The sequence below is a fragment of the Erpetoichthys calabaricus genome, chromosome 3 (assembly GCF_900747795.2).
Source record: "Erpetoichthys calabaricus chromosome 3, fErpCal1.3, whole genome shotgun sequence".
Lineage (NCBI taxonomy): Eukaryota > Metazoa > Chordata > Cladistia > Polypteriformes > Polypteridae > Erpetoichthys > Erpetoichthys calabaricus.
Window position 1 is genome coordinate 148,475,671 of NC_041396.2, and position 134,546 is coordinate 148,610,216.

General features: G+C 38.2%; 2 protein-coding genes and 1 non-coding gene across 3 annotated transcripts; 2 read left to right on the forward strand and 1 right to left on the reverse strand.

Annotated features, from left to right (window-relative positions):
- Nucleotides 1-26,230: 26,230 nt before the first annotated feature.
- Nucleotides 26,231-31,968, reverse strand: gdf7 (growth differentiation factor 7). The gene is made up of 2 exons (XM_028797388.2): nt 31,134-31,968; nt 26,231-27,377 (listed from the first exon to the last, which is right to left on the reverse strand). Exons 1-2 carry the CDS (start codon nt 31,438-31,440, stop codon nt 26,440-26,442), a joined length of 1,245 nt encoding a protein of 414 aa, XP_028653221.2. The 5' UTR covers nt 31,441-31,968; the 3' UTR covers nt 26,231-26,439.
- Nucleotides 31,969-62,121: 30,153 nt separating this feature from the next.
- Nucleotides 62,122-62,203, forward strand: trnas-aga (transfer RNA serine (anticodon AGA)). Its single transcript has one exon. It is a non-coding gene; the product is annotated as a tRNA-Ser (tRNA).
- On the forward strand, nt 62,198-121,004 carry hs1bp3 (HCLS1 binding protein 3). The gene is made up of 7 exons (XM_028797389.2): nt 62,198-62,514; nt 68,598-68,763; nt 91,623-91,830; nt 91,983-92,172; nt 94,227-94,372; nt 103,108-103,246; nt 118,276-121,004. Exons 1-7 carry the CDS (start codon nt 62,489-62,491, stop codon nt 118,520-118,522), a joined length of 1,122 nt encoding a protein of 373 aa, XP_028653222.1. The 5' UTR covers nt 62,198-62,488; the 3' UTR covers nt 118,523-121,004.
- Nucleotides 121,005-134,546: the final 13,542 nt, after the last annotated feature.

Consider the following 134,546-nt stretch of genomic DNA (forward strand, 5'->3'; position numbering starts at 1 on the left):
CTTGTAACAAGTAGTACATAATTGCAAAGATAGCAGAAAATACATAAATGCATGAAAAATAATATGTAAATAATAAATACAAAACAACTAATAAATGCAAAACCCTGTAAGGATATTACTGTACATGTTACACTACTACTAAAATGCAGCACACTACCTAACATTAATGCCTGAATAACATTAATACATGTATTCAAAGCTGTTGGAAATTTGATTCTTTATAAATTAACCAACTAAAAAATGTATTAATGTTACCTTTTTATTATAATGTCAATATTCACATAAAACATTAGATTTCTTTCTATTGCTAATAAACTTTATCAGCAGATGAACTGAAGTGTGTATCAAGCAATATTGTAAAACACATACAGTTGTTATAAATTTTCTGTATCCCCATGAGTGTGTTTCACAATAAATAAATACACTAATGTGCTGTTTAGAGTAATTTATCAAAATAACTTAAAGCTAATTTTTCACTTTTAATACGATAGATACAGAGACTCCAGATTAACTTCAATTACACCAAGTGAACTGTGTGCCAAAAATGTTTGGGAATTACCATGAGATCCCATTCCTTAACATCAGTTTTGCGCCCTCAATTTATATAAATTGTCATACGCATAGCAGGGAGGAAATTGGCTGTTGATTATGCTCAAAGTAGTGTGTCTAGGATAAACTGAAAAGCCATCATTTTAAACCTTGGAGTTTCCTTGCTTCGTTATTCCCCAGTTACAGATTAGTCTGCATAATAAACATTCATTAAAAGCATCAACACTGGTGGTCACTTGTAGATAGATGAGCTGATAGTTAACAATTCTTTAACTGAAATTTATTATGCGTGTAAGCTTTGCCATATAACCATTCAGTAATGCATTTTTTCACTGGTTTCATCCCCTGATTATCACTTGATTACATTTAATTATGAATAATAAATGTGCCTTTTTTCAGACTGCTCACTAAGAAAGAAGTTGTTACTTGTGTGGGCTTTTCAAAAGAACATCTTACCAACTGACAACTCTGACTCAATATTTCCTTATTACACTAAGAAGAGGCAATTTAAAGAAAGGGGAGATCCTTAGCCTCTATTGTACTACTTGCGGATCAGGGAGCAGATTTTCCCAGATGCATTAAGAATCCATCCATCCATCCATGTTCCAACCCACTGAATCCGAACACAGGGTCACTGGGGTCTGCTGGAGCCAATCCCAGCCAACACAGGGCACAAGGCAGGGAACCAATCCCGTGCAGGGTGCCAACCCACCGCAGTGCATTAAGAATGTCCATGTAAAAACCAACATAAAATACAACATTTATTTAGTAATATTTAACACTTAATAGATTAAAAAAGAAATATAAATGGAGTTTGAACTGATGTAAACATTCTTGCCTGCTTCAACAATAAATAACAAAATGGATTCACTGCCCTAAAGAAAGAAAGTAGGCTAAAAAAAGAAAGTGCGCACTTGGTACATTGGTAAACTGCAAAAGAAATAATAACGAACAATTGGTTAACATGTTAGTTGAAAAAAATATTTTATGTTCCTTGTTCAGAACTAATTTTTCTGTTATTGCTCTACAACATTGCACAGTGGTGGGTCCCTGCCAGTAGTATGTGGCATAATACAAGATGCAGCCTTGGATGGGATGCGCGCCAATGTATGCTCATTCACACACTCACTATCACTTAAAGGGGTTCATTTGCTTTTGCCTTTTCCAGGTTTATGTGGTTTTACTGTAATATACACCAATCAGCCGCAACATTAAAAGCACCTGGCTAATATTGTGAGGGTCCCCCTTTTGCCGCCAAAACAACTCTGACCCATGGAGGCATGGACTCCACAAGACCTTTGATGGTGTCCTGATAAGTTGCAAGATGGGACCTCCATGGATTGGACTTGTTTTTCCAGCACATTTCGCAGAAGCTCGATCATATTGAGATCTGGGGAATCTGAAGGCCATGTCAACACTTTGAACTGCTTGTCACATTACTAAAACTATTCCTGTGAATTTTTTTGAAGTGTGGCATGGTGCATTATCTTGCTGAAAGAGGCCACTGCCATCAAGGGATACCATTGCCACGAAGGAGTGTAAGTGGTCTTTATGCAGGTGGTACGTGTCAAAGTGACATTCACATGAATGCCAGGACCCAAGGTTTCCCAGCAGAAAACTGCCCAGAGCCATCAGACTGCTTCCATAGGCTTGCCTTCTTATCATAGTACACGACGCACACCCACCCAGTCATCCAAATGTGAAATGTGAAAGATAATGTGATTCATCAGACCAGGACACCTTCTTCCACTGCTCCATGGTCCAGTTCAGACACTCATATACATGTTATAGGTGCTTTTGGCAGTAGACAGGTGTTGGCATAGGCACACTGACCAGTCTGCATCCATGCAGCCCCATATGCAGCAAACCGAGATGCACTGTGTGCGCTTGACACCTTTCTCTCCTCTCCAGCTTTAAGTTTTTTTTAGCAATTTGTGATACAAGTATCTCTTCTGTTGGACTGGACCAGACAGGCTAGCCTTTGCACCCCACATGCATCAATGAGCCTTGGGTGCCCATGACCCTGTTGCAGGTTCACCAGTTGTCCTTCTTTGGACCACCTCACAAGACCTGCTGTTTTGGAGACTCTGTGACCCATTTGTCTAGCCATCACAATTTGGCCCTCATCAAAGTCATTCAGATCCTCAAACTTGCCCATTTTTCCTGCTTCTAAAACATCACCTTCAAAAACTGACTGTTCCTTTGTTGCCTAATACTGTAAATCCCACCCCTTGACAGGTGCCATTGTAACAAGATAATCAATGTTATTCACTTCACCTGTCAGTAGTTTTGATTTTGTAGCTGATCAGTGTATACATTTCAACTTATTAATATGCAGGTGCATTTTCTCTGTCGTCGTATGGCTTTGAAATGCAAGTTTAGAACTCGACATGTTCAGTTTATGCTAGAGTCCAAGCACAAAGATTATTCAACTTGAATGACAGGAACTGCTTGTTCTAGGCTCTTCTAATCTCTAATTTTCAACATCTTTAAACAAACAATGAGCAAAGGAATTACAGTAATACAAAATTCACACAATTACAAGGTGAATTAATGTTCAAATTGTGTTTTAGCTACATAGAAATGTCTTTCAAGATTTGCCTTTAAAGTAAACTCAAATAAAAAAAAAAAAACAGTGGCATTGTATTCTGCATCAGTATATTGTACTCATGTTGTAAATGTGGATAAAATTCATGTGTCAGTGTTCTCATTTTTTTGGCTCAAAAATGTGCTAAATGAAAAAATGAGGCCAAACCTCCAAAATGGAGAATCAGACTTTCTTATTTTCTGTTATTCTAAGTTGATAAAATATGGCTGTCAGTATCAACATTAAAATCCCTAACATACTACTGTCATCAAAGGTCATATCCTCCATGACTAAACCCTCAGGGTCTAGAATGTATGCTGGGAATTTTGGACACAAAATATATCTCAGATGGGGCATCAGTGTATCACAACAGTTACTAATGTACTAATGTTGAGCCAACTTAGAATTACCAATTAACCTAATACTCTGTGAGGGGAGAAAAGCAATGGATAGATTGTGTGGTCGGGTGAACGACAGGCTGCCGGAAGAAACTTTGTGGTGTCAACCTGGTTGTCACATTTAATAATCATTGTTGTCTTTTTCTCTGAGCTGCAGATTACAAAAATTAAAGCTCAGCTTCTAGCCGTGACTTAGGGTCAGTTCTCATAGGTGTGGTATTGGAAGGGGTGGAGTCAGGCGCACTTCTTGGACAGTTTTTTGGTGCAGAGTGAAGGAGAAGACAAAGTTGGTGATAGCGCCTCCTCTAGTCCTGGCAGGTCATTGCATACTTTGACAGAACCCATAAGGAGATCCACTGGTGCACATTCGTGATGATAGATAGATAGATAGATAGATAGATAGATAGATAGATAGATAGATAGATAGATAGATAGATAGATAGATAGATAGATAGATAGATAGATAGATAGATTACTTTGTTTGCCCCAAGGAGAAATTGCATTTTTTACAGAAGCACAACAAATATATTGCTGTAATAATGATATTATGCTCTGATAGTATAAATTAAATCAGATTGTTCGCAAAAGATGTTCTAATAAAATTCCAGATAGAAATATAAATATGAGTAAATTACATTGCTTTGTTCGAGAAGGATGTTTAAATTTAATTCCAGATAGAATATAAAAATGGGAAAACAGAGTATGAAAATACACTGCAGCACAAAGAAAATCAGAGAAATACAAATATTCTTAAATGTAATTGTTTTAATACTAGAAGTGTTAGAAATATAATGTGTGAACAGGAATGAAGTAAATTAGGACAAGCATGTGATAAGATGATAGATTACAACATATAAGAACATCATAACACATTATAACATTCTCCAATAAAATGCTAGCAACAGAGTCTCAGGGAGAGGAGATAAGAGGGAGTGTAAATACAAAATTATTTAGAAGGCACAATGGCCAATGTCTCAGTGAGGGTACCTGGGGTCACGTATAAAACATCAATGGTAACATTGTGATATATTACAGACATAGAATAATGCGAGTTCTTATAATGCTAAAAAGCTGTTTTAGGTGATGAAGTGATAGAAATAGGAAATTTTTACTGACAGACTAAACTAAAACAAAACATAAAACCAGACTCCATAAATATATTTGATAAGGTACCATGTTTTACTGTATTTTAGTGACTCATTTATCTGTTGTGACACAAGGAATACAATGCAATTGTTACATACATTTTTCATACTTTCAGAGGATTAGGTGGCTTGATCAGGTTCATAAAGTGAGACAGAAATAAGACTTGAACTGTTAACTCTATTTTATGGTTTAGTGCCTTGGCCACTAGTCAGTACAACAGATGCTTAAAATAACTTAATCTTTTTTGGGCTTAAGATAATCTTTGATTGTAGCTACTTAGCATATTGTATTTCATAACCAACGAGTAGTTTTTCATAATGTAACCCAATAGAGGATTTCTATAAATATTTAGACATAGAAAATTTATCGTAGCTGGATGTTCTAGCCTAGTCAAGACAAAATAAAAAAAACAGATATTTTTAAATCACAGAAAATACACTATATAAATATTTAATTCATTTTCTGGAAAATTTAGACAGATAATTAGTTCACTAGATAGACAGGGAGACAAATAACATTTTAAGAATAAGAATAAGGGCCTTCAGAAAAAAGAATGGTGTACATTAGTGCATGTAAAAACAATTGATCTAGGGTATGGAAAAAAAAAACTTAAACAAAACACAAACTATTTCAAAATCAAATACCATACTGAGTAGCCTTATAAGTAGCTTGTTGAAGCCACACATATAATATATATGTCTGTAGACAGCTATGAATGAATTTTGCATAAAACTGGGTGGAACCAATTAGACAGCTTCCTGAATGTCACATTTCTAAACCAATCCAACACCTCATGAAGGCAGTACTCAATAAACAGGGACAGTAATTTCGAACAGCAAAGATCAGCAGTGCTCTCGGTAACAGTGGGCAAGCTTCGGTTTACGATAACAAGTCTACAGTCGAAAAGTCTCCTAAAAAAAACCCTATTAAACATATAAAATGTGTGTCGCCTGTGCACATTACACATTTTACAAATAAACATAACCTGTTGCAATGTTAAAACCTTTCAGTAGCATCAGGTCATACATCAACATTCAATGGCATCCAAAATGTCGCAGGTGCTGTGTGTGCTCTTTGTTGTTCTCCATTACAATAACAGTGTAGGAGGTCATGTAAGCCTGAAAGAACTGGGAGCTATGCTTATGAAGACAATATATGTACTGAGGTGAACGGTATGTCACACTTTGTTAAAAGGACTTGCATTAAGAGAGCTGATATCCAAGAGCACAAGGAGGTGCAGTTTTTGGTACTCAAAACACCTGAATCAACAGATCTAGCTAAAGACACCAGTAAAATCAGGGAGAACACTGCAAAACGTCCACTTTCTCACTGCATGTTTGAACAAATAACTAACATGAGTTAACATTATTGTCTAATTGGAAATGCAAACATGCTATGAGAAAATAGCTGCAGCGTTTTAACATGTTGTATATCCACAGACCACAATGTTTATCTAAACTCTGCTGTTGTTATGTCATATAGTGATACAATTGTTTAAATGATAAAAAGATAGAAGCCTAGTAGCTGAGGCTGTCTACATGGGTGTGTGTGTGTGTCTCCACTGTTGCAGTGCTCATTACAACATGCAAACTAATTATTAAGCTTCAGTTACTTTGTGCTACTGAGCTCCTGAAAGAATAATAGCAATTTTAGCTCTTTATTTTCTCTGTGTCAAGTCTTTTGTTCTGTATCTTTTACTCTCTCCCCAATACCCCAGCAGTGGTTTAAAATTCATGGACTGGAAGAATTGGGAGCAGATGTTTTATGAAGAAGCCCAGCCTGTATAGTCTTAGCAGTGCAGGATTTTGCTGCTGTTCGCTACACACATTTTAAAGGGTTGTTCCCAGACATGTATTCTCATTTGACTAGATTATAAATGGCAAGGAAAAGCCTTGAGTAACCACAATCAGTCATTGAAACTTGCCAAGTGCACACACACACGCTAAGCACACACTAGGGACAATTTAGGATCGCCAATCCACCTAACCTACATGTCTTTGGACTGTGGGAGGAAACTAGAGCACTCGGGGGAAACCCACGCAGACACGGTGAGAACATGCAAACTCCACGCAGGGAGGACCTGGGAATTGAACCCAGGTCTTCTTACTGCGAGGCAGCAGCACTACCACTGGGCCACTGTGCCGCCCTAAACTCTAATATACAGTATATAAATTAATACATTTAAAATGAATATTTATCTCTTTCATATGTGACCATGTTATGGTGGATAACAGACTAATTGGACTCATCAATGCATGTACAATGGGTATAAACTGCAGCAAGAAATTGTTAAAGGTACTCTTAGGGTTCTTGTGGATTATCCTAAGATATTGTACATTTAAAGGTCATCCATATGTTGGTCCCAAAAGTTTTGGATTTCTAGGTTACTCATATTTCAGCAAACTGATCATTTCAAAACATGTACCTGTGGAGAACTCACACACTCTGAAGCTAAAGTCTCTTTAGGTAGTGACATGGTGCATTACAATAATGTGAACGAACAAGGCTAAATTATGTAGTACAAGGCCTCCCAAGTGCCCTGGTGACTGGCTGTTTGATTGGTTAAGTTTTTAATTGGTACAGTGCCTGGGTATACTTAACTCATTATATGATTAAATTAACACTGTTGTCAATTTATGTTTTGTTTTGCCTTGGTAGAGTTCTATATTATTCTACTTTCCCCTTTTGTATTCTTTAATGTGTACCCTTTGTCAGAATGCCTCAAATCCCATAGACCTACCACTGTTTATAAGATATTGTACTTTATAACCTCTCCCCACCTTCCCTTCTACATCTATAATCTCAGGCAATTACATAGAGTAAAAGACAAGCAGGAGTTAAGTTACACTTTAAATGATGTATTATTGAAAATATTCATACTGTAAAATAATCACAATAATCAAAATACTGTACAAGTGAACACTGGCAACCATACAACCTGATAAATGATGATACGTTGTTTCAGGTGGCACACAGACTTGTTAGTTACTTAAAATGTCTTAAAAAGTAATCATTTTTGGTCAGCTTTCTTCAGAACAGGCCACATGCCTGTCTCAATATGGCTGCCGAGTTGTGCTTCTCAGTGTGGTCTTCTTTTCAGTCCATGGTGTGTGAGATGCTTCTTCATCATGATGGTGTGAGAGAGAGATGGAGGGGAAAAGCAACCAAATTTAGACATTCTTTGTCCACATCCTTATACCAGTAGGGCATAGTGCTACAGAATGGCCTTTAATTCAAACCAATCCCAAACAGCCATACTTCAGACCAATGGGGGCACACATACCTGCCCCCAAAACCATTTGTTGAGCTGATGCTTGCCAACTAGGTAGTCTGGCTTTCCTGTGGGAGTTAATTGAGAGAGTCCTGCAGAGAAGTACTTGCCAAAGTGGTTTTAGGCACTTCCCCTGATCCTGTCATAAAATTCACAATGCTGACTTAGTCCTAAATGGAGGGATGGGTAGTTAAACATCAAACCATTGCTGTTCTTATCAATGAAATAACACTAATATTACATTGCTTTGTCTAAGTTACACATAAAGACATACAAAATATTTATCAACTTGTACACAAAATTTCACACCACAACATCTTTGCATATGAGCCATTGTTTATCTCTTCTTCTAATGAGTGAAGTTGGTCCTCTAAATATTACATGCAACTAGTAAATTTAAAGGCATTGCTTTAGAGTAAAATAGGTTGTTTTAATTTCAGAAGAATTCCATAGTAAAAATGTAACATTTGGAAACTTCATACACTTTTAACAGACAGGAAAATATAGTGCTTTTTGATATATGCAAACCACATAAACCTCCAACGTATTTTCCAAAGTATTTAGGATATATCTTAAAAATAAAAAGTAAAAAATGGTACTTGCTAATATATTTAAATGAAACAAGTTAATGCTTGATTGAGACACTTTTATTGTCACAATAAAAACTAGAGTGTGTTTCAGCTAGGTATGAAATCACTTTTGCCCATTCCTACTGACAGAATTACTCCAAGTCATTCAAAAAATGTAAAATTACATTTAAGGTCCACCATTTTTAAACTGGAAGGGTTGATGTCAAAACTTTAGCTAGGACACTCAATGTTTCTGAGTTTAGCTGACTGAAATAAGCCCCCTTATCATTTTTTTTTCAGTTCTGGGTTCCATCCATTTTTCTTATATTCTACAAAAAACGGACATACTCATGCTGCTGACACATATCCTCACTTTATGATACTACTACTACCATACTTCACTGACAAGTTTCCCCGAGGATGGACAGTGATAGGTCTGTACCTCATATAAGTTTTGCTTAAAATCCTCATGTTTTAGCATTATCTAAACCAGGGGTCCTCAATCACAGTCCTGGAGGGCTGCAGTGGCTGCAGGTTTTTGTTCTAACCCGGTTACTTAATTAGAAAACAATTCTTGCCAATAATTTAATTTCATGGCTTGTTAGTGCTTTAACTCTGCCATGTCAGGTCATTCTCATATCCTAGATTTTCTTCCCCTTTCTAAGGATATCATCCAAATGATTTGAAGGCTAAAATAGATGAGTAATTCTCAGTCCTTCACTTTTTTCTCTTCACTTTCCTTCCAATTATTTAATTAAACCCAATAGTGCATAATAAATACACACAAGTGTAAATGGTAACAAGCTAAATGGAGAAATGCTGGTCTCTTTTGTCATTTGCATCTTATTGCTAATTAGGAGCCTATACAAACAAAGAATACAGCTGTTTAAGACTAAAATAAGCGAAAAGGGTTCAAAATCTTAACAAGCAAGACAATTAAAGTGAAGCAGAAGTGTTACTTGAGCAATAAGTGCTTCTTATTAAGCAATTGGGTTGGAGCAAAAACCTGCAGCCACTGCAGCCCTCCAGGACCGTAATTGAGGACCCCTGATCTAAACTGTAAACCAAAATTTAGCAGCTTCACGTCTGTGTTTTCTGTAAGACTCTATATGGGCTTATATTGATTCTGTGAGAGAATAATTTTAGGGTAACATAGCATTCATCTTAAAGAAACAGCATAAAGGGTTAATAAATGTCAGAAACCTGTTCAGGCATATTAGGAAACCAGATAAAGGTTAAGTGAACAACTAAGACAAAGATGTAGTAAACAAGATGTACTAAAACATGACTGAGATTAGCAGATGTCCTGTAGCAACAAGACTGGACAGTTGTAACATACACTGAAATTTCAAGTATAATTACTAAACCTAAAGATATTGGTAGAACAAGAGTACAATAAAATAGACTTTTATTTTATATAAATCGTTTGGATGTAAACCAACAGACCAACCAGTGTAAATGTATGCTTTGATTGACACCGTATGCATGTTCAATAGTTTATAAAATGAACCTCTACCCTCTGTTTCTTCGATCATTCTGACCATGCTGTAACAAACTGCTGTGATGAGTGCTCCTTCTTCAGCATGATGCTGCAAAAGTAATAAAAGATGGACACGGACAAGATTTTTTCCGTGCCTGATTACTGACTCAAAAAAGGTTTTACCAAACTTTCCTTCTTTAATCAATATGTTTGATTGCTACCACAGTTATTAAGAAAAAATTACTTTTTATTTTACCACCGACAAAACAGGTTCATTTTATGCACTCTTTGATTTATGCTATTTCACTAATAAGAATGTTTTCCATTTCCAGCCACTGAATTGTGTAGATCATTCAAGATGATTGTAAACCCCTCAGAGGCTTCCCCCACAAGTCAGCTTCTTGTATGGATATTGAGCTTCGATTAATGTAATTTTTTTACGTTGGTACGGTGGTGTGATGTTGATTCTCTTTCTTGATTAGTCATCCAACAGTGCTGAGACAGAAACATCTTTAAAACATTCAGATCATTTTTATCCTTTTCCAACAGATTCACCACATTAATACTGATTTCTTAAAGACTGAGGTTTCATCCAAATAAAATGATGGCAGACTTCAGCTGTGAGCAGGCAGATGCCAGACGTTGGGCAATATATCTTTGATATAGCAGTTTAGAGCAACCAGTGCACAGGGGCCAGAATACTGATTCAAGCAACACTTTGCAATTTTCTGTTTATTCAATTTTAATAACTTCAAACAACTTCATCTTTAACAATTTATTTCTTCTTGAACTCTGCATGCATGCGTTTAAATCCAAACAAATGTATTTTAATTATTATTCAAAAAAGCATGATAATGAGAAAAAATGCAAAGAGAAATGAAAGGAATTCTGAGGTACTTATATTAATAATGCTGTATGAACTGTACTGTTAAAAAATAGCTTTACAACTCTAATTACCCGTTCAGTCTTAAGTTGATCGCTTGCTCATCTAGATGCTGGCATCTGAATGTTAATGTTAATTGCTTTAGTCTGAAGAAGAAAAAATGGAAGAACGAGGTGTCCTGTGCCACGTAAAAGAGATCTAAGGAAAAAGTAAGAACTAAACAGGAGAGTTAAAAAGGAGCAAGAAAAACAATTAACAGCACAGAAATCGAATCCCCTACCTCTTTCGTAGGTGAGCGCATATTTGAGTTTCTTACATTTGTTATGCAAGTAGTTGTGTTGAAAATGGAAAAAAGAAAACTCAAACCAGGCCTTGACCTCATTCTTGTTTCTGGCGCTAGTAGGAAAGGGAGATTTCTCGTCACACCTGTTTGTCCATTAAATGTGAGATCCAGAGGTCTGCAAAATTCAATGAAATCACTGGGGACTTTTCTTACAGAATACATTGCAAAGACAGGTCCATTCTGAATTACAAGTTATTGATGACCTAAGAGTAATGTCAGCCGTGTGTGGTTTAAGTTGATTCATTCCATGCATGCTCTTTTTCGCTTAAATCCTTATTGCTGATATTCCTCAGAGGTGATTGTTCATTTAAATGTTTGTGTCCATGTAGAAGAACTGTAATGGTGGTTGTTTATGAAGAGGTAAATTAATTAGGCATATTTGGTTCTTACCCATGTGGATATGTAGACTTTTGAGTCCTCTCATCAATAACTCGAGCATAGGAGCAGACAGCCACGGAGGTGTCTGAGAATTGTATAAAAAGTGTTATGTGATAGGGAGGGATCCTGAAAAGAATTAGTCCCCCAAGGGGCTGTAATGGTCTTTATACAGCCATGAATATGAGTCATGTGCTCTCACTTGTACAAGAAAAAATGATATAAGACTGTCTTTGGCCCTTTTCCAAGGCTATGTTGGTCTAAGTGCTTTTAACACAAAAGTTGCAAAATTTGTCACCTAGTCTTTTCATAAAAAACTGAAAAATAAACTCAAAATTTTAAATTAGACAAAATGTCACTGACAGTCTGGAAATGTATATTTCAGAAGGATATGATGTTGGGATATTATAGAGCGTAATTTAAAGTCGCAGAATAGAAACTTGTGCCCACATTATTATTTAATAATACCATAGATTAGGTACTGCATCTGCTAGGCACATATTATTATCTAACAAGATATTAACAAAGGCTCCTTTTTGTCTTAGTAACACTTACAAAGCATCAACACATTAATACACTGGCTGTTTATCTTTTTGCAATGTTGCACACTAAAATAATTTCACTTTGGTGGCTTAAGCAGATAATAACATCTCTCACAATATTGCAAACGTCATTATAAGGCTGATCAATCCTTAACTAATACCTATTAACACCAAATGAAGTAATTTTACTGGCATATCTGGTTATTAATATGCCACACTGCACAGACATGAATGAACATTTTATTTATGTTTTGTGTCATTAAGGCCATAAAGAAACATTTGTTAGGGTCTTATTACATAATAGTATGTGACTAATGGATGCATTTTAGGAAGCATCTAATGTAAAGTGTTACCCATTAATGTGTATTTTCATTTCATTTTGTAATTTAATTCTATGTCCCAAACTTTCTTACAAACCATTGGCTTCTTCCTCTTCATCATCTTCTTCCAGATTACTCTGAAACTCACTTAAGAAAACATGAAAATATGAGTAGTACAACATTCAATCCATCACTTGTCTAAACCTTCTTTTTCTAGCACAGGGTACCATCTTGGCACCAAAAACATAGCCCATAGACTCATGGGGCAAATGTGTACACACTACATCAACTGAGATCTAAAAACCAAACTAAAAGAGCATCTGTGGAGTGCGAAGAGAAAATAGGATCAAATGGAGGACACAGAGGGAACATACATAATCTGCAAACAAGGTAATCCTGGCAGGAATCAAGCTAGACTTTAAATGTTAGCAAAAAGCATCACAATGTGACAATTCCTTATCTTTTGCAAGAATGTGGTTCATTCGCAAATCAAAAGTATCTTGGCTGTGTATTGTAGCTCGACTTTATTAATTACACCTTTAATCCAGCTATTTGAAAGCAAGAAAATGAAACGATTTTGATGTCATTCATTAACCATTAAGCATTCATTAACTTGATTAATACAGTATAAAATGCAATTGTGGGAACTTTGCACTGTAAAAGAGAAAATCTAAAAAATTGTAATTATTCATATCATTGAAGAATGCTAATCACACTGTAACATGGATGTACTCCATGTGTATTCTTCTTTACTCACAGCTTGCCAAACAAGAGCATTGTGGATTTACATTTCCATCATTATTCTTAACTAATGTTGATTGGCATAATTTGTCAAAGCCATTTTCACCGCAAACATGCTGTATTCGCTGGTGACCTTGTTTGCCAAATATTCTCCTGGAAATTTACTGTGTGGTTGACTTATACTAATTTTTTCCCTAGTGCCCCGTGATACTTTTTGAGACCAGAGTGACATCACAGAGCTACAGTGGTGTGAAAAACTATTTGCCCCCTTCCTGATTTCTTATTCTTTTGCATGTTTGTCACACAAAATGTTTCTGATCATCAAACACATTTAACCATTAGTCAAATATAACACAAGTAAACACAAAATGCAGTTTTTAAATGATGGTGTTTATTATTTAGGGAGAAAAAAAATCCAAACCTACATGGCCCTGTGTGAAAAAGTAATTGCCCCCTTGTTAAAAAATAACCTAACTGTGGTGTATCACACCTGAGTTCAATTTCCGTAGCCACCCCCAGGCCTGATTACTGCCACACCTGTTTCAATCAAGAAATCACTTAAATAGGAGCTGCCTGACACAGAGAAGTAGACCAAAAGCACCTCAAAAGCTAGACATCATGCCAAGATCCAAAGAAATTCAGGAACAAATGAGAACAGAAGTAATTGAGATCTATCAGTCTGGTAAAGGTTATAAAGCCATTTCTAAAGCTTTGGGACTCCAGCGAACCACAGTGAGAGCCATTATCCACAAATGGCAAAAACATGGAACAGTGGTGAACCTTCCCAGGAGTGGCCGGCCGACCAAAATTACCCCAAGAGCGCAGAGACGACTCATCCGAGAGGTCACAAAAGACCCCAGGACAACGTCTAAAGAACTGCAGGCCTCACTTGCCTCAATTAAGGTCAGTGTTCACGACTCCACCATAAGAAAGAGACTGGGCAAAAACGGCCTGCATGGCAGATTTCCAAGACGCAAACCACTGTTAAGCAAAAAGAACATTAGGGCTCGTCTCAATTTTGCTAAGAAACATCTCAATGATTGCCAAGACTTTTGGGAAAATACCTTGTGGACTGATGAGTCAAAAGTTGAACTTTTTGGAAGGCAAATGTCCCGTTACATCTGGCGTAAAAGGAACACAGCATTTCAGAAAAAGAACATCATACCAACAGTAAAATATGGTGGTGGTAGTGTGATGGTCTGGGGTTGTTTTGCTGCTTCAGGACCTGGAAGGCTTGCTGTGATAGATGGAACCATGAATTCTACTGTCTACCAAAAAATCCTGAAGGAGAATGTCCGGCCATCTGTTCGTCAACTCAAGCTGAAGCGATCTTGGGTGCTGCAACAGGACAATGACCCAAAACACACCAGCAAATCCACCTCTGAATGGCTGAAGAAAAACAAAATGAAGACTTTGGAGTGGCCTAGTCAAAGTCCTGACCTGAATCCAATTGAGATGCTATGGCATGACCTTAAAAAGGCGGTTCATGCTAGAAAACCCTCAAATAAAGCTGAATTACAACAATTTTGCAAAGATGAGTGGGCCAAAATTCCTCCAGAGCGCTGTAAAAGACTCATTGCAAGTTATCGCAAACGCTTGATTGCAGTTATTGCTGCTAAGGGTGGCCCAACCAGTTATTAGGTTCAGGGGGCAATTACTTTTTCACACAGGGCCATGTAGGTTTGAATTTTTTTTTCTCCCTAAATAATAAAAACCACCATTTACAAACTGCATTTTGTGTTTACTTGTGTTATATTTGACTAATGGTTAAATGTGTTTGATGATCAGAAACATTTTGTGTGACAAACATGCAAAAGAATAAGAAATCAGGAAGGGGGCAAATAGTTTTTCACACCACTGTATAGTGGCCAATATTGGATGGGACAACCCCCTGAGTATGTAACGTAGATCCCACTTGTAGGCTAAAAATTACCACAAAACTTGTAAATACATTTAAACACAATATATGCACACAGAATAAAACTAGAAATGTGTTGGTGTTTTCACTTCTTAAAGGTACTGTCTTTTTCAATGGGCTTGTACTGTATGTAATACAAGAGCCTACCTCTTTTATAGTATTACCCAGAGTGCTGTGGAGAGGATACAAGCAAAAAGTGAAAAATCCACGTGCTGTAGTATTGCACTTATTTGGTAGCAGTGGTAGGGAATGAACAAAATCATCTGGAAAAATAACTGCACTTTTCAGAGTACCTGATATCAAATATGTGGGAGGCAAGCCATAGTGAACTAATACTTCCTGTCTGCCACTGTCTGCAAGAAACTTTACTGATCCAATATTTAATTCTATTAATTTTATCTTGGGAAAGCATGATTGTGCAGTGGTTAGCACTGATGTCACATACCTCAGGTCATGGTTCTGGCCAGAATAATCTGTTCCGCAGTGTTGGCAGGCATTTCCCTAGTCAGAAGGGACACTTAAAAGACCACTGCAACATTATAATACAAAAAACACTAGTTCAGTTTCTCTTTCCTCATTGACTTCAGTGCATGTCAATGAGTTCAATGAAGTTCCTGAACATTTCTGTAATTTCATCAAGCTCGGGGCAGGGTTTGCTCATCACTATTCTTAACCCACACAGACTATCACAGGGCAACTGTGAGGTAAACCCTCTCCTGCTACCACTGAACATAAAAATCCACCATAAATAGGATGCCAGTTTATCACGAGGCACACTCATGGAAAACAGTCATGTCCATTAAGCTAACCTACTGTATTTCTTGGATGTTAGAATAAACCAAGGTGTCCACAGAAAACCTACATTAATAAGAGGAGAACATTATCAACTCTCAGACATAATAACCAGGCTGAAAATCCAAACCAGAACCCTAAAACTGTGAGACAGCCCTGCGAATTCTGCACCACCAAGTCAGCCACTGCTTATTCTTTTTAGAACATTAATTGCCCAAACCCTCATATTTCAAATGTGTTATGGGGAGCCAGAGCTCATTTTAGCTAGCAAAAAAGCAAAAGCAAACCTTGCTTGCCAGTTTATTATAAGGGGCAGATATTCATCTTTGGGAATTGGTGGAAAACAGGAGTTCCCAAAAAAAAAAAAAAAGCTATGTTCACTTTGGCGAAGCCAGGAATTTAACCTGTGAATTTGTAAGGCAAGGCTGCTAACCAGTGGACTGCCATGCTGCCCAGCATTTCATTGAATCATACAAGTGAAAATATTTTTAATAGGGACGGCTTTCATAATACTACACAATTTACACTTATTAAACTTAATAACAATATATGCAATGAGGCAATGTGTCAGGAAAGAATATCAATATCCATGGGAATTTTTTTTATAATCCTAGAAGATTCTACAAAGCAAACTTAAAAAGCAGCTTCAGTTCAAGAACAAAAAAAAGGAAGACTTGTGTCGATGCGGTTGCCAAAACCAACTGAGTCATGTTTGTTAGCACCTGTTAATATTGGCCAACATGTTCATGATTACTACGATGACATCAGTTACCGTCTGAATATTCCCCACAGGGAGAAGCCTCTGCTCAAATTGCAACCCCTTGCCGAAACAGAGCACAACCCTGCAACAAATGGCTGCAATTTCCATCATGACATGTTGCCACTTGTTCCAGGGAATTTGACAGTATTTGTATTGGAGATTTGCACCAATGAGTGGAAGTATCCCCTTGCTCAATTTATTATTTTAACTTTTTTGCAGAGAACCCCATGGGGTAATCAGCTAAGTAAACACATGGAAATATAGCAAAGGGTCGGACTTATTGACAAAAAATGACAAGGCCAGAAATATGAAAGAAAACTTTTCCTCTGCCGAGGGAAAGCGATGAGAGAATTAAAAGGGTCTTAACAGTGAAAGTGCCCTGCATTATTTTTTTCTTTCCAGCCTGTTTGCCATACAAATTAGAAAAATGTTCAAATTGGCAAATGAAATGTGAAAACCAACAGCCAGGAATCTTTGAATTTTCAACAAACCAATAAAAATAAAACAAAACATCTTGTAAAATTCATAACTGAACCACAATATCTTATTTTTAACAGATATAAAGTTGTGAAACTTGTTATTTATATATTTTGCTAAATGTGACTGGAACTGATTTCCAGCAGAAGGCCACCTCATGCTTGCTGGAGTTTTCTTCTTGGCTGGGCTGTTGTTCCCCTTAGAAATGCATTGATACTCACTTAGTAAAATGTTTAAGCCAATTGGCAGAGTTTTATCATGTACTATCTTATTTATTGTTTGCACCGCTTCGAAACCCATTCATCTGAGAAATGATATGGATCTACTGCTTATAGAAAATCAATTCTAAAACTCAACTTTTAGGCCTTACTTTCCAGGATGCTGTTTCCCAGAAGGTATAATTGATTACTTATTGTTATTAGAAAATGGTTTTAAGACTGAACAAATATGAAAAAGTTGTAAGTGTGGGTGAACAAAAGTAGAACATTTTGCATGAAGTAAATAACACTCAAGATAAAATGAAACTCTAAATCAAAATGACCTCTTATCATCATTAATTGTACTTTGAGGAATCAATGCTGAAACTAAGCACTTTTACGCTCTTCATGCTCCTACTTTTGTCGTACAGGATGTCAGAAGACCCATAGATGCGATAAAGCAGTGACAGTCTGACAATAACTGAGTGTAATGTGAATAAGAATGCATTCATATCCAGGGTTCTGGGGTCTCTAGAGCATTTCCTGGCAGTATCCCCTTCAAGGCTAGAAACAATCTAATGTGGTATCATATTTAGACAATGCCTGAATAACCAAAATACATTGCAAGGAATTAAACAGTCAGTTAACTGGAGCCTATTCTGTCAGGAACATGAAGGCAATAAGGCCCAACTCTGTATGGGACATCTGTCCAATGCAAAACACACTTAAAGGGTCTGCATATTTTCACGTTGGCTCGTTTTATGGCTGGTTAAATGTTTTTATATGCTAAGCCGGAGTTGCTTAACAAAAACCATATAAACATTAAGGGTACAGACAATCATATATACATGAAACTTTGCAAGATATAATATTTTGAAACCTGCTTAACCCGAAAAAAGACTGTCAAATACAATACTGACGACATCAGGCACAAGGTAGAAACCTTCACATGCATACACACACACACACGCACACTCATTCTCACATTCTCTCAGACAGGTACAAAGGGAATTGGCAGTTAGCTTAAAAAGGACATCTTTAGGGTGTATATATATATATATATATATACTGTATATACATATATATATATATATATATATATATATATATATATATATATATATATATATATATATATATATATATATACATATATATATGTATATCCCCCAATTGTGGCCAGAATATTAATAAAATCTGTAAGTGTACAAAAGAAAATCACAAAATTCTATAAATATGTAAAAGAAAAATGAATTATTATTTAACAGAGTAAAAATCATGAAATGAGAATAAAGTATATTTACTCTCTTACCGATTGGAGTATTCCCGTTACTCTGAGGTCCACTATGCTCGATGAGTATTTATAAGAGACTAAATAAATGATCCATTCATTTTAACTGACAAAAACCATGACTTTTTTGATATGTTAGTGTATAATTTAAAAAAGGAATAAGAATCTGAAAATCTAACAACATCATATTAAAGTTTGATAAATTCTGAAAAGAATGATACCAAAAATATATATGTAGGTTTTAAAATTAACCCGATTTAGCCAGATGAGCTAAAGAAGAATTTCTTTCCACTAGGCTGCTAGAGATGTTATGATCTGTTATGATCAGCTGGTAGTGCTGTTATGATCTGTGAGGTTACCATTAGTATTGCAGCACTACAGGCTCAATCTTTAAATAATGTACACTCTACTACTTTTATTCTTGTGCCAATGGCATAGTGTAGGTCTGCTTCTGACACAAGTGTACTTAGGTATGGCTCACTCTAAAGTATCCATCATAATAAGTCATTCATATGTTGTTACGACCCCGTTTCATGTTCAAAATTTAATTTGTGGACCAAACACACAGCCCGCCTAAATGGTTGAGAAGAACAATAACTTCTGCTCATTAGATTTCACAGATCATATTTACTTTAGAAGGCTTCTGATAGAATTTACATGTGTAGGTATGATGTATGCTAAATGTATATTCCAATTAGGCTAAAAAATAAGAGGGCAGGTACAATTAGAAAAACTACAATCCATCTACTTATTGATCTTCTGAACCCACTTAAGGAGCAGATTGAGTAGTTAATGCTAAAAATTCAACTTTTAATAAGATCATTGTCAAGAACGACTATTTTATTTTATTGAAAATACTTGTCTGTAAGCGAAAGCACAAAAACCATACATTACAATGCCCATGCTCAAGAGCTGCTGTAATGTAGTGTTGCATTTTTGCCTTTACTAAAGTGATTATGAAAAGCACTAAAATCAAGTCCAGATACTGGAGTGTTCACTGCCCACATATCAGTTTTCTTGCTATAATCTCATATGAAGTCACATGTTCACATAGGTGGTTGCATAGTTTAATTATTGCTAAATTAACTAATTATAAAAAACTTATTCTATTATAATGATCCATCCATCCATCCCTGCAACAAATACAGATACATATATAAACACGCAAACCAATTATGAGTCTTCACTTAATGAAGCTGCAAGTTTTTGGATAGTAAGATTAGACGAGAGTGCAATGAAGGAAACCCTGAACTCCAATGAGACAGCAGCTCTACCTTGTACTAAACAAGCTGCCCTCCATTTAATTTAGAGTGTTGTCTTCTATTTAGGGTTTATACTGCAAATAACCTGCTTTATAGTAGCCACAAAAATTATGCCTGACTCTATGAGACAGGCATATCAGTATCAGAACTTGAAAATCATATCTCTGACTTTCGTATTGCGTCATATCAAGCCTTTCAGAATGTTAATTACAGATTGGTAAAATATTTCCCACAGAATTTATTCTTTTTCCCAATACAGTCCAGTGACTGTAAGATGACAATAATGAACATAATGACATGCAGCAGCTATCATAAAAAAGTTCTGCACTGCCACCCACTGACTCTTCTGTGCATATGGAACTCTAGTGTTCACCTTCACAGTTCAAATATGTCAAGAGACATTTTTCCCAAGAAAATCTGCATTGGATTGAATTTGTTTGAACCTGTTGTACCAACTTTTATTACTACATGAAGCAAATTCCTATTAATCACCCCTCTTTAATGTTATTACCTTCACACATTGCAATCAAGCATCATTTAGTTTCAGAAAACAATTCCAAATTGACCTCGATGTTATATTACTTTTTGAATCTATGGAAAGACACATGCAGAGAAACACAAATGTTTCATTAAACAGAGTTTTAATCTCATTTTCCTTTACAAATTGCAGGGATTAAAAAATAAAACACCTCATAACAGATGCAAGTCACACTATACTGCATAACGACTTCAAAAATTACATTTCTTGGTTGCTTAGTTCAGCTCAGCACACCCCTTTTTATACACTAAAGGGCTCTGTGACACATTAGTCATAAGCGTTACAATGTGAAGTTAAAACGTTTTGAATGTTACATTCTGATCCTCGTTTGTAACCTACTAATAAATAAATAAATAAATACACACATACAGGAGAAATCCAGAGAGAGAGAAAAGCTGCGAGCCGTTTCATTTTTATTTTTCCAAGATCAGACATAAGACTATTTCAGGCCATAAATTATGAGATGAAGTTGGGGTCATGAACGTCACCAAAGTTTACGCTTGTGTGTTATGTTAGTATGGCTATGCAGGGTGGCATTAGGGTACCAGGCTGTAATCCAGATAACCGATTTGATTTTCACGATTAAACTGAAAGAAGGATCTCCACCGGACAGTTGTAACAATAAAATGAATTTTAAAAAGTGCAATGTTCTTGGGATTGAATAACAGTATCAGCTACAATTAATGAATATAACTACAACACAACCAACCAGAACTGAGATAAAGGTATAGATGTCTTTGCTATGTTTCATGGCAACTATATCACCATGTTTCTTAACTGGCGTGTCACATCCTACCGAAAGATAGCAACATCCTGATCTGGGTTTTGATTTGTTTATGCAGCCACACACAGCCATAATAACATAAAATACATGTCTGATTTTAATGTGTAAGTCATTGCACAAGTAAGTGCTCAGATTGTGCACTAAATTGTATTGTATGTTAAAGAAGAAATGTAGGCAACATATTTTTAAGGTATAAAAATAAGTGATCCCCAGATGCTTGCTCTAGCAAACCGAATTATTAATATTTTGTCAATCTTGGCATGGGAAACAAAGAGAAGCGGGAAAAAATTGGAGCAAAGTTCTGAAAGATAACCCTACCTGTCTAAATGGCCATATTGTATTGTGTTCCTTTAATTTATTAAAGTTGCCAAATCGAAGGTACCTCTATACTTTTGTGGTATAGCATCTTCCTAAAGTGGAAAGACTTGATTTTCCTGTCTTGAATTTATTCAGTTCCATTTGACAGAGATGTGCAAAAATGGAAGAGTCACTGATAACCTCGGTAGGTCATTTGCTAAACAAATGTCTTCTGTGGCCCAACTTTGCCTTTCATTTTTGAATTACATTATTCATGCTATGATTCTGCAGGCTTCAGTTTTCTAAAAAAGAATACATTTAAAACCAAGAATGCAAAAGTATACAAATTGCTAATTTGGTCGATCTGATCGGCATTCTATATTCAGGTTAGTCTGATGCTTTTATATGTGCTGGTAATCATTCATAAAGTATGCGATATCGTGTTATTCTTATTCTTGTTATAATTTTTATGATGCTTATCTTTGCTCAATAAGAAAAGGATGAACTCATACTTTATTATTTTTAAGAGTTGTGCATTGTAAATACATTGTATTTAACTCAAATAAAGTGACTTTCTTCATAGCAACATAATCATTTCTAAACAACAAATGAAACACCCTATAGCGAATCTAAAAAAATATATCTCTTGGAAATGTATTTTTCCTATTGTTACTTTTGAATGGCTAAAATATTTAATAACCTGAGGTTTGGCTTAACTTTATTCTGAGAATTAAAATAAAAAGGCAAAACACACACAACTGCCCCATGCCTTTTCATTTTTCCCCAAATATAGGAAATAAAATGGTGCACTAGTTCAAGGATACCCCAAGGACTGATATCATAAATCATATTGAATTTTTCGTCATTTGCAATTGTACCCTAAGAGTCCTGTTAAGAAAGAGTCTTTGTGTTGAATCCAGAGTGCTTTAAGTGCATGTATAGTTAAACATGTACTGACACATTTATTTATCATGAGTTTCCCTAGGTAGCCATTATTTTTTTAAGGAAGAATCACGTGAGTATTTCAATCTGCTAATATGCTGCTGAACGCAAAACCTCAATGGGGCTTTTTCAAAGGCTGACCTTTATAATGACTCTCTAAAAAAAAAAAGAATGAAAGTTCTCTTTCAACCAACATTCAAAAATCCCTGTATTTTACATCAAAGAAATAGGCAATCTGGTAACTCAAGTGTGTTTGTCTGGTAGGGGAATGAAGTCTCCTTGTGTGCTCCTTTTTATATCAGTGATGTTCTGTCTCAACGTAACGCAAATGCTCGCAGTGACTGTAAACGACCTCACAAAGTTCCTGCAATACACAAGTTGATTCCAGAGTAATATCTGTCTGTCTGAGATTATACATTAAAGGTCATATTGAATTAGATAGCTGAATGGAGATATTCTTTATCTGTATGTATATCTTATGTGGTGGGTTGTCTGGCTGGTGTTTTAAATTGAGTGTAATATGGAAGCTGCCATGGCTGTGATTGCTTTGAGTGCCAATCAGATTTCTTTAGACCGATAAGTGGCAGTTGTGAAATGCAACCCAAAATGACTTAAAGGCATCAATAATACATAAGAGAACTTAATATATTATTTTTTTATGATGATTTTGGAAAGTAGCCAATGTGTTGGAAGTTTGGACATTCAAGTAAGAATTTCACTGTACTCAGTACACAATGACAACTAATAAAGGAGTTGGCTCAGGAGTGCAGTTGCTCCATGGACCACTACAGGGCACTTTGACATATTGGTACTGTCATTGTTGATGCTGTACTTAATCTGGATGGTGACTTCAGAGATAGTCCTGGAGGGATGTCATGGTGGAGTTTAAAGGTTGCCTGAATGAGTCTGGAATAAATCTGGAGCAAAGGCTGAGTGCAATGGAGATAGTTATGGAGAGAAAACAGGAGGTGAATGACAATTGTCAGGTGTCTTTGTTTGTAGCTGGACAGTGTGGGTACGTTACTTTTTAAGTTAATTAAGGGGTGAAAAGCACTAGTTTTCCTTGTGTTTACTCCTCCTCTCTTCAATTTGATTAATAATCCCTAAGAGTTTTGACATTTTTGCTGTTTTAGTTATACCAGTCAGAGTTATAGGTACCCAAGCCTATCCCAGCAGTATTTAATGCAAGACTGAAACTAGCCTTTGACAACGTCCATTACTGATCCAGGAAGACACAGGGAGAACATGCATACTGTACATAGATAATGGATGCTCAGAACGCTGGATTTGTAAGACAGTATCATTAATTATTACACTATTGCTTTAGTGATATATTTATGAATTTGGAGCAGCTTGTTGGCATAGGGGTCAATGGTGCTACCTCACTGCCCTAAGAATCATATCTTTTAGTATTTTGGCTATTATTTTTTTTTTTTGATATACCTTGTCAATCCCCAAGAAATTGTCTTATCGCATGACCCCCTTTTTGGGGTCAGAGCACAGGGTCAGCCGTTGTGTTGCATCCATTTAAGTTTAACCTGTCTCACATAAAACTTTTTGACCTGTTCCTGTTGTCCCATGTCTGATTACTTGAGAAGTATCTGGTTACAGACCTCCAGCGACAGACACCTATGGGGGGTCTGCCGTTGGAGGTGTGCAGCCAGACACTATTGGGTCTGTTAAACCACTGCTTTAGGCCTGCTTAAACCCTACAGATGCAAACATTGAATGTGTTTTGCCTTCTCCTGAGTTATATGCTTTCACAAGACGTGTAATGCAGAAATGTAAAATGCAGAAGTGGTGTTTATGAATGTGAAGCATGAAAATACAATGAAAACCCACACTACATGCACTAATGAATTATAAGGTAATTAAAGTAAACTTACATCATTTCAAAATAAATTAATAAAGTATATGTAATTGCCAGGATACTAAAGAAGATCTTTCATCTGTTCGCTCTCTCTCAAATTTCCAGTGTGCCATCTGTTGGAATGTAGAAGCAATATATTTCATTGGTACTTATGTGGCAAAATGCATTGTTGTACATTCCCACCAATGGCGCACCACAGATGTGTTTTTTTTAATTGTTTTATTAAATGCTCAGTCAACATTTTAAGTGATTTTGGTTTTCACAAAGCTACAATAAAGGAAGAATGTAATATGAAACATGTAATGTGCAAGCATTGCCATATTAAAAATCAAGTGCTTTGACACAAGTCTGTTCAACTCCAGCTGATGGGAGGACTTGAAGGCTGATATACACTCAGTTTAGTGTCCTCCATGTACACAAACTGATATATTTAAAGTGGTAGCAGGGGAGCAAGAAACCTTACCTGACATCTTAGCACAATGCTTTGCTTATTCGTGTCTCTTGACTTGCCAAAGTTCATTTCCACGTTTGTAAAACTGCAGTTGTGGCAAAATGTCAGGAGCAAAAGAAAAGAAGACTAATTTTTTTTTTATGCCAGGATTAATCAACATGGAACTTTTAGCAGTATTTGAAAACTGTAAAGTGTACATAAAATTTTGCTATGTATTCAAATTTAATAACTTGTCATGAAAACAGCATGTTAATGGTCAATATGTGTGCCCTGGCAACATACGATTGTGTACCCCCAAGAAACTGAAATGCACATTTGCATATATTGAAATAATATTTTAATGTGAGAAATCCTAATCTCAATTTTTGGATGAAAATGCTATTACGGACATAAGAGCTTTTTCCACAATGAACTGTTTAGTGTTAGTTTTGCATGATGTACCAATATAAGAGTTATGTCTCATAAACGAGTATTGTCATTCTTACCGTGGAGACTTCTGAGACTCCTGAAATCTATTAACCAAAAGTGCGTAGTTAAAAACTGTCATATTTTTACCTTAAGGGGATATTATTTCATGTTTAACTTCAATCAGACAGAAAGCAATTAATAAATTGTAATATATTACAGAACTGAATTGCAATATCTAATATTTTAAAACTCACAAAAAACTGTAATATTATCATATCTGCCCAAAGTAAAGGGGTAATGTTGTGCTGTTATTCACATTCATAATAAATAACTAAAAATTGAAAATGTTAGGCCTCAAAAGTAAATAGTAAGAGGGGTCTAAGAGAAAAAAAATCAGCAATATTCTTGACAAGCAGTTGGATGTGCGTACTTATCAAACTGGGAATTTTAGATTGATGGCTCTAATGTTGCGACATACTGATGAAAGTGCAGCAATACAATGGGACTTGAGATGCCTGCCTATGTAAAACACGCATTAACAATGCAGCCTGAAGAATGCTAGAGTTCTGCTCTTGCTGGGCAGATGTTCACGTAGCTTTCTTTTTGAGTTTGGAAAATATTTTGGTTGTCTCTGATGAACAGTCAATGCATATATTCAGATTTTTGAACAAATCATTTGTGGATATGCTGTATAATTAAGGTGACTAGCTGGCCCTAAAACAAAAGGGTCACTTGTAGCCCGGTCAGTGATCTCATTCTTGTTATTAAACCAAAACAAGGTTAAGAGGACGGCTTTCTCTTACTAATTGCTTTCTGTTGTGCTGATATGGCCTGTGTCTGTATGACTGGTGAAGGATGAACAAATTAGTTCACAATATTAATTAGGTTCTCTTTTTCCCATTACCAAAAGTGTGAGTGTTTCTCTCTGGGAACACAATTTTCATGGACTAAGCATACATGACCTGAAGCCTGTTCAATAAGCAGTACTGCAGAAACTGTAGAAATGGCTAGATGTTAACTAATAAACCAAAAGAAACAGTTTGGCTTTGGTTTAACTTTAAAATAGAAAGTTCATCCAGGACTCTGGCACCGTGTAACCATACATATAAACTAAAGAAACCCACTTATAAAATAATCACATATATACAAACAAACACAGCATCAGACATTTTGAAGTGTTCCTTTAAAAAAAAAATATTAACAATAAATGTTCCTTGTGTTTCAATATGGCACTGGCATGGCCAGCTGCTACCTGCAGCCACAGGATTCTACCACCATATCCTCGTATTGCTTGTAAACCACATTATTTCCCGAGTCAATGTATAAAATGCTAATGGGGCTAAGTTTGGAGGGAACACAGCAACTGGGTGGAGTTGACTCGGGATCCATGGAATTCATTAGAGTCTGAATTATTGCATGGTTTGTGGGCTCTAGGTGAGATCTTAATGGGAAATCACAAATTCCCTCGCAGTGGTATGCCTCGTAATCCAATGGTGCTATAATCCAGTCGTCCCAGCCTAACTCCTTGAAGTTAACGTGGAGGGGCTTCCTACTGCATCGTGTTTTTGACCTTTTCCCATGGCCTCTCCCTCCACCACCACCTCCTGACCTGGCAGAAATTGCTGTCCTCCTCCTGCGCCGGTGCCTCGTTTGGGAAAATCCCTGACCAGAGTCTGGAGGATCCAAGAAAGCCAAGCCCCCCATAGATTTTAGTTTGTCTCTTATTTCCTTAAAAAGATTCTCTTTTTTCTTCGAGTGAGTAAAAACCACCAAAAGTGCCTTTTCTTGAGGATGCTGAGCATGACGAGCAAAACCTACATCCTGAGGCCGAGACACCCGCTTTGAAGCCTCGGCAACAACAACCAAATCAAAGCACAAGAGGTTGTTTGTCCTGTAACTCCCTTTCTGGCCTTTCATAACCTCCCAGATGTCAAAAACTTCCCACTTGGCTGACTCCATGTCCAACAGATCCACGGTCCTTGAATCCAAGAGGTACCGTCTGGCCTTTCCCTCTGTGCATGAATACAAAATCACTCGGTACAGATTTCCACCTTGAGAAAGGGATAAAGGCAGGTTGGGGGGAGGTTTCCTTAAAATGCGAAGCTCTGCTCCCACAAACTCGTCTGTCTTAGATAAAGCTGACAAATCAAACAAGTACCGCTGAGCTGGATCGGCTGAGAGGTTATCTGTGCAAATAAAAATGCGCTCAGTTACCATAAACAACACTGGATGGAACAACATGATTTATCTTGTGCACTGAACTACTCTTTTGTTTTTACTTGAAATCATGCTAAAGTGAATTACAGTCCCTAGGAGCTTTAATTCCATAACACATATTCAACACAAATGTAGTGTACAGTGCTGGAAATGTTCTACAGTGCAAGCCTGTGCTCGGCTGATGTCACATCAAAATCTGGTTTACTCCAAATGGCACTTAATTAAGTTAACTGATGTGAAGTCTACTATACATTTGTGGCTTTTCTTTTATACTTTTGCTGGAATGTATTTAGATTATTATGTCTAACAATTCCCAATCCAACTTCAGGACATTCAATTATAGAAAGACAATCCAAAGTACAAAATCTGCACAGCTAGCATATCCTTAATGCAAATTAAAATGAAACCATATTGTTAAAGGTAGTACTTATTTTTCACTGTGTTAGCATAAACTTAGCAGTTTATTACAAAACACAACAGAGGGAAGATCTTAGTAAAGAAACTGAAGCTCTAATTAATTCAATATGACTTCCACAATTCATGGTTCAGTTTAGTTTTTAATTTTTTACAGGCACATTTATAGAAGCCAAAAATAACTGTGAACCCTTCTTATTTAGAATGATTAAAATTGATTTACAGAGCCCTTTTATACTCAGAGAAACAAGCCTTTCACATGGATAATTAGTTCTAATTTTAAACTGTGGTATCCATCTTTTTAATCCTGCTGCTGCTGCTTCTTCAAAGTGTTTTCAAGTATCACAACTACTATACATTTAAATTTACAATTTTGTTCTATTAAAATATTTTAAATGTTTATGTATCTGCTTCTCTTTTTAACTTCCAGTGTATATTTAAATTCTTTGCCACTTTATATTTACAGTACAGTATATAAAGAGTATCCCTGTATGTGCAAAACTCTGGACCGTTAAAGGTCCCAAAAAAATGACTGTGTACGGAAGAATGTATCATTGTAAATTATATTCTATACACATTTAATTTACTCAATTATTTCTTCATACAGGATTACAAGTTTGAAGCTTTAGTTTCTCTATTGAAGTGTTTGTCTTATTACTGATATCCAGTAATACACATTCAATAATGCTTTGAGAATTTAATCAATACAGAATTGTTCTTTTTTACATTTTTATTATTACTGTATAACTGCATTTCGTTAAAGAGTGTTTAATATTTAAATTTGCAGTTAGCTGTTATTTAAAATGTGATACGTGCTGCCGAGATGAGTTACTAATCTTAACTGAGTGGGTTTGAGAAAATCTATCTTTCTGTCATTTTGTCTATGTATATTATAGCTTGATATACTTTAAACCTTTAATACGCAATAAATATGATAGAGCAATATAGCTGATTGACGGCAATAGACATTGGTGGAGAAGCAGACAAAAAAATGTCTTATTAATAGGGATACATATTATATTACAATATTTATAATAACAACTTGGAAAATCCGGAAAACATCATAAAACATCTTATAGGATTTCGTTTTAATGAAATGTGTGACAGTCTGATAAACAGCTACATATCAGAAGCCATTCCCAAGGACTTCATGCTAGATATACCTGCTCACTTCAATGGCCTCTGCACAGCATCATGTCGTACATTTTCAGTTATTACCAGACTCTTTTGTTAGAAAATGCAATAGTGAATGTAAGTTTGATTTTTTGAAATTATAGACTTTGGAGCATTCTAAAGCAACGTGGATCGGCAGCTCTGCACGCTCACAGGTGACTCATCGTATTCACAGCGCGGATGAGTCAGTCTGAAGATCGCAAAGTGAGCAGAACCAAGGAAATCCGGGAGCCCAGCTAAGAGAGCGGCGTTTTTGAACGCGCACGGGTTTGATTTATTTGCTGTATGTATGTATCGATTTGTTTATTTTTTAATTAAATTGTTTCGCATACGCAACCATAAAATTGTTCTAAAGTACAAGTTCGATTCCTACTTTTCTCTTTTTTAACTATCAACTGAAAATATAAAATGTGAATTCAGGGGATTTCTAATAGCCGACCATTTTTATGATCTTGTTTATTCCAATTCAGGGTCATGTGAGCCCAGGCCAATCCCGGAAAAAATAAAACATATCCAGCTCTTTAAACAAAATAAAATGTCTATCTATCGTTTATTCCAATTCAGGGTCATGTGAGCCCAGGCTAATCTCGGAAAAAACAAAACATATCCAGCTCGTTAAACAAAATAAAATGTCTATCTATCTATCTATCTATCTATCTATCTATCTATCTATCTATCTATCTATCTATCTATCTATCTATCTATCTATCTATCTATCTATCTATCTATCTATCTAATACAATGTTTAATTAAAAATTGAAACTAAATAAGTATGTATCGAATTGTCAGCTTTCATATTCTTTGCAATATATGCTGGTAAATAACTATTACTACTAGTACTACTAGTAAATAATCGACTTACTCATCATATTCAATAATCTTTGACGAAAATAGTTATTAATTTTATTTACTAACAACGCTCAAAACTATCGACAACTGTGAAATAATCAAATATCGCAAAGACAAAGGCAAAATCCGCCTTTCATTTTTAATTTTACAAGCTAAACATAAAAACTAAGCGAAGAAATTCTTGTGGTCGGAAGGGTTACTGCGAATTAATAGAACAGAAAATACTGCCGCGGCATAAATTATGAATACGTTAAATCTATTCTGTTCTAATGTAAAAATTAAGTTGACTGTTAAAATAAACAGTAGTACATATAGTACATACAAATAGTATAGAAAAATATACATAAATATGTGGGGATTAAAATGATTTGTTAATACAGTCATCTATGTTCCGACCTATACTTATTCAGTATAATTCCTTCAGTAGATTCTAAACTTAATATATTTAGTGTGATTGAATATTAGATAGATAGATAGATAGATAGATAGATAGATAGATAGATAGATAGATAGATAGATAGATAGATAGATAGATAGATAGATAGATAGATAGATTTATATATACGTCAGCTTTACTTAATTAGACGTAAACTATTTGTTTCAGTTCTAAACTAATTCTTACAGATAATTCACCCTTTCATCTCTAATGCGTCTATGATTCCAATCAATTCTTCCACGTACCTCCTTCTCTTACAATACAGCGGTGTTAAATTTGTCCCCTGTGCGCGATTCGTAATTTATTTTTTAAAAATAAACATTTGCACGTCATATTTAAAAAGCTAACATGACGAAAATAACATGCAACCAAGTATTGTTCGTTTCTTTTTAAAAAGTCTATAAAATATATGTCGGTATTAACGAGGTCCCTGTATGCGCTACATCCCTGCATATAGAATCCCCTATTTTAATGAAAACCTATAACCGTCTATTACGTAATCTCCGTTAAATGGGATTTTGCTTAATCTGTCATTTCCAATTTATAACACTGAGTTTTAATATATGGCAGCTGTTAGGAGCAGCCTTCGTGTATAGAACTGAGATGTGAATAATTTGATCAGAAATATCGCTAGATGAAAACTAATTTAATTCTGATTTTGTCCAGAGGGGTTCTGTCTCTCCTTTTTGCAACATAAACCGGTGGTACTATCTCACTAAAAATTTGAACACTTCAGTCACAGCTAATATGAGCCATGCGCTAATGTACAGCGCTGCTTCGTTTTTATTACTAGCTATAACATCTGTTGCGCACGGTTGTCCACTTGCTCAGAAGCTTCATACCGTTTACCCACCTTTGCTTTGGTCCACAAAGCTTGTGACTGTGTTGGCATGCCTCCTGGTACGAACGAAGCTGGAGTTGAAACCCTTTTTTTGGATCTCTGATAAGGTCTTGTATAGCGACATCATATACTCGTGGGGCACCACAGTGCCGTTCCTCGGCGCCGACTGCCTCTGTCTGCGTACCCCCACGCGCAGGTTTAGCCCGTTATCATCTGCACTCAGAGGGTGCCGCTTTGATCCAAACACCACAGCCTCGAGAACATGTCCAAAGTGAAAAGAAAACCATAGGAGAAGAGCAACGGCTCTGCCAAGATCCATTTTCAGTGGTCTCTGACCGAGAATGAGCAAGTTTGAGAGGTTCAGAGACTTTGGGAACACCCCCTCTGCTTTTAAAGATTGTGTAAATATCACCGATCCGACTTGAGCCGCCGAAGCATTACAAGTCCACGAGCAAGAGCGCCCCAAGCGGACTACAAGTTCTCAGTGAGAATTAGAACGAAAGCCGCCTAAACTTTTTTTTTCTTGTCTCGTGCACTTGCAGAGTGAGTCAAAGCTTTTCAGCAAAAACCTGGCATTCGAAAAATGCAGGAAATTTGCTCAGTACTAACCGAAAGGTTTAATCGAATCAGCCCCCTGGCGAGCTAATGATTCAATCGCGCAACCCTGCGTCTTCAAAAATAACTGCATGATTTAAGTGCGTTTCTGTATTCTGCGGACAATTTAACATATACATTAAAAAGAAATCAAAAAGTCCACATGCAAGGACAAATTACTGATTTTCAGATGATGATGACAATCCAAGCAGAATATTAATGAGTAAAGGCAGTTAAAACGAATAATGATCTATCTATCTATCTATCTATCTATCTATCTATCTATCTATCTATCTATCTATCTATCTATCTATCTATCTATCTATCTATCTATCTATCTATCTATCTATCTATCTATCTATCTATCTATCTATCTATCTATCTATTACACTCACTCATTTTTGACATGTATAATATGATAGCGGGGTGAAGTAAGCTTGACGATCGATAATCATTTGCCATTCTGTTCTTCGTGCTCCGTATCTCTTAAGTCCAGTTTAGTCTTCCAAAACCAACCGCACAAAAGTCAGTTAATAAGACTTCTAACATGAGGTATTGTGTAATTGTATCAAAGGTTTAGAACATGAATAATGAGGAATAACTGTTGGCCATCACAACGCTTCCAATAGAAATATTGCAGTGTTTATAAATCTTTTTTTTTGGTAACCTACGTTTTTTCCATTTCAAGAAGTAAAACTTATGCATAAACTGTGCAATATTCGGGTGGTCTTATTCAACTGAGTTCGTTACATTTTGTATAGCGCCCATCAGTTAGGCAGCTTCATGGGTGACACATTGTGCAGATGGCAAAGCGCAGATGGTTAATGTGACTTTCAGTATCAAGCAGCACCTCCTTGGTCATTAACCCGGGTGTGTTTTTATTTTTACAAGTTATACGTTTTCTTTTGAAAATCTAACTTTAATGCATTTATCGAGGAACAATAAACAAGCGCGTGTGTGACTGTACTACAGAATATACTAATTCTTGCTGAATTGACAGTCCTTTTACCGCTGATATGTATTTATGTCTTATACTAATTAATGCTAACAAGAGCTCAGGTGTAAGCTTTCTGATTAAGTAAAAGAAGCGACAGAAAAGAGGATCCTATCTGTGCTTGAACAAGGATTTCAGCTACACGGGAGAACTTCGCTATGACGAGCTCAGCATCACAGTAGGGACTCCCCGGATCGAGAGCAGCCCGCCGAGGCAGCGACGCTTCCTACTCGCAGTGAATCAGGAATAACACGCTGGAATTCAGACCCAAATCACGATGGAGGGGTTCTGTCTCTCTGTTAGCTTGAGATTGCCTCGGAATTCCTCGTAAATCCTAGAGATAAGAGTTGTCTGATCGTTTCGAGTCTCCACGAATCTCCTCCAGCCAACGACATGGAAAGTGAAGTTAAGGGAAAGACAAACGTTTTAATGTTAAGTTCTGTGAAATATGCCTTTGCAGAATCTAAAGTGTCATTGATTTTTTTATGACTATACCAGTATACCAAACGGTATGTTTATGTTTCACGTCTACAGGTGGATATTGAGAAGGGTGCTGCCTGTGCCGCTGACTCCGATTTTCTTGCGCAGCCCTTACTTCTTATCAAAAGAAGGTGAAACCCGAAAATCAACCGGAAAAAAGGCCTCTGAAAGTTGTTCATACAAAAGAGAAGATATTCGATCTTTCAATTAAAAGTTCCGCCGTTTATTTAGGCAGTGCTATTCATTGGGAGAAACATCACTAAGGTACGCAGATTACGCAGAAATAAAGAACGTTACATTACAAGACGCCTTGGCACTATCTCAGTGTGTGCCGTCCTTCCACTGTGTGGTGGGACGGGCAAAGCCACTCGAGACCCTATCCCGGATATGCGGGTTAATCAGTCAAAAACTGAACTGAACACATTTCACCGAGACAGTATATTCTTCGTCAAACTATCTTGATATGCTTTCTTGAAAGAAACGTTTTACTTTAAAACATGTGCAATTGCCGCCCCCTGCTGTCAAAGTTTAAGATTATTTTCTAAACACGCTGTAAACCTGATACTTTGAGATATCTCAGAATGAATTAAAAAGCTTAAAATGCAGTTAATGTTTTCTATTCTGTAAAATCCATTTCAAAGAAGTTTCTTTATATATTGCAATACGTTTTGAGATATGTCGAATATACCTCAGGATGTTCCAAATTAATTTTGAGATATTTGACCTCCTCTCTAATTTCATCTCATTTTCCCATCCGCTTTTCCTGGTTGAGGGTCGCGGTTCAACTTCACCTATACATTTTATTATATGAAATATGGGGTTGAAATATGTCAAAATCAATTGTCATAAAACTGCCTCTTTGAAAATAGAATTTGCTGTCTATTTTAAGATACCTCAAAAAGTTCAGAATATATTCAAGATATCCTAAAATAGTCATTTTGAGATATCTTGAAATGGTTTTCAGATGTCTCAAAAAGACTGAAAGTTATTTTGGGATGCTATGAATGATATCTGAAATATTTTGACATTCATTTTAAAATATCTGAAATGAAGGAGAAACATATTAGAAGATATTAGATTTCTAAGAGTGTTTAATAAATCTGAAACATCAGTCAATATAAATATATATAAAATATATTTTAAGAGATCTTTGATTATATTTCAAGGCACTTTGACATAACAATTGGACTATTTAGAGGCAAATACGTTGCCAGATATCTTACAATAAACATGCATTTTGATATTCCTTACATTGATTTCCTGTGCAATTCAAGATAACTCAGATCCTTTGGAAGATATATTAAAATGACAAGCAGTCCAATTGTTAACAGGTAGTCATTTTGAGATATATGGAAATGAATGTCAGACATCTTAAACTGCATGCAAGGTCAATTTGAGATATCTTGACATGCATGTGTTATTTTGGGATACCTGAAAATGTATTTGAGCCATCTTGAAATGCTTTTCAGATATGCATAAGTGTAAAGGAAGTTATTTTGGGATATCTTGAACTGAGTTCACCATATCTAAATAGATGAACTGCATTTTAAGATATCTGAAATCCATTTTGAGATATCTCTAAATACATCTCAGATACCTCAAAGTGACCAGGGTGCCATTTTCAGATATCTTGAAATATATCTTATTTATTTAATGTACATTTAAGATATCTTGAGACACATAGCATTAGCATCCTTTTTTTCCATCCCTGTTTTTTTAACTTCCAGATTTGGAGATATTTCTGAAAGCCAAGTCAGCTTCCTACAGTGTATACACATTTCAAATTTAAATAAACATTATGAAAATCTTACTAGGGCAGTTGAAAAATATCCATACTGTGCATTTCAAATAACTGATTTCAGAAAATGCTCACTTAATATTTTAGTCATTTGCAAAAAAATAATAATGTTTAATAATACACACCCACATATACATACATAACATTTTAGCTGTAATTTTAGTTTTTTGGGGAAGTTTATTCCTGTATTTTCATAAATTAGTGAAGAATGCATATTACCTTCAAAATAATGTGTAAAGTATGAAATGTATGGATGTAATCTAACTAAATAACATTTTTTTTGTCTGTTTGAAAAAAAGATTACACAGGCTGGTTAACACAAATAAATGGACGTCCACACAAATGTACAAAAAGTGAAAAATCCACCCCCTTGCACAAATCTGTGGCTGAGATGTGGTGTTAACCAGATCTCTCATAACTTTAGACCCTGGAGACGTTATCCTTCATGTCCTTAGGACATTAGCAAAGGCTTTTAATTTTAGTTTTTCAAATACTTGAAATAGAAAGAATGTGTAGGGTATATGCTGCTGTCTAAGTCGTAATGCATGTGAATGTTTTCTTTTTTCTGACTTGCCTCTAGATGAGAGAATTTCAAGCCTTTTGCTCAACTTGACAGAACTCACTTCATTATTACAAATGGTTAAATTCCCCTGACATATTCTTGTAAAAATAAAAACTATATTTACTACTATAATATAAACACATTTTCTGTGGGTACTTTTTAACCTGTATATACAATGTGTAACCTTTCTCAGGTCAGCTGACACCAGGAAATTTGCCATCAAAACAAATACTGTTCACATTGAATTATGCCAGCTTCTAACTGACAGAAGCTCAACATAAACAAGCAGGGCACCTTGGTCAGTCCCAAAAAGGCAAAATCCCCAGTCATGTAGGTTAGGCTTTTTTTCCTGAAAACAGAACAGCCTGAATCAGACATTTTATCTTTTATAGCAGAACTTGACCTTTAGTAATATATGCCATGACAAGATACAGTATGTTGCATGCACCTGTATATTGTGATGGATGGCGTGCATGAGCAGGTGTCCTGGCCAGGAAGGGGCAAGGTTCCTTCCCTGGACGGGAGGCCAACTTGTCAATGGCACAAGAAACAGGGCGAAGTTCATCCTGTCTCAACCCGGAGATAGGCAGAAAATGTCAGTCCGACAGTGGGTACACTGGCATCCTGGCAGGATTGGAACAAGGAACAATACCTGGATGGGAGGCCAGTGTACTGGAAGGTCAGGGGGAGACAACCTGGCAGGACTACATGCTTCCCCGACACGCTAGGTGGCAGCATCCCTGGGCAATGCCATCTGTACGGACACCCGCAAGGCACGCAGGGAACTGTAGTCTCGGATTCTGTTGGTGCCATCAGGGGCTTCTGCAGGGATTCATCATCCCTACTTTATGGGACATCTGATTGTCCCGGAAGTACTTCGATCAGGCTATGTCCTAGCAATGGAAGTACTCCCAGGTCCAGCATAAAAGAAGCCGCTCAGTCTCTTCCAGGCCAAATGGAGTTGGGTGAAAGAAGGACAAAGCTCGCCTGGAGGAGTGGAAAAAAAGAGGAAAAGAGAAGAAGAATTGTGATTGTGTTTATCCAAGAAGCCATTTTGTAAGGTATTTGTCAAAATAACCCTTTCTGTTATATCAGGACTTGTGTCTGTGAGGTTGTGTCTGCCAGTGGTCACAATATATAAAGCACATTCATAAAGGGGCATTCGGGTGTCATCTAAGTTGGGCCCCCTACATGGAAATCCAGACAAAACTTTGCCATTTCCTATTACATGTCAGTCACCTTCTCTTTAGTTTTTTTTGCTTGCAGGTCTTGTCTCCATGAGACCTGTCCTTGGTATCAATATTTGGAAATAATAATATTTAGTTTTTTAAAATAGACTAGTCACAATGGACAGATTGAGACACTGCACAGATGACAAAAAAAAGAAAAAGACTATGAAAAGTTAATTTTAAAAAAACAATAAAGAAGGTTAATCTAAAATAGAGAAGAGAGAAAGTCCAGTATGATGCGAATCATGGTGAAAAGAACCAAAAAGCTCCAGCAAAGATTTTAACCTTGATGTGGTGGAGGTCTTATAGAGTTGTTTTGTGCAGAGATACAAGGTTTATCATTAAATGAAGGAGACTGTTACTATAGAGAATTTTGTTAAAATGATTACTTTATTACATTTTGCTGTTGGATGCATTTTTGGAAAATATATTTTGTATGTTACATCGGGCTCACCATCTACAAGGTGAAGGATGAGGGTCATGTGGAATGGCAGTGCTAGTTGAGTGACTGGCAACAATAAGACAGAGCCAGATGTATTAGACCTTGGAAGTAGAAACTTGCCCTTTGGAAGTGGAATCTGTAACATTTCTCCTGGGAAAATAGCCAAAACCTACACAGCATTGCCTCTGTTACCAAATTTCTTAATTCTATTCCAGTGTTGCCCTATAGGAGAGATCTGGGCAGGGTCTGAGTTTGTAACAGTGAATGAGTAGGTCACCTCATTATGACTCTGAGAAGACACAGAGGAACACTTTGACTGTATTTACATGTATACCAAAAATCCATACAAAACATTTGGCCATTTTTAGACATTAAATGAAAAGGTACCATCTACTGACTTCAACGCTATCATGTGTAATGACAGAGATAATTAGAGAGATAAAACTAAGAGCAACTGTGTTTATTTCCTGATTTTAACTTAAGTGGTGAATTTTTACTGGATCCCTGTGCTAGTCATGGACTGTCCATAACAATTGTCATGTTCATGGATACCCTGGGTAGAAGGTCAATATCTGATCTGAATATTCTGGACACTTTGGCAAAGAGGTGTTGAATTGATCGCTACCTGGTAGTGACCTAGCTTAAATGGATGAAACACCCACTGAACAGACCTACAAGACCAAGTAGGTAGAGTGTTGGGAATGATTAACAGATGCCTCTTTTAGGAATCACTTTCATTCTCACCTTCAATGGACCATCTCCAAGACCTCAGAGGTAGAGACAACTGCAAAAGATTGTTAGGTTCCTGTCATGGCAGCAACCCTTGGACCTGTTGGTTGACACCTGTAGTAAGAGAAACCGTCAAAATGAAGTAACTAGGCCTTTCATGTAATGTGAGTAGGAGGGTCTTCAGATTTGACCAAGAGGTATTGGGCTGAACAAAAAGGGGAAGCAATGTGGATTCAATTCTGACCTTAAAATAGAAGACCAGCTTTCCATTCTTATATTAATATTTAAATTAGAATTTTCAATGTAATTGTGTATTGTGGATTTGAAAAAGCCTACTACTAACATTAAGACCTCTGTGTGGGCAGTGATACTGTAGTTGAGGCTATGAAAAATTACTTAATGGATGGCGTGAAAGTTCTTGCAAACCATTTGACAACTCAGAGCAAGAATCGGGGAAGCAAAGAGTGAGGTTGGGACTATCTCTGTGCAGGAGGTCACTCCCCTGATTAAAACCCTCCGTAATGGCAAGGCTGCAGGGGGGGATCAGGCCCAATAAGAAATGCTGAAAGTATTATTTATAAAAGTTGACAACAGGATGATTTCCAAGGCATCATACTCCTCACTCTCCCTGGGAAAGCCTAAATTGGGATGCTGGAATGGAGACTCTGTCCAATATGTTAACCTCAAATTGAGGAGAAACAATGCAGAGTCCTTCCTTTTTTTTGGAAAGTGGACCAGTCCTAGTTTTTTGTGCAGATATTTAAGGAGGAAAATTTCCCAGTTCAGTAATTGTTGCTTTGCAAAAAACGTATGACCATGTACCCTGGACAAGAAATGAGGAGAAACATACAGTATGTATGAGGAGAAACATTGCTTAGCATACCTACCTCACATCTCTGGTTTTGATTCCCAACCCAGCCATTGTCTCTTTATCTGGATCAGTTATTCTTCAGGTAACTGTGATTATTCCTGCATCATGAAGATATGCATGTTATCTTGATTTTCATCTAAAAATAAATCTCATGAAAGACTGTGCCCAAGTGTGTCCTGTGATAAACTACTCTGGTTGGTTCTGCCCTTGCATTGTATGTTGTTAAGTTCAGATCCTTGTGACCCTTGAATGGGAAAGTTTGCTGAAAGGAAATTAGGGTAAGGAATGTAATTATTATTTTTAGTTCGTGGAAGAGAGTGTGATGAAAATCCTTTGGTCTGGTTGCTCTAAATTGTACATATTGATTTATGTTGCAAAGCATGTGCACTTTCAGACACAAAATGGCACAACTACAAAATAACAGACTCACTTCATCATGTAGCAATTTGATGCTGCTCTTCTAGTGTCAACATTTGAATCATGGCTGAAGCGATACGCATAGCCTTCCCATACCCAGCATTATACTAACACAGTCCTAGCCTACACATCAATGAACCGTTGAAGAATCTCTGAGCTTAGTCTGACCTCCTTTCCTGTGTCTGCAGTCTACAAGTTTAGAATTAACAAGAAATGTTACATGTAGTAGAGCTGTTTATAGTTGTGTATGTTGTAACATAAGTTCTCACAGATAAAGTGGGTTAAAACTCTTAACTAGCTTGTTTGTGTCTTACAATCAACTTTGGTTCCAAACTCCAAATTACAATTATAGCGAATGAGCGGCTCCTCTGCATCACATCATCTTCAGGTCACTACTGTTAGAATTTGCTTTAGCACATCAACTTACTAAACGACTGGATGAAGTAGGCTAAATAAAGAGAGAGACACAAACAAAAAAAAAAAGGAAATATTGATAGTGGAGAGACTGATGGTAACCATCAGACATAAGACTTTGGGACAAATTTAAGTACTTAAACATCATATTACAAGAGATGAACCTAAAGACTTAATAGCAATAGAATAATACCCAAAATACAAGCAAGATTTCCTTTATTTGTTACATTTTGGGAAGAAGCAATTATATTGTCAAACCCCAACATCTATCATGTGCGTTTCTGTTGCACCCATTATAGTTTAATATGATATGATAATGTTTAAGAGGATTTATAGTATGTTTCATTTTTTATTCCACCAGTACAGCATGTGAAACAGTTCAGTGGTCTTTATATTCACATTAACCTATTAGGGACACTTATGTCCTTAATAGGAGGATATGAACTAGTAAAAGTTACATTAACATTCCCAAACTTGCTTAAACCAGATGAGGGCCAGAGCCTATCTCAAGAGAATTAGACACAAGGCAGGAACCGGCCCACCATATACAAGTCCACCCACACAAAATACTGGCAATAATTTAGAGTTGCTAATTAATCGAACATGAACAATTTTAGGGATATAGCAGAGAAACCAGAGTATCCAAAGGAAAGCCCACCCAGACCTGGGAAGAATGTGTAAATTTAACACAGACAGTGACCAGGTGAGTAATCTGAGCCCCTGATGCTGGATCTTTGAAGGAGTTGAGCAGACCCAAGGGTTAACGCCATCTATCCATCCATTCATCCAACTACTCAAATCCTTAATGAAATTCTTAGGGTTAAGGGGAATCAGAGCCTACATGAGCACATAACTCAGACAAATTTCATTAGATTATAGCAGTGCAACAATAATAAAATTAAACACCCATTTGTATTCTTCAGTTTTCTTATAAGTTATTTAAGGCTCTGGGGTAAACAAAATCTCTAGTTATATCTCATAGTTTGCAGTTACTCCTTATATTCATTTATAATAACAAGAATTTTTTGTGCTAGCAACGTAATAATTTCCTTACTCCTTGTAGATGGTGCATACCCATTGTCACACATGTGCGAGTAGGAGGCAGCTAAAGGGTCTGAGTAATTGTAATAAAGCATCCGACCAGGGGGCGGCGGAGTGCGCTGACTATCTTTCTCAGTTCCCTACAGACCTTTCCCGGGAAATCCTGCAAAGTTCCGGCACCTCAGAAGACATCACTTCCGGAGCTGGCCCCTTTGCTGACGTCACTTCCGAAGCCGGCCCCTTTGTTGACATCACTTCTGAAGCCGGCCCCTTTACTGGCGTCACTTCTGGTTCCGGCCCTTTTGATGACATCATTTCCTCTATGGGCCTTTAAAGCCTCCATCTTTGTCTATTGTAGTCGGTTCAGTTGTGGACTCTGTTCTATGCACATCGTGCTTAAAAAACGTAAACTATTGCAGCTGGGAAAACAATATATATGGGTGGCTGCCCCAAATCTTTATGATGTCTATGTTGCATTATTGTCACAGTGGCATAGCCGGCAGGATTCAGTCCCAGAAGAAACCGGGACACGGACAGGAAACTAACCAGGTAGGAAAGTACTGGGGACGAGTTTCTGGGGGTTTAGTGCGTTTGGGGGTCAGGAACAACACAACAACAACATTTATTTATATAGCACATTCATCCATCCATCCATTGTCTCTCGCTTATCCGAGGTCGGGTCGCGGCGGCAGCAGCTTGAGCAGAGATGCCCAGACTTCCCTCTCCCCGGCCACTTCTTCTAGCTCTTCCGGGAGAATCCCAAGGCGTTCCCAGGCCAGTCGAGAGACATAGTCCCTCCAGTGTGTCCTGGGTCTTCCCCGGGGCCTCCTCCCGGTTGGACGTGCCCAGAACACCTCACCAGGGAGGCGTCCAGGAGGCATCCTGATCAGATGCCCGAGCCACCTCATCTGACTCCTCTCGATGCGGAGGAGCAGCGGCTCTACTCTGAGCCCCTCCCGGATGACTGAGCTTCTCACCCTATCTTTAAGGGAAAGCCCAGACACCCTGCGGAGGAAACTCATTTCAGCCGCTTGTATTCGCGATCTCGTTCTTTCGGTCACTACCCATAGTTCATGACCATAGGTGAGGGTAGGAACATAGATTGACTGGTAAATTGAGAGCTTCGCCTTGCGGCTCAGCTCCTTTTTCACCACGACAGACCGATGCAGCGCCCGCATTACTGCGGATGCCGCACTGATCCGCCTGTCGATCTCACGCTCCATTCTTCCCTCACTCGTGAACAAGATCCCGAGATACTTGAACTCCTCCACTTGAAGCAGGATCTCGCTACCAACCCTGAGAGGGCACTCCACCCTTTTCCGGCTGAGGACCATGGTCTCGGATTTGGAGGTGCTGATTCTCATTCCAGCCGCTTCACACTCGGCTGCGAACCGATCCAGAGAGAGCTGAAGATCACGGCCTGATGAAGCAAACAGGACAACATCATCTGCAAAAAGCAGTGACCCAATCCTGAGCCCACCAAACCGGACCCCCTCAACGCCCTGGCTGCGCCTAGAAATTCTGTCCATAAAAGTTATGAACAGAATCGGTGACAAAGGGCAGCCCTGGCGGAGTCCAACTCTCACTGGAAACGGGTTCGACTTACTGCCGGCAATGCGGACCAAGCTCTGGCACCGATCGTACAGGGACCGAACAGTCCTTATCAGGGGGGCCGGTACCCCATACTCTCGGAGTACCCCCCACAGGATTCCCCGAGGGACACGGTCGAATGCCTTTTCCAAGTCCACAAAACACATGTAGACTGGTTGGGCAAACTCCCATGCACCCTCCAGGATCCTGCTAAGGGTATAGAGCTGGTCCACTGTTCCGCGACCAGGACGAAAACCACACTGTTCCTCCTGAATCCGAGGCTCGACTATCTGACGGACCCTCCTCTCCAGGACCCCTGAATAAACTTTTCCAGGGAGGCTGAGGAGTGTGATCCCTCTGTAGTTGGAACACACCCTCCGGTCCCCCTTCTTAAAGAGGGGGACCACCACCCCAGTCTGCCAATCCAGAGGCACTGTCCCTGATGTCCATGCGATGTTGCAGAGGCGTGTCAACCAAGACAGTCCTACAACATCCAGAGCCTTGAGGAACTCCGGGCGTATCTCATCCACCCCCGGGGCCCTGCCACCAAGGAGTTTTTTGACCACCTCGGTGACCTCAGTCCCAGAGATGGGGGAGCCCACCTCTGAGTCCCCAGGCTCTGCTTCCTCATTGGAAGGCATGTTAATGGGATTGAGGAGGTCTTCGAAGTACTCCCCCCACCGACCCACAACGTCCCGAGTCGAGGTCAGCAGCGCACCATCCCCACCATATACAGTGTTGACACTGCACTGCTTCCCCTTCCTGAGACGCCGGATGGTGGACCAGAATCTCCTCGAAGCCGTCCGAAAGTCGTTCTCCATGGCCTCCCCAAACTCCTCCCACGCCCGAGTTTTTGCCTCAGCAACCACCAAAGCCGCATTCCGCTTGGCCTGCTGGTACCTATCAGCTGCCTCCAGGGTCCCACAGGACAAAAGGGTCCTGTAGGACTCCTTCTTCAGCTTGACGGCATCCTTCACCACCGGTGTTCACCAACGGGTTTGGGGATTGCCGCCACGACAGGCACCGACCACCTTACGGCCACAGCTCCGGTCAGCCGCCTCAACAATAGAGGCACGGAACATGGCCCATTCGGACTCGATGTCCCCCACCTCCCTCGGGACATGGTCGAAGTTCTGCCGGAGGTGGGAGTTGAAGCTACTTCTGACAGGGGGCTCTGCCAGACGTTCCCAGCAGACCCTCACAACACGTTTGGGCCTACCACGCCTGACCGGCATCCTCCCCCACCATCGAAGCCAACTCACCACCAGGTGGTGATCAGTTGACAGCTCCGCCCCTCTCTTCACCCGAGTGTCCAAGACATGTGGCCGCAAGTCAGACGACACGACCACAAAGTCGATCATCGAACTCAGGCCTAGGGTGTCCTGGTGCCAAGTGCACATATGAACACCCCTATGCTTGAACATGGTGTTCGTTATGGACAATCCGTGACGAGCACAGAAGTCCAATAACAAAACACCGCTCGGGTTTAGATCGGGGGGGCCATTCCTCCCAATCACGCCCTTCCAGGTCTCACTGTCATTGCCCACGTGAGCATTGAAGTCTCCCAGCAGAATGAGGGAGTCCCCAGAAGGTATGCCCTCTAGCACCCCCTCCAGGGACTCCAAAAAGGGTGGGTACTCCGAACTGCTGTTCGGTGCATACGCACAAACAACAGTTAGGACCCGTCCCCCCACCCGAAGGCGAAGGGAGGCTACCCTCTCGTCCACCGGGGTAAACCCCAATGTACAGGCTCCAAGTTGGGGGGCAATAAGTATACCCACACCCGCTCGGCGCCTCTCACCGGGGGCAACTCCAGAGTGGTACAGAGTCCAGCCCCTCTCAAGGAGATTGGTTCCAGAGTCCAAGCTGTGCGTCGAGGTGAGTCCGACTATATCTAGCCGGAACCTCTCAACTTCGCACACTAGCTCAGGCTCCTTCCCCTTCAGAGAGGTGACATTCCACGTCCCAAGAGCCAGCTTCTGTAGCCGAGGATCGGACCGCCAAGGTCCCCGCCTTCGGCCACCACCCAACTCACACTGCACCCGACCTCCTTGGCCCCTCCCATAGGTGGTGAGCCCATGGGAAGGGGGACCCACGTTGCCTCTTCAGGCTGTGCCCGGCCGAGCCCCATGGGTGCAGGCCCGGCCACCAGGCGCTCGCCATCGAGCCCCACCTCCAGGCCTGGCTCCAGAGTGGGGCCCCGGTGACCCGCGTCCGGGCAAGGGAAAACGGCGTCCAAAGTTTTCATTCATCATAGAAGGTTTGAACTGCTCTTTGTCTCATCCCTCACCTAGGACCAGTTTGCCTTGGGTAGCCCTACCAGGGGCATAAAGCCCCGGACAACAGAGCTCCTAGGATCATTGGGACACGCAAACCCCTCCACCACGATAAGGTGGCGGTTAAAGGAGGGGTATATAGCACATTTTCATACAAAAAAGTAGCTCAAAGTGCTTTACATAATGAAGAAAAGAAAATAAAAGACAAAATAAGAAATTAAAATAAGACAACATTAGTTAACACAGAAAAAGAGTAAGGTCCGATGGCCAGAGGGGACAGAATAAACAAAAAAAAAACTCCAGACGGCTGGAGAAAAAAATAAAATCTGCAGGGGTTCCAGGCCACGACACCGATCAGTCCCCTCTGGGCATTCTACCTAACATAAATGAAATAGTCCTCTTTGTATTTAGGGTTCTCACGGAAGGACTTGATGATGATGGTCATGCAGACTTCTGGCTTTTAATCAATCACTGTTAGAACATCACGGTGCTTTGAGTAGATGGTGGTGGCGCAAGCAAGGAAGGACTCAGTACAGGATCCGCTCCCCAAATACAATCCCGGGCTTGTAACCTACCAAGTGGAGAGTGTGAAAAGGACACACAGACGTAGGCTGGTTTCTGGGGATGAAACAAAAAGTGCTTATTATGCTCTCTCGGAGGAGAGAGCTGAGCCGCCCATTTGGGCTGCGGTCCCAGTTAAATATGGGCTACAGTAATCCCTCCTCCATCGCGGGGGTTGCGTTCCAGAGCCACCCGCGAAATAAGAAAATCCGCGAAGTAGAAACCATATGTTTATATGGTTATTTTTATATGGTCATGCTTGGGTCACAGATTTGCACAGAAACACAGGAGGTTGTAGAGAGACAGGAACGTTATTCAAACACTGCAAACAAACATTTGTCTCTTTTTCAAAAGTTTAAACTGTGCTCCATGACAAGACAGAGATGACAATTCAGTCTCACAATTAAAAGAATGCAAACATATCTAACAAATCAATAGGGCTGTTTGGCTTGTAAGTATGCGAAGCACCGCGGCACAAAGCTGTTGAAGGCGGCAGCTCACACCCCCTCCGTCAGGAGCAGAGAGAGAGAGAGAGAGTTAGAGAGAGATAGAGAGAGACAGATAAAAAATCAATACGTGCCCTTTGAGCTTTTAAGTATGCGAAGCACCGTGCAGCATACTTAAAAGCTGCACACAGAAGGTAGCAACGTGAAGATAATCTTTCAGCATTTTTAGACGAGCGTCCGTATCGTCTAGGTGTGCGAACAGCCCCCCTGCTCACACCCCCTACGTCAGGATCACAGATAGTCAGCGCAAGAGAGAGAGAAAGAAAAGTAAGTTGGGTAGCTTCTCAGCCATCTGCCAATAGCGTCCCTTGTATGAAATCAACTGGGCAAACCAACTGAGGAAGCATGTACCAGAAATTAAAAGACCCATTGTCCTCAGAAACCCGCGAAGCAGCGAAAAATCCGCGATATATATTTAAATATGCTTACATATAAAATCCGCGATGGAGTGAAGCCGCGAAAGGCGAAGCGCGATATAGCGAGGGATTACTGTATACCAAGTCCAGCAGGCAAGAATAATAAAGAATTGGGAATTTGATCCAGAGAGATCAATTCAGGGGTAGGCTATGACCCTCTGGGAGAAGGTGGCCTTATGGCTAAGGCCATTTGAACTGACCACCTGCCAAATAGTGCAGCAGGTCGCCTACTTTATTTCTCTAAAGAACGTCCCCAAAAACTTTACCCAGCTGGGCTGGGGAGATTTCCATTCTATGGAAGAGCTTATAAAACTCATAACATCACCAATACCAGTCTTGCAATCTGGGAGAGCAGAACAGTCCTCTAGTGGATTTCCTAGAGATTATGTCCTACAAAATAAGTCTGTTCCACATAAATTGGAGCCTGTTTCTGAGTTCCCGGGCCGCCGGGCATGTGACCTACCTGGGAACGAGGCGAGATGTAGGTGGAGGGGGGGAGATGGTTTGTGCGCTCTTGCCAACCCCTGATGTTATTAAATATGGAACCAGTAGTCATTAATGGTTATAAACTCAATGCGTTGTTTGATTCCGGCAGCAACATTTCCATTGTTGATTGCCGATATATCTTATCACGACAAAGAATTAAAGAAAACGCCAGTATTAAATACATTCACAGAGACATCCGGATGTACAATACCGCCCTATGTTTCGTGAGTCAGGGAGGATCGCTAAAAAAATCCCCCATGGTGGTCCACCCAAATCCACCTTTTCCAGCGATTCTGGGGTGGGACTGGTCTGAAAATAAATGCGGTAAACTATTGACTACTCCCGATAAAAACTTATAGATGGGGATAACTCGTCTCAAGCTGTCTCCACGCCGTGTACACAGCCGGTGGAGAGAGATACGGAAGCCCACGAGGAGGACGGGGAGATTCCTGGACTGTTGCAGGTGAATACGTCATCTGCCCGCGCCTCGACAAGTCGGGAGGAATCCCTGCCCCTTGAGGTCAGACCAGATCCTCTCTCCGATATACACTTTCAATTTAGACAAACACCGGCTTCTTTTAAAAGGGAGCAGTGGAATGATGACGCCCTAAAATTTGCAAAAAATGCAGTAGTCCTTATCAACGGCCAACGCACACACTAGCCCATGCCACAAGGGCCTCACTTTGTAATAGAAGATCTATTATATCGGGTCACGGAACATGGGGCGGAGGTCCGGAAACTGTTGTTAATCCCATGAACCTACTGGCGGCAGGTTTGTGAATTAGCACACGCCCACCTCCTTGTAGGCCATTTAGGCTCCGAAAAAACTTTATAGCGGCTTAAGCTCAGATTTTATTGGCCGGGAATTAACGAGGAGGTTCGCCGTTTTTGTATTTCTTGTCCGGAATGTCAGTTACGGCAAATTCCTAGGAGGGACCGTGCTCCTCTCGTTCCCCTTCCCTTAGCTGATGTCCCCTTTGAAAGAATCGGGGTTGATATTGTAGGATCCTTAGAGCCCTCAGCCCGAGGACATAAATATATATTAGTCCTCGTGGATTATGAGACCCAATATCCGGAAGCTGTTCCCTTGCGCTCAGCTACATCTAAAACAATCGCACTGGAACTTGTAGGGGTATTTGCACGTGTCGGAATTCCTAAAGAAGTCCTAACGGACCAAGGGACGCCTTTTACCTCGGAGATGTTCAGGGAAACGGCCAAGTTACTGAAAATAAAGCACTTAAAGACTGCAGTGTATCATCCTCAAACCAACGGTCTAGTGAAGAGGTTTAATCAGACTCTCAAATAGATGCTCCGCAAGGTGGTCAGCGGGTATGGAATTGGGATCAACTCCTCCCCCTCCTCCTCTTTGCCTATCGGGAAATCCCACAAGCATCTACGGGGTTCTCACCTTTTGAATTATTATACGGACGACAACCCCGAGGTATATTGGATATTTTGAAAGAAGGCTGGGAAGGAGAGGCTCTTCCCTCTACAAATATTTTGGAGTATATCGTGCAATTACACAATAGATTTGGGAAAATCCAACCTATTCTAAAAAGTCATATGGAAGAGGCACAAGAAGCACAAGCCTGTTATTATGACCGTGGCATGACGCTCCGAGAATTCCATCTGGGGGATCGTGTCATGGTATTAGTTCCCACCTCCCATTCTAAATTACTCGCCCATTGGCAAGGCCCTTATGAAATTAAGGAGAGAAAAGGATTGGTCAACTATTTGGTGAAATAACCCAAGCATAGACCAAGTGAGCGGGTTTATCATGTGAACTTGCTGAAGCTGTGGAAGGAGAGGGAGTCAGATCCCTCCCCCGCTCAGCCCTGCTCATTCTTTGCTCATATGGACACCCTTAATTTCGGCGAGGAATTAACCTTATAGACAAAGACGGGAGCTGGAATCAGCTATCCTGTCTGTCTCCGAGGTGGTGAGTGAAAAACCCGGGAGGACCTCTCTGATTGTGCACGACATAGTGACTGAACCGGGGATTATAGTCGGAGAACGCCCCTATAGACTTCCTGAGGCAAAGAAAGCAGAAGTGGAGCTGGAAATCAAGCGGATGCTGGAACTAGGAGTGATAGAGGAAAGTTATAGTCCCTGGTCCAGTCCAATCATCTTGGTGAGTAAGCCTGACAGCAGTTGGGGGTTTTGCAATGACTTCCGTCAGCTTAACCAGGTCTCCTTATTTGATGCTTATCCCATGCCTCTCGTGGATGACCTCCTCGAGAGGCTTGGACAAGCAGAATTTTTGACTACACTTGACATGACAAAGGGGTACTGGCAGATTCCTTTAACGGACTCCATGAAGGTCAAGACAGCATTTAGCACTCCTAGCAGACACTGGCAGTATTGTGTCTTTCCTTTCTGATTACATGGGGCTCCTGTGACTTTCCAGCATCTGTTGGACAAAGTGCTCTGACCCCATAATGCTGCCTATCTGAATGACATTGTCATCTATTCCAGCACATGAAAGGAACATGTACAGCAGGTCACTGCTGTATTGCGAACACTAGGAGAAGCCGGCTTCGTATCAATCCCAAGAAATGTCTCTTTGGACTGAAAGAGGATAAATATTTGGGCTACCTGGTGGGTCGGGGTACCGTGAAACCACAGTGTTCAAAAATAGATGCCATTTTAAAATGGTCCCGTCCGCGAACCAAGCAGCAAGTCCAAGCATTTCTCAGATTAGCCAGGTACTACCGCCGGTTCGTACCTAGGTTTTCAGAGAGAGCGGCGCCCTTGACTGATCTAACAAAGAAGAGGGCTCCTAATCATGTGGTGTGGACTGACAAGGCGGACACTGCATTCTGTGACTTAAAACAGGCTCTTACTTCAGCACCAATATTAAAAGCTCCTAATTTTTCTCTCCCTTTTATTTTCCAGACGTACACTTCGGAAACAGGCCTGGGGGCCGTGCTGAGCCAAAGCGTCGATGGTGTTGAACACCCCGTCATGTACCTGAGTCGGAAACTGTTGGATCGGGAGACCAGGTATGCAGCGGTGGAACGGGAAACCCTTGTGATTAAATGGGCGATTACACAGTTGAGGTACTACCTCTTGGGCCGGGAGTTCAGGGTGGTTTCTTGACCTCCAACCTTAAGTTTTCGCTAATTCATCGTAAGGGCTCTCTCAATGCCAACGCTGATGCTCTCTCTCGTGCCCACAACCTCTCGGTGCAGGATGCCCGACTCAGGGGGGCGGCCTTGTCTCGCACGTGTGCATGGGAGGCAACTAAAGGGCTTGAATAATGGTAATAAAACATCCGACCAGGGGGCGGCGGAGTGCGCTGTCTTTCTCAGTTCCCTACAGACCTTTCCCGGGAAATCCTGCAAGGCGCCTCAGAAGACATCACTTCCGGAGCTGGCCCCTTTGCTGATGTCACTTCCAAAGCCGGCCCCTTTGCTGACATCACTTGTGAAGCTGGCCCCTTTACTGACGTCACTTCTGGTTCCGGCCCTTTTGATGACATAATTTCCTCTACGGGCCTTTAAAGCCTCCATCTTTGTCTATTGTAGTCAGTTCAGTTGTGGACTCTGTTCTATGCACATTGTGCTTAAAAAACTTAAACTTTTGCAGCTGGGAAAACAATATACGGGTGGCTTCCTCAAATCTTTATGATGTCTATGTTGTATTATTGTCACACCATCCACAAAGATAGTGTACTCTGTCTCATACTATGCTTTTAATTTAAGTTTAAGTTTTTAATTTAAGTTTAATTTGAGACTGATTGTGTTGTACACACATCCTTACAGATAGCCCAGTTTGAACAGCAACACTTTATTGCACCAAATTAAGTAGAACTTGTTTGAGACTTCCTTCAGAATCAGCAGTTAAAGTGGTAGGATGCCAGAAAATGAAAGACATGAGGGGAGAGAAGAAAGAGTATATTTTATGATCCTGTGCTATAGAAAATAGAAAGATGATTTTCAGTAAGTATATGGATTTTATTCCAAGTACCTGACTGCATTATCTGAGATAGCATTACATGGTGTCAGCAGATGGTTCAAAGCTGAAAGCTAATTTACCCAATAAATAACACAATTTTGCATCCTGTAACTATAAGAATGGGTAGAATGAAAGAAACATTTCAAAGGACTGTGGACTGCCACAGCCCTTGAAAGAGAAAGGTGTAATGAAAAAGACAAAAAGGATGACTGTTATAGGAAAATGTGTGGAGTATGTTTTCCCAGATTAAATGTTATTCATGAAAGGATTATTTTTTTAGAGAGCAGAAGAAATACAGTAGGTGACTATTTAGCAGACTTTCTAGAACATTATACCAAACAATTGGATACTATAAGAGTTACATTTTAAATTAAAATTAAAAGTAGTCTGGCCACACCACACATGTTATAAGAGAGAAGAAAAAAAAACAATGCACAGATTTATGCCTACATGTAGACATTGAAACTTTAAATATTCATTTTTTTCATTTTCATAGCCAGAAAACATATAACAAGATTTCAACCATTAATAGTGTTTTACTGTTAGTTCAAAATAATCATACTATAGATTCTTGAAAGCATCTGAAAAAAAACTAAATTTGGTAAACCCCAAAATTGTTTTATTTCAACACCTCTTCTGTACATTGTATATAATATTTAGTACTGAGTAGTCTGAGGCCACCTAAGCAATTAATTTTATAGCTAGTTATCTAGACATAAGTGTTTATTTACATTTAAAACACACTATAATATTAGAGTAAAAACAAATAAACATTTTTACAATAAAAAGTAAGAAGAATATTTGATGTTTTTCAACAACATGTTACTAGCTTGAAAGTGGTGCAACGGTGGCACTGCTGCCATATAACAAGGAGCCATATAACAAGGAGACCAGAGTTCAAGTCCCAAGCACTCCACACATAGAGTTTACATTTTTTCCCCGTGTTTCCTTAGGTTCCCTCTGGATTATATGATTTTCTCCACAGACAAGTGGATTAGGTTGATTGAAGATGCTAAATCGGCCCTGATATGTGTGTGTGTTTTCACTCCACGATGAGCTCAATCCCTGTTCAGGGCTTGTTATTTCCTGCCTTCTGACTGATGCTCATGACCCTACTCCAGATAAGCAGGTTTAGATGATGGATGCTAATACCATGTGCGATGGCTAAAGCAACACAGATCTGGTTACCAATCCTCTCCTTGAGGCAATGTCAGTCCATCCATATATCTGATAAATTCCAGCAACAGCACATATGATTCAAATGAATGAAGTAGAGATTAGTCAAGCAAGGTGTGCTAGTAGGGCAATATAACAAGTAAATAGATGTATTGTTGTCATTATGTTCTGTTATCATTTCTTACTTTCATATTTTGTATTGACAGATTTGTTTTGTTAAAATTCATTGTTGCAAGTGTGGTGTTTTGTTGTGTCCATTTTATAGCATGCTCTTCCGACAGCTGCCACCATTTTGTGTATTTCATTCTTGGACAAGCCCATACTTTGACAGCAGCTGTGCTTGCTCAACATCTGGTAACAAAGTAATCACTTATGAAAAGAGCTTTTTTAAAAATTGGCTTTGTTGGAAATGTTACACCTAAGAAAACATTTTTTGCTGAAAAGCAACAAGCAGAAAAAAAGGAAGAAGATAAAGAAAATGGGCTAGAGGTACACATACTAGCAGGGAGACAGGGACTGAAGCAATGATAAGCAGAGTACAACCTGATAAAGTAGGATAAAGCACAGACATTCAGATAATGTTCTTATTTAAAAAGTGCCAAAGTTACTGCTGCCTGAAACACATAAGACACAACCTAAAGAGAAGAACATATCTGAGACCAGACTGAATAATGCAGGGGTCTCCAGTTGAGTGCAGCTGTGGCTACAGGTTTTCAATCTAACCCTTTTCTTAATTAGTAACCAGTTTTTGCTACTAATTAGCTTCTTTTCCTTTCATTTCAGTTGACATGTTTTTTTTAAGATTCAGTTCTTTGAATTGTTTCATGTTCATTGTTTTCCATACATGGCACCCAAACAGAAATGAGTTGTGAAGTGAGCCAACACATGCCAAGCTAAGTCTGTGCCTGAAGCTCCAACTAATTTCATTCCAACCAGTTTCTTAATTAGAAGCCAATTCTTGCCGTTACTTAAACCCCTTATTTAATTACACGGCTTGTTGCTGCTCTCATTCTGGCACAGCAGACATTTCTGAAAGTGTTGATTTTTGCCTTTCTAAGAATGTTTTGTGGACCTGAGCAGATCAGCATTACTGAGACCTTCACCTTTCTTTATTTTCAGATATTGTATGATGGATGCTGTATCTCACTAATGTTTGGCTGCTAATTAATGAAAAAAAGAAGTAAGTAAGGGGTCTGAGTGTTAACTAGTAAGTTAATTCAAATTAAGGCAAAAGTGTTTAATTAGCAACAAATACTGGTCAATAATGAAGAAAAAGGTTAGAATGAAAACTTGTAGCCACAAGATTGCAGTTGGGCATCCCTGGTATAGTCACTGTAGGTGGTGCAAATTCAAGCTAAAATTTAAATGACATGTGAGCAAATGGCACAGAACAATACAACAATCAGAGAATGTGCTAATAGACACCCTGTTGCAAAAGATTATTTAAAGAAACTATACATGCAAATAAAATAGTAATGGCGCAAAAATGAAATAAAAAAACAATGCACAACCAATTACAATGATTATACTTATTATCCCTTTTAAACCAGCTGTGAAGATTCCTTATGCCATAATTATTATGATCACTAACCTTTAAATATTTTCCATAATTTTCTAAGGTCATTTTACATAGCAATTTCACTTGCACATTTCTTTAGAACATCTTTGTGTCATGCTGATCCAAGTGATGACTGGCTACTTGTTCAATGATCTTCTTCAACGTCTCTTACTCTGCATTTGTGCTCTTGTCAATTTGCCCCTCGGTATCCTAACACACATGCTGTACACCTTTTCAAACTCCATTTGCCTTTTATCATGCTTTTCAATTGAGAGCAGAACGCTTTGTTACAAATTTAGAAACAGTGTGTTCTCCATCTCTGGAACAAATGGCACCAGCTGAGTGTCTATCTTTGGATAAGCACTTAAGACATGCAACTTTTGCATTGTCCTTCTGCTACTGTTTGAACACCCATTTACAGCCTTCATGTTTAATGTTTCAAGTCGTTGCTTTTGTTCATTTTGTTCATTGTGCATTTACAGCTGAATATATAACAAGAAAATTTTACTCTTTAACACTGGCCATCATGTTGATGTTTTAGCCATTTTTGATCTTGGATGTTCACACTGATACCAGTCCAATATATTCTGCATAGTAATTGTGGTATTGCTTTGTACTCACCAGTAGTGTGTATTTAACTGGAAGAGTCTTTTGCTTGTGTGCTGCTATCAAGCTCAAGCCATTCCATTTCCATTAATCTAAATTCTGAGTACACCTCTTAATCATTCTCTTTGGTTTATTTCTTTTCTATTAACTTTGTACGCAAACAGATGTAAACTATCGATTACAACACTAACATGACTGCCAGCATAGGCTTAAGTACTGATACTGTTACCATTTAGAAGACCATGTGTTGGCCACCATCAGACATATCACTAGTGAATTGTTGCACCTAACCAGATTTCTCTCAGAAAAAGTCTTTCACTCCTTACTAGAACACTTTTTATAGTTTATCAGGGGTGCTTAGAAACTTAGATGCTATTAATTAATTAAAATCTCTTCATGTGATTCATATCGAAAGAAAACACTCCTCTTGTTTTGTGTGTGTCTGTGTGCATGTGTGAGAGAGAGAGCGGAAGACCCATACTTGGCAGGAGGAAGGGAACTGGCAGTGATCAAGGAAGATTCTCAATGTACTGGGTGGAGAACAAAAGGCAAGGACACCAGTGCAGGAAACAGAGAGGGCGATAGAGACAGTTGCAACATGGATGAAAACATACACTTTTTTCTAGGGGGAGAATGATCCACCTGATGCCAGACAGTGAAAAAGAGTTATCAGAAAGGCAGAATGCATTCTGGATAAAAAGGCACATGATCTTGGTCTAGGGAATAAGGACTATATTGTTTTGTTAAAAGTGAGGCCCAGTAGATCAGATAGTTAGCCAGTCATAATGCTTCAGTTGTTTGGGCGTTAACACAAGGTTCCTGAACTTCCAGCACTTAAAAGAGATGCAGCCCAGAGAAAAACCTTAGAGAACAGGGGCCTCATGCATAACACCGTGCATAGAATTCGCACTATAACATGACGTAAGCACAAAAGCCGAAATGTGCTTACGCACAGAAAAATCCAGATGCAGGAATCTGTGCGTTCGCCAACTTCCGCGTTCTTCCGCTACATAAATCCCACTCAGTGTTGAAATTAACACACGTGCACGCACCTACTGCCCCACCCCAACTCCTCCCAGAATTATGCCTCTTTGAATATGCTAATCAATATAAATAGCCCCTTACCTTCAGTGCTTCAGCAAGACAATGGCGAAAGCACGTGAAAAAACAAAAAAAAAACAAAAAAACTTCAGCGTATGTGAAATGGAGGTCCTGCTAGCTGAAATAGAGGCCAGGAAAAATGTTTTATTTGGCAACTTAGGAAGTGGCATTAGCAACAAAAGGAAAATGATGGAGTGGCATAGCATGGCGGACGCAGTCAAGAGTGCTGGAGCAGAAAATCGTACTGTGACCGAATTAAAAAAGAAGTGTCAGACATCAAAGTTGCCGTGAAAAGGAGAGTCACAGCTCATCGTCTGCATGTTAGCTCCACTGGAGGAGGTACTGAACTCCCAGAGCTCACACCATTTGAGCAGCGAGTTGCAGCAATTATTGGCGACACACTCATTGTCGCCATTTTGCCTGCGGGTGAGGTAGATTCTGACATCACCGCAGGTGCCGTTGAGTTTTTATTCCTTTTTTGATTACCATGATCCATACTCGTGTAAATAATTTGCATGAGTAATAAGATAAACAATCAGGTATTAATTACTGTGTATTTACTTCTAGACAATAGTACAAAAGCTGACCCAAATGAGGAGGACATGGTTCCGGGCGATGATGGTGCTGCTTCTGTGCCGACCACATCTTCGGGCGCTGGCTGCTCACACACCCCTGCCTTGGAAACTGGTGGGCGATCATCTGGCTGTGTGCTGACTGATGCAGTCCTAGAATCTCAAAATGCATTGGTGGATGCGGTGAGAGATGTGGCCAGTGAACTAAGAAATATCAAGGCCGTATTGTATGACATTAGCAAAAAATTAACTGATTTGGTGAAAAAATAAATGATGCATCTGCTTACCTGTTTTTACATTCTGTTAATTACATTCATTCGACACTGTAATGCTGTCCGGTGTGGCTGATCATTTGGTGGTCCAGGGTCAGGTTCATCATACCGCATCTCATCAGGTATGGGCAAGTTACAAATGAGTGCCATATTATGTAAAATACTACATGCTTGCACGATGCGACACACTTTCTGTGGACTATAGAGCAGCACTCCACCAGTCTTATCCAGGCAGTGCCAACGACCCTTAAGCTGCCCTATAGTACGTTCTACCACCACCCGAGCCCGAGAGTGGAGGTCAGTATAACGTCGCTCTTGTTCAGTCAGTGGATTGGCGAGAGGGGTGAGGAGCCACATCTTCAGCGGGTACCCACTGTCACCTGATTAATCGTGTTATATGGTTACATTGTACAGATAACGTACAACTGTAACCAAAAAGGTAATAAATGTCTTATCTTACCGAGAAGCCAGCCATCACGCACAGCACCATTTTCAAGTTTGTTCCCCACACTACTATGTCTCAAGATGAATGAATCATGAGTTGAGCCAGGCCATCTCGCAACAACATTAGTGAGGCGCATTTTCACATCATTGATGATTTGCACATTAATAGAGTGAAAATGCTTTCTATTCACATAAACAAACTCATTCTGTGACGGTGCCTTTATAGCAATGTGTGTGCAGTCAACTGCTCCGATTACATTGGGAATACCGGACATTGCTGCAAATTGCACTTTGATGTTTGCCTGTTCAACCGTAGTGTACGGAAATCTTATATATCTGCTTGACAAGCGGATAATACCATCCCATACAGCTGGCATGGTACGACTCAGTGATGACTGAGAAATACCGGATCGGTCAGCCAGTTCACGCTGAAAAGCTCCTGTGGCTAAAAACCCGGGAGTGAACAAAACTTGCAAAGGAGCAGGTAGAGCACAATTCCTCAAAGTCTGCCTTTGTAAAGCCGGTGCCAGTTCAGCACACAGCTCCAAGAGGATCGCTCTTGGAAATCTAAACCGACTTAGAAGCCAGTCATCATCATGTGCCAAGAAATCAGTATGATCTCGGAATACGCATTCTCTTCTAATCCTTCCATTTGCGAGGTCCTCTAGCAACACTAAAGCAGCCATGCCAGTGGAATAGTTTGGCCATTCTGTGCACCATTATATTGTTACAGGTTGATTACAATCAGGTGCCTTAAATTTATGAACAATATGTGGTTAGTTTCAGTGTATTTGATAAAGCCACTGTCATGGATGTGGATCTAAGAAAGGGTAACCACACAGGAACACTGCTTTGACGCTGGGTGCCAACAGTCTGCAAAACAGAGCGGAGAACTTGCTTACAACAGGGTATGAGGTACCGTGGAAAAGTGCGTGGCTTTATGCCAAGTGTAGGTTTTATACATCACGATTTGAACGTGGAAACGTTCTTACACAACATTTCTGTGCGTACGCACCGTTTATACATGAGGCCCCAGGCCCTTTAAGACCTTTTGAAGGCTCAAGGATGCACAGTCTCTGGAAGCAGTTCTAGGAAGGTTTGGGTGCCAAAATACTGAAATTCAAGCTGGCGATAACATTAACCAAAATCCATATTGTTCTAAGATAAAGGAAAACCCAGAAAATCAGATTCTTTGTGGCTTAAAACACCTAAGAGAACCTATATACTGTGTGACGTTCAAAAACATTTAGCATACCTAATATACATTTTCAAAATCACCTAAATCATAACACAGGTATCTCCATAGCAAAAGAAGAACTGGACCTGCCCATGGAAATAATTCCAGGCCTTGGCAAGAAGTGACTCCACCAGAGCATATTAAAGTTCCCTTATTCCAGATGCCCTTTTGAGCTTTGAGTCAGAAAATGACCAGGAGCAAAGCCTTAATGTCAAAAGAAAGAAGACAGGACTGTGGGGGTTGGAATGTTTGATGGCATTTGAAAAATGGGTAAGTGTACAGGATGACTTACTAAGAAGATTGGAACTCAACGTCTGTGTAGGCAGGCCCATAATTTTGTTCTGTTTATCCTATTTTGAAATTTGTGTTTTCTCATTCTTGTAGCAAGTCTCTTGTCCATGCAATCTCTTCTTAAAACTGCTAGTAATCTTCCCAATGCTGCCACATGTGAAATGCATTTCTCCATGCAATGAATCATTCACAGGGCTCTTTATAATTCAGTCAGTTTTTTGCATGCACTCACCTTTTTTGAATTGAGCTAAATCTCCCCCTTGCCTGTGGTGTGATCCAGAAAGTGTGGTTCACTTTGCCTGAACACAAACTTCCAAGTTTTCATTTTAGTACTGGCTTATTCCATACTCTCCAGGAGACATTTTGGCCATTCATCATGCTCTGTTATATTCTTTCTGAAAACTACGGCATTTTGCATATTGTCAAACCTTCTATTCCTCATAAATGTTCAATCACTTTAGCTTGTTAGATTTAGAAAGATATAGTATTCCACAGGGGAGACATCTGAAATAATATCTGACAAAGGGTGTAATAAAAGTTGTCAGTAGACTACTTTTGCTGTGTAATAGAATATGCCTAAAGCCGCTTGCTTGATGAAAATACTAAGGTTGAAATTGGACAGTTTACTCTGTGGTAAGCTGTGTAAATCATTCCAATTTTATGCTCTCAATCCTAGTTGTAAAACATTTGAATGATGCCATATTCTTTCATTTTGTATAAATCTACTTGTATGTTTGCTATTACACAGGCTGTGTAGCCGACGTACATTATTTATTTTCCTTTAAAAAGATTGTCTGTTTTTTCAGCTATACTATCACTTCTTTACTCAGCCAATAAAGTAAATATAGGTCCTCTTACAACATATACTGGGAATGAATAGTCAATGATTATTTAATTCAGTTGTTCTCAAGCTCATTCCTGGGAACCCCTTTAGCCTCGGGTGTTGCATCTATTCAGTTTCACAGTCTGAGTATCATTCTTACTTTTAATTGATTGTTTACTAAGCTCCCCTGTAAAATTCTAAAATATCATTTTGCCAAAGCTTTTAATGCTCAAGTTTCATTTGCCATTGAATGTTTAATTCACCCTTCTCTCTACAGTTTGATCCCTAACATGGATCCAAAATACTAACAGCAGTGAATGCTACTTGGAATGGGGTTGGGGGGCGCTTGGAGAGGGGTTGGAGTTAGGGGGCAATCACTTCTGAGCCATTTTCACTTATCTGTTCATTTGTAGGAAATGTTTTAATGAGCCAGCAAGTGAAAATGGCAGTGAAGTCACTGCTCTCCTTTAGCATTCAATATTGTTTTTTTTTTTTTTCCTGTGCCTGCATTGCTTATGGCTAATCCCCAGTGCTCAGATATCATTAAGTGACCTAACTACAGTATATAGAAAGGGTGTATTAAAAGGACAAATGAATATAAACATTTGTGAATTTTTTAAAAATATTTGTAGGCCTGGTAATTAAACGATGAGATCATTTAAAAATTGGAATGATGCACTAATTGTAAAAATGGGGTTCTCCCAGAACTGAACTTGAAAACCAGTGATTTATTTCCACCATTCCAAAATGAGGTGTTCTGTGACAGAAGCCTATCTTGGACCATCCAGGAAGTTGGATAGAACACCAGACTACTACAGGCCATACTCATTCATATACTGTTGCATGACTTGTAATCACCAAACAACCTATAATGCACTTCTTTGGGATGAAGGTTGGATAAAAAAGAGTACCCACAGGACAATCTGCACAGACATAAACAGGATGTGTAAACTTCACACAAACAATAGCTGGTGCATTGGCAACATTGAGAAAAGTGATTTGATTTCACTTTTGACCAAGGGCTCGGGTGAAATGGTTTCCAATGCTGAGTGTCGATCTTATTGATAATGTTATTTTGATCAATATGACCCTGTGTTCTTATTGTTTGCTTATTATGGTATGCTAATAGACAGCAGGTTGTCATTAAAACTTGCAAGATTTCAGACATTATCTACCAAGGTGCTTGCATTTAGTTCTTGGTAACACTCTAAAAAATAAATGCAATGACCCTGGCCATTAAGTGTGCAAGTGAATATGGTCTCTGTCTATTTCTACTTTATTCCTCAATAGTGAAGCTTCACTTGGGTGATTCACATCAGCTCTTTGATTTACCAGAAGATGTTATACAGCCAATGAAATCCAACTAAATATGGAGATCCTCACAGTTTTAAGGGCAAATTTAATTTGTACCCTTTTTGAAGTGATACACTGAATTGGTGACTGTGGAATGTTACAGATTGTGTTTATTTATCATTACACTGGTCTCTCTTCCATACTGTTGTCAATATACATGGAGCACATAATGTGCTGGTATAGGCAGTTTAACTAAGTTCTAATTTACTTTTGCTTATGTAGTGTGTTCTGTTAATTTTGAATTTTAACCACCTGTTAAGTGTGTTTGCCTGTGATTCAAGTCAGATAGGTTCGGGAGAGGGTTCATGTTTAAGGCTTTGCCTACCATTGCAATGCTTGCAATTGCATTTTCTATGCCAGGTGATTGAATTATTTTTTTCCTCCTCTATGTATTTTCACATTTGCAGTAAGTTTTGGCAACTGGGGATGGAGTTTTGTGTTTCTAATTTTACTTTTCAAAGGTCAGTGGTTGGAGAAGTCTTGGATACTTTGAATCCACTGTATGTTTGTAGCCAGCAATTCAGATCTAATGAGTACATTAAGTTTACATGCTGCCTTAAGATCGATGCTCCGCTGAGTATTTTCAGCTGAACAAGTTTGGTATCCTACCGACACAGGAATTGTTTGCAAGGGCAAATGCTTGTTTCAGTACAGTTCATAATGGAACATAACCATGCAGTGACACCAGCTCCTGGTACACAACTTAACATAACCAAGATGTGACTTTTTTTTTTCTTACGTTAAGGCAGCCCTGATTACAGTACATCCTTGTCCGCTTAGAACACCCAGCATCATAAATGAACAATCCTTTGGCTTAACTTTTACAGTTTGTTTGTAGGGTCAGCACCAAGAGCGTTAACTTACAGAGAGATAAAACCATGGCATCTTAATTGAAGTTAATATGTGATCTGATTTCTCTCTTTTTTTTTCTTTATATGTGTATTTTACTTCTGCCCGTTTTGGCTTCCAGACATATATCCATAGGTTTACTTGTTTGATCCCTAAGTGATGGTTCAGATATATTTAATGAACTGGCATTTTTATTAATTTATTTTTGTCAGTTCTCTCAAAGTTTTGGAAGTTGTATGGATGTCATCACAGGAGTCATTTGGGGTCTTATGTTATCCCTTCCCTTTCCCTATTACATTCATAATGTAATAATTACTACTGTGGTTACTTATTAACACAAAATCCATTATAGAATATGACAAAAACCTTCCACTCAAATTTGTGTTATGGACGATTTCACCTTCAAATTTTGAGGCTAGGGCGGCACGGTGGCGCAGTGGTAGCGCTGCTGCCTCGCAGTTAGGAAACCTGGGTTCGCTTCCCGGGTCCTCCCTGCGTGGAGTTTGCATGTTGTCTGCGTGGGTTTCCTCCCACAGTCCATGCAGGTTAGGTGGATTGGCTATTCTAAATTGGCCCTAGGGTGTGCTTGGTGTGTGGATGTGTTTGTGTGTGTCCTGCGGTGGGGTGGCACCCTGCCCGGGATTGGTTCATGCCTTGTGCCCTGTGTTGGCTGGGATTGGCTCCAGCGGACCCCCGTGACCCTGTGTTCGGATTCAGCGGGTTGGAAAATGGATGGATGGATTTTGAGGCCACAGCACGTAGTTTAAAGAAGCCTGTAATTGCGCTCCGAGTAATTAAAATAACCCACCAAAAATAATCATTTTTAAAAATCTGTTATTTCCCATGTTTTGTTTGTAGCCGACGAAAATGTTTAATCTAACACTATTTTCATCGTATCAGTAACCTTGCTATCACGGTTTACCATGCAATCAATTAAAAGTTTTTTTTTCGGCAAACGCTATAATCAACGCGGAGAAAGTAACAGATAAAAATGATCACCTTGTTTCAGAGTATTGCTTTAAACACAGTAAAATTATACGTTGGAGGTAAACTCCGTTTAAAACACCATCGTACGATGTCGCTTCTTAGTTTTTATTTCTTGTGTTTTTTTACCCATATGATCAGATACATTGTATTCCGGTTCCCCACTGTATCATGCCTGAAGAAGGGACTGAGCTGCATCGAAAGCTTGCATATTGTAATCTTTATAGTTACCCAATAAAAGGTATAATTTTGTTTGATTTTTCCGTTGCATCCATAATGACTATAACACGGTACAGCACCCTAATACTACAAATGCAAAATTGTAATACATTTCATTTTTTATCACAAAACAGAAAACAAATCTTTATCGAGTAGTCGTGGCCGAGTGGTTAAGGCGATGGACTAGAAATCCATTGGGGTATCCCCGCGCAGGTTCGAATCCTGCCGACTACGAATCCTTTTAATATACATAATATATTTTTGTAACACAAAATTAAATTTAAAAGGCTAAAACACACACAAATTACTCTTTCTATTGTTGAACGCGCTCGGCTTCCGCGGATTGACGACGAGTGCGAATTCGGCGACCTTTGCCTTTCCTCGCCCGGACTTAAATCTTGTGACACTGAGTCAGTAGCCAGGAAAAACGCAAAGCAAAGGGGCACGCGACTTCTGTGAATTCCGTCTAAATTACAAGAGTGCAAGTGTGGAACGATCAAGCCTTTTCACTACATCGTCATGCCCGACGGACTTATAACCAACAGGTAAGGCCAAAAGAAAACTTTAGTCTCAGCTGCAACTTATCTTGAGTAGTAGTTCCGGAGCAGCGGGGGCTGCAGCTTAAACATGGCTAGACGGTGAAGATGCAGAAAGTGCCAAGCGGAGTGGAGCCTGGACGGTTGTTTACGAGGGTGCTGGATGTTCGAATCGCACTCTTTTATCAACGCGCGTTTCACTTTTTTTGTGTGGGCGTGTTATTCTTTTCAAAATGGAGCACTGGAAAAACAGTTTGTACGACTCGTTAAATACGCAAATTTGGCAAGATAATTGGCGTACCTGATTTGCATGACCTGTTTTGATATTTGGGCACGTCAGCTTTCTGTGATCATAAGTAGGCTGCGTTCCTTTTACGTTACAGCGACAATAAAACTCCGGCTAAGAAGTTAACGGTTGAGTAATGCACATCCGCCGTAGGTGTCTTGTTTTTATCATACAGCGGCACATGACGGTGTTCTTTAATCCAGTGGTTTCCAAACTCGGAAACAAACACTTGGATTCCAAGTTTTTGTTCCAACCAACTTCTGTTTTTAATCGGTCTCCTAGTGTTATTAGGTGCGCCGTTATTTCCCATTTTCTGTGCTTTGGGGTTAAAGTGGAAATTTTAAAACGAAGTTTGGCACCAAACTTCGTTTTAAAATTTCTGCATTAACGGAAAGAATGTCGTTTTGTGCTTTTTATCCATGTTTTTCAACCTGATTTTCACTCTACTTTTCCAGGTGTTCTGAATATTTAATCTGTTATTTACTAATTAGCAGTGGCGACTGGTGGGGAAAAAATTGGGTGGCAGTGCAGTTTTTGGGGGGACAAACTGGAGCAGCACTTATCTATTATATATTGCCTTTTACATCTATCTTATATAGTGCTTTTCACATCTTTTTGTTATATAGCAAATTTTATAGCTATCTATCTACCTCTGTCTATCCATCTGCTCATTCCACATGCTCTCATGGTCTTCATTATAGTGCCAAAGCACATCTTGGCCTGTCTGGTACCAGACCCATTGGACAAATCCAGGCTAAAATGTGTTATACCCTTTCCACCATCCTGCCCAATCTGATTCCAGCTTTCCCATTTCTACTGTGCTCCACAACTTAAGTCCATGACATTCACAGTCCTCTAATTTTTTTCCCCTTAACTTGCCCTACAGATGTGGAAAGGACAAGGTGCTCCTGCCACCCATTTTTTATATTATGCCTGTCACTAGATTGCTCACTCCTCTGCCATCTTGCTCAGTTCCCCATTCTGCCAAAACCCACACCATGATGTCCGCACTCCAACATCTGTAATCTTCCAATAACATGCACTTCTCTCTGCCCTATAACACATCCATAGCATCCAAATCCAAAGTCCAATCCAAATCTTATGCCACTGCTAATAGAGTGCAGGTCCTTGGTCATTTCCACTGTATTCCATAAATCCACATCATACAATCACTAGTCCTCTGATTTTTCTTAAGTCATGTATCCCAGTTTATCATTTTCCACACCCACAGAGTCTTTCCCACCCTAATTTTATTCAACACTTGCTGCCCGTCTCCTCAGTCTTCTGCAAGATTGCCAAGCTTACCGCACCAGGGCACAAATTCACATTGTAAGGGCCATAGACTCCACATCTTAAAACATAACTTCCCCACCCCTACCCCAACTTGTCTTATACTACACCCACAGGACAAGTCCAGCCTAAGTCTTAATCTGCCCTTACGATCAGGAGCCCTATGTTTTCTTGAACTTTGCCCACCTTTCCTTCAGGGCTGAAAATTTCTCAGTTACTTTCTGATTATGTCATTTCAGTAAGCATGCCAAAAAACGAGTCTCATATAATTGTCTATATCAGTGTTTTCCAACATATTTTCTGCAGTGGCTCATTTTTTGTAACCAAAATCATCCCAAGGTACACCACTGTCTTAATAAACACAAACACCTTATAGTTAGGTCCATAAATATTTGGACAGAGACAACTTTTTTCTAATTTTGGTTCTGTACATTACCACAATGAATTTTAAATGAAACAACTCCGGTGCAGTTGAAGTGCAGACTTTCAGCTTTAATTCAGTGGGGTGAACAAAACGATTGCATAAAAATGTGAGGCAACTAAAGCATTTTTTTAACACAATCCCTTCATTTCAGGGGCTCAAAAGTAATTGGACAAATTAAATAACTGGAAATAAAATGTTCATTTCTAATACTTGGTTGAAAACCCTTTGCTGGCAATGACAGCCTGAAGTCTTGAACTCATAGACATCACCACATGCTGGGTTTCCTCCTTTTTAATGCTCTGCCAGGCCTTTACTGCAGCGGCTTTCAGTTGCTGTTTGTTTCTGGGCCTTTCTGTCCGATGTTTAGTCTTCAACAAGTGAAATGCATGCTCAGTTGACTGACTTGGCCATTCAAGAATTTTCCACTTCTTTCCTTTAATAAACTCCTGGTTTGCTTTGGCTGTATGTTTTGGGTCATTGTCCATCTGTATCATGAAACGCCGCTCAATCAATTTGACTGCATTTAGCTGGATTTGAGCAGACATTATGTCTCTGAACATCTCAGAATTCATTCGGTGGCTTCTGTCCTGTGTCACATCATCAATAAACACAAGTTTCCCAGTGCCACTGGCAGCCATGCACGCCCAAGACCTCATACTGCCTCCACCGTGTTTTACAGATGATGTGGTATGCTTTGGATAATGAGCTGTTCCATGCCTTCTCCATACTTTTTTCTTGCAATCATTCTGGTAGAGGTTGATCTTGGTTTCATCTGTCCAAAGAATGTTTTTCCAGAACTGTGCTGGCTTTTTTAGATGTTCTTTAGCAAAGTCCAATCTAGCCTTTCTATTCTTGAGACTTATGAGTTGCTTGCACCTTGCAGTGCACCCTCTGTATTTACTTTCATGCAGTCTTCTCTTTATGGTAGACTTGGATATCGATACGCCTACCCCCCTGAAGAATGTTGTTCACTTGGTTGGCTGTTGTGAAGGGGTTTCTCTTCACCATGGAAATGATTCTGCGATCATCCACCACTGTTGTCTTCCATGGACGTCCAGGTGTTTTTGCATTGCGGAGTTCACTAGTGCTTGCTTTCTTTCTCAGGATGTACCAAACTGTAGATTTTGCCACTCGTAATATTGTAGCAATTTCTCGGATGGGTTTTTTCTGTTTTCGCAGCTTAAGGATGGCATCTTTCACCTGCATGAAGAGCTCCTTTGACCGCATGTTGTCTGTTCACAGCAAAATCTTCCACATGCAAGCACCACACCTCAAATCAACTCCAGGCCTTTTATCTGCTTAATTGATAATGACATAACGACGGACTTGCCCACACCTGTCCACGAAATAGCCTTTGAGTCAATTGTCCAATTACTTTTGAGCCCTTGAAATGAAAGGATTGTGTTAAAAAATGCTTTAGTTGCCTCACATTTTTATGCAATCGTTTTGTTCACCCCACTGAATTAAAGCTGAAAGTCTGCATTTCAACTGCATCTGAGTTGTTTCATTTAAAATTCATTGTGGTAATGTACAGAACCAAAATTAGAAAAAAGTTGTCTCTGTCCAAATATTTATGGGCCTAACTGTATACTCATTGATGAGGTTAGATTTGGCAAAAAAGATTAGTATTCTTAGAAGGAGCTGTCCTGTTTTACACACCTTGTGCAAGTTAAGACTTTAAAATACAGATATTTTACAAATTGAGTTAATTATTTGTTTATCATTGTCTATGTGTGTGTGTGTGTGGGTGGGTTTGTGTGTGTGTGTGTGTGTGGGTGTGTGTATAATAGACACTCAGGCACAGGGTGCTGTTGATCATGTAATAGACTGTCTCAGACTAACTGAAGTGTTACAAATAATTTATTGCAAATTTAGAAATTCCAAGAATTTTTTGATCCCAGTATCCTCTAGCTGTGTAGGGTGAAACATGCTGAAGAATGTTATGTCCTACCTTAGTAACTAAAGGAAAAAATAAAAAAAATTAACTTTGCAGGAATAAAATGCATTTTTCTTTTAAAAGGGCTATACCCTTTTATTCTTAAGTACAAACAAATTCTGACTTCTTGCTTTTGTCCAGGTCATTTAGTCAGGGATAGTTTAAAAGTCTGTCTCACTCCGCTGTTCTGGAGTGTGGATTAGTATGTATGCAGTAGAGTGTATGTTCTGTATTATGGATGTTAAAATCTGAAACATTTGGTAAACATTTAGTATAAAGAATTAGAAACGCTTAGAAGTTTATGTTGAATTGTCAAGGAAATGTTAAATTACAGCAGTTAAAAGTTGGCACATTTTTTGTGTATTCTGCTGAACACTTCAAGGTCACATAGATGATATGATGCATCTGGAATGTCTGTTTGCATAACCAGGAGACTCCGCCTGTTGTTCCTATCCTTATGTTTACAAATATTTATTATTCAAACACTAATCCACAGCAATAATGAACATGTTGTTCCCAAGTCCAGGATTTTCTTATTTAATATGGGAATAAAGACACACTATTTGATAAAAAGTAAATACGCAAAAGAAACTAGGTGCAAGGGGAACCATTTGCTAAAACGTTTGACACTAAACCAAATCAGTGGAAACTATTAGCTTAATATGCTTTTCCTTTAAATTTCTACACACACACAAACACATTCAACAGAGAAGCCTTTTTCTTTTGTAAGGTGATGCCCTTTCTAGTCAGTACTATTCTAAAGAGTAATTCGAAGAGGAGGGTAGCACAGATTCCTATTTCATCTCTAAGCATAATTTGGCAGTGGCTAGAACTGACTCCTTCTGTAAAAGCACCTGCCACTCTCCTCTGCTGAATAATTCTACATACTGCTGAGCATACTCTAAAATAAAGGGACACTAAAAAGCATTTATAGCAGCAGCAGTCTCAATACCCAGAAAACACTGCCGGGGGCTTGATGTGGTCACATTAAATCACTAGAATATGAAAGTGTTACATTACTCTAGGAAAAGAAAAAAAAAATACTAAAGCAGCACAAAAAGCACTCACAGGATCCCAGAGTCCCTGTTATAGCTCTGGTATGAACTAAAAGAGAGAGAAAGAGAAAAAAAAAGCTAAATGCACAAATGCCTCAGTTGTAGGCACAATGTTTTTAAAAAATGGGAGTTTTCTTTTACAAAAATCTAAAGGGTTAACAGTCTGACAATGTGCCTTTAAACAGTCAAAGCAACTCAAGTGCAAGTAACATCATCAGTGCTTATATAGTAAGGGTTACAGCATCAAATGGTCACTGACGTCAGCAGCTGTTCCATATGATGATAAAAATTGCTTGTTGTTCTCGCCATAATGTGCCCAGAATCTGAGAGATTTCTGAAACTTCTCTCAAAAGAGATTTCTTTTCTTAGTGTGCCCACACTACATGCTGAAGTCTCTCCATCACACTAAAGCATGCCTACACTATACTTTGTTTGCTCGCTGCTTGACTAGATCCTCAGTGTTGCTTCTGTGTCTGTGTTATAAAAAGGAACCAGTATAGGAACAATTATTGTATTTATAAGTTCTCATTGGCAAGTTACAGTCTAGTAGAGGTCACTTTGTTTATAATATTTGATTCAGTTGTTCAAACTTGATCCAAAACTTCCTTATCAAATTGCATTTTGATGCTATATTGTAGTATTATACATCCATCCATCCATTTTCTTTTTTTATATATAATTTATTTCAAGAAAGCAACCTAGTTATTCCCTAAACAGTTTCCAGCTACTAGTTTAAACAATATTTTGTTTACATCTCTATTCTGTTTTGTCTAATATTTCAGATTTCAAGCTTATACAAGTCATATCAGCATGTTTATGGATTCTGATTTTGTTCTGATCATTTTGATAGACAGATGATACTTTATTTGTCCCCAAGATGAAATAAAAAATTGACAGAAGCTCGAAAGATACTGCATGTATAAATATAATGAACACAAGTAACATAAAACACATGACATGGTCTTCTTCAGTCAGCATGTGAAAGGGTTTTTCAGTTTCACCTTGTTGTATGAGTTGTTTTCTTTAATAATACGGTAGCTTTACTGCCATATTTTTCAACTGAGTTAACCCCTTTAATTTCAATCTGTTTCTTTCACCCAGGCAAATTCAAAATGCTAACACAGGGATTGATCTCTTTGTTCCAATGTACCAAGAGATCCGTGGTAACATGATGACTGGCCATGTTGAATATCAGATTGTGGTTGTTACTCGACTTTCTTCTTTCAAGTCCGCAAAACATAAGCCTGAAGATGTGATTCAGCTAGTGGTAAGTTTGTAAAAAGGTAAATGTAAATTCAGTTATCATTATCATGTGAAGGCATACTGTAAATGGCCAGAAGCATTTGGAATGTTTTCTACCACCTTTCCAGTAAGGCTTTACATTAGGGTAGCAGTATTCAGAGAGGCTTTCAGTTGATATTTTAACAGTTTGCTGAATTTTGAGTTTTATTAGATGAATGACATGTTGATATTTATGTGTACATTCCATGAAAAATAATCGCAAGATATTTTTATTAAATGCATTCTTCTGCCACTCACTTCCATGTGCACTTCTTAGAACTGACCTATTTGCATGGTGCAGCATGTGCTGTCAACACAGATTTTTTCTTTGTACATGTTTGCACACTTTTAAATTAAATAAAATAAATTTCTTTTGATGAACTCTTCTTCAGCTTGCTTGGGCATGCTACGATGTAACCTAAATATTCTTTTTGTAATGGTGCAATTGTACATTATCACTGTTGTGGAAAAACATTTTATAACAACATAGGATTGTAGCTCCTTAGTGCTTTTCTAAAGAATTTTTGATCTTCTAAAAGAGGTGGCACAGTGGTGTAAAGGTTGATTAACACTGCTGTCAGCCTAAATAACACTTGCAAAGCATCAATAAAATGGTTATGTATTTCTGTGCAATATTGTACAGTATACTAAAGTAGCTTCACTTTGGAATTGTCTATGGTGGCTTAATCCTTAATTAATACTTAACAGGACCAAATGAAGGTGTTATATTTACAAGTAAATTTACCAGAGTATTACAAACTGCACAGAAGCAAAAAATTATGATGCTTTTTAAGTGTTACTAAGACCAAAGTAAACCTTTTTAAGTCATTATATAATAGTATTTGACTAATAGATGCTTTATAGGTAATACCTAAGCTAATGTGTTCCCAGAAAAGTTAGAATATAATGTAATTACTTGTATTAGTAGATATGGTTATTTTTTAATGATATTTAACAATATCATGTAGTTAAAAATGGAACGCGCATAACTTGTGGTGGCTGAGATAGGTTTTATAGACATCCGTTTCTAAATCATGATATTTTTTGTACTGTTATTTGTTGGTTGTGGATGGTCTATGAATAATTGTAGTTTGTATATCTTAAACAGAACATTTTTGAAAGAAGTATCTGATAAAGTATTAAAACTGTATTTGAACTGTCAAGTTAAAATGTGTTGGCAACAATGGACAATGATTTTACTTTAATATAGTTTTATGTAAATACTGAGTCCATGCTTCTTTGTTGTATGCATAACGACTTATAGAAGCCACATTTAGGGAGCTCCTTTCCTCCTTCATTTATCTCAACATAAATTAAGTGACTTATTCCTTTTCTTTTGCATTTTTTACTTTACTGTTATAAAAATCATTTAACTTACCTGGTATAATTTCAAGCAGTAGGAAAAGTGAGTTGGTATGGCAAAGGTTTGCACAAGCAGCAAGAGGTAACAGTATGTTTTTTGCTATGTGCAAATCTTATGCCATTTTACTAGTTTGTGTTGATATTTTTTTTTCTTGCTGCCAGGGGCAGATATGAAATGTGTAAATGAAGAAGATATAAAAAATGTAAGATTTTGTTATCTCTCACGATAAATTTGATACAGTAAAATAATCATTAATTGAGGTCACAAAGAGAGTTTCTCTTTTTTAAGACGGGTAATTTAAAAACAATCACCAGTACTTTTTAAAAAGGAATTTTTCAAACTTCAAAAATTAGAACAGTGTACGTGAGATAACTCAATGACAATTTAATTTCACAATAATTTCTCTTGAAGACTACTATACTGACTGTGACTGTGTCCAGAGGTTACAGACCTATAAATACCTGGGAGTGCAGCTGGATGATAAATTGGACTGGACTGCCAATACTGATGCTCTGTGTAAGAGAGGACAGAGCTGACTATACTTCCTTAGAAGGCTGGCGTCTTTCAACATCTGCAATAAGATGCTGCAGATGTTCTATCAGATGGCTGTGGCGAGCGCCCTCTTCTATGCGGTGGTGTGATGGGGAGGCAGCATAAAGAAGAGGGACGCATCAGGCCTGGACAAACTGATGAGGAAGGCAGGCTCTATTGTAGGCACAGAGCTGGACAGTTTGACATCTGTGGCAGAGCAACAGCTCCTGTCAATCATGGAGAATCCACTGCATCCACTGAACAGTATCATCTCCAGACAGAGGAGCAGCTTCAGCGACATACTGCTGTCACTGTCCTGCTCCACTGACAGACTGAGGAGATCATTCCTCCCCCACACTATGCGACTCTTCAATTCCACATTCCACGTTAACATTAAGCAAAGTTACTGTCTGTTATACCTGCATTTTTATCACTCTTTAATTTAATATTGTTTTTATCAGTATGCAGCTGCTGGAGTATGTGAATTTCCCCTTGGGATTAATAAAGTATTGGGATTAATAAAGTATCTATCTATCTATCTATCTATCTATCTATCTATCTATCTATCTATCTATCTATCTATCTATCTATCTATCTATCTATCTATCTATCTATCTATCTATCTATCTATCTATCTATCTATCTATCTATACAGTAAGTGTACTAAATTTTAGCTAAGTTGATCTACCTGGAGACGAGTTATTTCATGTAGACAGACAGACATGTGACAATCACAGTAGACATTTTGTCCACTTTTTGCGAATACACCAAAAGAGCGTTTCATTCCTACCTTGAGGTTTATTTTTATAAACATTTTAGAACAAAGAAACTTAAGTGTTAGGAGGTGTTCATAGAAAATAGTCTGATCTGGTGAACAGAAATATCAGAAATATTTAATATGCTATTTAATAGTAGCATTTTCTAACTTACCAGGAAAAATCATATATTTAGTCAGTTTGAGAAACAGAACTTATTTTTACTATATACCAGATGTCAACTATGCATATATTTTTGATTTTTCTAAACCTCAGCAGTTTGTTCAAACAAGGTAATTATCTGTTAAGAGCTGCATTTTGTCTGCAACAGTTAACTAGCAATTCAAGCCTTGGCAGACCATTTTAAGTAAGATGTGCCTGACAATTTTACACTGCAAGGTTAGAAACTATTTTAATCTTATAAGACTGCATTTTAAAACAATAACAAAGGTAACAGAGTTAATGTGTTTCTTTTTCACCCATTTCTGTTGATGGACTAAATGTGGTTTTTACAGTAAATAAAAAATCTTCAAACATCTGGTGAACTTGTGTGTGTGTGTGTGTGTCTGTTTGGGAGGATGAGGTGTAGATTTTGTGGATTCTATACAGTCTCACTGTGTCTGTGTAGATTTCTGTCCTGGCTCTTCCAGTTTTTCTTTTGCATGCCAAAAATGTGTATGTTAGTTAACTGAAACTCAAATGAAATTAAAGAAGAGGCTACTTAATAGAGAAGTGACATTTGAATAAAATAATTCCTTTATGTAAATGTAGAGAAAAAAATAAGATTATGGTTGGTGGTAAAGGGAAAAGGAGTAATTGCATGGCGATATGTCATTTGACCCTAAAGGTTTTTGGGAGGAAATCTTTTCAGCTGTGGAAATTAGTTCATAAAATTATTCTTCTGTGTGAGGAGTAGTTTTTAATCAGTGAGTAGAACATTTTATTTTGTTGGGTACCCCAGTTTTCAAAAGGTCTCTCACAATGATGGTATTTAGATTAAAATTAAAAATTTATTATGCTGCCAGTTCAGATGACATCACTGTTTTTTCATTCAGAATATATCCCAGTTCAGGCTATAGTTCCAGTCTGCATTAATGCAGCAAATAAAGAAACTTATAATCATGTGTCTAAATGGCTACCTGTCTGTGGCACTCATCCCGATCATCATAATGTGCTTTGAGCAATTGGTCATGGCACATATCATGCAGCTTACCAGACTGGCAGATTCATGGGATGCAGTTTTCACTGTTATTCACATACTAATGAATATGCTGTTTATTGATCTTAGTTCTCTGTTTATGGCCCTTGGACTGATGATACCTTGTGTAATGGATTCCGAATTTCATGATTGCTAGACCTTAAACCTGAAGAATGCAAATCCTACTATCTCACTTTCAACATACAAATAACCTAAACAGCCTGCTTAAATCCTGTTGTGTTTCCAAGCACAACAGAAACTAACAAACTTGCTAAAGACACAACAATAGTAGGTTTGACTTCCTACAATGATGACAGCTTACAGGGAGGTGATTAAACTATATAATGAATGGTACAATAACAACAGTATGCCCCTCAACATGCTACTATTGATACTATCGGGGTTGCTGTGAAAACGATGAGTAGGATTGATTTTTTTTTTTTATCTCTTTTGGTTCGTCATAACCATATGTCTTGCTAAAAAGGCAGAACAGCCCATTCACTTTTAAGAAGCCTTAGAAATGTTGCCTGGGAGTGGAGCTTTTGGTGTTGGAAACTGAGAAGTGGTTCAACATGTTTCAAGTGGATTGCCCTGTAATAAGCTTATGCTATCAGATTTTTTGCACCACTGACTCCAGTCATTCAGCATGTCTTGGATATTTAATTTAGTGGAGTTTATTGGAGACCGTTAGAATGTTAGATTGAAGATAAAGTGATTTGGTTCAGGGATGCACACATCATTAATGACTATTTATGCAGGTACGTTGTTTTTGTATACATGCACACCAAAATGTACAGCAAGTTTCTTATATGATTTCATACAGATATAATGAGTAAACTCCAGAGTCTTCATGATTGCAGTTTTTCAGCTTATACCTTTTAGCCAAAATAATTAGCATAAAAACAGCTTATTCTTTTTCACAGGCCTTTTCAATCCAACTATAATCCTAATGAGTGCATAAGTTAAAAATGTGTTCCTTTGGAGTGTTAAGTAGGATCTCTGTCCATCTATCTAACCATCCATCCATTTCCTTAACCTTCTTATCCAGGGCAGGGTCATGACCACTTGCTTGTTCTAAAAAATGTGATAGGTAAGAAAAAAAGTATCAGTTGTGTGGATATGGTGCCCTCTAATGGTAATAATTTTAAATGTAAATATTATGTAAAGTAGTGATAGAATATCTAATCCCTATATAAAATACCGTACTATGAAAAACTGTATGAGAATGAGACCTGCAGTTATATGAACAATTTTAATTAAACTTCTAATTTATATATATAATATTCTAATTATATATTACTAATTACATATTATATTCTAATTATATATTATATTGAGCAAAACCAGCCAGTTTTATAAAAACTGCCTTCAGCCAAACTGGTGACATGTGGAGCATATCATCCTGTGTTCATTATTGCTTTTGGATGAATGGATAACCAACCACATGTGTCTTTTGGATTGAAAGCGGAAATGGGCTTCAGAATAGATGCCAACCAAAAATCATCTTATAATTTGAAATTACCCGAACTTTGACAAAATAAACTTATAAAAACTTTTAGGATCACCAGTAAAACAGTCCGTCATTTTCCAACCTGCTATATCCTAACACAGGGTCACGGGGATCTGCTGGAGCCAATCCCAGCCAGGACAGGTGCAAGGCAGGAACAAACCCAGGGCAGGGCACCAGCCCACCCCAGGACACATACATACACCAAGCATACACTAGGGACAATTTAGCATCGCCAGTGCACCTAACCTGCATGACTTTGGACTGCGGGAGGAAACCAGAGCATCCAGAGGAAACCCACGCAGACACGGGGAGAACATTCAAACTCCACACAGAGAGGACCCGGGAAGCGAACCCAGGTCTCCTTACTGCGAGTCAGCAGTTCTACCACTGCTCCACCGTGCCGCCCACCAGTAAAACATTGTAAATATTATTATACTGACACTCCGAACATCGTTTGATGTTAATTTTAAAACTATAACAATAAATGAAAATGTTTTATATATTTTTATCACTTACCAAAATTTCCAGGATTATTTTCTTCATGTTTCTTCCAGATGGTAGCATATCTATCTCTGAGTGCAGTCTCCAGCAGCTGTGTTAGCAACTCTGATCTATTTTTCTTTCCCTACATCTAGTTCACACAGCTAGCAGGAAAAGGTCAATATAGTGGAGCTCCTGAGCCAGAAACTGCAGAATAATGGACCATCATCCAGTGACTGCTTAGAGTACTATCAGAAACTAACATTATGTCTAAATTGTAACATTATATTAGATGGTTTTCTGGGTGGTAACCATCCAATATCTTCATTTAGCTGAAGCTGCAACTGATGGTGTTTACTTGCTTTGTCACATTTTTTTAACTTCAAAATAAAAGATAGGGAGCTAATATTTGCCGGTGATCCACATTGTTAGAGTGCTTTGAAATAAATGCTTAGGTTAAAAATAAAGAATATGTGGACACTTGTCCTAAGACAAGGGCTACTTACATAAATTTCATTTTACATTACTATTTCTATAATGCAAAGAAGCACACAGCACACTTTCTAAGTTCAATGCATGGAGCTTCATGGGAATCTCATGCTTTTAGCTTAACACTGAAAACACCTTAAACCTTAACACTTAGTTAAGTCGTTACTTATTTGGAAGACCTGTGAGGCATTTGCTTGATAAGTATCACTTTAGTCTTTGAAGGCAGAATGGGTAGCACAGTGTCCTGCTTGGTGAGAGAATTCTGAAAAATCTTTTTTGTAGTTTAATACTGTACTAGCAAAATACCCGCGCTTCGCAGCGGAGAAGTAGTGTGTTAAAGAGGTTATGTAAACATATATATACATATACATATATACATATATATACATATCTACATATACACATATCTACATATACATATATATACATTATATACATATATATATATATATACACATCCACATATATATACATTTATCAACATATATATACACATACATATACACACATACATACACACACACATATACATATATACATATACACATACATACATAGTGCGTTGTAACACGGGCTGTGATTGTTACATGGGAGGGAGACGACAAATCACAGCTTCCCGCTTTCTAATCGGGCCTGTGATTGGTGCTTTGACTGATGCCCAGATCCCACAGTATGTCACCTTAGGAGAGGCATTAGGCAAGTGTAATTGAATAGCGGTGCTGCAAGTTTAGCTTTACACCTGTTTTTAAGGCTTATTGACTGAAAGGGGCTTTCATGAAAAAAGTTAGGGCTTTGCTACAGGATACACCCTCCACAAGTTAAGGAAGTAAAAATAAAGGTATATATTTCTGTTTTATTTAAACCTTTTAAGTTTGTATGCGGGCGGCATGGTGGCGCAGTGAAAGGTGCCAGTTAGGAGACCCGGGTTCGCTTCCCTGCGTGGAGTTTGAATGTTCTTCCCGTGTCTGTCTGGGTTTCCTCCGGGTACTCCGGTTTCCTCCCACAGTCCAAAGACATGCAGGTTAGGTGCATTGACGATTCTAAATTGTCCCTGGTGTGTGGGTGTGTGTGGGTGTGTGCGCCCTGCGGTGGGTTGGCACCTTGCCCGGGGTTTGTTTCCTGCCTTGTGCCCTGTGTTGGCAGGGATTGGCTCCTGTATTTAGGATATAGTGGGTTGGATAATGGATGGATGGACATTTGTATGCATAGCCCCATTTGCCCGTTTTCATTTTTTTTCTTTCTTCAGTAATATTTCAGCAAACCCGGAGCTTGTCAGTTCAAATCCTGGTACTGACACCACTGTGTGACCCTGAGGAAGTCACTTCACCTGCCTGTGCTGCAAAAAACAAAAGTAATGTAACAAATTGTACCTCAGATGTTGCAAGTTGCTGGAATAAAGGCATAAGTCAAATAGATAAATATGTATTATACACATAGGAACTATTTATTTATTTTCAGTTAAGTCATCTGCAGCAAACCTTTATAAATGAGGGTTTCTCCTTTTTAGATAGTGCAAACTGTTTCTTCTTCATTGAGGTTTTCTCTTGGAGAGCTTTTTTCATTTCATTGAAAATTAAAGCAGCAGCTGCCAAAATATGTAGCTTTCTTATTAATTTTTCAACATTGTGTAAAATAACTTTATAAAGTAACATAAAAGGTTTAAATACTGGTTATACTTTTACACTAAAATATTACTAAAGAGATACAAAAAAAGTAAAATGCATATGTTGTTTTTCTTTAAGGAGATTAAATATTACTGAAGAAAGAAAAAAAAATACTAAAACAGCCAAATGGGGCTATGCATACGAACTTAAAAGGTTTAAATAAAACAGAAATATATACCTTTATTTTTACTTCCTTAACTTGTGGAGGGTGTATCCTGTAGCAAAGCCCTAACTTTTTTCGTGAAAGCCCATTTCCATCAATAAGTCTTAAAAACAGGTGTAAAGATATTGACAATAAGCTACGCAAACCCACCAAGACATGGAATCGTTTAAATCAAGGCGCTGCGCTACCTTCTTCCAGATCGGCCCCAAGGCGTTCATATTTTTCCAAAGCAGTTCTGGTCTCCATCGGCATCTGTAGCTGAGTCGAAAAACACCATCCCATACTATTAGTTAACGATTAACACATTTCTAAATGTATTGTAAGCATACAATACAACTGATAAAATGTTGCGCTTATTTATCTGGTGTACCGACATTTTTGCGCGTTTAACGGCTGAAATCCAACGTGGTTTGTGCCCTTCAGAATGAAAACAGTTTGCATTTACCTTTTTAATAAAAGGCGAGCTTTTAAGCCTGAGAAATCACCCCGTAAATGCACACGTTTAATTGCACATGTGTTAATATGTATGCTTACACACTGTTTCTTCTTCATTGAGGTTTTCTCTAGCATGTAGATCGGGGTAATTACATTCACGGCATTCGTAGTCTGAATCACAATCTGATTGTATGGGTGGTTACCTACCAGGTAACGCTTATGGTTGGCCAGCAAGTCAGCTAACATCAGCCACGGTGCCTTCAGTTGTGAGAAGCAGATCATAGAATGGTTGAAAATAGATTACTGTCAAATAATGCAAAGAGTACGCGACACGCATTTCTCCCTAATTCTTGGCTCATCAGGCATATACACTCACTGCACTCACTTATGGGAATCGAACCTCGGACGTCAGCGCTAGAGGCGAAGCCCCTAACGTTGCGGCACGACGTGTGGTTCGTTTATTTGACAGCATGTAGATCGGGGTAATTACATTCACGGCATTCGTAGTCTGAATCACAATCTGATTGCATGGGTGGTTACCTACCAGGTAACGCTTATGGTTGGCCAGCAAGTCAGCTAACATCAGCCACGGTGCCTTCAGTAGTGAGAAGCAGATCATAGAATGGTTGAAAATAGTTTACTGTCAAATAATGCAAAGAGTACACGACATGTGTTTCACCCTAATTCTTGGCTCATCAGGCGTACACACTCACTGCACTCCCTTACGGGAATCGAACCTCGGACGTCAGCGCTAGAGGGGCTTCGCAGCGGTGAAGTATTGCTTTTAAATTTTAATTAAGTAGAAAAGAAAACCTTTTTAAATTGAGGGAAAATATACCAATAACAATTTGTTAAGGATCTGTTTTTTTGTGAAGCTGCCTTTACACAGCCTGTCCGCTGTTTTATAAACGAACGCCATATAAGGCCGTCCTTTCTCCTTCACAGTCAATTCACGTGATTACGTGGGAGGCGTGATGACGCGATACGCAACCCCCGCAACCCCGCCTCCCACGGCCAGCGAGCTGCAGTCCATTACTGTATATGGACAAAAAAGAGGTTTCAGTTATGACCGTTACGCTTTGAATTTCGAAATGAAACCTGCCTAACTTTTGTAAGTAAGCTGTAAGGAATGAGCCTGCCAAATTTCAGCCTTCCACCTACACGGGAAGTTGGAGAATTAGTGATGAGTGAGTGAGTGAGTGAGTGAGTGAGTGAGTGAGTGAGGGCTTTGCCTTTTATTAGTATAGATATTCACTTATTTGACTTTATTAGTGTGAGAGTTATGAAATACAATGAGGAATTAAATTATTTATTTCATATTATGTCATTACAATGTGTAATGAGACCAGACGTGGAAAGAGCAGATATGTAAGGTATTTTAGGATTTCTTCCTTACTGTTTCTACACATGAAATGGAATAAAATGTTGAGTGGATCCATCCAAGTTGGGCTGGAACGGCAAAACAAAGGCCAGTAGGTTAAATACATTAAGTGGCAGAGTAAACCCTTGGAATGATTTTACAGTTTGAATGTATTTACTATGAATAACCAACATTCTTGTAATGCAGTTTGCAGCAACAATTAATTACAGGTATTCCTCTTTTTGATTGGTCAATTTTCACTTGTGTTAAACAGTTTGTACTTGTCTCTTTTTTAAAAAAAAGTGCAGAATAAATGTGCAGGTTGTTTTTTCATCAAGAAAATGGAATGTCATACTTTTGTATGTTGTTTTGTATATTGTTTCATTTTCCTTTCATGTTTTAAGTGAAACTACTTTAAGAAGTTTCTGATCATTTCCAGTTACTAGCAAAATTTAAAAGAAAATTGTTTTTGGCTGATCTTTAGTGCAAGTACTGTATAACTGTGTCATCCTGGTATATCCTAAGATTTTAATTTTCATAGCTACTGGTTTTTAATGTACGACACAATAAAACATACCAGTTGTCATTGTCCCACAATGTGTGAAAGTTCCACATTTTTGTAAAATGTTGCATGTGCCTGTTATGATATCGTTTTATTATTATTATTGTAAGGAAGTGTACATTTTTGAAAGATACATGTATAGTACAGTTGTGTAGATAGGTTTTCAACTGGATTAAATACAGTGAATTTGACATTTTCAGGGTATCTCAGTTACTTTTTATCTGAAGTCTTTGCATTAAGTCCTTCGTTATTATGTTTTCCTTCCTAATAATGAACAATATATATGACCTCCTTCATTGTTAGAATCGGCCCAAAGCCCATAAGCCTGTCTGATACAATACTCCTTTTATAATGCAGACTTCATGGTTCTAGAATCACTTTTATAGATATAGTTCAGATAAGTCTGGCACAATGTATTAGATTTAAAAGTGCATTCAAGGTACCTAAGGAAATTTAACAAATACATCCAAAAATAAAAACAACAAACCATAAAAATATGTACAACATACATATGATCTATATAAATAGTATAAAACTAAACATAGCAATTGTTTAATAAAATTGAAAAGAAACATACAAAATAAAATAATTAAAACCAAGAAAAGGCTTGCTTAAAAAGGTTAAGTTTTGAGTTGTCTCTTAAAAGAAATGAAAGTTATATACTGTATGCACACAAACACACTAAAAGACAGTATGTTCTACAGCTTTGGAAAAGAAACCCTAAATGATCTGCCAATGATGAAGTGAAGCATGTTAGACTAACAGTGTGTTTCCAGGGTGTGGTGCATGGAAGAATTCTAAATATTGTAACTTTCTGTGTCTTTGAGATGGAAAACCAATCGGAACAGCATTATAATAGACCATGTGGGATGTAACAGAGACACAGTTGAGGGTCTAGGCAGCAATGTGCCACAGGAAATAGTGGAGCAGAGATATATTTTTTCAATAAAAGAAAGCAGTCTTAGGGCTTGTTTATAATTCAAGCTCAGAATGCGTACGCGCACGCATCATGGTTGCCACGCATTCCCAGCGTTTATCTGACGGGATCGATTTGCACGCTTTGATGTTTGATGAATGGTTCGATGTGGTGAAGCAAAATGCCGACATATAGATGCTTTCGTGGTGCTTTTATATTCAAGCGTCGCATATTCCCGATCGTAATGACGCGATCTTTTGTGCCGTCTTTTTTTATTGGGGCTTCCTCCTGTCCTGACAGCAGCGGCAAACAGCAATAGATAACCATACAGAACACATTAAATGTATGATATTCTAGCTCTCTGCACATTTAGAATTCTTAGATTTATACTTGATATCACTTTCATGATGAAATGCATTAAAGTATGCATGTTACATTTTACAGATAAATCGTTAATTTCATTTAAATAATGAATACTGTTAATAATTACACACATGGGGGTGACACGGTGACAGAGCAGTAGCACTGCTTTCTCGCAGGGAGTTACGTTGCTGGTATTCCCTGCCTGGAGTTTACATGTTTTCCTGCTGGGTTTCCACAGTGTGCTCCGGTTTCCTTCCAAAGATATGTAGATTTGGTGACACTAAAATGACGCCAGTGTATGTGTGTGTGCTTGTATTCACCTTGTGATAAGCTGATGCCCCGTCTAGGGATTGTTTCTGCCTCGTGCCCAATGCTTGCTGGAATGGACACATCCCTGGATTGAAGGGATTTAATCATTAAACATCCTTTTCAGAGATATTGTGGTAAGGTGTCATCGGAATTTAATGGGTGTTCCAGGCAATTCACAACAAAGCGAAGCCGAACCTGTTCTCACCGTGATAATATTTCGCACTGCCACCTGGCGGATTCTTCCAGATTTACGTAAAGTACACGCGCAAGTATAAACAGTAAAACACTTGTATAACAGGAGCATCCACTGGAGCATGTGTCGCATCGCATGAAGTATAAACCTGACCTTAGTGCATAATGTGAGATTCAAAATAAGGTGTGAAATCTGGTGTAAGGTTAGGATAGGTTAAACTTTATTATCCTAGAGGTGAATTTGTTTGTAATGACAAAATTCCTCATTAATTGAAAGAAGATGCAATATACAAGAAACAGATTTTAGTGTAAATTTTCATTATTACTCAAGTATGGTGCCATTTCAAGCAAATCCCTTCAGCAGTGGCTACAGTATATATGTACAGTACATCACATTCGTGTAATCAATTCACTAATTAAACCCGATTAATCTAGGTCAGGGTTGTCAGGGCTCAGATACTATAATGGTGGCATATGGCAAAAACCAACCCTGAATGAGGTGACAGTCCATTACAGGGCATACCACTCATTCATAAAAGACCAGTTTAGAGCTGATGATTTACCTAACACATGTCTTTGGAATTGAAACCATATTACCCAAAAAAGGCACATGCAGATGTGGAGAAAGTATATAAGGTTCATAATAACAGTGACTGACCTTGGATTCAAGCGCAGTTTGCTGGAAATGTTAAGCAGTAGTGTTGACTGCCATGCTGGCCTCATATTCATTCAGAGACACATTTGGAAGGTTATTTAAGTGCTGCACCCACAGAAAGAAAAAATACAACTTCCTTTAGAGAATCTAGAATAATGAAACATTGAATACTTTCAATATACCATTTAATAAGATACTACTGAATCAGTCAGTCATTGTCCAACCCGCTATATCCTAACACAGGGTCACGGTGGTCTGCTGGATTAATCGTGTTGTATTTGTGTCCATATATTATGTTTCCCCAATATAAACAAGAGTAAGACTGACTAATTCAATTAAATCTTACATTTGGTGAAATTCAATAAAGTGAACAGAGTGTTCTTCCTGTGGGCAGACTTAGCCACTGTTCCTTGTTGTTTTATGCAGTGTTTCCTTTTTCTTATCATTTGTTCTGCAGTAGATAATGTATTGGATGGGATCATTTATTGCAAAGCCGTTTTTTTTGTTTTTGTTGAATTAAAGACAAGACGATTGATTATATGTGAGTTTTTCACAGTTCCTCATATAAAAATGTTACTGCTGCAAAAAATTAAAAATGTCCTGTTTTTACTGCATTATACAGTACATGTTCTGTGCCTCCCTATTTGTTTTCAACTTTGACTCTTTCATACTTCAGTTCCTTTTCTATGAATACTCCCAGTCTTTTTTTTCTGCATCCATTGTAAATCTATAAGGAAATCCCTTGGTTGGCTTTCAAAAGAAAACTATGATGAATTGACCAGCTTTAACAGCTTGGCAATAGTGATTAGCAAGCCATAGGCTTACTACTGTAGGTAAAATACACAAAAATATTTTGTGTAAGAATCATTAATCTGGGCGGCATGGTGGCGCAGTGGGTAGCGCTGCTGCCTCGCAGTTGGGAGACCTAGGGACCTGGGTTCGCTTCCCGGGTCCTCCCTGCGTGGAGTTTGCATGTTCTCCCCGTGTCTGCGTGGGTTTCCTCCGGGCACTCCGGTTTCCTCCCACAGTCCAAAGACATGCTGGTTAGGTGGATTGGCGATTCTAAATTGGCCCTAGTGTGTGCTTGGTGTGTGGGTGTGTTTGTGTGTGTCCTGCGGTGGGTTGGCACCCTGCCCGGGATTGATTCCTGCCTTGTGCCCTGTGTTGGCTGGGATTGGCTCCAGCAGACCCCCGTGACCCTGTGTTTGGATTCAGCGGGTTGGAAAATGGATGGATGGATGGATCATTAATCTGTAAGCCAACAACTATAAACCTGCTTGAAACTTGGACAATCTAAATCAATAAATACATTAAAATATGTATTGCTTGTAGGATTGATCTCCGATCCCTCCTGCTATCAAAGTCAAACTAGGATGCTGGGAACCTTCTTACATATGTTTTGGGTTTCTAATTCTGTGGAGAGGACTGGCGAGCGTTGTTGGGCTGAATGGCCTGTTCTTGTCTAGATTTTTCTAATGTTGTAATGTTTTCTGTCTCTGCATTTTGGTCTAAAGTTGCTACCTTTATGTCTCCTATCTCTTCTATGCATATAGCTGTATTACCACAGATATTGCTATTACTAGAACCTAAAATTATGTGCAAGGAAAGCAATTTTCACTTGGGACAATCATTGCAAAATCAGCCTTGGTCTCCTGTTGGAAATCACCATATTCTGATAATTATTGAAAGATATCTTTCCTCAGTCTTTCTCAGTTAGATCTCTCAACTGCTAGAATAAATAGGGCATCTGGGACCAGTATTGTGAAATGACATCAATTGGAAGATATAGTTCAGCACCAACTATCTGGTCATCTTGGCTGATGTTTGATCTTGTGCCTCATGGGACTTGGGGTCTTTTGGGCTGGTGTTGCCTCTTTTCTTCTACTCATTCAGATCAGGGATTTTGTTCCTCATACAGGACGGGTATAACTCAAAGGAATAGGGTGAGAGTTGGAGGGCAGCAGAGGGGTTTTTATTTTTATTTTTCCTTTTTACATACCCTCATAAATATTGTTTTGTTTCGGTAATTGTTATTGTATTTAATTGGGTTTCAATAAACACTTAAATCACAAAAAAGTGTTGCATATGCTAACATTACTTTAAGCGAAAACATTATATATGTATAAAGTGTAAGAGCATAGAATTATTTGCCTACATTTGAGCAAAACCTTTCTGATATTGGTTTATATTTAAACAACAAAAAAAATAATATAAATATGCTTTTAGATGTATTTTTCAGATAATAATATGCTACTGTTAAAGGCATTGATTATTGTAACAACACATTTTTCAGCTACACAGTTCAGTATATCGTAGGTCCACATGGTGGCACTATTGATCATCTGAAGGCATTCTGCTAAATTCACTGTTACTTTTCCTTACTTAAGAACTGAAGGCTCTTTTTTGGTACCAAAACAGCTCTTTTCTTTAAATCTTGTAAGCATAAAAAACTCTGCAGTGGATTAATAAATATTTAAAAAAGAAGTTGCAAAGGAAAAAACTGATTTATAAGGCATATAAAACTAATGACTGCAAAGTGAATCGTAGAGCATATGAGAACATGAGGGCAACCATTAAGAAGGATATCAGAGAGGCTAAAAGACAGATGGAGAGGAATATAGCACATAAGGAGAAAAAAGACCCTAAGAGATTCTTTCAATATTTTAGTAGTTAAAGAACAGTCAAGAAGGAGTTCAAGTGCATCAGAAATAGTAAAGGGGAATTAAAAGATACAGACAATGAAATAGCGGATGCCCTAAACTTACATTTCTCTGAGGTGTTTACAAGTGAGCAAGTGGATAACCTCCCAGAGGTAAACGCAACTACTAAGGAGGTACTGAGGGATTTGGAATTTGTAGAGTGAGAAGTGCTGCTCAGATTAAATAGGCTGAAATCAAACAAATCACCAGGACCAGATAATATTTATCCTCGAGTTCTTAAGGAGGCTAGTGAGTACATATATAAACCCTTGACACATATTTTTAGGAAGTCACTGCACACTGGAGAGATTCTGAAGGACTGGAAAATGGCAGATATCATCCCATTATATAAAAAGGGTGACAGGGCAGATCCAAGCAACTATAGGCCAGTAAGCTTAACATGCATCACAGGAAAATTAATGGAAGGAATTATTAAGGATGGCGGCACGGTGGCGCAGTGGGTAGCGCTGCTGCCTCGCAGTTGGGAGATCTGGGGACCCGGGTTCACTTCCCGGGTCCTCCCTGCGTGGAGTTTGCATGTTCTCCCCGTGTCTGCGTGGGTTTCCTCCGGGCACTCCGGTTTCCTCCCACAGTCCAAAGACATGCAGGTTAGGTGGATTGGTGATTCTAAATTGGCCCTAGTGTGTGCTTGGTGTGTAGGTGTGTTTGTGTGTGTCCTGCGGTGGGTTGGCACCCTGCCCGGGATTGGTTCCCTGCCTTGTGCCCTGTGTTGGCTGGGATTGGCTCCAGCAGACCCCCGTGACCCTGTGTTCGGATTCAGCGGGTTGGATAATGGATGGATGGATGGATGGATTATTAAGGATAAGATTGAGCAACACCTGGCAAAGACTGGAGTTATTCTGAACAGTCAGCATGGGTTCAGAAGAGGGAAATTGTGTTTTATTAACATGCTGGAATTCTATGAGGAGGCAACAAAAGGATACGATCAAAGTGGAGCATATGATATTATTTATCTTGACTTTCAAAAAGCATTTGATAAGGTGCCACATGAGAGGTTGGGAATCAAATTAAAAGAAGTGAGAGTTCAGGGCGATGTTTTTAGATGGGTGCAGAATTGGCTCAGACACAGGAAGTGGAGGGTGATGGTGCGAGGAACCTCTTCAGAATTGGCCGATGTCAAGAATGGTGTTCCACAGGGTTCAGTGCTAGGGCCACTGCCATTTTTAATATATATACTGTATATATATATATATATATATATATATATATATATATATATATATATATATATATATATATATATATATATATATATAAATGATTTAGATAGGAATATAAGTAACAAGCGGGTTAAGTTTGCAGATGATACCAAGATAGGTGGATTAGCAGATAATTTGGAATCCATTATACTGTATCATTACAAAAGGACTTGGATAGCATACAGGCTTGGGCGGATTTGTGGCAGATGAAATTTAATGTCAGTAAATGTAAAGTATTACAGATAGGAAGTAAAAATGTTAGGTTTGAATACACAATGGGCGGTTGGAAAATTGAGAGTACACCTTATGAGAAGGATATAGGAGTCATAGTGGACTCTAAGCTATTGATTTCCCGACAGTGTTCAGAAGCCATTAAGAACGCTAACAGAATGTTAGGTTATATAGCATGGTGTGTGGAGTACAAGTCCAAGGAGGTTATGATCAACCTTTATAATGCACTGGTGAGGCCTCATCTTGAGTACTGTGTGCAGTTTTGGTCTCCAGGCTACAAAAAGGACATAGCAGTGCTAGAAAAGGTCCAGAGAAGAGTGACTAGGCTGATTCCAGGGCTACAGGGGTTGAATTATGAGGAAAGATTAAAAGAGCAGAGCCTTTTCAGTTTAAGCAAAAGAAGATTAAGAGGTGACATGATTGAAGTGTTTAAAATTATGAAGGGAATTAGTACAGTGGATTGAGACTGTTATTTTAAAATGAGTTCATCAAGAACACGGGGACACAGTTTGAAGCTTGTTAAGGGTAAATTTCGCACAAACATTAGGAAGTTTTTCTTTACACAAAGAATGATAGACACTTGGAATAAGCTACCAAGTAGTGTGGTAGACAGTAAGATTTTAGGGACTTTCAGAACTCGACTTGATGTTTTTTTGGAAGAAATAAGTGGATAGGACTAGCAAGCTTTGTAGGGCTGAATGGCTTGTTCTCGTCTAGAGTGTTCTAATGTTCTAATAGTAGACTAAACATGTGAAAAAGGATTTTGGTGTATGCCAAGGTTGGATTATCTCATAATTGTGGCTTACCTTTTTTGTTGTTTGTAACAATCTGCTGGGACTGTATATTATGCATTAAATGCCCCACCTCCCAGCACCAGATTATTGTAGAGTATTCCATTACAATTCACTCCTAGTGTCTATGAAGTATGTACAGTATTTACCATTGTGCTGAAGAATAGCCAACTCTCATGAGACCTACTCTCATATGAAAAGTATTTTAAGTAATGTACGGAACTAGAATATAAAGTGTAATATGTCTATAAAGTGATTCTTATTTCCAGAATACTTAGAAACTCCATGTGTAATGTAAACTGAATATTCTAAATCACCTCTTTCCTTTTTGTTGTTTTTTTTTTTTTTTTTTTGAAAATGTCACCAGTTGCAGGACACATGCATTTCAAAGTGACAATTTACCTAAGAACACTGGAGTACCCAGAGTTAAACCAAGCCAGACAAAGGGAAAATGTATAAACTCCATAAACATAATGACTGGATATAGGATTTCAACCCTGAAAAAATTAAGTAGGGTTGTCTCACATTTATATTTCTCTATTATGAAAGAAAATCCTGTGACAAAACGTGATCTTGAAGAGAGACAGAGACACTTTCACTTCCCGCGACATGGTCAAGTCACATCATACTGACATCCGTTGGAAGCATGTTCCAGTGAGACAGTGACCTAGGCAAAGAAAGTAATAATCAGCCCGGAACAAGTGGAATTGAAAACCTTGCAGATCCAAACGGGGTTAGCAATAAAAGACAAAGAGTAAAAGACACAGTAGAACACAGAAGACGTTCAAAAACGTTGACGCCATACACATGCAGAGCAGTTTAGAGATTATGACAGCAGTGGAATTCAAAAGGCTCAAAAAAAAAAACCTTGACGCAATACACATGCAGAGCAAGTTCAAAAATATGACAGTACTAAAATTCGAAAGTGTCAAAAAAAAAGATTGCATTCGCGCAAATAAACGGAAATTATTATTCGGTGAAATAATGGAACAGCAAAAACAGATCGAATATATGAACATAGGTGATATGTCGGAAATATGTAGATATTGTAAGGCTTTAAAGTTTATGTCGGAGACTTGTAGATTGTCTAATTCATGTTGCCATCAGGGAAAAGTACTGATGCTTCCCAATGAAGAGGTGTTTCTGCAAGAATTAAAAGATTTGTTGTTTGGTGAAAGTGGAATCCACAAACACTACAGGCAAAATATATGCGTCTACAGTAATCATTTCGCGTTACCATCATTCAATGCACAAAACGTTGATTTACACAATAATGGACCATATGAGAATCTGTGTTCCCGCAACAATTACAGCTACGATAAGTTTAATTTAGAAAAAAAACCCAATTTGGTCAGGTGAATCTTTATGATCACGGAGAAGCGATGCAACATAGAATCGAAAGAGTTAAACCATCCGATGTAATAGAAATTATACAGCCAATAATGGATACAAATCCATACATCTAAAAGTATTGCACTTTACACGAAATGTACAAAGAAATTTTATTGGATTTCTATATGAATCCGAAAGATCAAAGTCGCATTTATAATAAACCAACATCTGATGAATTGTCAGCGATAATAATTTCGAAAGATGGAGATATCACAGACAGAGTAGATATTCATGTATATCCAAAGGCAAAACATGATTCGTCATTTCTGTCAAATATATCGCCACATGCCGACCCTTTACTCTTTCCTTTGATTTTCCCAGGTGGCGAAACAGGATGGTCGTACAATATGAAACAAATGAATTCAGAAAAATGAATAACACCCACACAATAATTCGGCTCAAAATTAGCAATACTGTTATATCTGTATAAGTGTGCATTTCAGTTCAGCTATTGATGTCTGATTGTGGGTTGACACCTAGTGATATGATTGGTAATGCCTTGCACATTTTGTTAGTTGTTGTTGTTCAATAAAGACAAGAAAGAAAAGGCACACGCTGTCTGCTCGTCCGTTCTTATCAAAGGAAAAAAAGGCTACGATAGTGTACTGCATTACAAATACATAACAGATACGTTCCCATGTATTTAACCAACTTCTATCATCTCAATGTCTATCGCAACATTACATTATTAATGCGTATGTAAAAGTCACAGCTAATCACCTCTTCTTAATTAAATCGAATCAAGCTAAACTTAGAACGTAACATATGCAAAGACTCATTGATCACGTTCAAAATTCAAATATCAATAGTTCAGACGAATTCAAAATAGGTAAAGCAGTAATATTACCATCAACCATATCAAGGTGGTCCAAGAGCATTGCTACAGTTGTACCATGATGCAGTGGCAATATCCAGAACTATCAGTCAGCCAGATTTATTTCTTACAATGACTTGCAATCCACAATGGCCAGAAATCTGCAGCTTCTTGAAAACAATGTCACTGGCTACATCAGCTCTGGATATTCCCACTTTCGTATAGATTGTTTTATCAGAAAGTCTTATTTTTATGGAATGAACTCGAAATGGTGTTTGGGCAAAAAGGAGATCTTGATATGCCATTCATATTAAAACATTTACAGTTTCCCTTGAAAATGGCTTTTGCAATGACAATTAACAAATCACAAGGAAAAACATTTGAAAAAGTTGGCTTATTTATAAGAGACAAATAAATGATATTCACTCACGACCAGCTATACATTGCATTATCACACTGTAAAACCAAAGAAGGAATCAAAATTAAATGTGATCTTGAAGAAAAGTCACTCAGTCAGTCATCCTCCAACCCGCTATATCCTACCACAGGGTCACGGGGGTCTGCTGGAGCCAATCCCAGCCAGCACAGGGCACAAGACAGGAGCAAACCCCGGGCATGGTGCCAGCCAACTGCAGGGCACACACACACACCCATACACTAAGCACACACTAGGGACAATTAAGGATCGCCAATGCACCTTACCTGCATGTCTTTGGACTGTGGGAGGAAACCGGAATACCCGGAGGAAACCCACGCAGACACAGGGAGAACATGCAGACTCCACACAGGGAGGACCCGGGAAGCAAACCCAGGTCTCCTTACTGCGAGGCAGCAGTGCTACTACTGCGCCAACCATGCCACCCTGAAGAAAAGTTAATTCCAAATATTGTTTTTACTGAAGTTTTTTTTAAAAAAACTGAACATAATACATATGAAACCATTCCCATGAAAAAAAAAAAACACTTTAAATTGTACTTCCACACGACCAAACTCGGGGGTTGGCGAGCGAAGCGAGCAGGGGATGTAGCCCCCTAGTTACCTAAATATAAATGTTTCTCTATAAACGATTCAAGTTTCATCATATAGTCATTGAGGTATTTGAAGCTCCTGTTTTATCTATACTGCTCAAAAAAATTAAAGAAACACTTAATCATCGCAGTATACAGCACTAAGTCAGTTTAGCTTCAGGGATATTAATCTGTCTTTCTGTTAGAAAGCATAACCGATTGTAAATCAACTGCACCTGTTTTGGTGCAAATAAACATGACAACAGGTGCACTGGAGAGGCAAAAGCAAGACAACCCAGAAAAAGGGAATGGTTTTGCAGGTGGGGGCCACAGACAGTTGTTCTCTTCTTACCCTTTCTGACTGATTCTTTTCAGAGTTTTCTGTTTTGCTAGTGTCTTTGTCACTGGTGTTGGTAGCATGAGGCGGTACATGCAGCCGATTCAAGTTGCACAGGCAGTCCAGCTCCTTCAGGATGGCACATCCATATGTGCTGTTGCAAGAAGGTTTGCTGTGCCTCCCAGCACAATCTCGAGCATGGAGGAGATACCTGGAGACTGGCTGTTACATAACAAGAGCTGTACAGGCCCGTAAAAATGCATCAGCCCTGCAGCAGGACCGGTATCTATTCCTTTGTGCGAGGAGGAACAGGATGCTGGCTATTGGCATGCATATTTCTGGTGGCAGGAGGGCCCAATGTACTCTAGTGGGGCCTGTGCTCACAGCCCACCACTTTGCAGCTCGAGTGGCATTTGCCAGAGGATACACAATTGGCAGTTCCACCATTGGTGCCCCATTCTCTTCACAGATGAGTGCAGGTTCACACTGAGCAACTGTGACAGACATGAGTCTGGAGATGCTGTGGTGAACGTTATGCAGCCTGCAACATTATCCAAGCATGACTGGTTTGGCAGTTGGTCAGTGATGGTCTGGGAAGGCATACCTTGGAGGGTTGCACAGACCTCCACGTACTAGGCAATAGTACCCTGACAATTGTTAAGTACGGGGATGAAATGCCCAGAGCCATTGTCAGACCTTATTCTGGTGCAGTGAGCCCTATGCTCCTCCTGGTGCGGGACAATGCTTGGCTTCATGTAGCCAGAGTATGTAGGCAGTTCTTGGATGAAGAATGCATTGATGCCATTGACTGCCCCACATGTTCTCCAGACCTGAATCCAATTGAAACCTCTGGTTGTTATGTATCCGTGCATCTGACACCACCAAGTAGCACCACAGACTGTCCAGGAACTCACTGATGCCCTGATCCAGGTCTGGGAAAAGATCCTCCAGGAGTCAATCCACCGTCTCATCAAGAACATGACCAGATGTCATTGGGAGTGCATACAGGCACTTGGGGGCCATACACACTACAGAGTCATGCTATGAGTTGCTGTGATGAAATTCATGCAGGTTGAATATGCCTGTGATTTCAATTTTTGACTTTGATTTTCAATGTGATGTTGAATTCAGCCCTAATTGGGTTGGTGATTTTGGTTTGTTACGTCATTTTGTTTTTTAACGAAGTACATAGTATTTTTCAGTAAAGATTTTATACTTGAATATTTGGTTCATTGCAATCCAGTGTGTGATTTAAGTGTCCCCTTAATTTTTTGAGCAATTTATTTGCAATTCAGATCTGAGTTTTTCTTTTCTTTTTTGTTTGTTTTTTTCTGGAAAAAAAGAATATGTATTGCTTGATCTTTTTTTGCAACTAAACCTTCATTTCTAATTAATTTAATCTATTTAAGGTCTCCAAAAAGTACAGTGAAATGGATGAATTCTACAACAGGTTATCAGCAAATTACCATGGGGTATCCCTTCCACCCATGCCTAGGAAAGCTCTATTTGTGGGAGAGGAAGATATAAAAGACCGTCGAGCTGCTTTTGATGAGATAATGAGGTTTGTGTCTAAGCAGCCCACTCTTGCAAGAAGCCAGGAGCTTTTAGAATTTCTTGGTAGGTTATTCCTAAATAATTAAATCCCTACCTTGTTTTAATTCATTTGAGGTCAAACAAGATATGCATTAGTTTTATGCTGATGTAATCTTTGTTGTATATTTAATATTCTTTCTTTACTATTGCATGTTACTAACTGTTTTTGTACATAGGAGCAAAGACAACAGATGTTGTTGACTTTAGGATGACAAATCAACCAGAAGAGGAGGAAAGCGAATCTTGTGACTTCTTTATTAAAGATGAAATTCCAACTTCAAAGTACACACAACCTGTAACAGCAGAAAAAACAGCAGAAGAGGAAGAGGAGACGGAAGAAATTCTGGATCCTTTGGGCATTATAAGGTTAGTGCTGACCACATTAATACATGCGTTAAATATAGTGAAACCTTAATAATGAGAAGTGCTGGGATTTTGCCTTCGATTTGAACATTTCAGAAACTGTAGGAAAACTATACATTCTGACCAAAAACTAGCTGGACACAGGCTTGGCTCCAGAGAGTCATTTAGCTGGGTTAAGTCCCCCAAATATCATGGACATTTCTAGATCTATTATGGCCAAAGGTGCCAACTTTTTGTCAATGTCAATTTATATAGCACATTTAAAACAACATAGGAATGCTGTGGCCAAAGTGCTTTACAATAATAGAATAAAAAACAAAACAAACAAACAAAATAACAAATAGAAATAAAAATTTTTTTTTGGTGTGCCCATTTCACAGACACACATCCCTAATAGCTTACATAAGTGCGATGTCCATATACTGTAGTCGAACCAATACTGCATTTATTCTCCCTGATTTTTCAAGCCTCATTGCAGTAACTTGGAACTTTGACAGACTGCCTCTTCACTTCTATAATTTTTGCCTGAATCTGTACTTTCTGCAGAAATATTCAAGTCTTTCCTAGTTGTGCTGATGAAAGTGCAAATTATTCTCTGGGCAGACTTATCCACGTTTTCATCCTTTTTGCCCCGCTATTGATCATCACATTCATTTCAGTAAGCACTCATTAACTATATGTCACAACCTAATTATGTATAAAACTATATCTATGCATCACAATATGTAGCGTGGCAATCATGAGACACCTCACAATTCAATACAATGATAAAGCGATTCTCGATGCATCTTGATTTTTGACTTACTTACATGATCTTATTTCCTAAATGTTCTCACTTGCCGCTTTTAATACAGGGATGAGTATAATGACAAGAGAGAGAGATCGCACTGATATCTCCTTTAATATCCACCCATACATTACTGCAAGAGGTGATTTCTCTCTATTATAAAAAAAAAATTCTTGGAAGGTTGGATGGAGACAAGATGTGATTTTCTCAGAGAGACACTTTCATATCCCGTGAGATGAGTCTTTGTGCCAAGAGATTTAACCATGCACGGGGCCGGAAATAAAATAAAGAGCAGCTGACAAAGTACAATGTCGTAATGAATTCAAAAATGCTTAGCGCAGTACACATGCAGAGCAGGTTAGAGATCATGGAAGTATGAAAATTTGAAAGTTTCAGAAACAGGATAGTAAAGATCGCATTAGCGCAAACAAACGGAAATTATTACTTGGTGAAATAATGGAACAGCAAAATGAGATTGAATATATTGTTCAGATTTAAGCTTTAAGTCAGAGACTTGTAGATCGTATAATTCATGTTGCCATCAGGGAAGAAAAAAGTAGTGTTTCTTCCCAGTGAAGAGGTGTATTCGTGAGAATTAAAAGATTTGTTGTTTGGTGAAAGTGAAATCCCGTGACACAAATAATTTCTCATTTTTGTGAATGCTATTGTCAGACACATTTCTTGTAGAGAGAAATAAATTATATTCACTCACAGGCAGTTATACGTTGCGTTGTCACAATGTAATTTCAAACACGGAATCAAAATTCAATGCGATATTGATGAAAAGGTAAAAGTGAAAAGAGATCAAATATATGGACATGGATATGACAGAACTACGCCGCGCAAGATGCAGATCATGCGGCATGGTGGCGGTGGCGGTGGCGGCGGCGGCAGCAGCAGCAGCAAGCCAGCAGCTGATCAAGCAAAGAGGAGGTACAAAAAGCTGTATTTGTTTCCCATTGTATCACCCTTTAAGAAGGAGTTTCGGAGGAGCGACCGCATCTCCTTGAGGTCCTTGCAGACCACTTGACTCATGCTTACAGACCACAGGTGGTCTGTTTGCCACACTTTGAGGCAACTGAAACGGTTGTTGTTACATATATCATCTTTATGTACTCTTGCCATTCCTAAAGTAATGCATAATTCAGATTACCAAACAGAAAACTTTTTATGCAACAGTAAATGGTTTGTTGGGATGGGGGTCTTCATACAATTTAATTAACATGTTTTGAAGTTTAAGTGTCTGTTTTACAGTTAATATTTATTTTAGGTCAAAAAAACCCAAGAAATCAGCTGATGGAGATAAAAAAGTGAAACCTCAGTTGTTATTATTTGATGAAGAGGTGGACCCTGATGAAGACTTATTTGAACCAGCAAAGAAACATTCTTCTGGAAAGTCTGCATTTGTAAAGCATAGTAAGTAGTATTAAGTTAAGTCCTATTTCATAAATTAATGTTTATTATTGTACACATTATTTATAGCTGTCATTGTTATATTCTTTAATTATATATTTTAGTCCTTTAAAATTCACTTCAAATATTTATAAAAATTAATATGGTTATTTTATGTCAACTAGTTGTTAGATCTGGTAGATTATTAGGGTACATATTTTTTGTGTTTTACTTGCATCTAGAGCTGTTGTCTAAATTTTCTAACCAGCCATAGTAAACCACAAGCAATCCTTGCAATCAGTACTTAGCCCATATTAATTATGCTCTGTATGATAGTAATACTCTGCCTGTCTATTGATTTATATCAATGGTTTTTAATCTTAGCGTTGGGAATCTTGTGGCCATTGTGGTTTAGAGAAGACCATTGTACACTTTAGATGTTGGTTCCTATTTTACCATTCCTGCTTTTTGCACTTTAGTTGGTGCCATTGGGTGAGCTGTAGAGTTGTCAACTGGAGCCTGCTGTTCACAGATGATTCTCCTCCTACTCCAGTACATCTCCCAGTGAGGAGTCAGTGATATATTGCAGATGTGTCCCGCCACCCCCTGCAGCTGCCTTTACTGGGGTGTTTGCTCCCAAATGTTGTCCTTCCTCCTAAGCCACAACCAATAGCTGGCATTCTCTGCCTTTTTTCCCAGCTCCTTTACATCTTTCCATAGGTTTGACCCCGTCATGTGCTGTGGAGCAGTTGAATTACTGCTTTGCTACAAAGCCCGACTTCTCTGGTGCAGACCCTGACTTTCCAGTCAGTGCATTGGCACTCTGCTGCTTTGTGTTCTTGAGATGTTTTCTTTCATGGGTTGCTGTCATGCCCCCTTACCATGTAATGGGAAGTTTTATAATGAGGAGCCTTCTTTCCTCTACAGATTACATAAAATATCTCACCGGAGAGTGGTTGTTATGATCTATCTCGTTTGGTTAGATTATGGTGTCTCTCTTTTGTGCAGGTGCTTGTGATGTACTAGCTGGATTGATAAACTTTGTAAATGTGGGTTTTGCTGGTTCTGGAATGCAGTTTTCTGTTATCCTGTATCTCTCCAGGACCTCAGCCAGCTTTTCCAGAACTTGGTAATGGCACCACCTGAAGCATCCCCTGGTCAGTACCACCTTACATCCTGATAGGATGTGCTAGAGGCTTGCCTTGAGGTTGCTGCACAGCGAACAGTCTATGTCCCTTCCAAACTACTGGGTGAGATTCCAGGGACATTGGAGGGTATCATAGGCATAGGTTATGAGAAAGATGAATCTGGTTTGTGTCATCCAATTGTCTACCCATCTAATGCATCTAATTCACCGCTGCATCCCACGGGGACCAGACTTCGTTGGGGGCCCAGCGATGCTGCCTTTATGCGATAATGCTTCTATTTTAGCCTGGTGCCCTCCTCCACTACCATGGCTCTTCACTGCTTTTTGGTGGCTTTTGACTAAAACTTGTTGTGGTGCTCCTAAGCCCAATGAAATACAACTGATTTGGACTTTCCCGATCACCTCTCAGTGGTACTGCATCTGAAAAAGCATCTGTAACAGTGTGGAGTTGCCATTTTTATAGGCTCTTCCGCTATAGATGATGTGATGCCAGCCAATTGTTTTGGTGATTCATCCCTGGCAGCTGTAACTTGTCCAGTGCCTTTGCAATAACAATGTGCCTGTAGCTGACCACTCCGATTACATTTGGAAAACCAGAGGTTTGTGCGCAGGTAGAGCACAATTCCTCAAAGTCTGCCTTTGTAAAGCCAGTGCCAGTTCAGCACATAGCTCGAAGGCAGTCACCATTATCTATAAATCTGTGCTATCTTCTAATTCTTCCATTAGCGATGTCTTCTAACAACGCTTAAGCAGCTTTGGTAGCTGGAGCAGTTTGGCTATTCCATGCAGCATTATATTGTTATAGAATAATTACAATCAAGGGCCTTAAATATGTAAACGATATGCAATTGATGTCTGTGTATTTGATAAATCCCACGTCATGGATGCTAATCTAAAAAATAAAGGGACACCACACAGAAACAGTAGCACTGCTTTGGTGCTGGGTCCTGCCCGTTTACAAAACCAAACAGAAATTTGAGTACGCCTGGTGTGAGGCTGCCATGAAAATGTGTTTGGCTTTACACCAAGTTTAGTTTTTATACATCTTGAAGTGTGTTTGGAAACGGACGTACACAACGTTTTTGTGTGTACTCACAGTTTATACATGAGGCCCTTTGCCTTTGCTAGGTACTATTTCCATCAAGGGGCTTTCTTCTGCTGCTTCAGCTGTCCCAGCGCTTTTGGGACCTATGGCCCTGTGGTTGCAATCCTGGTTTTGGGTCTCTATCATCTGACCTGCTTGAGCAGTACGAGGTTGTTGGTCTGTCTGTTTGTCTGTCTCGTACATTTCATCTAACCCAAAAGTTTGTGTATTGCCCTACATGACATCACCTTCTCCCTTCAGATACACTTTCAGAGGATTTTCTTATTGTCATTATTCGTTCTTGTCATTACCTCTTGATCTGTCCTAGAAGGCCCATCTCACTGCATCATAGTCAAGAAGGAAGCTTTCCAATGCTTATAGGTTGCTAGCAGGTAGGATGACTATCCGGCTACTCTTGTGGCAGTTTTTTCCACTGTCATCTAGTCTTTACATGTATTTGAACAGCATTAATGAGCCTATATAGTTACACGATTTTTTTTAAGGGGGGGGGGTACCGCGAAATTTATTTTCGGGCATTTTTGTTGTCATTTCATGTTTTTAATTAATAGTGGATCTATTTTATAGATCTGTTTTTATAGAAGCAGAATTAAATATCAACTCCATTAATTATATACCATGCGGCATGCACAGGAATCATGAAAATTTAATGGAAACATGATTGATTTACATTGTTCTATATTACACAAACTTGTCACAGAAATAATTTAGTAAGCTGTGCAACTTTGCTTCAAAACATTTTAAGAGATAAAAATAAGTCAACATTTTTTTTATAGTTATAACATGCCAATTAGATAAGTGCAGACAAGATTTGTGCTTCATCCTGAAATGACACTGAGTGAATAAAAAGAACATATGGGAGCACAGTGCATGTTTTGGGATGTCAACATTTGCAGGAGAGTGGAAAAAAATCAAAAAACAAAAATGGAAACCAATCAGTGGACAGAAAGAACGAAAAGATAAGAAAGTGAAAAGGCAGTCAGTGAGATTAGCAGAAGAACCGATGAAAGGGATTTAATAGGTTGTTTTTTTGGTGGCATCTTCCGTAGTTCTATCAGACTGAGTACAGGCTACAGGATAAGAAAATAAAAAGACTATTGGAATTAAATATATGCAGAAGTCCAGCTTGTCTAATCCTTCATTGAAGTGTTCATTACAGTATTAATTCACTTGGTATTGAAATTTTATTCCAAAAAGCAGACAACTGGTACTCAATGAGCCATCTACCAAAATAAAGTATGAATATGTGTGTATTGGCTACAGTTTTTAGCACCATCTTGATGTAGAAACAGTTTTGAAACACTGCCACACGTAGTCCTCTGCATTAGTATGGAAAAATATTTTGCACATTGGCAGAATAATCTAATAAAGCTGAAGTGTTACTTAAAGATGCTTGAATGTGTCTACTGGCAATCAGTGCCAAATATGCACTCATGCTTTGCAGTTTACCAAATTGTGTACAATACTGATGCTAAACATAAAAAGATTGCTAAATGTTCTAAATAGGTGATGTTGTGTTTGGGATTTTTGTGTGTTATTTTTGTCTGTTTTGAAAGCCAGTATTTAATATACAGTAATATATCTGGTTTGTAACCAAGTTTTCAGGTTAATTTTGTGATAAGGTCTGATTTCATGCTCTGATACCAGTAGAGGCTGTTGATTTACTGTTGTTCGGACATTTACATTCTTAATTCTGACCCATGCTCTACTGTTTTAACCAATAAATTTTGGCAGTCTCGAATTAAGTACTATGAGAATGTTATATTTGCAACATTTCTGATGAAAGCATTTGGGTCCTGTGTTCTCCAGTAGAGGGTGCTACAGCACTTTAAACACAATGAACATGCAGTATTCTAGTTTATGTAAAATTATAAAAAGGACAAAAACAGTTTTAATGATCTCTGAGAAGCTATAATTGCTGCTCATTATTTTAGGGCGGCCTATAAGGAATTTATAAACTATTGGTAAGTTTCAATCACTAGACAGTGTGAAGGATTATTTATAATTAGAAAATGTTCAAACCTGTTGCCAGCATTCTCAGAATTGAGCATCATAGGTAATTTTCCCAAAGATCTGACTGTATATGATATTCAGATTAATCGCAGGACCCAAAAACTACATTCAGGCTTCTGGCAGTGTAATACATGTTACTCTTTATGGCTGTACTTTCAGAAAAAGACTGAGCAATTATAACTTTTGTGGAAGAGAAGCCAGGGGAAAAGCCTCTTCTCTCCAAACACAATGTGAAAGTGCAGCTTTACTTTGCAAGGCTGTATCAGAATGAACCACAAGATTTTTGGAGCAATGTCCTCTGGACAGATCACACCAAAGAGGAGCTGTTTAGCCATTATGCAAAATGCCATATTTGATGGTAATTAGCATAAGATCCTCCTACCAGCTGTCAAGCACAGTGGTGAAGGATTGATAATATTGGGGTTGGTTTGCAGACACAGGACTTGTATATCGAAAAGTGTCCAAGAGTATTTCAAGGGATAATTTGAGGCCATCTGTCTTGACAGCTAATACCTTCCAAAATTAAATGGAGCATGACAGTTCTCTTAAACACACCAATACCTGTAACATTTAAAGAAGCAACATTTTGGAAATGGATAGGTCAAGGTCCTCTGCATTCTTCCCAGTTGATTGTGGGGTTCGTCAGGGGTGTGTTCTTGCTCCTTACCTGTTCAATGCTTGCATGGATTAGTGTTGGACAGGGTTGTGAGGTTCAGCAGCTGTGGTTATCTTTTAGTGAAGAAAGATTTACAGATCTTGACTTTGCCAGTGATGCTGTGATCTTCAAAGAGTCAATGGAAGTTCTGATCGGGGCTCTTGAGAGTCTGAGTGTCTGAGCTTGTGAGTCCTCTGGATAAAAACTAAGATCCAGGCCTTTAATGACCTCTTGGGCGCAGCCATCAACAGTGTGTTAGTCTGTGGAGCGAGTGTTGACCACGTTGAGATGTTTACTTACTTTGTCAGCGACATTCATGTTTCTGGTGACTCTTTCTGTGAAGTCTGTGGACAGATTGGGAGAACATGGGGGGTCAAGAGGTTTCTGGAAAGGGGTGTGCGGCGCTCCCAATATCTTTGCAAAAGGACAAAGGTCTGAGTCTTTAGAGTCCTGGTGCTTCCTATTTTACTATACTGTATGGTTGTGAGACATGGACACTGTCAAGTGATCTGAGAGAAAGACTGGACTCTTTTGGTACTATGTCTCTTCGGAGAATTCTTGGGTTCTGCTGGTTTGACTTTGTGTTGAGTGAGCGGTTGTTCATGGAGTCCTGAATGAGGCACATTACCTGCATTGTGAGAGAGTGTTGGTTTTGACACTACGGCCATGTGACGCAATTCCCCAAGGGTAATCTGGCCTGTAGGATACTCATCGCTGAGGACCTGAGCTGCTGGACCAGGCCACAGGGACACCCACGTAGCACCTGGCTGCTACAGATAGATGGGCATTTCCGGAGGGTGGAACTGGACCACGCGTCTGCCTGGGGGCTTGCCAACTGAGATCCTTGAGTTGTTTCGTTGTGTGGTGGGTTGAGCAACATGCTGTACCAGTGCTTGCTCCACCACCTGAACTGACCTGGTCAAGGTCCACTCCTAAATAACATTTCAATGCAGTGGGCCCTAGGAGAGAGATGTGTATAAACAAATGCCCTTAAAACATTAATGAAATGAGGCAGTGAGGAGGAATTAGCCAGTACTGATAAATTCATACAAAAGAAGTGATTGTTAAAGGTGGTTCTATAGGCCCGTAAATCGCGCGGTGCAGTACTTATTTGCACATACAGAAGGGTATCTTGTATTTTTGTTACTTAAAGAATTTAATTATAAAAATGACAAAATAAAATCTGTTATGTGTACTTTGTCATCTGAAACTAGATTTATTTTTTTTAGATTAAATTGAGAGGGGGAATGGTCATTGCTGTTGTTCAAATCCCTATAATTTTAGTGCAGACTTACAAGCTTCAGATGTTGTGATTAACCTTCAGTGGCCATTTATATATGTATCCACCTACAGAGATTGGGTACTTACTCAAAGAAAGCAATCCAGTAAAACGTAAACTTATCGCCAGTGTAGTAGTGCTTATTGCTTGTGTGGTGCCAGCTATCTGTAGTGTTCGTTGTGTAACACAATCATTGTGCCTGTGTTTCTTGGTGTTTTTTACACTGTCAAAAAGGCACATTTTTTAGAAAGAATTGACATCTTTTACTTAACACGCTTACTTTCACTGTACCTTACCTGTACATAGGATTTTTAGCAGAAACATTAAAATTGATGGAAAATTAAGGGAACACTGTGATTAATCATCACAGTCTAACACTAAGTCAGCAGAGCTTTATAGATATCAATCTGTCCAATTAGAAAGCACCTGCTTTAGTGCAGGAAGGACCTGCTTTAGTGAAAATGAAAGTGACAACAGGTGCACTGGAGAGGCAACAGCAAGACACTCCGCAAAAGGGAATGGTTTTGCAGGTGGTGGCCACAGACAGTTGCTCTTTCTTTATCCTTCCTGACTGATTCTTCTTTAGCTGTCACAAGAAGGTCTCAAGAGCATGGAGGAGATACCAGGAGATGGGCTGTTACATGAACAATATGAGAAAGAGAAGAGTGAATAAAACTGAATGCAACTAAATGTATAAGTGTTGATTTGCTTTTAGTTTAGAGTGAAAGTATCTAAGATAAAAGAAGAGTAGCCCTCAGTGTATTTACAGTAAGCAATATATGGATGTAATAAACAGAAAGAACTTATGCAAGTCTTCCACCAGTGTTGTTTTCTTAAACTGTTACACAGTGAACTGTCATAACAAACCATTGATGCTGTATTGTACTGGCCCAGCACTGTTTCAGTCATGGAATGGCCAAATGGGGGAGGCAGCTTGATGGAAGAGGTTTCCAGGACTCTAAATATATCCAAATCTTATGTGATATCATTTACTGTTAAATTCTGCTCCGTACTTTTAAAATTTTTATTTTTATACTGTATTGAGGATTTGTTCTGTTCTGTGTATTGTATTGTATTGTATTGACTTGACCCCCTTCTTTTTGACACCCACTGCACGCCCAACCTACCTGGAAAGGGGTCTCTCTTTGAACTGCCTTTCCCAAGGTTTCTCCCATTTTTCCCTACAAGGTTTTTTTGGGAGTTTTTCCCTGTCTTCTTAGAGAGTCAAGGCTGGGGGGCTGTCAAGAGGCAGGGCCTGTTAAAGCCCATTGCGGCACTTCTTGTGTGATTTTGGGCTATACAAAAATAAATTGTACTGTATTGTATTGTATTGTGCAGTTCCCACAATGAATATACTGCAAGAACAATTGAATATTTTTGCTGATTAGATTGTATTTTTTTAAGTTTACCTAGACCAATTTCAGTGGTTTCGAAATATGAATGTAAATGTTTTTATTTTTAATTAAAGTGAATTTGGTAAATTTGTTGCCTTTATCATGTGACCAGGATGTGGAGTAATCTTTTTTTAGTTTAGTCTATGTTAAAGGCTCACTGCCATGTTCACCACAACTTCAAAAGGAAAACATGACTCTGTGGCAGAACAACTAAGGTTCTATGATTTCCTTTCTGAACTAAGGGTACTCCTAGACTTGATTCAGCCATTGGCACAGAGGTTGGTTCAGATGGTCTAGTTAGAGCAAGTGATCCAGAGGGGGTATCAGAGAGTATTCAGATCCAGGAGTTCTAAGGAGAGAGAGTTCTAAGGAGAGATCTGCCTACTATAATGAGTGAGCTCCCTACAACTAAGGTGGGGGGGACTTAACTGTCAACTCCAGAAACGGTGAAGAGAAACATGCACCTTCATTTTGAGGGATGGTATAGGTTCTGCTAATTGGATCAGAGTTACATTCCAAGTATGGGTCAATGACTGCTTATAGCTGCATGATTGTGTCCATCAGAATGAGAAAGATATTATCCTTCATGGCATCTCTTGGTATGCATGAAATGTAGCTTATATTTGATAAATATCTTAGGTTAGAAGGTGAATTTCAGAAAGCAAGGGGACTAGATAGTGGCTTATGGTAGCCAAAGAACAGCTCAGTCACATGAATAAGTGTCCTTCCAGAATTTATTTGGAGATGGTCATCAGGTATTTTGCATCTCTGTCTTTTTTTTTTTCCTTTAGCTGAGAAAGCTTTGTGCCTAACAAAATGGCATTATACTTCTTTTATCCTACAATTATCCTAGTTTTACTCTGTTTTTCAATTAAATTGTGCCTATTATATAACATTGTGTATTAGATTGAAATTGGTTTAAACCTATCTATAGTACGTGCAGTAGTTTGACCTACTGTATTGCAAATATTTTTGTAAGGTTTTACAACAGCATTAGCTCTGTGGAAAGAACATGAGAATTATTGAACCCTGTAGGATTTAAGGATGTTAGTGTAGAAACTGGAGAATTTTCAGAGGTCAAATATATTGACTGTGTGTGATTAATACAGCTGTGTACAAAATACATAAGAAACATTACAATTACAACTCAAGTTTAAATATTTTTTAAGGTGATATAAAACTATTTGAAGACCCTGATCTTGGAGGGACTGTGAAGCTTGGCGATTCACTTTTACTCCCAAGTGCTTGTACAGTTGTAAACACTAATTTGAACATGGAGTTCGGTGAGGAAACCGAAGAACTTTTCAGGTAATTTAAACAATCAGCATACAATTTCTGAATGTCAGTTCCACTTTGATTCCATTTAGGAAATATTTACCATACTGTATTTTTTATCAAGTGTATTACTTTTATATGCTAAATAACATAATAATATCATATAATATAATAGTAATATATAGAGTGTGAGCTCTCCAAAAGCAAAGATGATTTTTCCAGATAGGAGATCTTTTGATGTGATTCACAGGCCAAGCCACTGGCAAAAACAATAGTAGCATCGTGAAGGAAACCTGTAACAGCCATCCAGCAAAAGGAAAGATCTTGAGTTGACTCAGCATCAAAAGAAATAAATAATAAATTTAGGGTTCTGAAGCAAAGATGTATTACATTTCCATCTGTGCCCAGGAGACCATAGAGGGCAAAAACGTGTAACAAAGCACACTTATTATCAAAGATGCAGGACAAGAGCAGACTAGCAGAAGGTAGAGAGTGAGAAACAAAAACATAATTGTAGCGAGACTGAGACATAAAGCAGTGAGAGATAAAAACCAGTAATCTATAACAGAAGGGTTAATTAAACAATATAAATCAACCAGATTAAGATCGACAACAAATTTGCACAAAGTGCGAGTTGAAGAAAGGAGCCAATGTCTCAGGAGAGGAGATTTATCCAGGACTAGGTCAAGCACAGCATTGGCATCTGTGCCAAAAGGAAACTAATAGTCATGGTGTGTAAGAACCTGACTAGCCAAATCCTGAAAGAAGGTGCAGTTTAAGGGGGTGGGAGCATACATGGCAATAAATCCATCTCAATTAAGAAAGCGAGATCAATGTGGTGTTTATGTAAAAAGTCAGTCACATAGGTGTTGACAAGGCTGTAACGTTCCAAGAAGCCATATTCAAATTATACATGGACTGAAATAAAGAGAACAGTATAAGCAGAAATGAAGAGAAACAGAAAAATTTGCCAAAAGAGCCAATCATATCCCCGCGGCAACATACTTTTGCTGCTCACCCTCAAACTCAAAAAGCGTTCTCAATAAAACCCACCCTACATCAGAAAATGGCATAAAACCTGTAACCCTATGCTCCAGATAACCGCCTCCTCAGCCAAGCAAAATGTCTATGCTAAAAAACCTGGGAGATGTAGTACAAAGGCTTATAAGCAGATGCGTGTACAACCCAAGGATGCAAGGCATCGGAATTAACGTGCACATGGTGCCCATTACCAAACTGAAAGACTTCATGCACACGTTCAACCACTCTGCTCAGTAAAAGGATAAAGAAATATGAAACAGAAATTAATGCCCCTGCTTCAGGATCAGCAATTATGAAAAACATAAACTAAATACCAACACCCTGATGATCACTTTACAGCATTACCCTCCAAGGTTAAATCTTACTAACAATAATTACAAGAAATTAAAATAAAGTCACCAAAACATTGAGGAACAATCAGTCCTCGTAAAAATTCTTTGGCAAAATAAAAGTAATTGACAGCAGAACCTTAGCTATGTGAGCTTCACAATGGTCCCAATCGGGAAAGTTGTGGCGACAGTCCAGTAGAGAACTAAAGGATGCAGGCATCCAGCGAAGCGTCACAGATGAAAGGTGCCGAGCAATTCGAAGTCTTCTAAAACTCGGCTGGAGTGTTGTAGAATCTATGCTGACCTCCAAAAGAGGGCTTGAGTCATGTATTAAAGACCAATAAGGGAGTGACTCCTAATTCCTTCACCCTTCTGATCAGCGCATTTATTGCCTGCCTTGCTGTTTTAGCACTGAAGTCTTGATAAAAAATACATTTTATGTTCTTCAAAGGAGAGGTCCTGAAATTTTTTTTACCTTTTGAGTAACTGACAAAAGATCTTGATAATTGATGAACCGCATTATAATGGCGGGAGGGTGAGATGTATTATCCTGTACATTGTGCACCCTGTGTGCCCTCTTTATAACAGGCTCAAAGGAAGCCAAAGCAGGAAAAATGTTTGACCAGAGCTGATGAAGGAAAGTTCCTTCTCTAGCAATCCTTATGCCGAAAACCGATAAGTTTTTAAGATTATTACAGTGCTGTTGATTTTCCATTTTGCTAATCTTTTCCGACAACGACTCAACCTCCCCATTGATGCCAGCAATTTCTACAGTATGGTGGGGAGTCATTGCTTTCACAAAGGCAACATCCTTGTACATGAAGTCAGCCGTTAAGGTGTTCATATCATCCCGGAGCTCGATATGATTCTGCTGGATGATGCCATGTAAGGAGTTCACCTGGGGCCTTAAGTATAAACGGTGTGTACGCACAGAAATGTTGCGTAAGAATGTTTCCACATTCAAATCGCGATGTATAAAACCTACACTTGGTGTAAAGCCACGCACTTTTCCACAGTACCTCATAGCCTGTCGTACGTAAGTTCTCCGTTAGGTTTTGCAGACTGGTGGCACCCAGCGGCAAAGCAGTGCTGCTGTTCCTGTGTGGTTACCCTTTCTTAGATCCACATCCACAATGGCGGCTCAAGTGCTATTTGTAGAACTGTTTGTACTTGCAAGTTACCGTGAGGTAATTGTACTTATGATACAGTTATGATATTGCACATCCTCAGCCACTTTATAAAGTGTGTATTTACATATGATGATGATATCATTTGTAAATATCATATCATATCATCATAAGATGAAATGCAGCAAAATATGTTGATTATATTATACAGGTAAAATAACTTTAACTACACGGTGCCGCAGTGCTAGCGAGCTTGAGCTTCGTTCACGGTTTGTTCCTGCCTCACGCTGTTTTCATGCTGTGGCTGGCGCGACACTGGAAGGATAGATGGATAGAATAATTAAACATTACGAAGATATTTCGATGTTCCTCAAACGTTTTGAAGAATCGGCGTTCTAAGCTTACAGATGGCTTAACGTCTATTACAGAGCTGATTGTGTGGCGATTGGGTATTTGGAGAAAGAAAAGTAAGGACAGTAATTGGGGGTTAGTACGTTTGAAAAAGACAGAACTTCTCTAATAAAGCATTTCATTGAAGGTCGCGCATGGCGCAGCAAATGTCTTGCTGTAAGACATGAACAATCACTGCGCCACCATGTTCCCATGTTTAATAACATGCTTTAACTGATATCATCATGAAAATGATATCATGTATACTTCTCAGTATTTTAATTACTCAGAGAGCTGTAATATTACAAACGTAATGGATTCTGTGTCCTGTCGGAGGAAGAGCACGTAGTGATTCACGCACATAGAGCACATATAAGATCAAATACAAAACAAAGCATTTAACGTGCTACTTTAGTTACGATGGGATTTGAGAAACTAGTAAATTAAACAATTTTAAGATAAAGTTTATGATGTTCTACTTTAATGACAAAATAAACTACGTGATTAAAGTGAAAATTTCGAGATTAAAGTTGACATTTCGTGCTTTTTTCACACTGTGTGCCTTTTTTTTCACTGTACCCTAATAAGCTTTCATATGACACTCAGATGTTGGGCTACGAGTCGCCTTTTCACGCCGACTTTGATATGTGACAACTTTTTTATTTCGGGCACTGTGCAACTTTGTGAACTTGAACTTTCGAGTTTCTCTGACACGCTATGTCACTCGATCGACTTCCTTTTGTTGCTTATATAACTGTTTAAACCAACAAATAGTACGTTTTTCTTTGCCTCCATTTGGTATTCGATGAAATTCTTCTATTTTTCCTCATACTTTTGCCATTGCCTTTTCACAGAATGCTGGGCTTAAGGGCTATTTATATTGATTTGCATATTCAAAGAGGCATAATTCTGGGAGGAGTTGGGGCGGGACAGCAAGCGCGTGCACATGCGTTTATTTCCACACTAAGCGGGATTTATGTAGCGGAAGAACGCAAAAGTTGGCGAACGCACAGATTCCTGCATCTGGATTGTTAGGTGCGTAAGCACATTTCGGCTTTTGTGCTTACGTCATGTTATAGTGCGAATTCTACGCACGGCGTTATGCATGAGGCCCCTGGTCTTCAACAAATTTTTTCACCTCCTCAACAAACAAAGCCATGAAGGGAGAGATGCCATTCTCTTCTGGGATGTCTTCAGGTCTGAGTATCTTTTTATCCAAACTGCTAAGAGAGGAATGGGATCTTCTTTGTGAAGTAGCGATGAAGGGATGCACTAAGGTAAGCCAAGTGTTATATGTCGTTTTGAAAAAGTTTAGACGTCAAGGGCAATCAGTGGTGAGCAAAAGGTGGAACCGATGCAAGTAGAAGCAGAACTATGCAGCTATTAGCAGCGTGCATCACATGATTCCCCTGGCTCTTCATATAGTTGATAACTGAACTATATATATGATGTTGAAAAATTAGGATTAACACCTAATGACCAAAGGAATAGTATCTTCATTCAAACATCAAGGAAAGTGAAAAAACGTACATGTTTTTACTAAGGCACAGTAACTAAATTAAACTTTTACAATGCCATTTCCAGATCGTTACAGCTGTTTACAGGTCACACATGCTTAGCTATTCTCTTCTTTATAAATATAACAATAATAATAATAACATATTTATATAGTACTTTTTCCATGCTCAAAGATCTTTTCAGGTATTCAAATAAGTACAGTATATTATGAATGAGTATATTATGAATAAAAGCACAGAAGAACACAAACTAAAAACCACTGGATACAAACTGATATCAAACATTAAACACCAAATAAGCGAATAGTACAGAAAACCACAAACTTCTCAATTAGTATACGTGATGATAAATAGGAATAAATATACAAAATGCTAAAAGAATACCAGGGAACAAATAACATAATTTGTGATTCCATGTATCATTAGAAACACCTGAACAGAGAATATCAAGTGTAAAGTCAACATACTTTACAGATGCAGTTCCAAGGTTTGGATGCAGTAGAGCACAAGTTAATTTGAGGCCCAAGATTCCCAGGATCAGTGAACTGAAATGGATGCACAGGACTGTAGTCATATAAGAAATTACTGATGTCACCTGGTGCAAGGCCATTTATAGCTTGATAGGTAAACAACAGAATCTTATATTGAACCCTGGAACAGAGTAAGAAGTAAAAAACTTCCTAAATTTTATTTATATAGGCCAAATGAAAGAGGGAGGAATCAAAAATGGTGCCAAGGTTACTTTCAATAGGTAACAGCATGGTAATATCATTGCCAAGAATGAATGAAAAGGAGCTCAATTTCATAAGCTGGGATTTCGTATTGATGAGTCAGGTTTGTTTCGGTTTAAATTTAAAGGGTTGTACTTTACATCCAACATTTTGTTTCTTCAAAGTAAGTTCTGAGCAGGGAAATCTCTGATGTACATAATACTGAAATAGATATGAGTAATAAAAACACAAAACCTAGCCTAGTCCAAAGCTGCAAATAATATAGGCTTGGTGAAGAATAGTCAGTATAGAACAGTCATGTCAAACGTCTTGTCAGGTTTCAGATAGGGTTCCATCCCTGACTGGGATTCAAAGTTTTGACTCCTGTCTTTTTTTTGTTCATTTCTGTGCCATTTTTATGTTAATGTTGCTTTTGTTGATTATGTGCTTTATTCTTTGCTTTTGATCTTATCTTTGCCTGTGTTATGTTGCATGTGTTTTGTGAGTATCCCCAAAGAAGCAGGGACACCTGCCAATCACCACCAGGAACTGCCCTCCACCCTGTAAATCAGGAGGGTCTTTCACAGTTCTTGGTGGTTCATTTTGAACAAGCTAGGAACTTGGTGAGTTTACTCTTGTTTTATTGATTTATTAGACTTCCGGATTGTTGAACCTTGTTGCTCTATTTTAAATATATTTCTGTATTACTGTATTGAGACTTGTTTGCATTGGATTGCTCTAGTGTTTTTGGGCAATTCCTTTGTTTCTTTTGCTCCATGGAGCTTCTTTGTTATTGAAGATCATTTTGAGAATAAACTTTTTATAAAGATTTGGTGCTTGCCCTTATTACTAGTTGGTGTCCATTTGGTGCCCATTTTTGGAAGTGTTTGGGACTACGTTCCTTGGAATTTACTGGGATTTATGTACTTTGAAACTCCCAGTTCACAACACTTGTGTGACTGACACTAAGCTGGACCAAGCAAACTTACCAGTCAATTAGATACAATTTATCCTACTAAAGGCAGTGCCAAAGACAACCACCATGCTTTCCATTCTGAACAGTAGAATATTGTGACTAGAATTATCAAATGCTGCATTAAAGTGTAACAGAATTTGCCCAAAGTCTGCTACTTTAAGCAAACCGTTAGTTACTTTAAGTAGAACAGTTTCACAGCTATGCTGTGCACTAAAGGCAGGCCGAAAGGTTTCCATTATGTTATGCAGAGTCAAGTAATAGGTAATTTTGAAAGCCATAATACACTTGAGAATTTTAAATGGAAAAAGTTAAATGAGAGAGTAGCTGATACTTGTTATGATCAGTGTTGGAGTTGCAGAAGCAATTTTCAAAGTAGCTTGAACATAGCCTGAATTGGGGGATGTATTTATGTTAAATAGCCAGCACTCTAACATGTAGGCTGGTTTTGAGTGTGATGGGGAAAGGATCTAGCACACAATTACTAGGTCTCATTTTACAGAGTAGGTAGGCCATCGATAAATGGAGATGAAATTAATGAAAACTAAAACTATGAAAAAAGAGCTGGATTGAGAGGTAGACAGGGAAGAATATGATACACATTCATTATTTAGGTTTATAATAGTATTATGGAAAAAAGAAATGGGGTTTTTCACAATTTGAAGTGGAGTTAATAGTAGAGCTAGGTACAGGCTAAAGGAGCTTGCCAAAGAAAACAAAATTACCATTCCCATAATATACACTCTTGGCTGCAGTTAGTGTACCTCTATAAGCCTTATGATGGTCAAAGGAAGCTGAACCTTGCACAGTGAGAACCCAGTGAGGACAGTGTGAAAGATGCCCTGGACACAGACAGACACGACACCAGATGTCCACAACACACATGGTTTATTTTCATTTCCTGCACACGCAGTACACAAACCAGCACCATACACTCAGTTCTTATCTTTTACGTCTTTCTTTTCTTCACCGCCTCCACTCCTCTCTTGAAAGCTCCGTCCTCTTCCACCTCCCTGAATGGAGTGAGGTGGCCCCTTTTATAATGCACCCGGAAGTGCTCCCTGATGATCTCCATGCAGAACTTCCTGGTGTGTCAGAAGTGCTGCATGGGCATCCGGAAGCATTCTGGGTGTACCTGCTTCCTGGTTTGGCAGCACTTCCTGGTGTGGCGGAAGTGCTGTGGCCCAAGGGTCCCTAGTCCTTTGGGTGCCCCCTGGCGGTGGCCACGGATCCCCACAGGGTTGTGCCTTTCAGTTCCATGGCTTCCAAACAATCCAGGATGGCTGCCCTCTTGCGTCCTGGGGAAGGAATTACCCCTCTACCAGTCCCCTGTTTCTTCCGGCCTCCCAGTGGGGCAAGGTCAACGGCCATCCATCACAACAATGAGGGCAATCTTTTGATGCTCTCTTCAAGGTGCTGGCCAACTGTTTTCATAGTTTGTAGAATATATTTATAACATGACTCTCAAACAAGATCTCCCTGTGTTTTAAAATAATTGTTTTATCTAAAGTATCAAGCTATATTATAGTTGTCTAGAAGATTATTTCATGTTGATATTAAGGGGAAAGATAGAGTAAGATGTTAAAGGCAAGGTTTATTGATATTTGTGAAGTTTCAGAAAGAAATTTGACTAATACCAATATTCACTTACATACCACTACTTTAATTAAAATCACAGTAAAGCTTCATGAAATTAATCTTGTTTTTAACAATCATTTATATCACTATGCAGAAGACTCTGCTCTGCTGGGCCCGTGAGCAAGGCCCTTAACCTGCAATTGCTCCATCCTGGGTATGACGTTAATCTGCATCCATCCCTGCATGTAGGCCCTCCAATCTGCAGGGAAAAACTTGGGGGTTGGTGGCAGAATTGGCACTCCAGCCACCATAAAAAAACCTCACACTGTTCCACTCCATCTGAACTAGTGTGGTGCTGAGGTGTCACCCATTGCATGGCTGCACCCGGGTTCTAATCTGGATCCTGAGTTGGTTTGTCGTGTGGTGGGTGCGGCAATGCACTGTATCAGTGCGTGCTCCTAACCTCTATCTCTATCTATGCAGAAGACAGGAGCCAACAAGCTTTTAATTGGGTACAGTATCAAGTGCAGCGCAGGAAACAGCCTTGGACAGAGCTGTGCAGGGCCTGCAGACACAGGGCCAATTTGGAATCAGCAATTACCCAAATCTGCATGTCTATGAGAATGTGGCAGGAAAACCTACACTGACACAGCAATAACATTCAGACTCTATGTGGACAACAAACATCTGTGGGATTTAAACCCAAGACACAGAATGTACGAGATAGCAACACTAAGGACTGATTTTTTTTTTCAATTTCTACAATATTCCATGTGTAACTAATTTGCACAGCAATCTTTATGAAGCAGTTTTGTGTATGTATGTGTTTATCTGAATTTTAGTTTAGTTGAATATTTTTACTAATCCCATGTTGATTTAAAAAGAGGAAAACAGGTGAAAAAAAAAGTTAGAAACACTCTCTCAAGTCATTTGGAACCAATTTAGTAACTGGAGAAAAATAGCTAGAAAATGGGAGAAACAGAAGGAATAAGCAAACTCTACTATGCTGACTGAGTGTTAGTAAAATACAGTAATATATCTTTTAAAATGCAGCACATTTCCAAAAGAACAGAAATCTTAAATGCACAAATAAAATTCCTTAGCACATTCTGAGATAGTGAAATAGCGAGATGAACTGTGAACTGTTTTTACTGTAAGTACCCAAGACAGCCCAGATCATCAGTGACATTGTGATTGTTAGTTCTCACTTGTGCCTTCACCATCAGCCTAAATATTTTCTGCTCAAGCCCTTCCCTTAAGATCCCTTTTATCTCTGATTGCAACCTTGGATGATAATGAACACCATTGTCTGGTTCTACTTTTTAATTTGATTAGTCTAAATTTAAACTTGGGCAGCACGGTGGTGCAGTGGGTAGCGCTGCTGCCTCGCAGTTGGGTGATCTGGGGACCTGGGTTTGCTTCCCGGGTCCTCCCTGCGTGGAGTTTGCATGTTCTCCCCGTGTCTGCGTGGGTTTCCTCCGGGCGCTCCGGTTTCCTCCCACAGTCCAAAGACATGCAGGTTAGGTGGATTGGCGATTCTAAATTGGCCCTAGTGTGTGCTTGGTGTGTGGGTGTGTTTGTGTGTGTCCTGCGGTGGGTTGGCACCCTGCCCAGGATTGTTTCCTGCCTTGTGCCCTGTGTTGGCTGGGATTGGCTCCAGCAGACCCCCGTGATCCTGTGTTCGGATTCAGCGGGTTGGAAAATGGATGGATGGATGGATGGAAATTTAAACTTAAACAGACTGTGAAGTAATTGATTTCATGTGGATATACTAAGAGGAAACCCAAATTTATGTAATAAGGTAAAAATGGGTGTCCTATTCATATCAGATGTGATCTTGAGGGGAACACTATCACTGTTATTTCAGCTAAAACTTTCACCAGGATCATAGCATCATTATTTTATTTGTAGAATTGCTCTACATGATATACATTCTAATAGCTTTTATTTTATTTTGTAAATACAGTAATTGATGCTTGGCATAATATTTTGGGTAGGATTTTATTTTTTCTAGGTAGTAGTAGACTAGTAATAATGGAGCTTAATTCAAAATGTTTTACAAAGCTACACTAAATACTTTGTGTGCCTGCAACGTTACTGATTTGCAGGAAGGTTATACAGCCTGAAATTTCAGAGAGTCTAAAAGGTTTATTAAGTTTTTTTATGCAGATTGTATCAGAGTTTTTATACAAAACAAGCTGAGATCAGTAATAGAAAAAAGACAATTTGTTCCATTGTCAAAACCAAAACAAAACTCTAATCTCGAACCTTTAACAAAACACACTTGCTAAATGTTTACGGTGGTTTATCTTGGATGACCAGGAAGTATACTGTGCTGATCTTTACAGTGTCTCGGAAGTAATGTCACACACTACACACATTTAGCCTATTTTCTGACTAAAGTGGTGACAATTGCACCACAAATTAGTAGCACCTGTGATAAAGAAAATGGTGTCAGAAAAAGACATGTTTTTTTGAATGAATAAAGGACAATTGGGTTGTTAGTAAATTGACGTCACCTTGTATTTACTGGTGTACAAAGCAAGGAATATAAAGAAGTACTGCAGGATTTCATTTCTATTGCAGACCAAGCTAGTGTGTGTTGATCTATTTGTGTCAATGTCCAGGTTTTTATAGCTTGTATATTTGCCACCCAGTAATAAAATTAAAAATTAGGTAGAATCATGCCACCTACTTATTTAGGTTGTTGTAAGGTCGACCTTTGGATGCTTAGATATTTTCAATTTCAAATAAATTAAGTTATGATTGCATCTAATTTCTTAAAAATGATTTGTTATCTATATGGGGATGTTTTGAAATAGAAACAGAAGCTTAGGGAGGATAATTCTTCCTGGTAAAGTAAGATGAAGGGTAGACCATCTATGCATGTCTTGTTTAAGTTTTTCTAAGCAGACAGCAACATTTTGTTGAAAAAGAGCTCTGTATTTACTTGTGATGTTTACCCCTAAGTATTTAAACTGATCTGCAATAATAAAAGTGAAGGTGTCCAATCTAATGTTGTTTGTTAGAGATTTCACTGGAAAAAGCACACTTTTGTTCAAATTAATTTTGAGTCCAGATATCTTTTGAAATTCTGCTAGTGCAGTTAGGGCTGTAGGCACAGAAATTTGTGAGTCTGATATATACAATACCATATCATCTGCATATAATGATATTTTCTGTTCAAGTTCTTTCTAATTCCATACTTAAGACCATATTCCTTCTTCTCACCAGTACATCATTGCTACTTAACAATTGATTATTTCTTTATAGATAACAATTTCTTGCCCACGATCAAAACTTGCAAGTATGACGCTATTGTTTTCTGTATTCTTGCTGGTGCTGACGCGACACTGGAAGGATAGATGGATAGAATAATTAAACATGTACTACGAAGATATTTCAATGTTCCTTAAAAGTTTTGAAGAATCTGCGTTCTAAGCTTACACATAGCTTAACGTCTATTACAGAGCTGATTGTGTGGCGATTGGTTATTTGGAGAAAGAAAAGTAAGGACAGGAATTGGGGGTTAGTACGTTTAAGAGAGACAGTACTGCTACAATAAAGTATTTCATGGAAGGTCGCGCATGGCGCAGCAAGCATCTTGCGTGAGACATGAACAATCACTGTGCCACCGTGTTTCCATGTTTAATAACCTGCTTTAACTCCTATCATCATGAAAATGACATCACGTATACATCCCAGTATTTTAATTATTCAGAGAGCTGTAATATTACGAATGCAATGGATTCTGTGTCCTGTTGGAGGAAGAGAAAGTCCGGAAGCACGTAGTGAGCACATAGAAGATCAAATACAAAACAAAGCATTTAATGTGCTACTTTAGTTACGATGGGATTTGAGAAACTAGTAAATTAAACGATTTTAAGTTGAAGTTTGTGATGTTCTGCTTTAATGACAAAATAAACTACATGATTAAAGTGGAAATTTAGAGATTAAAGTTGACATTTCGAGCTTTTTTCCCCACTGTGTGCCTTTTTTTTTCTCTGTACCCTAATAAGCTTTCATATGACACTCAGACAGTGGGCTATGACTCGCCTTTTCACGGCGAGTTTCATATGTGACAACTTCTTTTTTATTTCGGGCACTGTGTGACTTTGTGAACTTGAGCTTTCGAGTTTCTCCGACACTATATGTCACTCAATCAACTTCCTTTTGTTGTTTATACCACTGTTTAAACCAACAAATAGTATGTTTTTTCTTGCCTCCACTTGGTATTTGCTGAAATTCTTCTATTTTCCCTTGTGCTTTGGCCATTGTCTTTTCACAGAAGGCTGAGCTTAAGGGCTATTTATATCGATTTGCATATTCAAAGAGGCATAATTCTGGGAGGAGTTGGGGTGGGACAGCAGGCGCATGCGTTACTTTTCACACTGACCAGGATTTATGTAGCGGAAGAACGTGGAAGTTGGCGTTCGCATAGATTTATGCATCTGGATTTTTTTGTTTGTACGAACATTTCCACTTTTGTGCTTACACCATGTTATAGTGTGAGTTCTGCGCACGGCGTTATACATGAGGCCCCAGGTCTACAAATGAGGCACTTTTTAGGAAAAGACAGGCTTTACAATCAGAACTCAACCTCTTGGCAACAAAAGAAATGGAACAACTCATTTTTAAATCTCCACATCATTACTATGTCCACAACCAGGAAGTTCGCAATTCAATATCAGTAATCACCAACACAGACAATGATAAAATCATTGACCATAAAAATATAATGCACACATTTAGAGACTATTATAAGTACTTATATTGTACTCAGTTTATAAAATACAAGACACAATCTAATGTGTTTTTTGATACATTACGGATACCACAGCTAGATACTCTCAGTGCAGAGGAATTGGATAAACCTCTGACACTATCAGAATTACAAGATGCTATAAACTCACTTCAGACTGGGAAAGCACCAGATCCTGATGGCTACCCTGCTGAATTTTATAAATAATTTCCAATTAAGTTAGCTCCAATATTTTATTAGCAACATTTATGAACACCAGAGACCATAAAATTCTACCTCAAACTTTTCGCCAAGCATTAATTACTGTTTTTCCTAAGAAAACAATGTGCTTTATACAGACCAGTCTCGCTTCTGAATAATGATGTTAAGATACTCTTTAAAGTTCTAGCTAGAAGGAATAAGAGAAAGTGCTCACTTCAGTAATATCACAAGCCCAAATCAGATTTATTAAGGGTAGATACTTATCTTCCAATCTACAACGCCAATTTAATGTAATATATTAACTAACCCATACAGTCTAACACTCCATAGATCATATTATCTTTGGATGCAGAAAAAGCATTTGATATGGTTGAATGGGGCTACCTATTGTAATCAAAAAGCAGACCACAATCATAAAGGTTTGGGTTTTTTTAGGCCCCGTATACTGTAAAGTAAAGATTGCCAGTGTTTTCAAAACCATGTGCACCAGACAGCAACAAAATGGCTAGGCGGACAATTTATAAGGGGGACCGAAAGTGATGTAAAATGATGTTGGGGAAGCCGTGGTGATAGATGGGTAGATGTCGTCATCAGGAGGGGACCAGAGGTAAGAAAGGAACCGGAAATGGGTGAAATCAGTAGTCTTCTGGGAACAGTTATGGCGGTGGTGCTTCGTTCTTTCTAAGGGAACATAAAAAGAGAGTTTAGTACCCTTCCGTTGTCCCCTGGCACGACTTGTCACGGTGTGTGTCAGGTCATTAAGCCACTCCCCATGCGCTTGTGCGTGACCCTATTCACCACAAGACACATATTTTTTAACTACAAACATTAATTCATCAGTCCAGATACAGTACATAACAAACATACAGTTCTTCAAAGAAACATATTTCAAGAACATGAAACCTTTTATTGGCTAACTAAAAAGATTACAATATGCAAGCTTTCGAGGCAACTCAGGCCCCTTCTTCAGGCAAGATGTAATCCTGAGTTGCCTCGAAAGCTTGCATATTGTAATCTTTTTAGTTAGCCAATAAAAGGTATCATTTTGCTTGGCTTTTCTCTACATTCATAATGGCTAACACGGTACAACACCCTAGTACTAAGAACATGAAAAGAATTAATAAAACAGCACAATCTCAACAGTTCCATCTGACAGAATATATTGATTTAATAAGAATTTTATTGTTTCTATCTTCTTAGGCAACATTTTCTCAAGAGAGAGGAGAAAAGTGAGATCTTTTGAATTTCCGATTTATCACCAGTTTTACATCTGTAATTTCAAGTAAATCACGGAACAATACGGTGTTAGAAAAGACAAAAAAAGAAAAATGTAACTTCCTTTGGTTTCTGATTGTTTTTTAAGCAATAAGTTAGTTAAGCATTTTTGCTGCATATGTTATGTTTCAGCCAGGGTTTATTCCCTGAATTATGTTTATTTTCGTGTTTGTTGTTGTATTTATTACTTTAAAATCATTATATTTAATATTTCTATGTAATATCTGTTATGATTACCATTTAGTATTTCTGTACCATATCTTTACATTTACTGATGTTCCATATAGTTTTAGTGGAGCCCCAGGAGGTGGAGTAATTACTGCTCCTGGAAATCTCCTCTGGCTGTGCATTTACTGAGCCAGTGAGAGGATCTCAGCATCAGATTTATTAGTTTGTATTTGGTGATTACTGTAAACATTAATTTTCTTTGGATTTGCTGATTTCTAGCAATTCTTTTTTTTTTTTTTTGCATTGTTTTCCAGATCTTCAATATTAGAGTTTGTATTGGGACTTTTTTTTTTACTATGCATTGCCTTTAAGGCAAATCTCAAATGTCCTGGACTTTTCTATTTTATGCTTCCATTTACTATTCTATAAATTAATTTTCAGTTTATCAAGATTCATGTTTTTGAGTTGTCTAAAAAAGCCAAAGGTTCCTAGTTTCCATCTCCCTCGTAAGACATTTCTGAATATTTTGTAATTTTTATAGTCTTTACAAACTTTTAAAGCCAGCTTCCCATTTCTCATGCTGCAGACTGCAGGTAGCAGTAGGAGAGCTGGCTGACTTGGTGTGAGCCTCTTCTTTGTTGGCCAAAGAAGGTCCTAGCCTGCTTTTTAAACTCTTTTGGGGGCCTCACACTACTACAAAATGTTTTTTACTGCAATTCAAAACATTACGTAACTAGTGAAACATTTTAACAGTGTTAAAAGAATGTTTGGATACCTTTTTATGTAGTCTTTTTTCCTTAATATGTGGATTTTCTTTCTTTTTTTTGTTCTTATCCTCGCTAGATTTAAAGACTGTAAAACATTTGTTACTGGTATACTCAAACATTTGAATTCCAATTAAATTTCAATTTAGGCTGAACTGTTTCTGACATGCCAGTTGAACTGCAGCTGTATTTATTCATGTCTTACATTTTTTGCTTACTTTTTTCAGGGTAGATGACTTTGATAAACTGCTTACATTAAGCACATCTACAAAGCCTAAACCAAAACCAGCACTTAAGCCGAAACCAACTTTGCTTAAAACAACACCTGAATTATCTAAGAGTGGTGCCAATACAGCCTCGGTTCTGACACCACAACTGAATGAAAAGAAAGCAGACGACATGGATGAAATGGACATTTTGAAGTACATTCAACAGAATGAGTCTGTGAGCGATGACTCTTTGAATTTGTTTTAATAATGATTAAATGAATAAGACAATCAATCTGTGACATGAAAAAAATATTATTGGAATAATATAACTACTCATAGTAATATAAAAAATAACCTTAAAATTATATCAAATTAATTTGAGGTCCTTCATGTGTTTTGTACTTCTCAGCTTTCTGAAAATCAAGTCGCTAATGTTTTAATGTTGTTACTGTTAATGTGAAAAAAATATCTTCACATATTCTCATTTAGAATGATTTAAAATATTACTGATGTTTACAGGATTATCTTTTTTAATATTTTGTCTGCTTGAATCAAAGAATCCTTGGTAGATCTCTACTAATATAAACTCAGGAACTAAACATAAATGAAGGGCTTTTATTTACCAATACAATAAAAATGAGCTTTTTTACAGTCCTGTATTTTCACAGATAAATCACCATTATTTGAGTGTCTGTGCTTATTATATGTACTGTATCTTTAAACATACAAGTTATTTACAGCCTAAGTGAAGTACTGAAAAATGTGATAATTTGAATGTCTAGTACTATAGGTACTACAGGTATTAAAATTCCCATCATTTAGCATTTATTTATTTCGTAATTCAACAAAGATTGAAGAAAATATAGACCATCCTTACTTTATAAAAAAATACACATGAAAAAGACATTTGTGTAAATTCATTCTTCCAGAGTGTCATTCTGCTAGCTTTTGTGGAGTTTTCATAAAACTAAAACAACGGGCAATATTTTGTTATATATCTTTATTTTTCAGAGTACTAATGGAAGGTAATAATGAGATTTTTCTTTTATGCAGAGAAAATCCCTCATAAAGATATTAAGTTCATGTTTATAATCATGTGTACGAAGAGTAGAGCAAAAATGATCAAAATTGGTCTGTAGCACAGAAGTTGGGTGTAGTTATTGACTATGCCCCTAGGTATCATATGCCTGCAGTCTTCTTAATCAGTCTGCCTAGTATCACCATCTTCAGTTGATCAAGTCCGTATTTCTGGAATTTATTCTACAATTATACACCTGACTTTGCCTATCTTTTTTCTCCAAGCCAAAAAAAACGTCCGGTCATATTGAAAATCAAAACAATGATGACCATGTTTTTGAACCATGACAGCTCACCTGCACACACCGAATTGTCAAAGTGTTTTTGACCAAAACAATGTGATTGTCACTTTGCTCCCACCAAATTCACCAGACCTTGCTCCCTTTGAAGAAACTATAACTCAGACTGAAGGGAAGAAGATTTGTAGCCATGGAAGAAATCCAGTAAATTGAAAAAAAAAAAAAAAAAAAAAACACAGAAGGCTTTAGACATGTTAACAACATCTTTACTAATACATACTGTAGTACTCTGCAGTGGTAAGGTAAGCATGTTAAGCATACTAGCTTGTTTTTCAGCCAGTGAGTATGGACTCCAGTGTCCACTTAGTTTGTGAGCATAGATAGATAGAGACATTTTGGATTCCCTTGCAAATCCAAGAAAGTAAAGGTTTTGTTGAACATTCTTGAATGCAGCCGCACCGTGTTGTACCAATTTCAAGTCATCAGCCTCTCAACAGCATCTCTTTCAGTGGGAGTGTGGTCTGCTTCATAAAATATGTAACCAAGTCTAAGACTGGTTTTCCTGATAGTAAAGGAAAGAGTTTTGTCCAGGTACCACTTGTGTCAGAAGGTACATTTCTTCTTTGTAAGCTATCTCCTCATCAGTGGTGATCAGGCCTGTGATTATGGTGTCATCAATAAAGTTAGAGTTATGTTTAGCCACATACTAGTCAGTGCATTAGTATCAAACTTTTATCCTAATCATACTGATTATATTAAACTCTTTTCTAGTTAAATAATGCACAGTTCTTGTACATGTAATTGAAATGACTAAAGATCAAACCTGAGATTTCATAAGTGCTCCTTTTGTCTAGATTGCTGCCATTTTGTGCCCATAAAATACTCACTGGGAACAGCAAAAAGTGTTCTAAGCACAGGATCACAGGACTAAATTGTGCTTGTTTTTTCCTAATTTGTTATTATAAATAGAAAACACTCTTACCAACCATTAAAATGTATATCCTTGAAAAACAGACAGACATGTGAAATGTAATCATTTATTTTATTACAAACTAGTAGCACTTTTCTATACTTTGTGTAAAGAGAACTATCTTTTAAAACTGTTATAATCCAAACTAATATCTTCTGAGCAATAAACTTTGATTTATGTATTTTAAATTTGCTCTCTAAATTAATTTTCCAAGTGTTTTCATTTAGTAATCCAACAAACATTTGTGCTTAAAGAAGTCCACACATTCTGTATCTTTTTTTGTGAATTCAATCCAAGATAGAAGAAATTCCCTTACAGGTAAGTAGATAATTTATTTCTGTTTTTTCTGTTGAGCTAATTAATGTACGTAATGTATTCTTTATCCATTTACCCCATTGCCCTATAGTTGAAAGAAGTATTTGTTGCTGCTGGGTTTTAAATAAACTTTGTAATCTGGTCAATAGTTGTATAAATGCTTTCTGCCAGGATGATGTTCATAGTAAATCTGAGAGAAAGAACGTAATGTTTAATGTGGTGTGCGATCCTCTTGAAGAAGGGGATAAGTAATAACAGTAATTAATATACTTAGGCTTTCAATTATGATTTCAATCATATGAAAAATAAAGCAAAGAAAATGTACAATATAAGTATTAGGCCCCTTAAAGCTTTCTGAAGTTGCAGCCAATACAAATGATAATAATATTACTTACTGCAAAAATTCCTGAGGTTTGCAAAGCATCATACTGTGGTACAGCCTTTCCAGCCTCTAAGACTAATCTTGAATAGAAGCTAGTGTGGTACCCTTATTGGGGAGCTCACATGAACTTGCTTCAGTTACAAGAGAACAGTTAGATGCGAGTACCTACCTCACATAAACTAGCTCTTGAAGACACAAAAATAAGCTACCGTACCACAAAGCACACTAATAGGAAGCAAAAAGAAAAACCCAAACAGATGTGCTCAAGAAAAGCACAAATTGACAATCGCTCTTAACAATTAAAGCATAATGACAAAAGTTCCTTGAATTGCCATCTGCATGACAGCTATGTATGATTTATGCTTGAATTTCTTCATATGGGGTTCCTCTTTTGGGAGTTCCTTTGCATGAAAACCTTACATGTTAATTCAATAAATCCTAATGATAATCAGACCTTAAGTATACAATGATATCAGAATTACTCTGTCATTCAGTCACCTCAGAGGACTCTTGTCCTCCAAGGTTTTAATTTCCATATTGATTTTATGCTCAGGTTTTATTTATTTATTTATTTAGAATTCAGTCCTTGAATTAAAAATCTAGGGAATCTGGAGTTCTCAGAGACACCACATGAAGAAATTGGAAAACAAGCATACTTTACAATGTCAATGAGCAAGCTGGGGTTTACACTTGGTATTCTGTACTTTTCAGTCTACCACTGTATAATAAGGATCTTACAAAAGTAACATATAAGTAAAACTCCCACTATTACTGATATCTGAGACTGCAGACCGAGAACTCCATAATTGTCTAATTTAAAGTGATAAGTGCAATCATTAGCTTTTGTCTTATAAAGAAAGTGATTGGTAATCTAGAATGTAGTCTTTCAGGAAATTGTTTACTAAAGGCAGCAGGACCACTAAGATACCAGTGGGTTAGGGAAGGTCCAAACACAATTTTCATAGTAAGATTTTAAAACTTGCCTTTGCATTATTCTTGGTGTTTCAAGATGTCAGCGTCAGTGCAGGCTCCACGGCACTTCAGCGTCTACACTGGAGAATTGTGCTCAAAGACCTCCATGCAAGTTTCCTTATTAAGTAAAGTATTTGAAGTTCAAAACACACACTTTTATCCGCAAGTATGTAATGATCTTTATTATGAAATACACAAAACATCTAATAAATTATCAATTACAGTGTTACTAGGAAATGAACTGAACAAAAGAGAGGAGCCAAACTTTAATGGGTCTCTGGGCAAACTTAAGCGCAAGTAATTTAGGAGAAAGCAGTTGAATATCCAAGCTAACTTCACACAGACATTTACCAAGATGGGAATCAAACCAAGTTTCCTAAAGCTTTGAGACAGCATTGAAAATATTAAGCACGTTAAAACGTTGCAATAAACAAAAATGAAGAAAGAGATGCAGTATTTTTTTCTAGAGTTATTTTTTAAAAGTCCTGGTTTTCATTATCTTGAATAATTTATTATAACATTATGTACGTTTCTATTTTAAGGCGTGTTTATTTTGAAAAGATGTTTTTAGTCAGAATTTATTATTTTACAGTTAATGCTTTTATATTGTTTAAACATTCCAGGAACATAATCAAGATCTGCTTAGGTGATAGTTCAAAGAATTGTAGATTTAGCTTGTCTGTTTTTAAGTTATATTGTAATTCATTCTTGGGTTTAGAAACCTTTAAAACTGTAGTGGTGTGTGGTCTTGAAGGATAAAAACAATAATATTAGCTAATATTAGAAGTAGCGGTTATAATAAGCAACTTTAAGCAGGCAACTGGCTAACATCCTAGAACAAAAGTGCTAATGTAGCCAAAAAGTTAGATTGTCTTAGATTGCGTAATTGAAATTCAATAGAAGTTAAAGTAGTAAAACCTAAAAACCTCCCAATAGTACACATAACAGGACGTGCACTGCCATATGCAGGATTATTCCTTCAGTCTGTCTTGATGTCTTGCAGGTTATTTGTAGGACATAACCATGCTTTTTGCCATCCTGGTGGTGACCTTGCTTCTACATGTACTCTCAAAATGTATAGGTAATTGAGATGCTGCTTAAAATGGTTGTACACAACTATAATGCCTGTTTGTATCCAAAATGTTTTTTGCATTAACATGGTACAGTTGTTACCTTTCCTGCCTGTCTCCTGACCTTGGTCAGGACAATTCAGGGGAGCTTCTCCTTTAGCATTTCCAGTCGTGCAAAGCTTCAGGGACAGGGCATCATGGTCCGGGGTAAAATCCTTTTCTTGAGTTCTTTTGTCCCTTGCAAGGAGCAACACACAAGGCTTGAATTCTCTAACATTTGCATTTTATATGAACTTACACAGGGCTTCTTTAATTTAATAAAGAATGAGTATGAATCAACCAATGACTGCCCACACATAAAATACTGAACGCTTGATGCCTCATATTACTTTCCTTTTTTTTTTTTCTTCACATCTCACCTTCAGAATGATCTGTATGTTAGGCTTGCTGTTTTATACTCCCATTCCAACACAGTGCTAAATACGTTTACATGAGAACTTCATACTCTGACAATGCATGGTGTGCTCAAGCAGTTAAATAAAAGGTGAATACATTTTACTGGATTTTTAACTGCTGTACTTCGAATAAATGATTTGTGCAATGACATTGATAGTGCTGCTTTTGTAGTAGTTAGTAATGACAAATTCATAGTAAAATCCCTGAACTTGGTTCTCAATTTATCAGTAAATCCGCATTCTCCTTTTTAATCATGAGATTTTGGTAGTGACCGAAAGAAAGTAGTCATGAGTACAACAAGCCAAAACGAGCTGCACAGAGCTACTGACCTCATTCTCCATAACTGGATGAAAGAAGTTCTAGCATGTAGGATGACCTACAGTAATAAGGGCAGTGATGTTTTGAAAAGGAAGAAAACTGCTCATAGTTCACCTAGAAGGATCTCAGTGGCAAATGTGTGACACACTGGAGGAACTGTACCTGTTTATTGCTCAAGGAGAAACACACAAAAAGTAAAAGGGATTAAAATGAATCAATACACCAGAAGCAGAACACTAGAATAAAGTAAAAAAAAAAATCAGTGCAGAGGTTATATCTTGGGTTTCTTTACCCCTCCAATACTTGGGATATCAAAAGCTGTGTATCATCATCTCTGATACACAGGACACGACAACATGATATATCACATGACCAGCTCTGGGCATTGTGACTAAACAAAATGCCTGCTGTCATGGAAGGATTGTCCTGAAATGGCGAAAACCATCCAAACACAAAATAGAAAATGATAATGCCAGAATAACAAAGAAGGAATTGTTCAACATTCTAAAAATGTCAGAAATAGGTTAAAGTGTAAATTCCTAACCGACAATACTGTATGTGTTGGGTTAATTGACGTCTCTAAATTTATTTAATATGAGTATATGTGGGTGTGAGTAAGCCATGCATTATATAGGCATCTCACCCATGGCTGACTCCTGCTTCATGGCCAATGCTGCTAGGATAGATTTCAGATCCTTTAGACATTATACTGGACTTAAAGGAATTAGCAAATTCATGGATAGATGTACAGTTCTACACTATGTGGTGGAGTGTCTGCATTTACAAGTAAGCCTTAGGGTCCTAATGGACCCATCACTCTATATAAATAGCTATGTCAAGAAATAGTTAAAAAAAAATAATAATAATAATAATAATAAAAGCATTGTTATACTTAATCCATTTTTATTTTCCAAGTCATTTTCTGATTGATTTGTTGAATTTTGGAAAAGTAACTGAGTGAAAAGTTTCTAATGTTTTTATTCTAAATTAAATGAGGCTCATTTTGAATATTTTCTTATATTTTTCAAGAATCATCAATATTTGCAAAAGACATAGCACATTACCTGAATACTCAGAGAGTATGTATAATCAGTTGCCAAGGACAGATTCTTTCTGGAAATGTTACTTTTTGATTTATTTATAAGAATCTGATTTACTTAGAACAGGGGTGTCAAAAATAACACTTTATTCAGCAGCACTGGCTGGAATATTTCAACAAACAACTATTGTTATATTTTCTTCATAAACAGGATAGATAGGTATTTCATTGCTCATAACAATTGTATATTCTGCCCCCAGCTTTTTTCAGACTATGTTCCCTCTTTATCAGCTTTTCTTTTCTTGAGCATCACAGCAGGTAAGAAAAGCTAACAGCAGCCATGGGAACAAAATCATTGCAGAGTGAAAAAATGACATCTGCGCATAAAGTCAAAAAACAGCGGCAGTCCAGGCACATGCGAGAATTAGTAGTTAAAGCAAAGTATGGTCATTTGCATCTACATTAACATGTGTCACAATCAGATGGCACTTGAAAAAAATTTTAAAAAATGGTGCAAACAAAGTGTCAATGGAGCACATAGACCACATTTGGAGTTGGTCATAAAGGGTTTATGATCACATTAAATACAACAGGAAATGAAAATTTATTTTCTATCCAGAAACAATAATCATGTCAGCTGATTAAGTGGCCAGTTCTGACAACTGCATTGCTTTAAAAAATAAGCAAAGTTACAACAGTGGCATAGGTTGAGCTACGATCTCCTTCATGGGACTATTACATATATGGCGTCACACTAAAATGCAAAAGTTCTTTATGGCAGTGTGTCAGATCAACTTCTTTTAATTTGTTTTTTTCTTTGGTTGGTGTCTTGAGCATGGCAAAGGTGCGTATAAATAAAATGCATTGTTATTATTAGTAGTAGTATTATTATTGAGATAAATGTAAGCAGACAGTGGAGATGTCTAGTGTAAGGGTAAATTTATGGATTGAATCTGTATATGAAATGTAGGCTAAAGGGGTTCTTTAAAATACCTAGCAGCTCTTGCAGGCTAAAGGTCTGCGTGGTCCTGACACTAAAGTCTGAACCTGAGACCCTGTGACCTGACCCAGCCCAACTGGAGCTAGCAAGTCTGAAACCTGAATACAACATCATAATGTTCTCACTGACCCTGATTTACTTTGCATACCGCAATGAATATAGTAAATAAAAATATTGTGTTATAACTGCAGTGTAGCCAAGTCAGTCAACACCAAAAAATGCAAAAAGTCTAAAATGAAAGTGCACATATTACTTTAGAATATTTAAAATAAGAGCTTTATCAACTAACTTGCATGGCTTTGCAATGTACAGTAGTGCGTAAGGATAATTATAAGCTATTTGTCTTACCGGTTGTCTCTGGTAGTGAACGTGGAACTTTTCTTGATCTTTCAATTGAATTAAACTATTGGGCAAACTCAGAACTATTTACAGTCACAGTGAAATCATTAATTTAGTGAGAATTTTGCAGGGACAGAATTGCATGCATTGTTGATAGGTTCAACGCCATTCTCTTCTGGTCTATCGTTCTGCCTTCTGAGCTCAAATTCCGCTTGCTGCTGCTGCTACTTGCAGGGATGCTTAACACACACTTACTGTATGGCTCTTCCACCAACCCAACACATTATTCTTATTTTTCATGGTGTGTTTACGCTTTGTGTATTCTTGAAATTTTCATTCATAGGTATATTCACCCGTTCCTCAAACTCCACTACTACAGTCATTCCTCTCTTGGTTGCAGGTTCAGTAAGTTGTTCATCAGCTGATGTGAAGCAGGCTGTCAGATGCCTAGCCTCTTGGTGAATATTTTCCTTCCCAGTATTAAGAAGCATGCATAACTGGTAGAATTTAGGCCATAAGAATATATCAGGTTTGTGCACTGGCTCTGTCTTTGCCTTTTTGCTTATCCATTCTAGATATATTTTGCAGGGTATTGCTTGATGTGGGCTGTCTGTAACCACAGGTTTGCAGTTTAAGCATAGGGTATTAGGTACTTTCCAGTTGCCAAAATGGGTGAAGAAATTCTATAAGGAAGTCTAGGATAGCTGGGGCTATGTAATCAATTCTTTGGGTTTCCTGGCTGCTTTCAAGCTATTGTCGAAGCTCAATGTACTCGTCCTTGACTGACTGCAAGATGAGAAAAATTGTACTAAATCTGGTGTCTGACATTTGGCTGTTTTGTCAGCTGACTTATTAGACCTGTTTGCTTCATGTATTTCACTGAGGCCTTTGCTGCCAGCAATGCTTCTGTAATTTATGGAACAATATCTGAAAGCTCGTTAACATCTGATGCATGCTTGAGAACGGTATTGTATACATGATCTTGGCACTCCAGATGACTTTAGGGTGCGATTGCAGAAATGATGTTTGGTCCTTGATTAGTTACCCTGACGACTTTGTTCATAACAACAGCATTAAATCTGTTGATATAATTTTCTCTATATTTTGTTACCTGTTTTTGCTCCTTTGAGGGGAACTATTGCAGTGGTAAGCACTGTGCTTTTCAGCTTGTACTCTGGTGTAATACAGTGGCAAGAAATTTTTAGGTAGCAGACCTTACAGTAATTTTCAGGCCACATGACTGTGGTTATTACAAAATTAATATCAGACATGATCCCTGATATTTTTATGATGACATGCTGACTTTTTGTCATTTCAATCTTCTTGACGTTTATGAGAGATGGTAGTAGGATCCTGTTGCACATGTTCTGTTGAAACTCGGAACATGGCTTGTTCCTAAGATTATAATTTAATGTGCTAGATCAATAAAACTTTTTCCTGCTTCAATGGCAAAAGGTCTAATAACGCCAACAGCAAAAGTTTACGTATTTATCTTTGATATTTGCTTTTACAGGAGCTGTTACTGACTTAATAGACGCAAATAGTACTACGACATGGACATTTGCCTATAAGTGCAAGTACATGCTGTCAAAATCAAGAGGCAACACCCATAGTTCACATGTCACTGAAGACAAGATGTGCCAGTTCTTTCGTTATGGTACCTCAAAACGATAGAGCAGGCTTTACACTATACACAGAGAGTTGTTTACAACAAAGTCGTAATTGTTCCATAATGAAGATGTTCCTGACTCATTTTACATTTTGAGTAGTTCTTTATTTGCAAGTTTTCACTTTATTTCATCCATTGCTAAGATGTACTATAGATGGTTGTCACTCAGGATGAACATACCTGCAAAAGCGAAAGAGGGGTGGGTTTGGTGGTGGTGGTGGTATGCATGCAAATTACAGAGCAAGAGGGGAGGGGCTATTAAACAAAAAAAAAAGTGGGAATAAATAAAAACAAACCTGGACCAAGCCTGATATTTAATATTAACAATGGGCCCAAACCCAACCCAAAACCTAATGCTTTGTCAGGGTCCATCTGGCTTGCATTGGGTTGCAGATATTGCAGGCTGCATGTAACCCATGCTCAAGTTTGATAAAGGTGGCTGCTTCAGAAGTCTCAAGGGACAGATTTGGCCTATGGGTCTTGAGTGTGACACCCATGACTTGAGCAAATCAAAGTCTAGGAATGTCTATATTTCTGTTTATCTGTTGCTTGCAGTATTAGACCACAGTGTTCTGATTTCTTTTAGAGGTAGAAATCAATGTTCAAAATGTCAGAGCATTTTAATAATTGATCTTTCAAGTTACAAACCAAAAGATAGTTTTTGCCAAGTTGGAATTAATTAATGCAGTAATCTAATTTTAATTTCATCCATCTATCTATCTATCTATCTATCTATCTATCTATCTATCTATCTATCTATCTATCTATCTATCTATCTATCTATCTATCTATCTATCTATCTATCTATCTATCTATCTATCTATCTATCCAATTGAAAAATCCAAAACAACACTTATACATTAGACCTCTTTTGTTATTCCCATTTGCATATTTTTGTTTACCAGCCTTTGGGAATATACAGTTCACTTGCATAAAGCACTTGCGTTCGGGACTGTGGTCCACTGTCATCAGATTTTACCCAGCTATGACAGTTATCTTAGCTTCGCTATTGGTAGTGTTCCAAATCCCTCATCCCTGATAGACCTAGGTGAGAAAAGGACATGTTACCCAAACCTGGTCAGGAAAATACAGAAAAATGTACAAGCAGGAAAATTTGCTTAATATTAATCTTTAAGGTGCAGCAACCGGCTCAAAAATATGTTGACAGGCTGCCCAAGGACTGGAAAAAAAGCTCAGAGTAGGCCAAGTCAACCTTGCACTCTGCACACAAGTTTCCCAATCTCATTTCCTCAATCAACCATGAAAAGACAATAATTCACAAAATATAAAAGTGAAGAATGAATATATTGTAAAGAAAAGTGAGTATATACACTGTAAAATAAACACAGGGACACTGTCAAAGGGTTGGGGATCTTCCCCATATACCGTTGCACATAGAAAAAAACAAACGTCTTTACAGACTGAGTTTAAAAAAAGGATCCGCACAACAAAAAAATGAGGGTGATACTGTATATATAGGTGGGTCTTTAGGAAATGACTTGTAGGAAGAGGCGTGATCTGTAGGATTGAAACCGGAAGTGATGTGTAGGAAGAGGCTTGATCTTGAGGGTTGGAAGTGGAAGTGTTGTTTTTGAGTGGTTTCTTCACTTCTGCCAGGAAAAGGAAAGGAAGAGTTAGAGGGCAGCACCAATCCCCTGTTCGGCAGGTAACTACACCTATTTGAGCCCGTAAACTGTCTCCCAAGCACACGTGTGTGACAACACATAAATAATAAAAAAATCCCTTAAAATATACAGTGAATTAATAAGTAAGGAAAACAATCAAATAGTTATGCACAAAACAAAACTTCCATTGCTCCCTTAGCTAATAAATACCATATACAAACTTTACAAAATAATATTCCCTCAAATAATCGTAATGGCCAATATATACAAAATTACCATACCCCAACACCCATAAAGTCCAGATTAGAATAGTAATTAAAGAGGTGATTGAAGATGACAAAGTCAGCCAAGATTCTTGAAGTAAAACGGATGGAAAAAAGATTTATTGAATTGATTGAGCTATCCATAAGTAAATAAAGCAGAACATAATAGTCTTGCCAATCAGAGCCCCAGCAGATGTGAAACATTTTCCATGTAGAAACCAGATAAAATGCCCATCTGCTCAACTGTGGAGAGTTGGATTCTGAAGTGTTGTGGCCCCAGTGGCAGTCGTCAAAAAACTGTTTTAGCAAGTGCAGACAAAATGGCGGAATATGTGCAAAGATTCAAGATGGAGATCCAACAAACATCTAAAGCCCTCTATATACAGAAGTAACCTGATAATCGTTTCACCAGAAACAGGAAGTCCCAACTCGAAGGGTCAGCAGCTATCAATTATGGGTCTTCCCCGCTCTATTACAGTGGGTGCTTCATTCTACACAATGAAAAATTGACAGTTCCGTAAAAGGACAACAAACTGACAGAAACAATTAAACTGGCTGATACTGATGACCAAATCAAAGTATTTTTAGTGCCATAAATGAAACCAAATAGAATATGGCAATTCACACCATACAACCTAGATTTTCCTGTAGATTTGAGAGAAGATCAGCAACACATTTATTATATGAATCGATTCCAGGTGTTGCTTATCTTATAGTTACTTGAGGTCTTGGTAAATGTAAGGTTTTCTCTGTGACTTGTATTCTAAGACTTATCTCTCTCTCCATTTCTCACTGTATCTCTTTGTCTAAGTTGTAAACCTTACTTAATTGTGTTTCTCTTTCTGAAGACAATGTGTTGTCTTTGATTTGGAATCAAAAATCTAGTCCCTGTCATCTTCTTTCCAGACGCTCATAAAATCTAAAATCCTGCATGTCCAATCCCTCTACCTTTCTTCATGGTGAGGCGGGGACTCATGTATTTACAGTCTTAACTGTCTCCACACCAAGGTTATTATAGTTTTGCCTTTTTATATTAGTTTTTATTTCTATATTTTTTCTGACCTTACTTGGAAATTCAGTTTAGTTTTAGTTTTCCTTCATTGCGTATTTTTAGTTTTAGTTTAGTTTTTATTTCACAAAGACATTTCTATTTTATTTTTATATATATTAGTTTCAGTTTTAGTTTTAGTAATTATGGCATGGAGCGTCTATGGAGTTAGTTTTGTGTCACAATCAGACAGAACTGTACACTTAACAGATTTGAATATGAGTTTAATGTTAGTGGAAGCATACTACACTGCCTGGTTTACTATCTGGTTTTGTTTTTGTCTGATAAAAACAAGCATAATCAAAACTAGACACTGAATATGAACAATTTTACACAATTTTATCATTTTAAAAATATTTTCTCATGAAAATCACAGGGGCTTAAGAAGAACAAGGCTCTTAGACTTGAATGAGTGTGCAGACCCCACCTAGCTGTATTAAGGGAAATAAAGAACAACAAGCATGTAGTGTCAAGGTTAGGGGCAGTGAGACTTGAATAGACCACCATAAAGGACAGTAAGCCCATAATGAGAAGAGCAAGAGCAGGTGATAGGAGTATGGACAGGCATAAAACAACAGAGATCTCAGAGAGTCTGAGATTAAGAACAACATATACATTATCTAAACCTGTTTATCCAGAGTAGAATTGCAGGAAATCTGGAGTCTACCTCAGCAGGTTTGGATGCAAGGCAGGAAAAATCCCTGGTATGCAATATGTTTGATAAGGCTGATGTTAAGAACAAAAAGAATATGATATTTCAACTATCTATTTTGATAAAGAGAGAAAAACATTGAAAAAAGGGAGACAAATATTTTAAAATATAATTCTGCTAATGGATTACTTTCACAATATCAGGTATTTTGAGTTGTGAATATGAACTGAAAAAGATAAAAATTAATAAATATGGAATAAATACAAAAACCCATTAGTATGTTTAGTTTTTCATCACTTGTCAGACTGTCTACCTTTGTTTGTATCGCTTCATTGTTAAACGATGTTTTTAAAGCAAAAGTGACTGGTCAGCAACAACATGCTGATCTTGTATGATGACCTAGTCAGTTTCTCAATCAGTGCCATTTTATTTTCAAAAACCGGGAGTGCTCTCCCCTAGATTTTCTTGTATACTCAGATATGGGGATGGACATTTGAGGAGTAAACCGCAAGACAATGATTATATTTTTATATTCTGTACATTAAGGAATCATCAACAAGAAATCAATTTAATAATATATTGAACAATTATTATAAAAGTGAATTTGAATAAATCGGACTCTGCAACTGTATAAATAAAAAAAAATCGAGTATGTGTTCAGGTAAAGGACCACTTCTGGGTGATGGATTTGGCCCAAAAGTTAATACAGAAGTATAATTGTGGCGTAACAACCACATGCTGAATTTCATCCATCTATCTAGTTTCGTTTTTGAGTTATCGTGTTTTTACACACACACACACGCACACACAGGCCCACACACACACGCACGCACACGCACACAGTTCAAAAGAACAATATTGTTGGACACTGGTTAGTCTATAACGTCAAGATTCATCAAAATATCTTGGTCGAATTTTTTCATGATTACTATACTTTCTCTATACTAAGTATATGAGAAAGTAAAAACGATTTCTCCAGTGCGAAGTGGCAGGTGAATTGCTGTCAACAAAAAGCAGACACCTGAGAAATAAACTGAAACGTTACTCACTCGTGATTTTTCTGTCCATACGGTAAATGTTTTGTTGACAAGCACATTCTGATTTCAGCCTTTTGAATTACATCTTGATATAGAACAAGCGCAAAGAAAGGCGGCATGCAAATCGCTTTCTATTTCGCACGCTTTACGCACCCGCACTCAGCTTGCTCTGTCACCGCAAATGCTGTGTGAACAGCCGCCCTCAGTCACCAGCCGCCGTTCACTGGATGAATATATGCGGGCGGCTCGTGGTGGATGACTTTCTGTTTAAGAGTTAAAACTTACAAGGGTTAAAGACTAATGGCAAGAATATTCATTCAAAAACGAAAACTAAAAATATTTTAGTAAATTATTATCTTATTTCAGTTAGTCTTTCCAGCTACTTTAATAGTTTAATTTAGTTTTAGTTTTTCATTTCGGTTTTGTTAATTATTTTATTTCAGTTTACGAAAATGTTTTTTTAATAATAGTTTCACTTTTGATTTTAGTTTTCGTTAACTATAATAACCTTGCTCCACACTCATGAAATGTTTTTGGTACTGGAAAACCACATCAAAAGTGGCAGGACTTGGACATGGTGTTACTAGAATCAGTCAGAACTCACTAATAAAACCATTAAACAGAGCAGTTCTTATTAGTGAAAGCACGCATTCTAAAAACTCTTAATTTACAATGTCTCAGAGTTCAAACTTGACTTTTTAAAGGTATTGTATTCACATTTATCAGAAAATGCCAAATGTTATAAATATACAGTAACAAAGTGAAACAACAGTAAAAGAACATTAACAATGCACATTTAGAAAACAATTGCCCTCTGTGCAGTCCTTAACTCAGTTAATTTCTCTGTATTCCTAAGTATAATTTTAATCCCCATTACACCGCCCAGTAAGAAAGTCTTAAACAAAATGCTGATGAGGTGAAGCCACCAAGATAATTGTAAATATGAATAGTAATCTATCTATCTATCTATCTAATCATAATACAGTAATACTAATAATATATAGTATGTTAATACAAAGAAAAATATGACAGACACACACAAGATGAGTTCTCAACAAGCATATTGTGTTTGCTGTTTGTTTTGGTTTAGCTATACAATATGGCACTTTGAACGTACTGTGCACAAACAGAAAGGGAAAAGAACAAAAAGAAGAGCTATGACACATTCTGTAAGAGGCGTACTTGAAAAAATTACACAGTACTATACCAAAGCGAATTATGTCAGTTTTGTATTTTATAGGGAGCCACACAAAATGCTGAAGTGTTTTAGGACAAAGAGACATTCTTGGCGGACGGCACGGTGGCGCAGTCGGTAGCGCTGCTGCCTCGCAGTTGGGAGACCTGGGGACCTGGGTTCGATTCCCGGGTCCTCCCTTCGTGGAGTTTGCATGTTCTCCCCGTGTCTGCGTGGGTTTCCTCCCACAGTCCAAAGACATGCAGGTTAGGTGGATTGGCGATTCTAAATTGGCCCTAGTGTGTGCTTGGTGTGTGGGTGTGTTTGTGTGTGTCCTGCGGTGGGTTGGCACCCTGCCCAGGATTGGTTCTTGCCTTGTGCCCTGTATTGGCTGGCATTGGCTCCAGCAGACCCCCGTGACCCTGTGTTCGGATTCAGTGGGTTGGAAAATGGATGGATGGATGGACATTCTTGGCACTTTCAGTTTTTATCAGTATTTAATTTAATGTAACACTGTGTTTTCATGAGATGACACGGCCTAGATAACTAACTTGAAAAATTATTTTCTTGGGTTACCTAAGACTTATTTACATAAGCATTTTTTTCATTCTGTGTCTGTATTTCATTTATCCATTCAGTGATTT

Bases quoted from the DNA above. Each gene is read 5' to 3' on its own strand.
- gdf7 (XM_028797388.2), bottom strand. From the start codon at position 31,440: ATGGATCTTGGCAGAGCCGTTGCTCTTCTCCTATGGTTTTCTTTTCAC. The intron at 27,378-31,133 runs GTGGGTAAACGG...TTATTTGCACAG, and splicing joins CTTTGTGGACCAAAGCAAAG to ATAACCTCTCAGCCGATCCA.
- hs1bp3 (XM_028797389.2), top strand. From the start codon at position 62,489: ATGCCCGACGGACTTATAACCAACAG. The intron at 91,831-91,982 runs GTAGGTTATTCC...TTTTGTACATAG, and splicing joins GGAGCTTTTAGAATTTCTTG to GAGCAAAGACAACAGATGTT. The intron at 103,247-118,275 runs GTAATTTAAACA...TACTTTTTTCAG, and splicing joins GAAACCGAAGAACTTTTCAG to GGTAGATGACTTTGATAAAC.